Below are 138917 nucleotides of genomic sequence, written 5' to 3'. Positions count from 1 at the left end.
CCCGGCCCACTACCAGCTGCTCCAGCCTCCTGGAAGCCCAGGTCTGGGCCTTAGCCAACTACCAGAGAGGGACTGTCCTATCGGGACCTCCTCACCACACTCCTGTTCAGCAAGTCTGCTGACTGTTGAGTGATACCAGCCTAAGGGACTATCAGGAAAATAAGCCTGGAAGGTCTGATACTAAGCGGACAGGAGAAAGAGGACTCCTAAGTTGACACCCCCCCCCCCCCCACCGCAGCCGGTTTGTGTACCTAATTAGTCCCTGGCTGCCTGGGTGAAATGGACCCCATCCTTACCCCCAAGTCAAGGGCTGAGGTGGCTTGGGCAGGTGGCCCTTGCTGGGGTATGGTCCTTTAAAGTTGATTTCTCCTCAACTTTCTTCCTTTGCCCTCACCCCCAGGACACATAGTATGTCCTTTAGGTGTTTCGTCTTCCAGCCATTTTCTATGGAAAACCAAGGGAATTGGGCCATGATAGCTGCTGGCAACTTTGAAGAATGGGACGCCTTTAGAGAAGCTTGATCTTGGAGGCCTCAGCCTGAGACCTTCTCAAAGCCAGGTAAGAATCCAGGGTAAGGGAGTGGTCTCCTGTTGCCTCTGTGCCCTGTCAGTGTGTCAGCAGCACATTGACAAAAATAACTACCTCTACTACCCAGGTAAAGTGGCTCTCACAGTTCACTAAGCACTTTCATCATGCCTGATCTCCTGTGGCCCTTAAGCCAACCTTGACAAACCAAAGATGGTGGTCCCCATTTTATAAAGGAAGAACCTGAGACCTCTGTGGCATAGTCAATGGCCTCAAGTCACCCTGGGAATCAGCAGGAGAACTAAAACAAGAATCTATTGTTCAAACTTCATATTGTTGACTCTAGCTTTTGACCATCCCTGTGACTGAGATTAGTAGTCAAGGGAGTGTACTTTTTGAGCTCTGAAACTGGTTATTTTCCTGGGACTATAAAATATGATTAACTCTTTGTAGGCCAGAGTTTTACTTGCTCTTTTTAGTAGGCTTTAGTACTTTTGAAACTATACCAATCCCTCTCAAGGAACTGATCTTTGGCAAACCCCAGTCAGCATGACCCCCTGTCCACTTGCCTTTGCCCTGGGTAGTGGCTAGCCTCCACAACACCCTACTGTCCAGCTTGAGGTCAGGTATATGGTAGACTCATATATGTTGCCCAGAGAAGGTACATCAGCTGCCTGAATCTTCTCAGAACTGTTTAATTGGTATGAGAGATACTTCCTTGTGAAAGGCCCTATCTGTGCCTGGGGCTGAGAAAACAGGAAGAAAGAAATGACAAGTTGGGCAGCAGTGCCAAACAGCATAAATTTTGGAGCCTGGAGTTGCGCTTCCCAAGTTGTCTAACATGGAAGTACGTGCAGCTGCCTCACATGGCAGCTGGGAGGTCTAAGTGAGCTAATAGAGTGTCCTGGGCAGTGAGGTGGGATAAGACATGGAGCACCCTCTAGGAGAAGGGATGTCAGCAGGAAAGCTGGGGAGACAAGGAACACCATCAGCCCATCCTGCCATCTGAGCACCAGTCTCACTAAGCCTCATATAACCAGGCTCCACGACAACGTGGATCACATCAAGCCGTGCCCCAGTAGGAGTGTTTGAAGCAATTGTTTTGGTGAGTTGCATCTTGATTTCCCCATTTGCCCCAGCCATCTGGGGTGAAACCAAGGAGGAAGAAGCTGGGTGAGCTGTTTCCAGGGGTCACAAGCAACTCCCACAGCATCCTCCTTCCACCATCCAGCCCTTAATTCCTGAACCCCAGTGACAGGTGCAGCCAATCAAGTTGAGCTCAGAGCAGCTGCTCCTATTAAATCAGAAAAGTGAGCTCAGGGGAAGAAGAAGCAGGTCACCCTCCCCCACTAGGGTGCTGGGCTCACTTCCTCCTGGGGCAGCAGAGCAGGGTGTTGTTCCAACTCTGAGAACAAAATGGAGTTTTTGGTTTCCTGTATCATTTTTCATAGCTCTGATTACCTCTCTTGTAGAGGAACAGATCCACCTATGTTGTTTTTTGGTGTTTTTAAATTTTTTTTAGTTATTGATGGACCTTTGTTTTATTCATTTATTTATATGTGGTGCTGAGAATTGAACCCAGTGACTCACACATGCTAGGCAAGTGCTCTATCACTGAGCCACAACCCAAGCCCAGCTCCACCTATGTTGAAGGAAAGTATAGGCCAGGAGGAGCCCAACACTTTGTTGCTTATTCTCAGGCTTGGGAATTGCCCAGCATCTTTTAAGACACAGTTAACCTGGGCAGTGGTACATGCGAATGCCTGTAATCCCAGTGGCTGGGGAAGCTGAGGCAGGAGGATCACGAGTTCAAAACCAGCCTCATGGGCTGGGGAGATAGCTCAGTCAGTAGAGTGCTTGCCTTGCAAGCACAAAGCCCTGGGTTCGATCCTCAGTACACCGCAAAAGAAAAAAAAAAAAAAAAAAAAAAAAACAAAAAACAGCCTCAGCAATGGCGAGGCACTAAGCAATTCAGTGAGACCCTGTCTCTAAAATAAGATACAAAATAGGGCTACAAAAAGACCCAGCTAAATGTTACCTGGTCTGATCACCCCTCTTCCTTATCTCTTCCCCTGTTTTCTCTACATTTTGAGAGCATGTCCTGTAAGCCCCACAGCAGCTGGAATCCCTGTCCGTCCTCTCCAGGGTAAATATTGCCCGGTGTCTCAGTGACCAGTGCCCAACAAAGCAGTCTTGTTGAAAGGATGACTAGAGAACCTGAGCTGTGTGGGGGCCTGCAAGGATTAAATTAGTCATCTCCTCCTTCCCTTTTCTTCTCTTCAGTAATTTCAGACCCATAGGAATCTCTCCTGCTTAAAAATCTAGAACAGAAGCCTGTAGGTCTTTTCTTGTCAGGTCATGGTCTGACAGAAACCTTTTCCCACTTATGCCAGCCCTCCAGAGAGCTGGCTCCATGAGCAGAAATATGGTGCAGTCTGCTCCAGCAGACCAGGAGCGGGGTCAGTGACTGTCATGACGTAGCACTGGGATCACTGGGATCCTGACTTCCTGGAAGAAGCAGGAGGGAGTCCTTCACAAAATCGGAACTCCTCGGACAGGAATTGCTTCTCTAGCCCCTACTTGAGTAACTCTGAAACTCACTCCTGTTTTCCCGTATGGGGCTGCCGAGGCCTGCCTAAGGGATTGTTGGGGAAGGTGAGTGGGGTGGTGAGCAGGGGCCCTGGGGGCACTGTTGCTGATGGGTCTTCTCTCCTCCTGTTGGCTTAGATTCCGGCAGAGTTCCTTTATCTTGTCTTGCTGCTCTTGCTGATTGAAGGTACCCCCTTCTCCAGTTCTCCATCTCCTGGGAGGTAGCAGGAAATCAGAATCATGGTTGGATTCAAGGCCACAGATGTACCCCCTACTGCCACCGTGAAGTTCCTGGGGGCTGGAACAGCTGCCTGCATTGCAGATCTCATCACTTTTCCTTTGGATACTGCCAAAGTCCGACTACAAGTAAGGGAATAAAACCTAGGGGTTCTGATGGTATCTGATCTGCTCCCTCATGCAGGTGGGGTGTTTGGGAACATAGGAGTGACAGGAGATGGGGAGGCAGCCTGCCTGTTTCTATAACCATCTATCTTCGTCCTGCAGATCCAAGGAGAAAGTCAGGGGTCAGTGCGCACTGCAGCCAGTACCCAGTACCGTGGCGTGCTGGGCACCATCCTGACCATGGTGCGTACCGAGGGCCCCTGCAGCCTCTACAATGGACTGGTGGCCGGCCTGCAGCGCCAGATGAGCTTTGCCTCTGTCCGTATCGGCCTCTATGATTCTGTCAAGCAGTTCTACACCAAGGGCTCTGAGCGTGAGTGTGTAGCTTGGCCTAGCCTTTTTTTTTTTTTTTTTTTTTTTTTTTTTTTTCTTATATTAATTCATGAAGCTGAATAGCAGCTGTAGGCCCCGTGATCCCCAAGAGGGTTAGAGGAATGGGGAATTTGGGGGACCCTAATTCTAATGATTTCTGAGGGCCTGGGCGATGCCAGGTTCTGAACAGGGCATCATCCCATGATGGTTCTCACAGTGGAAGTAGGTGGAGTCGTTGCAGTGTTAGAGCTGAAGACTGAGCCTTGGAGTTGGGGCAGGACTTGGCCAAGGGCACACAGTGGGGAGCCATAAAACAGCAAGACTCTTGCCTCCCAGGCCAGCTCTCTCACTTCACTGCTGTGGCATGCCCATGGAAACCCTCCATTTTACCCATGAATCACCTGGCAGGGAGTAGATCTGGGCTGAGAACCCAAGTCTTAGGAATCCCAGTCTATCAGAAACCCACTTCTCTTAGCCTTGGTTTTTGCATTGTTAAATGGAAACAATTCTGATTTCTCTTAGCTATGGAGCAGGTTAAATGAAGCGTTTTGTAAAAGCCCTAAGTCTCACTTTTGTCTTAATCCTTACTCCATCCTAGCAAACAGTAGACACTCACAGCGGTACTGTGTTTGATGCGAGAAGTTCTTAGAGCAAGCACTGGTCTGGACCCTCTTCCTGAAAGTCGGACCATGTGACATGGTTTGAGGCTGGAGAGATGAGGTGAGGCATGAGGGCAAGCCCAGCCGGCCACTGACACCACAGTTTGCCCACAGATGCCAGCATTGGGAGCCGCCTCCTGGCAGGTAGCACTACTGGTGCCCTGGCTGTCGCTGTGGCCCAGCCCACAGATGTGGTAAAGGTTCGGTTCCAAGCTCAGGCCCGTGCTGGGGCCAGTCGGAGGTACCAAAGCACAATTGATGCCTACAAGACCATCGCCCGAGAGGAAGGGTTCCGGGGACTCTGGAAAGGTGTGTACCAGAGGTCTCTCCTTCTCTCTCTTCCTCCTCTGCATTCCCTGGTCTCATGCAGGCTCTCCCCACTGTAGGGACCTCTCCCAATGTTGCCCGTAATGCCATTGTCAACTGTGCTGAACTCGTGACCTATGACCTCATCAAGGATGCCCTCCTGAAGGCCAACCTCATGACGGGTGAGTTAGGGTGGATGATGCGGGAATGGGTGTAGGGACTGGTTGCCTAAGGCCACATCTTCTCATTCTGTCTGCCCTTTGCTTGTAGAGTGCTTTCTATTTCTTACTTGCCATATGGAAGCCAACTGGGATGAAGATCCTACTTGGCACATTGAGGAATTGAAGCTAGATTGACAAAATGACTTTTTAGGGTCTCACAATGGAGTCTGTCTTTTAAAACCATGAACGTCTTAGCTTCTTAGTCCTTTAGCCTCTGGGATGGTGGGTGAGGAGTGCTGAGTCCTTGCCTGCTGCTTCTTGGCAGATGACCTCCCTTGCCACTTCACCTCTGCGTTTGGGGCGGGCTTCTGCACCACTGTCATCGCCTCCCCTGTCGACGTAGTCAAGACGAGATACATGAACTCTGCCTTGGGCCAGTACAGCAGCGCTGGGCACTGTGCCCTTACCATGCTCCAGAAGGAGGGGCCCCAAGCCTTCTACAAAGGGTGAGCCTCTGATCCCGCCCAGCCAGCCACCACCCAAATCCAACCCATACCTTCCCAGGTGGGAGAGGTGAAGGATGACGTGACGAAGTGTCCACCCTCCCAAAGTTACTATCTAGATGTTAAAATGAGTACTCAGGGCTAGGGGTGAACTCAGTTTTCGAGGGCTTGGCTAGCATGCTTGAGGTCCTGGATTTAATTAATGCCCAGCATTGGGGGTGGTGGGGGGGACATGGGGCCGGATTCATGCCCACAGGCACAGCGGTGGGCTCAGTTCACTGAGTCCTCCTTGTAATAGAGCACACAGGTTTGACTGGATGCAAGGGCCCAGTGGGAGGAGCCAGAAGTAGAGGTGCCCCTGTGACCTCTGTTTTCTCTCCTCTAGGTTCATGCCCTCCTTTCTCCGCTTGGGCTCCTGGAACGTGGTGATGTTTGTCACCTACGAGCAGCTGAAAAGGGCCCTCACGACTGCCTGTACTTACCGGGAGGCTCCCTTCTGAACATCTCCTGCTGCTGACCTGGCCGCCTGGCTTTGGCTTCTCCTCCAATCACCCTGCTTCCCTTCCCCCGCCTCTTCCTTCTGCTCCTCTTCCCTCCACCTCCCTTCCCATTCTCCACCTTCCCACCCCTCCCTACCTCATCTCATAGTCTCAGTGTCGGGGAGTTGACCCCGTCTGGCAGTGAGGAGGCTTGGTACCAGCCAGGATCCTAAACCCTCAGTCCCTTAAGAAGTTCAGCCTGACTCATTGTCCTCACCCCCAGCCAGCCTGTCACTTATAAAGCAAGCTCAACCTTGGTGTCTCCTCCCTCTCTCATAGCTGTTACGAGAGGTGTTGGTCCAGTGGACCCTGGTGGGTTGGGGAGGAACCACCTATGAAAGAGAATGAAGTTCCCCTTCCACCTCCACAGGGGCCCCTAGTTCATTTTTCACTCCAGACTCAGGCCCTGGGCTGAGGTGGCAAGCGGAGGAGCAGCCCAAAGAGATAGCAGTGGCTTAGTCCTTGCCTCCCCATCCATTGCTGAACCTGGTACCCCAGTGCTTGCCTCCAGCCCCCAGATGGCCCAGGCCTGCTGACCTGCAGAGTGGGCATGCTCTCTGCCCTGCACCTCCTGCACTTGGAGGTTTAGAGGCCCTTGGGAATGTTAGATGCAGTGGGCTTATTTTTTGTTAAAAGTGGCAAACCCACCCCTCAAATCCTAGAGCAAGTTGGGCTACCCCCCACCCTCCATGGGCACGCCCGTAGGAGGCAGTGTTCTGAACTGTGCAGGACGGGCCCTGACGGCACAGGATTGGTTCAGGCTGCAGGTTCCAGCATATGCTTGCCTGGGTTTGGGCTCAGAGTGTCACCCTCTCCTCAGACTAGGGATCCCAAGGAGGCGCTGACAAGTCAGGACTTTGCACAGTGGTTTCAGCCTCTATCCTCAGGCAGGGGAACAGGTAGGCAGGGCTACTTCTGTTTCAAGGGGGTGAGGAACCTAGGTCCCAGCATAGGTCTGGGCCCTGAGAATTAAGTCACCCAGGTGTCTGAGGACTGAGACACATCGTGTTGGTAGACACACACAGTTGGCAGCTGGACTGGGACTCGGCTTCCTCTCTCCTCGCTAGTCTTCCCCAGGCACTAGCGTCGGAGGTCCTTAGGGATGTGTGCTTGCGGCATGGAGCCAGTCCCAGAGAATGACACCGTCCTTTCCCCAGCCTGAAGCAGCCGTCGCTTCCTGTCCTTATTAGCCTGTGGGTCAGCCACAGGCTAAGCCCCTCTGTGCTTGGCCAAGAGGTCCAGGATGTTAGACTGGTTTGTAGACAGGGAAGGAGGGCCCAGGATTCCTCATCTTACTTCACACCTGGCAGATTGAGCTGAGACCTCACAGTCCCCAGGAGGCATAGGGTCGAGTGCCATAAGGCAGCAAGGCCAGAGGAGCCTGCTGGATGGGGTGGCACCAGCAAATCACTGGTGAAGTGACTTGCACAAGGTTGCACACCCAGGATTCCAACAAGTGTGTTTCACGCCCCACAGATTTTGGACTTCTGTCTGGAAATGCTTCCTGAAACCCTGGCCCCAGCTCAGAGGTTGCTCTGCTGCAAGAAGTCAAATGGAGATCTGGCCACTGCCCTGTGTGCCCTCACATTATCGTGGGAGGTGGGCTGTTAACTGTTTTGCACTGGAGGAAAGGGACATGCTGCCCTAAGCATGTCTGTTCACAGAGCTCAGCAGGCCAGCTGGGGGTGAACTGCTCCGACGGCTTCATTCACCAGCCTTGTGCCCCAGACACTGGGATGAGCACAAGGCTATCAGACTTCCCTATAGTTCCGGGCCTAACCTTGGAGTGATGAGCTGGAAGAGGTGGGAGGGATCACTGGAAAGCCCAGTAGGCCTCAGTAGTACCTGTGAGATGGCCTGTGACAAGCTTGCTTTGCCTGACTCAAGCCAGCACTGAAACTGGTAACAGATCTTGTGAAGGTCTGTCGCTGGGCCCAAGACCAAGCTTCCAGTACCCACCATAAGGATCAGAAGCGGCTGTCCTGGAGAAGGCCTGGGGTCCTGGAGTTCTCACAACAGGCCCTGCCCTCACCCACCCAAGGCTTGCACCCAGAACTGGGAGACTCCCATTATGCCCTCCCCCTGGGTCGGGCCTCAGAGGGCAGTCTTTCACTCCATCTGGTCTCACAGATGACCTGCAAATTTCAGGTTGTAATCTTTACTGTAAGATATAGGGCCACAGGTGAAGTGATTTGCCCAAGGTCGCATGCCCTGTATTCCACAGGTGTGTCTGACTCCTCACATACTTTGGATACTGTGCTGAAATGCATCCTAGAACCCTAGTCCTGGAGGAGTCTTTATCTCAAGGTCTTTCTGCTGCTGCCTTCTCCACGGTGGTTTAAAAATGGCTGGTGAACCTGGGCACAGTGGCAAATGCTTATAGTACGAGCTACTCAGGAGGCCGAGTCAGGAGGATTATGGGCAATATAGTGACGTCCTGTCTTTTTCACCCCCACTCAGTGCTAAGGATTGAACCCAGAGGCATTCTACCACTGAGCTACTCCTTGACCCTTTTTATATTTTATTTTGAAACGGTCTCACTAAGTTACTGAGGCTAGCCTCAAACTTGTGGTCCTCCTGCCTTGGCCTCCCGAGTTCTGGGATTACAAGTGTATGCCACTGCATCCAGCACCATCTCTTCAAAAACAAAAAGAGTTGCCAAGTTCTGAGTTCCCACTTTAGAAACAAGCTTAATGTGGTATTTGAATGTGGGGATCCCAAGATATGTAGATACTAAGGGACCTATTCCAGTACCTCTGAAGACACCCCACAGAAGAGTGCCTACTTTTCATGACCTTGGACCTATTATAGCCCAAACTCAGACTCCAGAGAGGGGAATCTAACCCCCAGCACAGAAGATGAGCATGATGCCCCATTGCGTTGCTGGCTTTGGTGGGGCAGGTGTGGGCCACATGGGCCTAGCTGGGCCCGGAGGTTAGAACCTCTCCAGGCCACATCAATAGCAATGCTGATGCTCCCTGAAACCTAAGCATTAGTTCACCTGATCCTCAAGTCCATGACGGGGTATGAGCTCTGCTCTGCTGACAAGACATGGGCAGGAACTGGAGCAAGGAGGCAGAGGCAGCGCTGGGGCCAGAACCCAGGTCTCCTGTTAGAGAAGCCCAGGACCCATTTCACAGACAAGAATGAAGGCCGGGGAGGTAGAAACCAAAATCCTCCCGGTGCTTGTGTTCTGTGTATGCCTCTAACCTAAGCTGGTGAGTGAAGGAAGTGACTGTTCTGCTATCAGCTTTGCCACCCCAGGAAGCTGGGACAAACATATTTGTGGTTCACTTTTCCTGTCTCTGTAATGTGACATACCACATTCCAGAAAATGGCCCTTCTAAAGATTGCGTGTCATGAAAAGACAGCAGAGCTGAGAACTGAGGCCACGCAGCACTGCCCTGCGCTTCCAACGTGGAGCACAGAGGCGCTGAATCCTCAGGGACCCGCCCATACCCAGGAAGCCAGCTGTCCAGATTCTTCGGATCCGCAAGAAGGCTGGGGGTGTGACTCAGTGGTAGAGTTCTTGTGTGGCATGCATGAGGCCCTGGGTCCCATCTAGCACTGGGGAAAAAAAAAAAAAAAGCCGAGCAAGTAGCTCCTCTCCAGCACTCTCCAGGGTGAAAATGGAGGATAATAAATCTTTATTATGTCAGCTTAGGTTCCCCACCATCCTCCCCCTCACAGCCTGCACTGTGGGGCGGGGTGGGTAAGACTGGGGAGCCCTCTCCTCCACCGCTCCAGCCCCGACTCAGGTCAGCAATGCCTGGCGCAGCATCTGCTTCTTCTGAGGTGTGAGGCGGGTGGGGAACTGGATGTCAAAGAAGATGAAAAGGTCCCCCTTCTTGGTGGGGTCCTCGGGCAAAGGCATCCCCTCATCTGGCACCTTCTTGAAGTACTTGGGACTGAAGGAAGGATGAAAGGAGCTGAGAGGGCACCCAGCACCCCAGTTTCCACCAGGGGGCAACTCTCAACAGCAAGACTGGGTGGGAGAGGAGACCCTTGTCCCAAAGGGCACATTCCCTGAAAGCCTGCTCACAGTAGGTCTCTGCTGGAGGGCCCCAGGAGTCTTGTTTTAGGTATGGGCTACAGCGCAGGGAAGTGGGGGGTGCCAGGCTGCGGAGCAAACCTTCCCACGCAGAAGGCCTTTCTCAGAACAGGACTTACAGGATGCAACTTAGAACTCCGAGTTACCACAGCTTTGTAGTGCATTTTAAAGCTAGTGAGAATTTGTCAGGGGACTGAAAACGACAGGGATTGCCCAACACTTGGGACCTCTAGTCTCTCCTGTGGCTCAATTAGAAAAGCCATTCCTTTGGCCAGGGGGTGCACCCCACGGCTTGACCAGAGTATGGGCTGTTTTCGGTCTTCTCTCACCCTCTCAGCAAGGGACCCTTGTGCTGGGTACAGCCTGCACAACTGTACTGAGCAGGCTTTTCTGACTCTACACTCTTTAAGTCCCAGGCCGGCCCTTCTCTTGCCTACCAGGGCCCAAGGCAGATGGACTCACTGGACTATGTCATTGATGGGGATGTTGAGTAGACGATCATCTAGGGTCTTCACCTCCACAGTGCAGCCAGTGAGGGCCTGGGGAGGTCAAGGCCAAAAGATGGGAGTGGGGAGGGTCACCATGGCCATCCTACTTAGAAGGCACTTGATGAGCCTATCTGGTGCCAGACTTTGAGCTGAACACTAGGGAGACAAAAGGCTGTTCAAGAACTATTAGGTGATGCCCCCGCTCACCACTGCCCTCCAGGAGTTCAATCAGTAGGTCAGACTGATGGTGATCTAACATAGGGATACGATAGAGATGGAAGTAATGGAGTCGGTGGGCACCAGGAGGGGCCCCTTGCCATTCTGGAGTGGAGGAAGGCGGCATGGTGGCAGCAATTGACACCTTCTTAGATGAGGGGGGCAGGCAGCATTGTGAGCAGAGGGTCCAGGAAAAGCAAGGGAGCAGAGGCACAGGACGTGGAAAGAGCCCAGAGAGGTGGGTGGGGGACAGGCCTGCCACACAGATCTGACACCGCACAAAACCAACCGCTCGGTGGGGACCAACAGGAGAGGAAGTAGAGAGCGGGTGGGGGCGGGCTGGAACCCCAGGACGCAGCAACTGGGGAGGGGCCGTGCCAGGCTGGTGCAGTGGGACTTGGTCTGGCCCAGCCCCGCTCCTGCACTGTGTCCACTCACCTTCCCCAGGGGGATGGGATACACAAAGAGGAGGTTGTCCTTCTCCCTGCGGAAGCGAGGGTGGAGCTTCTCCTTCACGATGAAGATGATGTCTGCTGGGATGATGTTGGGGCCCTGGGCAGGGGAGGTCAAGGGGTGACAAGGACTAATTGCCTGGGTGACTTGGCCAAGTTCCGGCCTCTACTTGTCTCCATGTCTTCCACTGTAAAATGGGGAGATCAGACCAGGATTTTTGGGAGGACACAGAGACCCTGCTCTGGGAAGCTTACCCAGATGAGTCCTCCCTGAACCACAGCTCTGTTGATCATGCCCAACATGAATGCACTCAGCAGGAGGGGAGAGGAAGGGTCTTCCTCGGAAGGCAGTGGGAACATTGAACTGGGTCAGGCAATGTCTGCACATCTTTGTTCTGCTAATAACAACTCAGGAGTGACACTGCTACCCAAGCTTCACCAAGTCACCAAAACTGCTGAGGTCCCTTCTGGGCATGGGGACTAAGGAATCAGACCAGCCCTTTCACTCTGGGAGCTCCCAGTCGAATGGGGAAATAAACACACAGTGAATCCTCAGCAAGTTCAAGGCCAGGATAAAGGGAGGCCAGAGGCAAGGGCTCCTAGGAGGTACTGACCCATGTGGGGTGGCCAGGGAAGGCTGCCCAGAAGGGGAACATTCCAGGTGGGTCCTTAAGGCTATTTTTTCTTTTGTTTTTTGAAGTGAGATCTCACTAAGTTGCCCAGGCTGACCTCAAGCTCCTGGGCTCAAGTGATCCTCCTGCCTCAGCCTCCTAAGTAACAGGGATTACAGGCATGTGCCACTGTGCCCAACTTGAAGGGTGCTTTTTGGAAATAGATGTTTTATAGGTGAGAAAGGGGCAAGAAGTACAGGCAGAGGAGCTATTCTCTCTCGGTTCTGAATACTCCATTGCTCTGCCTCTTCTTAGCACTTTAGGACTCACCTTACCTAGGACATTAATTTAATATTTTGATGTACATAAATCTTTGATTTAAAATTACTAGTAGTAAGTGGTTCTGAGTAGCTCCTGTACTTGGGCTCTATACAGAAAATTAAAGAAAATCAGTAGGAGCACTGAAGGTAAGAGTGGGTTCGGCTCTTGCCCTGGATAAGTTCCTTTTCTCTCTGGGCCTTAGTTTCCCACTCTGTAAAATGAGGACAATCCCTAAGATGCCCACTGACAGAGGCATTGTGAGGCTGTATCTCTGGGACAGGACAGTAGGGATCACCTCACCAACTCTGCAGAGTGGTCTCCCTACCAGACCAGAGTCCACAGGGACAGGAAAAAACATCGTCTCTTTCTCCTTCAGTCCCCCCACCACTTGAGCCTGGTGACTGGTGCTAATCAGCGTCTCTCCCTCTCACCTGGTCCCCTTCCTTCTCAAAGGTGATACGTGTGCCCTGCCTCCAACCAGACTTCACATCGATCGTCAGGATCTTGTCCTTGATGGTAGAGGAGTACCCATCCTCGTTGAGCACCTGCAGGGAGATGGTGGGAGTGGGCAACTCAGGTTCCTGTGAGCCCCTCTGTACGCATGGAAGATGCTCTGCAGAACTGGTACTCAGGCTCAATTTCCTAGCACAGGGAAGATCGACCCTCAGTCATTCACATCCATTCTGTCGCCAATGGTGCTAAGAACTTGACTGTAGGGTGGCAGGGCATGTCCTAGGGCTAGAGCTGGCACTAGAGAAGCTGTGAGTTGATCAGACCTACAATTCCAGCCCTGGCCACTAAAAGATGCACAGTGAAAATGTCCTTTCTCCAAATCCCAGACGTCCTGAACTAGCCTCTGGCAGTTCTCTTAGTCCCAAAGGGAGAAAGAACATGGAAGGCAACAGATTTGGCCCTCACTCAATGCATTCCCCGTTAGGTTGTCCATCCATCCCTAATCACATGCCCACAGGGGTGCCACCTATGGAAGGCATGTCCTCTGCTGGACAAAGGTAAGGGGGACCTGGTAGAGGACTGGCACATAAGACAGCATCAAACCAAGAACTTACAAGGGTCTTCCTCAACAAGTGACCTTGGGGACTGTCACGGCCAACCCTCTGTGCCCACACTGCTCCCTCTTACTAATGAGGCATGCCCCTGATGAAATCCTGGGGCATGGTCAGGTAATGCCAGAGAGCGGGATTCACAGGAGACTCCTCCCACTCAGAGTCCTCTCCCTTCCCACAGCGAAGGGACTGAACTGAGAAGAAGGAGTCCTACCCCAATTAGGGGGCTGCAGGGGGACTTCTGCTGTAGGAAACAGGCTAATCCCCTCAGTTGTCCCAAATTTCATATCCTAGAATTCTAAAATCCTAGGTCTCTAGATCTAAGACTCCATTCCCGAGTTCCCTAGTTAGGATAAGGAAGAAGGTGACAGGGCGGATGGAGGAACAGATAGTGACTCCCAGAAGGAGCAAGCAGAGTACTCACTCTTCGGGAGATCTTAATTTTTTTGGTGCAGCCAAAGAATAAGTCCTCCAGGGACAAGTAGAGGTCCCGTTCAATTGGGGGATCCTGCTTCTTGACCCCTCGGCCTCGGAGCCCCCCAAAATTCAAATCCACCTCACTTCCTTCTGCATCAAAAAATTCTACAGGAGATAGGGAGACGAGTAAGAAAAATTATGTCTTTACTCAGAGTCTTTACTCTGATTCTCCCCATCTCTCTCTCTCTCTCTCTCTCTCTCTCTCTCTCTCTCTCTCTCTCTCTCTCTCTCTCTCTCTCTCTCTCTCTCTCTCTCTCACACACACACACACACACACACACACACACACACACACCACACACTCCCCACCCCTGTATTGTGACCCAAGTATAACACCAGCACCCCATTCCCACCTCTCAGACTCAGACTGGTCAGATGGAGATTCAATCCTCAATTGAAGACCAGTGAATATCATCCCTGCCAGATCCCACTAGTGGCCTCACTTCCACTCTGGACACTGCCCTCCACCCCATCAACCTCCCCACAACTTGGGAAGTTACCAAGCAGGTTGTCTCAGCACGGTGAGGTGCGCCCTCTAGTGGCAGATCCTGGTAGTGCCCACAGAGCACTACGCATCTGTTTTTCCCAGAGGGTCAGAGCTGAGTCCTCCCTACCCCTCCCTAGGCTCCAATTCCCCTCACTGTCCAGCCCAAGACCACTGGAGATCCCAGATTCAAGTTTTTATGAAGTTATCAGCTGATATTAAGGAGGAAAAGGCAAGCTCCTGGCAAGTCTGAGAGGTCACCAGCATACCCCAAAGTCCTCTTTCTTCAGCTCCATTGCCCAGTTCTACATCCATAACCTCCCCTGTTGCTCCTCACCTTCACCCTTCCATCTGAGTGCACAGAGGAAGCCCCATCCTGGCCCAGCCCCTGAGGTACTGTTCAAACCTTCAATTTCTGTCTGCGGGATGGGGATAATAATGCCAGGTGACCTGCCTTCCACCATTAAGATAGTGAAGAGCTAAAACTTGCTGAGAGCTTACCTTGCAGCAGGCACTATGTTCAGCATTTTGCATTTTCATTTGGCTTTATTTATTTGTTTATTATTTATTATTTTTGCATCGTTGGGGATCAAACCCACAGCCTCGCACACGCTAGGCAAGTGCTCCATCACCTAGTTATGCCTCTAGTCCTTCATTTTTATTTCATTGGACCAGAGAGGCCATACAAAATTCTCACACTCCCAGAACTAGAAGAAGTTGACCTGGACAATTTGATGACAGGAAAAAAAAATTTTACCACTATGCTGTATAGTTGGTGTGGAAGCCCTTCATAAACTGGAAAATTAGGGGTCACTGTTATGCACACTGTCTCTCATGGTTAATGCCATGGAATGAAATTTGCAGGTTAAAATGATGCAGTGACCTTAGGCAGAGGGGTGAAGTGGCTTCACACTATGTCCCTGTAAGATGTGATAGTTCATCAAGAGGCCTGTGAACTAGGGGCAGGGTTATAGCTCAGTGATAGAGCACTTGCCTAGCATGTATGAGGCATTGGGTTTGATCCTCAGCACCACATGTAAATAAACAAATATTTCTTAAAAAGAAAAAAAAAAAAAAAAAAAGAGGCCTGTGAACTACCTGGTCTGCTCTTGCATTACTGAATTTGTTCACCCAACACCTATGGTGTGGCACATAGTAGACACCCCAAAAGCAAGGCTACAGCAAACCCAGCCCCTTGACCCTGCAGGGAGAAGGGACACAAGAACCCCGGAGTGGAGCTCTGTGGTAGTATAGTACCTTGTCACAGTGCCTAAGGAACCCCTAAACCTAGAGGCCAACTTCCCTTGACAAGTAAGCAATGGCCTGCAAACTCTCTTAGCTCCTTTTTTTTTGTACCAGGAATTGAACCCAGGGGTGCTTTACCACTAAGCCACATTCATATACCCAGCCCTTTTGTTTTTTATTTAGATGCAGGATCTCCCTAAGTTGCTTAGGGCCTCACTAAATTGCCGAGACTGACTTTGAACTTGGGATCCTCCTGCCTCAGCCACCAGAGCCACTGGGATTACAGGTGTGCACCACTGCACCCGGTTCCTGGCTCCTTTGAACTGACTTTTTTCTATGCATCTGCCTCTAGGAGAGACAGGTCCAATATGACCTTTTCTAACCACGGAGCCCACTTTCATAAACATCATCCCATTTGCTAGTGAGCCCCGAGACATGTTTATTATGGCCATGTAGTGGTGAGGAAGCTGAGGATTCAGGGAGGGGAGTAAACTTGCCCGGGATCACACAGCTCATGCACAGTGGTACATGGATTTGAAATGGGTCCTCGGCCTCCAACTCCCTTGCTTTTTCCAGTCTCATATGGAGTTTATAAACTCAGCCTCTGGCCAACTTGTGAGGGCATGGCACAGTGGATGTGGTCTCTGAGGTGAGAACTTCAAGCCCACTTATTAACATGGAGAAGACAGAAGAGAACTTTCGGAATGCAGAAAGGTTGTAGAACAGCCTGGGAGAAGGGCCAGTGGGTGGGGGAGGAAACAGGTGTGAGAGTCTAGACCAGATGCATAACTATAATCAGGAAGACAGATCCTGAAAACCAACTGCCTTTGCAAGATGATTCTAAGAGGGCTGGGAGTGTAGCTCAGTGGTAGAACACAGGCTTAGCATGTGTTTGTCTGGGACTGGGATCACCCCCCACCATGTACCCATTTGCCCATCTACCACCGACCCATGCACACATCTGCCCTCTCATCCACATGCCCATCTGTTCATCTGTCTTTCCTCTGTCCATCTACCCTTCCTCCCAGCCTTTCACCCACCCACCCATCCACTCATTCTTGTCAGATACTAGGCTGTTGGACCTCAGAGATCAATCAGACTTGGAGGAGTTCCCAGTCCAAGGGAGACAAGCATGTCAAGGAAACTAACTGTAATTCAACAGAAAAAGAGACAAAGGGCATCTTCCCACATAGACAGCATTAGCAAAAGACTGGAAAGAAACTGAATATCTATCAATAAGAGTAATTATGCTGGGCGCTGTGGTGCACACCTGTAATCCCAGCAGTTCAGCAGGCAGAGGCACGAGGATCGCATGTTCAGAGCCAGCCTCAGCAACTCAGCAAGGCACTAAGCAACTCAGTGAGACCCTGTCTCTAAATAAAATAACAAATAGGGCTGTGAATGTGGCTCAGTGGTCAGTGTCCCTGAGTTCAATCCTCAATACCGCCTCAAAAAAAAGAGTGCACCATGGCACCTAGCTTCCCAGATCTTTTTTTGGCTAGGGCTCTGGTTCTGAATTCCATTCAAGAGGTAAACACCGAGCCATTTGGAGGGCAGAAAGAGGGAAGGCAGGCGTCTCTCTGGGGCTTTGCTGGAGCTGGTCAGCACTGTCAAGAAGATACTGAGTTTTCTGCAGCAACAATTCTGTGTTCCCCACACTAGTGACAGGCTTGAGCCTGTCAGGAGCAAGTAGAGCAGCAATGGAAGCAAATTTGTTAAGTCATGCCTACAGCTATGATGGTGTTATGGAGCACAACAAGGTATTTCCTGATCCCCTCAGCATTCCCTCTGTGGCAGGGACAGCTACTCTCCTTGTGAGCCAGTTCAGGGGTACTGTTCTCGGAGGAATTCCTGGTAGGCTCAGCCTAGCGCCCTCACACCCAGACCTTCCACTGATTTTTTTAACCACCTAATTCCCTGTACTGAACCCCTACTTGCTTTGCTGGGATAGAAGGGATATGTTTCTGCAACTGATTTCTTTTTTTCTTTTTCTTTTCTCTTTTTTGGTACAAGGGATTGAACAGGAGGGCTAAACCACTGAGCCACATCCTCGACCCTTTTTTATATTTTATTTAGAAACAGGGTCTCCCTGAGTTGCTTAGTGGCTTGCTAAGTTGCTGAGGCTGGCTTTGAACTTGCAATCCTCCCGCCTCAGCCTCTGGATCTACTGGGATTACAGGCATGTGCCCTGTGTGATTTCTGACTTATACACATCTGTACAATGAAGTCTTATGTGGTCATTAAAAGGAATAAAATAACCAGGCATGGTGGTCCACATCTATAATCCCAGCTACTCAGGAGGTTATTGTTTGTTCTATTTAGTTTGATCAATTGTACACAAATGGAGTACAACTTTTCATTTCTCTGGTTACTCCAGAGATTAAGGCAAGAGGATTGCAAGTTTGAGGCCAACCTGGGCAACTCAGCAAGACCCTGTCTCAAAATAAAAATTTTAAAAAGGGTTGGGGATATAGCACTAGCCTAGTATGTATGCCGCCTAGTATGTGGTACCGCCCGGTACTACAAAGGGGGAAAAAAATGAATGAAGTAGATCTGTAGATAACACAATGTATTATAGTATAATCTCCAAAATATGTTAAGTTTAAAAAGTCAGTGTGTATAATGTAGTTCCAATACCTTAAGGAAATAAAGGGCTAACATAAAAATGTGCTCACTAAGGCATAGAAAATTTTCAGAAGGATATGTAGACTGCTTCTGGAAAGGAAATGGAGGCCTGGAATTTATTTCTTTTTCAATAAATTATCTTTTACCTTTTTTTTAAAAAACAACAACAACATACACTATATATATTTCTTAGGGTGAAAAAACAAAAAAACTACTTAAGAGAAAAATGTCTTTTTTAGTCCTGTCCTTTCCCAGTGAGGCAAGAAGCCGAGGAAGATCTCTTACCACTGAAGGGGTTGTCTCCCCCGAAGAACTCATGGAACACCTTTCCAGGGTTGCCATGGAAGACGTAGCCAGTTGTCCATGGGGCCTGGGATCCAAACTCCAGAGGAATCCCGCCCTTCAGGCCTTCTTCTCCAAACTTGTCATAGATGGCTCTCTTCACAGCTGTGAACAGGAGGATCTTGAGGAGGGATGCAGCCTTGGGGGCTAAGATCATGGAGGGGATAGGGGGAAGGAAGACCTGGGGAAGAAGATGGGACAAAGCAACCAAGGTGCTTGCAGCTTATGCCAAAGTCTCTGGAATGAGATTCTAGAAGTTAGAGACGCCTCATTCTTGAATGGCCTCAGGATCCCTATAGCCCAGAAAGAATAGATTTGCTGGGGGTGGGGTGGGGTCAGGCTACAGACCTGGAGTTTGGCTTAACTCAGTCCTCACAGCTGCTGTCCTAATGGGAGTAATTAGAATCCTAGCATCTTGAAATTTTAGAATCTAAGAATTCTAAAGCCTCCAAATCCTGGAGCTTTGAAATCCTAGAGTTTGAGGCTATAAAAGTCCTGAAAACCCAGCACTGGAGAAACCCTAGTGGTCTCCTGGACATCCTGCACAGCATCCATAATCAGAGTCTCCAGGACATAGCCCTCAGGAAGACTGCCCAGGGCTGGGGCCATGGTTCACACTTGCCCCATGCTTCTTGGCTCCCCTAGGACACAGACTTATAAAGACTCCTGGCCTCTCTCTGCCCCTTACTGCTCCTGTGTCCTTGAGGTGATGGACACCTCCTCAGCTGGCTGGGAAGGATGAATGGCATCCTGCTCCGCTGTGGCCTTCTTCCCCATGGTAGCCAGCATTTCCTTCCATTCCTCTCCTTGGGGAAGGCTCCATCTTTTGGGCCTGGGGTGTGGGGAATGTGCCCCTGCTCCTGCCCTGCCTGGTGCCCCTGCACACTCATCTCTCTCCTTAGCTTGTGTCCACTGAAAAAGGCAATTTTTGATGTTCTCTCAGCTTGTTTAGATAGTGGGCAGGGAGGACAGATACTCATTCTCTCTGGACCCTCTCAGAAAACTCAACCGTCTAGAGACTTAGGAACGATCTTAAAGGAGAGGACAACAGAAATCTCCTGGAGCAGTCCCACGGTCACTCACGGTCACTCAGCACGTCATAGGCTTCTGCTATTTGCCTGAAGGTCTGTGGTGCTGTGGGGTCGCTTGATTTCAACGGGTGGGTCTTAAGGGCAAGTGTCCGGTACCTAGAGGAGAGAAAGTGAAAGTGAGTCCTGTAATGTACAAAGCTGCTCCCCCCAACACCTTTCCGGTTCAGCCATTTTCCCCGCCTCCCAACTACTGTCAGTCTGTGAACATCCTGGCTAGCTATTGGTTCATCAGTCAGCTTGCAAGTATCCTTCTCCGTTATTGGTCCCCTGTTAGCCCGCGGGGATTCAACTGCTTCACAGTAGCTACCTCGCCATCTTTTCTCATCCTTCTCTCTTTCCTCCTCACTTTCTCTATCCTCCTGGCTTTCACACTCTTTCTTGTGTGCTCCCTGTCTCGTTCCCTTTCTTTTCCTCTCATTTTCTCTCTTACCCTGCAGGGAGACACTCTGTTTGCTTATGTGATTTCCCGTGTCCAACATGGTTTCCATGGGATCCCTTACAAGTCCTAATTCCTGAGGGGCAGACATGGTTCCAAGCACACACTGCTGTCAATCGCCTAGCTATGAATCAGGGATGATCTCACAGGCTGTGGCAGTCACCGAGATGCACTGCTCAGATCTCCTTGAAGAGAACCTGGTGTAGGGATGCTGGCTGACTGGCAGCCCAGGAGCTGCCCGGTGGGCATCTGTTCCCCAAGCTCTCCCAGCCAATGCCTAAGCATAGTGGCCCATTTCTGGGAGCATGGGACCCCTTCAAAAGACAAGCCTGCCTGAGATCCTCGGGCCGTGCTGCCGCTCTCTCTTCCCAAGCCCTTCTTCCCCATCTCCTGGCACAGGTGTCAGGCTACTCTGCAGCGTGAAGCTTCCCTCTGCACACTTCTCCTTCCTTTGGGATTTCCTGACCTATTCTGTGCACATTTAACCCCATCTTGGTGTCTGCTTCTCAGAGGACTGAAACTGACCCACAGATTTCTTTGGAGAAAAAGATAAAATCAGATATGGGAAGGGCCTGTACAGAGAGGCACTCTGCACCTGTCAGGTCCTCAAGGTCTTCCCGCTCTGTGCTCATTGCTTTTGCCTGCTTCTGTGTCTGCCAATCCCACCTGTCAGTCACAGGATACCAGCAGCATCTGAGGACATGCACTGTCAGTATCCCAGGAGGGAAGGGATGGCAGGGACTGGAAGATTTGCAGAGTTAAGAAAGGAGCTGTTAACCAAGGCACAGGCAGAGGGAAGAAGATGAGGGACAGTACCTAGAGACTAGGAACCTGACCATCATGAAACCTGTAGGAGTGACAGGAGGGAGCAGCTACAGAAATCTGGAAGGAGTGTGTGGACAGGCCCAGTGGCAGGAGCCAAGACCCTCACTGAGGGAACTAGGCAGCCTGAGAGACCCCATAGGAAGGGAGCATAGGAATGAAGACTGCAACCCGCTCTCCTCCAACAACTCTCCTGACTCACTCCCCTTGAGCAGGATGCACCAGGAAGCCAAGGGCAAGGAAACCTGTACCCTCAGCCTCCCAGAGAACCAAGCAGGCCAGGCAGGGTGCAGAGGGGGACTTTAGGGGCAAAAGGAAGTAATCAGTCCAGGTCCAGACTCTCAAGTCCCAGTTGGAGCACACACAGCCCCCCGCTGGGTCACAGTGCAGCCTCACCTTCTCATGGGTGTGCCCAGGGTTCCACGGTTTCTCTTCTGGGGACAGCTCAGCTCTCACAGGGCTGATCCCCGCCTTCTCTATGCAGCCACCTCTCCAGGTCCCATAGCACCTCATACGCAGCCAGCCCAAGCAAGAGCACATATCAGTGCCTCCCAGGGACAGCAGCCAGAAACCTGAGCATCACCTTTAACTCCAACTTCCCCTTTGCTCCCTTCTCCCCCATCCTGTCAATCACCAAGTCATACCAGTTTTTCCTTCTAAATGTTCCCTTCCTGCCTCTTCATCCCTACAACTATTTAGAATGTCCCTCTCTATCCAGTAGTCCCCCTCTCCAATGCAATCCACCTTGTGAGTTGCCAACTAGTAAGGTCTCTCCCTCCCTCCCTCCCTCTGTCTGTCTGTCTCTTTCTCTAGTCCTAAAATACTGTGACCACATCACTCCCTGCTGAAACCCTTCACAGGCTGTCTTATTTTCAGCATATGATCCAAAGGTCTCCCTTAAAGATTTAATCCCTTGCTTCTCTCTCTGCAGTAACATCACTCCGGTTCACCTGCTTTCCTGAGTGGGTGAGTGAACTGCCAAGTTCAATCCCTCCCTTCCCTGCAGCCCCCTGAAGAGGTTTTGTCCTTCTTCAAGCCTGACTTCTGTCTTGATGACCACAATAGCCTCCTAAGAGCTCTCTCTCCTTCCAGTGTAGGCTCCCCCTACACCGCGCACCTTCCCTTTGGGGACAGTCATCACAGTTGGGGTGACGTAATCAATATCTGTATTCATCAACAAAATTAGGCTGCCTGAGGGAAGGGGACATGTCTGTCCGATGACTGTTAGATCTCCACGCTGCTACCATTGCTCCTAACCTAGATGGTCAGTGCTCAGCAAATACTCATTAAATTTTTGTTCAAAGAAAACAAGAAAAAAAGATTTAAAAGATCAAACAAAACAATTTTCTTTTTCAAGCTGGGTATGGTGATGCATGCCTGTAATCCCAGCTATTCAGGAGTCTGAGGCAGGAGGATCACAAATTTGAGACTAGCCTTGGCAACTGAGTGAGACTCTGTCTCAAAATAAAAAGGGCTGGGGATGTAGCTTAGAGGTAGAGTGCTCCTGGGTTCGATTGCCAGTACTGCAGAGTGTGTGTGTGTGTGTGTGTGTGTGTGTGTGTGTGAGAAAATGTGCTTACTCCTAACCTATCCTTTTTCTTTTCTTTTCTTTTCTTTTAAAGTAGTGTGGATTGAACCCAGGAGCACTCTACCACTGAGATACATCCTCAGCCTCTTTGAGACAGGATCTTACTACATTTTTTGTGTTCTCTTTAGATACACATGACAGTAGAGTGTATTTTGACATATTATACACACATAGAGTATGACTTACTCTAATTAGGAGCCCATTCTTGTGGTTAAACATGATGTGGAGTTACACTGGTGGTGCATTCATTTATGAACATAGGAAGGTTCTGTCTGATTCATTCTATGTCTTTCCTATTCCATCCCCTCTCCCTTCCTTTTATTCCCCTTTGTCTAATCCAGTGAACTTCTATTCTTTCCAATTCTGAGGCTGGCCTTGTAATCCTCCTGCCTCAGCCTCCCAAGTTGCTGGGATTGCAGGTATACAACACCACACCCAGCCAGCCTCAATTTTCTTAAGAATGGACCAAAAAGTCACTGTGACCTGAGGGAAGTATTCAGAGATGAAGTTTGATCAAAGACAAAAATCCATATGAAGCAAGCAGGAGGCCTGTGTTTCAATCCCCAGTACCGCTAAAGAAAGAAACAAACAAACAAATGATGACCAGAATGAAATCTGTAACATATCCACATCATCTGGCCAGTTCATTCCCCTGTTCACAATCCCTTGGTTCTCCATAATATTCAGGATAAATTTCAAATAGATCCTTTGTCCCAATTTTGTTGCTAGGAAAGCTAAAGCACCCTGGAGAGCCGACATGGCCCAGGACATAAAGGGAGATGGGCTGGGAACCCCCTGAGAAACAAGGTGTCCAAATTTCCAGACCCTTCCCTGGACCAGCCCCAAACCAGGATAAAGAGAGAAAGAGAAGGATCAAGGCTCATCTTGTATGCTAAGCTATGCAGGAAAGCTGGGTTTGGAATGGATGAGGGTGGGGCGGCCTGCACAGCCCTCAGACCCGGGTCACTTCAACTTACGCCTTCTTGATCTGGGCGTCCTCTGCATTACGAGTGATCTGGAGCACAGAGTAATAATCCTGGCCCATGGTTGGCAGTCAGTGAGTCCTAGTAGTCCTTAAACTCTAGCAGGGCTGTTAGTCTGCATTCCTTGGTTGCTCCTGACAACCGCCCAAGGGCATTCTGGGAGTTGTAGTCCTTCCTTACTAAACCAACCACCTTGTTGGTTTGGCTCTTAAAGAAGAGGAATGTAAAAGGACTGGGAGAACTGGGGCTGCTTCTGTGACCCAGGTCATTCAGCTCAGAAACTGGAGCACTACAGAGCTCCAATTTGTTCTACTGTATTTTTATTTTTAAGAAGAGCAGCAATTACTTTTTTTGTTTGTTTGGTTTTGGGCATTGAACCCAGGGCCTTGCACACACAAGGCAGAAGAACCTGTACCACTCTAAAAGTTTTCAGAACAAATGCATTTAGCTGATTTTTAAAATATACACTTTTTGCTTTAGCATAGTTATATATTTTCAGAAAAGTTGAAAAGATAGTAGAGAGAGTTCCTATATATCTCACATTATTTTCTTATTAACATCTTACATTAGTGTGGTACATTTGTCACAAATAATGAACAATATTGATATATTACTATTAACTAAAGTTCATATTGTATTGAGGTTTCCTAGTTCTTACCCTAATATCTTTCAAGATTCTGTCCATGACACCACATTACATTTAGTTGTTGTATTAGTCCATTTGCTGTTGCTATTACAAAGTACTTGAGGCTATTTAGTTCACAATCTTGGAGGTTGAAAGAACCAAACAGCATAGTGCTGGCTCATGCAAGAAACCTATGATCGTCATTTCATGACAGAAGGCAGGCTTCATTGTGGGAACACATGTGTGAGAGAGACTACACAATGAGACAAGAAGTCAGAGAGTAGGAAGTGCTAACCATTTTATAACAACTCACTCAAACAGGAACTAACCAGGGTCCCACAAGAATCCCTTCCAAAAGCAGTGCCCCAATGATTCAATCACCTCCCCCTAGACTCCACATCTCTTAATGCACCAACCTTACAACACATGAACCTTTGGGGGATAAACCACAACTAAACCATATCAGTTGTCATGTCTCCTTAGGCTCCTCTTGGTGTGACAGTTTCTTAGATTCTTCATGTTTTTGATGACCTAAACAGGTTAAGGAGTGCTGTTGAGATATATGATCCTCAAATGGGATTTACTTGATGATTGTTTTCATAATTAGACTTGGCTTACAGGGAGATGCAGAGGTGAAGTGCCATTTTTATCCCAGCACCTCAAAGGCACCTACCATCAACAAAACATCACAGATGATGTGAACGTGCATCACCTGGCTGAGGCAGTGTTTGTCAGTTTTCTCCACTGTAGAGTTACTGTCTCCCCATTTCACTTTGCCCTCTTTGGAAGGAAGTCACCATGCAGCCCACCCTCCCAGGATGTCGTTACGCTCCACCTCATTGAGGGTAGCGGAGCCCCGTTTTCCACTCACACCCCCCATCCTGTCTGTTCTGCTTCCTGGGCATCTCTCAGGCCCCTGCTCTGCTCTTACTTCTTACAGCCATGGCCACGCTCTGGCTTCATCTTTTAGCAAGACCCCTACAGCTCCCTCACCATTGGCCTGCCTTGTCTCTCCTGCCAAGACCCTACTCTGCGTGGCCCAGAGTGAAACTGCTTGCCCTGGCACACAGGCCCTGCGCCAGTCAGAATGGACCACAGCACTTACGCTGCCTGAACTCTTCTCTCTCACATTCACTACGCTGCTACCTCTGTTCACAGCACCCCCACCTTCCACCATGAACCTGGCCTCCAACTAGCAAACTCCTCTTTTTTCCTTTTTATGAAATAATTTTGTATGCACAAAAAAGCAGTATTAGAGCATTCCTTATTGAAGGGATATTGACCCTGTGTCTCCCTCCCTGTTTAGTATTCTCTTACTCTTTTAAAAAAATAGTTTTACTATATATGCATATATTCAGTGGTATGTTGGTAAGTGCTTAACAACTGGCTCCCTAGAAGGGTCAAAAGAGTCTGATTTGTGGCATTTGCCATATTTTTTTCCAAACTGGTACAAACCAGCTCTATTATATCACTATTATATCTTATTTTCTTTTTTGGTACCAGGGATTAAACCCAGGGTGCTTAACAAATGAGCCAAATCCCTACCCCTTTTTATTTTTTATTTTGAGACAGGGTCTTACTAAGTTGCTTAAGGCCTCACTAAGTTGCTGAGGCTGGTCTCAAACTTGCAATCTGCCCACTCAGCCTTCTGAGCTACTGAAATTACAGGTGTGTGCCACATGCCTGGCTCACTGCATTTATTTCTAACAACATACTTACCTTTTAATATTTTGAATTTTATATAAGTGGTATAATTTATTCAAATAGAAAGTATCTCTGTGTGTATGACCTATTTGTACAGAGGGTACGTTACTCTGTTAATGAACATTTGGGTATGGCATCAACTTTGTAAGGTAATACCAGTTTTCTGATGTGGTTTTTCTTTTTGTTCATTTGCTTGTTGGTAGGGAATAAACCCAAGTGGTAAGGATCAAACCCAGGGCTCAAACCCAGGTGTACTAGGCAAGTGCTCTACCACTGAGCTACACCTCCAGCCATTTTTATTTTGAGACACAGGCTGGCTAAATTGCTGAGGCTGAACTCGCATTTGCAATGCTCCTGCCATAGTCTCCCAAAGAGCTGGGATTACAGGCATGTGTCACCATGCCCAGTTCTGATGTGGTTATTCTAATTTACACTGACGATTGCAGCGTATGAGAATTCCTTGTGTTCCACCTCCTCACCAACTCTTGATGTCAAGTTTTTAAATGCTTGTCATTTAAGTAGGAGTAAAATAGTATCTCAGTTGACTCATTAATTTAACCATCACAAAAGAAATATTATTTGGCAAAAAAAGTGCTGATATGTATTACAATATGGATGAACTCTACCAAGAGAAAGAGGCCAGACCTGAGAGCTCACATATAACATGATTGCATTTATATGAAATATCCAGAATAGGCAAATCCACACTAAGTTGGTTAGTGGTTGCCAGGGCTGGAGGAAAGGGATTGGCTGCTGAAGCATATGAGATGCCCTTCCTCTTCTGGTCCCAGGTGCTTCAGGAGCTGTGGGTTATGTTGCAGATATACCAAGTCCAAGAACCCACACACAACCAGTCCTGAAAATGGCACAGAAATGGCATGGAAAACCCAATCACAAAGATAGAACCCAAGTTCCTGAGGAACATGTATTTAGCCAAGAAGTACAAGATGAGCCTAAAGCAAAGGCAGGCAAGCAAGACCAAGGTCATGAGTGCAGATGCCAAAGCTATTGGGCCCTCATATGGTCCAGTGAGGATAAGCCCAAGATCCCAAAGGTGAGCTCAATCGACTTGCCTACCCAAGCTTGAGAAGTGTCCTTGTGCCCACATTGCCAAAGTTTCAGGACCTACCAGGCAAAGGTCAAAGCAAAGGCTCAGACCAAGGCTCAGTCCCAGGCTACAGCTGCATCTCCAGTTCAGACTTCCAAAGAGAGCCAGGCCCCCAGGAAGTATCCATAGTAAAGGTATATATAGTGTGCCCCTGGGCTATTGTCCACCTGGGCTGGTGTCCTCCTGTGCTGTTTGTACAAATAAGCATCATCAACCACCAGTGAAATTCCACATCGTGTACAACCACAAGAATGGGATTCTAATAAGTTTTATATTCCATGTACATATGTCAAAATATACTCTATTGTCATGTATACCTAAGAGGAATAAAAAATAAGCATCATTAGTTATGGAACAAGTGGACATCATACAGCTCCCAATATGATGCTCTTAGGACACAGAATCACCTCTGTGGTGTTCTTACCAAAATGCATAACCTAAATTTAATCATGAGGAAACTAAGACAAACCCAAATTAGGGATTCTTTCTCAAATTGGCCTATACTCCAAAAACAAGAGAGGCATGAAGGAAAAGGAAAAACTAAGACACTGCTTCCAACAGGAAGCAAATACATGCAACACTCAATGCTGGATTAGATCCTGGACCACAGAGGAAAGGGTGATTATAAAGGGCACCAGGCAAAACTTGAATGAGACCCTGACAACACAGGGTCAATATTGATTTCCCTGTTCTACAATTACACTGTAGTGATGAACAAGTGTCCTTTGTTTTAGTAAATGTAACCTAAAGTGTTTTAGGAGAACAGGACATGAAATTTACATATTCCCAAATGAATCAGAAAACATGCATACAGCACTCATAGAAAGAAGGATAAAACAAATATAACCAACTAAAAAGCTTAACAAACTGGGAGATCTGAACAGGGGCATACTAAAATTCTTTGTGCTATTCTTGCAACTTTTTTGCAAGGTTGATATTATTTCAAAATAAAAAATAAAATCAAAGAATATAAAATATATGTACAAAGAGCTTGCTGAAAAAAGAAATCTTTACCTATTGCGAGGATTGTCTGGCATGGAGGATATGTTCAGTAGCAGAGGCCCCTGAGGTTTACAGGCCTGAGAGAAAGAGGTACTTCTCACCAGAAGTCACAAGAGGGCATCTGAAAGCCAAGAAACAAGATCCACCACATACTTCACTGCGCCTGCGCTGTCATGATCGATGTGAGCTACACTACACTGTTTTTTACACAGAATGCACTCCTCAATTCTAAAGGGAAAACACACTTGGCTGAAAACCGGAGCTCCTTCCATTCACAGCACACAAGGCTCTGGAGCACGTGGGACCTGGCCTCTGCTCCTGTATGGGTCTGGATTTCAGAGCAGTTGTCAAGGGTAACTATATCTCTCACAACCAGGACATCAATTCTGGAGACCTATGAAATGGGGCTTGTGAATGTGACAGCAATGTAGAGGAGTAAGCCCTAGAGTGGGAACTCAGAGGTCTGTCACTTGCTGTGTGAACTCACCCATATCTGCCCTCATCCTGTTTTTTCATTTATTTTTGGCTAGAGATTGAACCCAGGGGTGCTTTACTACTGAGCTACATCCCCAGATCTTTTTTATTTTTTATTTTGAAATACAATCTCACTAAGTTGCTGACGGTATCATAAATTGCTGAGGCTGGCCTCAAACTTGCAATCCTCTAGCCTTAGCCTCCTGAGTCATTGGGATTTCAGGTGTGTGCCACCACGCTCAGGCCATCCTGTTTTCTTGAACTTCTGAAAGTTCCCCCTTGGCCTCCTAGGTTCACCAAATTCTGGAATAGGTCCTCTCTGGTTTACCTGGTCCTATCAAAAATCACTGCTTAAAATGAACTTGCTGACTGGTCCTGGAGTCTGCACACCTCCCATCTCCTTGCAGTTCCCTTCTTAGCCAAGCCCAGCCTCACCACGGTGGATGCCTTTGTGGGCACCTGGAAACTAGTGGACAGCAAGAATTTTGATGACTACATGAAGTCACTTGCTACCAGGCAAGTGGCCAGCATGACTAAGCCTACCACAATCATTGAAAAGAATGGGGACACATCATCATAAAAACACAGAGCACCTTTAAGAACACAGAGATCAGCTTTCAGCTGGGGGTGGAGTTGGATGAGATTAAGCAGATGTCAGGGAGGTCAAGTCCACTGTGATGCCGGATGGAGGAAAACTTGTCCCTGTGCAGAAGTGGAACGGGCAAGAGACTGCACTTGTGCTGGAGCTAAGTGATGGGAATCTCATGCTGACACTCCTCGGCAGCAGGGCAGTGTGCACTTCCAAGAAAGAGGCATGAACAGCCAGCACCGTCAGACTGCTCCTCTGCCAACTGGCTACCCCTGCCTGGACTCAGCACCACATTGCCTCATTTTTTTTCCTCTGGCATTTTGTATAAATCTACTTTGTTCAGGGAATTCTTCTGGGGTCAAGTGGCACCTGACCTGAATCCAGTTCCAGTTCCCATTGTGTATGTGAGCTTAACTGTATCCAGAATGCTCTGAGGTCAATTAAGCAGAGCAAAGCCCTCCACCCCATCAAAAAAAAATTGCTCTAGGCCTGAGAATGTAGCTCAGTGGTCAAGTGCTTGTCTAGCATGAGCAAGGCTGGGTTCAATCACCAGTACGACAAAAGAAAAAGAAAAATTACTGTAGTCACCTCTCTCGTGTCACCTGCTCATGACTACATGATGCTTGTGACTACATGAACACAGGTTTTGGAGACTGGCCAAAGTCCAAATCAAAGCTGTGGTATGTAATTTCTTGAGGTTCAGTTTCCTAATCTGAATAAAACAGAAATTACATTGGCTTTTTAAGAGGGTTGTGAGGATGGCTAGGCTCGGTGGCACACAGCTGCATGGTGAATCAGGAGGCTCAAACAGAAGGATTTTAAGTTTGAAGCTAACCTGGGAAACTTTAGTAAGACCCTGTCTCAAAATAAAATTTAAAAAGAGGTGGGATGTAGCTCAGATGCAGAATCTCCTGGGTTCACTCCCAATACTACCAAAAAAAGTTTATTATGAGGATGATAAATATATAAATATTTAGAACAGAGCAGATACTCATTAGATATTCAAAGAAATGCAGTATTTGACACTTTGGTTTAGGCATAAGCAACAGTGTTTTGTAGAAAACAATCCACTTTGAAATTAAGATATAAGATAAATTTCGCCTGGTGTGGTGGTGCACACCTGTAGTCCTAGCAATTCAGGAGGCTGAGGCAGGAGGATAGCAAATCAGAGGTCAGCCTGAGCAACTTAGTGAGACCCTGCCTCAAAATAAAAAAAAATTAAAAGGACTGGGGATGTGGCTCAGGGTTTAAGCACTCTTCAATTCAATTCCTGGTAGCAGAAGAAAAATAAAATTAGTGCTCTCGACACTTGGCAAACTAATTACTTCACCTCTAAATGTCACAGTGTAGTTTTAAAAAATATATATATATATATTTTTTGTACTGGGGATTTAACCCAGGGGCCCTTTACCACTGAATTACATCCCCAACACTTTTTACATTTTTTTGAGACAGGGTCTCACTAAATTGCTTAGGGCCTTGTTCAGTGCCTGAGGCTGGCTTTGAAATTCTGATCCTCCTACCTCAGCCTCTGGAGTTGCTGGGATAACTTCGGCACACCACCATGCCAGCTGAGAATATATCTTTAAGAACTCTGTCAACCATGTTATTACCCTAGCCAGGAATAACTTTCTTCCCTTAAATAAACCAAAATCTTAGCAGGCGTGGTGCAGCTCTAGTGTTGCATCCTCCAAGAATCCTTTCTATAATAATCTCTAAACTATAAATAATAGGGTATCCCTATGCTTGACATCATTAAAAACAATGAGGAAGGTCTAAATGTGCTGAGATGGAAAGAGCTTGGAAATACTAAGTGAAAACCATGGAACACACACACTACAATTTGATTTTTATGTTTGGGGAAAATAAGTGTTTTATGTTTAGGAAAAAAGAGGTGACCATGCCATTCTCTTACTTAAAACTCTTCACTACTTTGCCATTGATGACCAAGTCCAAGTTCCTGACCCGGCTGACATTCGAGCTCCTTCACTATTTGGCCCTGCTTGTCTCTCTGGTCACATCTCCCCATCCTACTAGCCCTGGTTCCTATGACTAAAGTGCCCTTCAGATGTCAATGGTTCTCAGACTTGAACCCACATCAGAATCACCCAGGAGGTGTGTTAGAATATAGGGTGCTGGCTAAATTCATAGAATTTCTGACTCGGGTCAGGGGTGGGACCCAAACTTTTCTGTTTCTAACAAGTTCCTGGGTGATACTGACACTATTCCAGGGAACACACAATGACAGTCCCTGCCTTCGCCATGATCATGATTCAACTTCCTCACCTATACAGAGGCTGACCGGCCATGTCAGTTTGCTTGGAACTACCCCAGTTTTGCACCTGAAGTCCCATGCTGTCCCAACTCCTCAGTTCTGGGCAAACAGGGACAGCTGCTACCTTGCCTAAGAATCTCTCCCAGGATATTTACTGCTATTGCCGAACATCCTTCTCTAGGGCCAGGTCAATAGGGACTGCTCAGGAAGGAGTTCCATTGTCTTCTCTTTTTGCTGGAATAAGAGAATTTAACAAAGTTTTCCAAACTCAGGCTCTTCTAAACATATGTTCTTTATTTCTTCCAGCAAACAGGCTTTAGTGTTCTGTTCCTTGTAAACATTTAACACAACTGGTGAGAGAACAAAATACAAGCTTCCAGATCCTTGCCCTGTGTTGTGGGGTGAGTTTACACAAAGAGAAGCTCAAAGGCAGTGACCACAAGTGAGCTTCTCACTCAGTTCAAAGTAGTTCTTGGGATGATTGTTCCACATGAGCCAGTACAGCTGACTTGCTGTGACTTCCAAGGGGTGTCCAAGACACTAAAGGGCCATAGACCTTGGGAAGGATTGATGATGTTTCCACTCTTTGTTGATCAGCATCAATCCTTTTCACTAACTGGGAAAGGGATCAGAGGTCAGAAAGTTGATAGCGTCGCACAAGACCATCTCGACAGCATGTGTAGATCTGCTTCTCCCATGTGGCTACCTGGAACACAAGAATTCACAGCTCAAAGGAAGCCTAGGATTCTTTCATTTCAAAATGGTGGAAGCTTGTTATTGACCCACATTAATCCAAAGGAGCCTGAGAAACTTCATGGACTCTGAAGGCAAGAGAAGATTACATATTTACAAAATCTTTGGCCAAGGTCAGGGAACACTTAAGACTACAGAATAGAGAAACTAATTAGTCTAAGTGAAATGCAAACCTCTTGGTGTTATGCATGATTTCTTTCAGAGGGTCTTCATCTGGGGAATAGATGATCCATAGATGGGCTTGGGTATCCCTGACCCCATAAAATTGTATGTGAAAAAGTTCCGAGTATGTGCCTTTTTCCTGAGGAGGATTTCATTAACTTCTCAAAGAAAGGTAAGAAACACTAACATTATGGAAATAGCATACAATCTGAAATTAACTTAATCCAGGGCCTGCTACCATATAACTGCATGGCATGGGGCAATTTTCTCAGTCGTTTTCAGAAATCCTTGGCCTCAGTTTCCTCCTTTGTAAAATGGAAATGATATGCTGTTTCACAATATAGATGACGATGCAGGAATTCAAAAAAATGAAATGGATCTAGATGTATTCACCTGGGAAAAGCTCCAAGATGTTAAGTAAAAAATAAATAAGTCATAGAGAAATACCTGTGGAATAATTCCAATTATATGCAAACTAAAGATAAAACTATATTTATATAAGTGCATAAATACACAGATAAAAATGTACAAATACTCTAATAGTCCTAAAAGATATATGCAAAACTGTTACTATGTAATTGTTCAACTTTTTATAGGTATGTATGTATTAGTGGCATAACTTTTTGAAAACAATAATAAAAATTTTAAAAATCAAAATAATACCCATATCTCAAGGAAAAGTAACAAAGGTTAGCTGAGATAATATTTGTAAAATATTCAATATAATGTCTGGTCAATAAGTATTATTCATCTTTCGTTTTTCTTTTTCCACTCTAATCAAATGAGAGAATCAATCTTCACCTATAATAATAATTACTGCTAAAATGTAAAGAATATATTTATAGTTAGGTGTGGTGTGCACACTTGTAATCCCAGTTCCTTGGGAGACTGAGGCAGGAGGATATAGTGGTTTCAAGGCCAGCCTCAGTAACTGAGTGAGATCCTGTCTAAAAATAAAATTTAAAAAGGGCGGGGGATATAGCTCAGTAGTAGAGCACCCCTGGTCCTAGTATTTAAAACAAAACAAAACAAAACAAAACAAAACAAAACAAAACAAAAACCTTTCACATGCATTATCTCATTACTGTCCTCATTTTATAGATAGAGGGGAGATAAAGTAATTTTTCAATTTTCTAGAGTCAGTAAGTGATGAAATCAGTTCTGACTCAAAACCTGGATTTCTTTCCATCCCTCCATACTGCTTATACAATAAGCAGTATTTAAACACACTTAATAAGTCAGCCTGATTCAGTCCTTTCAAAGCCCCAAGTCCCAGGAGAGAATCACCCAGGTCTGGTGTCCTTTCAGGTCTGTACCTTATACACGGGGTCACAGTCAGCTTCTGTGAGCTCAATGACATAGTCTAGGTCTTGCTGAATAATGAAACAGCTTCCATCTCCTAAAAGGTAGAAAGAAAATTTAGACAACTAAAAAGATGCTGAACCCCACAGACTTTAAAAATTCCATATTTTGACTTATTTCTGTAGATTAGTAGCCTAAAAAAGATGGTCCTAAGATGCAAAATGACAATTAAATCTTACGATGTGAGCTTACTACAATGACTCACAGTGGTTGCCTAGAATGCTTGGCTGGGGAGGATTTGAAGGTCAAGTGCAGAGTCAGTGGAAGAAGGGCCATCTATGATTTGCCTACCAAAAGCACAGAGCAAGCAACTGTAGGCTTATATGTTTATTTGCAAACTTAACAATGCTTTTTAATAAGAACTGTCTATAAAAATGTTTTAAGAACAATCTATATTCCCAAATTATTCCTCAAATTATGAATCTGGGCTGGGTGCAGAGGCACATGCCTGTAATCAAAGCAACTTGAGAGGCTGAGGCAGGAGGATCGCAAGTTCAAAGCCAGATTCAGCAACTTATCAAGGCACTATGCAACTGAGACCCTGTCTCTAAATAAAATATAAAAAAGGGCTGGGGATATGGCTCAGTGGTTAAAAACCCCTGGGTTTGATCCCCAGTACCAAAAAAAAAAAAATTATGATTTTGGCTACATACTCTAGGATAAGGAGGAAAATAAAAGTATACCTAATCTTGACTAGGATTGAGATCAGTATAAAGTGCTTGCCTACCAGGTACAAAGCCCTGGGTTTAATCCCCAGTACCAGAGGGGGAAAAGTTAAGTATATCTAATCTTTTTTTTTTTTAACTATATCTAATCTTAAACTTCATTTTCTCAAAAGTATGGATAAATGAAACTTGAGATAATCTGTAAACTACTTAATACAGTGATTTTTGTTGCTTTATTTAATATAAAAGTGATACCTGCTCATTGAAGAGAACATTAAAAATAAATAAAACATGGGAAGGAAATTACCCATAATCTATCACTTGAAGATAATTAATATTAACATTTTGATCCACTTTTTCAATCTTTTTTTTTTTTTTTTTTTTTTGGTGCTGGGGATGGAACCCAGGGCCCTGTGCTTGTAAGGCAAGCACTTTACCAACTGAGCTATATCCCCAGCCCCCACTTTTTCAATCTTAATAAAAAATTTTATGGGCTGGGGTTGTGGCTCAGTGGTAGAGGGCTTGCCTAGCATGTGTTAGGCATTGGGTTCAATACTCAGCACCGCATAAAAATAAAAAAATAAAATAAAGGCATTGTGTCCATGTACAACTATATATATTTTTTAAATGGTTAAAGGCATGCTGCATAAAGGAATATCTTCTTTTTTGTATTAAGACTTTGTACAGGAGCTGGGTGTGGTGGCACATGTCTATAATCACACCTTTTCAGGCAGCTGAAGAAAGAAGATTGCAAGTTCAAGGCCAGCCTCAGCAACCTAATAAGACCCTGTCTCAAAATAAAATTAGAAAAAGGGCTGAGAATATAGCTCGGTTCAATTCCCAGTACTGAAAGGGGAAAAAAAAAAATCTCCTCACTAATAGCTAAAGAGTTCCAAAGAGCTCAAAGATTGTATATGCCTAACTTCTAAACCAGTATAGAATTCCCCTGCAGAGTAGCCACCAGCCGGGCTCTTCCATCTCAAGTCAGGGTGCTCACTACCTCAGTGGCAGCTTCCTTCTCAAGGAATAGAAAGTGCTTCCTCATTATAACTGAGATGTGGCTTCTGATAACTTTCTCCCAAACTGTTGTACTTTTACTCCCTTTGCCTTCAGTTATTAGTGACATAGTTATGCTTTGCTTTCTTGCCAGCAGAAAAGAGTTACAAAAAATAGAAAACCAGGAGTTAGCTCTTCTCCACCTGTCACCCCTCCTCTAACCCATCCACTGCTCTGCAACAGATATGTTCATATTCAATAAAATGGCCCAAGGCTTGGGGCAGGGACTGAAGAAATGTCAAGGTCCTCCTTGGATGGCCCATCTGCAGGCTATCAGGGTTGTGTTTAAGCTCTGTTACTTCAGAGATGCCTCTGAGACAAGATAAGCTGTTCATGTGCCACAATATGGCCCTAGGTTTAAAGTCCACATTCATTTTGTCTCAAAAATCTCCCTTTAAGCTATAGTGGGAAACCAGCCATGATTTCTTGTCATTTTCTCATCATTATTACCCCATTCAGCAAGAAAAAAATGACATCTACTATTGACATCTACAATCACACATTCATATGTCTGCTATACTAATCGTGAGTTCCTTTGGGGCCAAGAACATAACTGACTGATTACTGAATCCTCACTGTTTTGCAACTTAGGACCACACATTTGCTTTACCAACGTTTACTGAGTTCCTACTACTTAGTGAGCATTAAACAAATGCTGGGTTTAATGTGATGAATAAGGTACAGTTACTATCTCAAGAAGCTTGAACTAGAGGGAAATACAGATGATTACAAAGCAGAGTGACAAACCCTACATGGTAAGCACAATACACAAGAATGATGGAGGACCATCCCCCAACTCAGCCATAGATCAGCCACTTACAACTGTTTAATTAATTGAACAAGATGAAACCACCTCTCTTAATTGGTCCCTGGACCCACCTTGGCTAGCAATGAATCCATCTCTGAAACTCAGCAGGGATAGAACTGGTGCCCCTGATCTGTGGATGACTTGTACCGGAACCCTAGGATTTAAAGTGAAAGGAGAAATTTTACTTTCACTCTTTCTTTTTGAAAGCACTGCTTAAGTATATCCAACATAAAGTACTAACCACATAAAAGGAAACAGGACAAATGTGGAGAGAGATTAAAAACATTTACATGATTTTTCTTCTGGCAAGATCCTTACCTGGCAGAGCAAGGTAACTCACAATCACCTTGAAGTAAAAAATGTGTCTCTAAACATGAAAACCACCAAAATCTCAGGTTTTCTTTTTCTTGGTACTGGGAATTGAATTCAGGGGTGCTCTACCACTGAACTACATCCCCAGCTTTTTTTGTTGTTTTTTTCTTTTTTGAGACAGGGTCTTGCTAAGTTGCTTAGAGCCTTGCTGAGTTGCTGAGGCTAGCCTCCAACTTACAATCCTCCTGCTTCATACTTCCAAATTGCTGGGATTACAGGTGTGAGCCATCATGTCAGGCAACATCGCAAGTTTTTAGGGGAGGATTGACATGGGTTGAAGATAAAAATGTTAACATGTTAATCTTTTTATTTAAAGACAGAATTAGAACTAGGTGTGATATATTAAATTGTCAAACACTGAAACAAAAGATAAAAATGGTGGCTATAGAAGCCATTCAATAAATATTAGTCAACAAAGGAAGGAAATAAAGAAGGGTCAGAATAGTATAGACGGTTAAAAGAGATGTTATATGATTCTCTTTAGATATCTTTACGTCTTAGGTCATGATAAAGCTAAATAAGAAACAGAGCCAGCTAATTTGAATTAAAAATTAGCATTCAATCTTAGTCCAGTGCAGGTCTAACAGCTTAGAGAAAATTACTGAGTTCCTTAAAGTTAAAAGTTCTAGAAAATCATTTTAAGTGAAATGTTAGGTCTTATTTAAGCTTAATTTTCAAAGCAGTCATTGCAGTTGGATAATCAGGACAGCAGGAATCAAGTTAATCTTTTAATATGATTCCAGGAATAATAAGATCAGATAATTCACACCAAAAGACTTAAATGATGGAAAAATATACTCTTAATTCAACAGTCATCTATATGTTAGGCTAAACCAATTTAAAAAGCCAATAAGAAATTCCACTCTGTAGAAGATCTGCATCATGTAAGGGAAGGATGACTCACCTTGGACTTCTCACATCTAGCTGATAAATGTTTCCATCTTGTGTCCCAGCCAACAGCAAGAAGCCAGAGAGAAAAGTACAGCAGTTGAAGGCATCTGAGCCAATAAAGAGGAACACCTGGGAATATGTAGGTGACACAAATGTTGTTTAAAGATTAATTTCTTTCCAGGAATAAACAGACACCAAAAAAGGGGGAAATTTTACTATTTTTAGAGGTATCTTCTGTCTTCCCTCTTTAAGCAGTCTTGAATGGGAAACAAAACACTCACTCATAGCTGAGAAGGAAGCTGTTCCAGGGTTTCAGGACCTGAGGCTGGATGAGGACTTGCGTAATTTATATAACACCATACTTTTAAGTAACAAACTATTACCCAATACTCTAACTCATTGGAATCTCACTTATAATTCCCATATTTAATTTTGCTTCATGTCACTTCCAGTGACCTTTTGAAGGACTACTTTGCAGGAAAAGAAACAAGCTTAACTAGCTACGCAGGAGGGTCTCAAGTTCAAAGACAGCCTGAGTAACTTAAGGAGAACCTGTCTCAAATTAAAATTTTTAAGAAAGGATTGAGAGTGCAGCTCAGTGATAAAGTGCTTGCCTAGCATGTGCAAAGCCCTGGGTTCCCCAGCACCCATCCTCCACCAAAAAAGAAAGAAACAAACTTAAAAGTGACAATTTAATGAATCACAATTCTTCCGATGTATACAAAAAAAATTATATTTTTCTCTTATCCCATTCCATTAGCTCAAACTGATCACTTCCCCCTCATAAATAAACAAAAAAATTACTAATGTTCCTTTAGAAGGAAAAGCTAACAAAATGGTGATGTTCTTGGGACAAACTTTGAAAATGAAAACATCACTAGCACATGGAGTAACAATAGGAAATGAAAATACAAAGGTTGTAGCCAAACCAAATCAGTAAAGTTGTTCTGGATGATGATAATGACAGGAACTAGAAAAAATTTTTAAAAAATCTATCTAATCTTAGGGAACACATAGTTTAGTTAAGAGTACAATTTGCCCAACAAAACCTCACAGAATACAAGAAGAAAATTCAACCAATTCTTTAAAATATCTTCTGGTCATTAATTGATTAGGAATCCTGAATGCATGAGCCCTTTAATAAGAATTTCTTCATGTTATCTTAAAAACAGAAGGACCCATAAAGAGGATCTATCCAACCTCATTTTACATATAACAATGGTAAGACCGAGAGAGGAAAACTGACTTTAACAAGGTCACAAAGCACTAAAGCATTTCATCCTGATCCCATAACCCTATAGAAATCCTATTTTTTTTTTTTTTTTTTTTTTTTGCGGTACTGGGGATCAAACCCAGGGCCTTGTGCTTATAAGGCAAGCACTCTACCGACTGAGCTATCTCCCCAGCCCTAGAAATCCTATTATGCCCAGTTTAGTGATGAGAAAACAGGCTTGAAGAAGTCATATAAACTGTCCAATGTCATGAGCTATTAAGTGGAATATCTGGGATTTAAATGTTGGCCTTATTTCATATCCCATGCTCTTAATCATTCACCCATGCAGCCTCCTCAACATGTGAACACAGGGAGTGAACAGAAACTATCTCTAAAATAGCTTGACAAGAATCATAGTGACCTCAGAGTTAAAAGATGTTATAGGAAAATGTAGAACAACTTGCCGGCTGCCTGCTCTGTAGTCCCAAGCACTGAAGCTTCTTATCTTCCCGGGCCAATAACAGCATTTTTGACTCTGTTCCAACCTCCCGTTCACCTGCACGACAGAGAAGCCATGTTAATGACAACCAGGCTGATGTGCTGGCGTGCCCACACAACAGACACTGATGGCCAGTTACTAGTAGAATGTACTTTGCTAGGGATTCACTAATTCTTTAAAAAGTCACGTTCTATTTCTCATTGTTGTATTTTTAATACAATGGTACACATTTGTCAAAATTTACAAACTAGCCAGGCACAGTAGTGCACACCTGTAATCCCAGCGACTTGGGAGGCTGAAGCAGGAGGATAGCAACTTCAAAGCCAGCCTCAGCAAGGCCCTAACTAATCAACTTAGAGAGACTGTCTCAAAATAAAACATAAAAAGGGCTGGGGATGTGGCTCAGTGGTAAAGCACCCTTGGGTTCAATCCCCAGTACCCCCAAAAAAATTACCAAAAGAAGAAAAAAATGTGCACTAAAGAGTGACTTTTACTATATATAAAAGAGACCTCAACAAACCCAACTTTAAAAAGCTTAAGTTGTTTGTAATGTAATAAGACACCACACCAGAAATAGGGGTTAATGTTGAACAAAGTAGTCTCTGCCTTCTAGGATCTCAGACGGAAGGAAATGAAGGCGACACAAATGTCCATCACTCATCACTCTATCCATTCACTCAACAAATATTCACTGAGGGTCTACTGGGCAGTGGTGATGAATGGTAAAAACAAGGTCCCTCCTCTTGAGGACTCCAGAGAAATAAGCCCATAGGGAAACAAAGAAGATGGTTTCAGAGTAATAAGTTCTACAAAGAAACCAAAACAAGAAAATGTTACCAAACATGACTGGATGGTGGGAGGTTGGGTAGGGGAAGGTGACTTTCAAGTTCAACTTCACAAAAGTTCTGTGGAGGTCATTTTTAATTGAGACTTGCATGGTGGACAGAAACCAGTCATGTGGTCGGTAGAGTGCTTGCCTTGTAAGCACAAGGCCCTGGGTTCGATCCCCAGCACCCAAAAAAAAAAAAAAAAAAAACAAAAAAAACAGTCATGTGAAGAGCTTTGGGAAGTATATTCCAGACTAAGGGAAGAAGGCAGCAAAGGCTAGGAAGCTGATATGAGAAGATAGTTCACTATGCCGGAAGAACAAAGAAGGAGGGTGGTGAGACACGTTAGGCCTCACAGAGGCTGGTGTAACATGAGGCAGAGGAGCACTGCAGAGGTCTGGAAGCTATGGAACTGATGAGCTTGCCGAGGGTAATACTATACTCAGAACTGAGCACCTAGTACTTAACAGTGGGGCCTGATAATATTTAAAGGTAGAAGAGAGGAGACTTAAAAGGAGATTAAGAAGAAGCAGTCAATGAGATAGGAAGAAAATACAAAAGCAAAGAAAGAAGTGCTTAGAAGAAAGAGGTTTAACTATATTTAATACTGCTGCATTCAGAAAGACAAGCACAGAGAAGTCAAATTGGATTAGGCAATATGGATGTCACTGATGACCTTGACAAGAGTCATTTCAGTCAAGTAGTTGGGGCATAAACCATCCTAGGATGGATTGAAGAGTAAATAGGAAATGAAGGAGAGAAAAGAATATTTTCATTTAAATTAATCATCAACTAATCCTTGAAAACAACAGTGTTTTAAATAATATGTCTATAAATTCCTAAGTTTGCAGTATACATATTACATTAATATTTTAATAATTAAAAATTTGTACTGTGGGAAATGATTTCATTAACCATTAATTGTACATGTAATGCATGCAGGAAACAAATACTCCCTATTAATCCATTAATTTCCAAAGAGGGGCCAGGAAACATCTAATGGTAATAGTTCTACCATGGTGCCTCTACATGGGAAGTTTAAGAGAGGTGGGGGGAATACCTACAGTGTGTCTAAAAGCAAGGGGCAAGCTTAATCCAAATGAATTCAAAACCTGTATATGGATGCTTACAGCAATTTTAGTCATAATAGCCAATACTTGGAAGCAACCAAGATGTCCTTTTGTAGGTGAGTGGATAAACTGGAGAACATCCAGACAACAGATTATTATTCAGTGCTAAAGAGAAATGAGTGAAGCCAGGCATGGTGGTGCATGCCTTTAATCCCAGCTACTCAGGAGAAGCGGGCAGGAGGACTGCAAGTCCGTCAGCCTTGGTGGCTTAGAAAGACCCTGTTGCATAACAAAAAATAAGAAAATGGGGATGTAGCTCATAGTAAAGCGTCCCTGTGTTTGATCTCCAGTACTAAAATAAATAAATAAATAAATGAGCTATTAAGTCATGAAAAGATATAGAGGAATCTTAAATGCATATTATTAAGTGAAAGTAACCAATCTGAAAAGGCTAAGGCTAAGGGATTCCAACCACATTCTGAAAAAGACAAAATTACAGAAACAGTCAAAAGATCTGTGGGTATAGAGGGGTCTGGGGAGGGAATGATGACTAGATGGACCATGGAGGATTTTTAGGACAGTAAAACTATTCTGTATAATACTATAATGATAGTGTTATGGTTTGCATATGAGATGGCCCCCAAAAGCTCCTGTGTTTCTACAGGAATATTCAGAGGTTAAATGATTAAATTATGAAAACTTTTTTTTTTTTTTTTCCCATTGCTGGGGATCGAACCCAGGGCCTTGTGCATGCAAGGCAAGCACTCTACCAACTGAGCTATCTCCCCAGCCCAAATTATGAAAACTTTAATGGAATCAGTCCATTCTAGTCCATCCTAGTTTAAATGGCCTGACTAGGTGGTAACTGTAAGCAGGTGGGGCGTGACTGGCACCCCCCAGGGTGTGCCCTGGAAAAAGGAGTCTTCCCTCTGCCACTTCCCCCTTGATGTGCTGCCCAACCTTTGGCCCAGAGCAATGGATTCATCCTTCTCTGGTCTGTGAGCTCCAAATAAACTTTTCCTCCTGTAAGTTGTTCTTGTCAGGTATTTTGATCAAAGCAATGATAAAGCTAACAAAAACAGATATATGTGATCATATATTTGTAAAAACCCACAGGAAGTACACCCTATGAGTGTACCTAGGATTGAACACTAACATGAGTTATAGACCTTAGGTGGCAATGATGTGCTAATGTAGATTTATACATTGAAACAAATGTACTACTTTAGTGTGGGATATTGACAGCAGGGGAGGCAATCTGGGGGTGAGAGGTGGGGCAGAGGGTATATGACAACTCTATATTCTGTTCAATTTTGTTGTGAATCTAAAACTACTCTAAAAAAGTCTTTAAAATGTGAGCAGCTAAGATGACAGGAAAAGTGGTCCTATGGAACAGAGGAGCAATTATTAGTATTATCATGGGAAAATAAAAATGAAAGTTGCCTTACTGGGACTATACTATTCTAAGAGTTATTCAACCTGACTGAATTCAACCTTCTAGCCCAGGTGTATCTTTTTATATAACACTCAACCTCACCTCCACGCTATAAGGCCAACTGCCTCTATACCTACCCCCTGCCTATTCTCCTACCCTTCCCATTCTAATCTGTTCAACCGGAATTCATCTGTGGAGGTTTTGCTTGTTTGTTTGGCACACTGCTGGGGACTGAATGCAGGCCCTTGTGCATGCTAGCCAAGCAGAGCTTTGTGCATGCTAGCCAAAAGCTCTACCACTGAGCTACAACTTTACCCCCCTCACTCATGGAAGTTTAAGCCAACTTAATCTGTGACACTTTTTCCATCTACGCTAACCTGCAACACACCCTTCCTCTGAAAACTTACTATATTTGCAATAAGAATGACTAATTTATTTTAGTCAAAACATTATTTTAGAGGCATTAATTTTACCTACTAACTTACATTGTCCTTACTCAAATACAGTAATTATAACGTATACTTCCTTTGTAGATTCCAAAGCAACAGCATTATAGTAGGAACACAAATAAATGGTAATTTTACAGTGAAAATAGTAATGCCAGCCACAGAACAGGAAGGGATGAGGAAAAAAAAAAGAGACATTAAGACAAACACTGACAGGGGCTTAAGAAAACAAAACAAACTCATATCGTTATCAGCTCACTGGGTGTCTGCTCCGGTGAGCCAAGGTTTATGGAGTTGTCAGCAGCACCCACTGCTACTCCATTAATGGATGAACCACAGTCTGCAATGACTCCCAGGCAGGCTGAACGCCCACAATCCCAAAGTCGTGCAGTTCCATCTCGAGAACCAGACACCACATTCCTCCCTCGATCAACGATGGCTGTATCCAAGATACCTGGCAGGAGGAAAAAAAGTACCTTAAGATGGAGAATGGGGTAAAGGAACTATAAGGGCAGAGAAGATGGAGCTGCATAAATGACTGTATCACTTTATGAACATACCTTGAACATGAACATTCATATCCTACATGCTGGGCTTTTTTAAGTGCCAAAATAGAGTCCCTAAGGTTCAAAGATTAGTTGTGAGAGACAGACAATAAAACCGAGCTCTGGTCTTAATGTTTAGTAGTGTTCTACAGAAGTAGTTTTCAAGTTTACTATTTTGGCTTCAAACTACCCACTCCTTTTTTTGAAGAAAATTAAGTAGACATCTTGGGGAATTCAGTTTGCAAATCATTATGTTAAAAGATCCTGCTAGAAAAAGGATCTCAGAGCTTTTTGAATCACCATTAGGAAGGGACTATATCTCCTTTATTTTTTTTGGTACCAGGAATTGAACCCAGAAGTGCTTAACCACTGTGCTTAGGCCACATCCCCAGCCCTACTTTGCATTTTATTTAGAGACAGGGTCTCTCTGAGTTGATTAGAGCCTCACTAAGTTGCTGAGGCTGGCTTTGAACTTGCAATCCTCCTGCCTTAGCCCCTAGTTTCACTGGGATTATAGGTGTTTATCACTGAACCCACTGGGCCTGGGAGGCCTACACAAGCAATCAAAGATCTGGTTCTGTCTTCATTCTAAAATTCCCACTATTTTAAAATGTTACTCAGTTCCATAAAAGTGATAGAAGTTTTTTTAAAAAAACAATTTTAAAATGTATATACCCCAGGCAGGGAAGCTACAGTTGTAGCTAGGGAGCTATGAACAGTATTAACTGTGTACAAATTTCAAGTAACACTCAGCAAAGAGCTGCCATTTCAGAAAGTTTCCCTTCCTATAAAAGTTGCATGGAAAATTACCACTCTCTCTAATAAAATGTCATCACAATATAATGGCATTTAGTGTGCGTTTCTTCACCCTAGACAAGAATAAAAGGAAAGAAGAGCCCTAGGAAATGGGAACTCTGAGAAATTACTTCAGAAAGCAGCTACGAAAGTAGCAATTTCAAGAATGCCTTTGTAAGAGAAGTAGACACAGCTAAGACCTACTGGAAGTTACAAAAGGCTTTATATATCAAACCAAATAAATACAAGTCTTTAGAATATAAATCAAGGCAAACCTTCAAGAAAAGATTTCACTGTAAGCATCCCACACAGTTCACATATAACATTACAGTATATGTAAAACTACAACTAAAATACCTATAGACAGAGCAAATTTCATATTTCTATATATATATTTTTGACAAGTTTACTCTTAAAATTATCTAGTTTTACTATCATATTAAGCTGTCTTTAATGTTTCTGGGAACAATGTGTATATGGGAATATTAATGTTTGACTCAGATTCTGGAATAAAAGAGCCTTGAAACTCCTACTCTTACTTAGAAGCAACATACAACATTTCTAAGAGTTTGAAAATAATGGTCAAAGTGATGAAAATGCAACCGGAATTCTTAAAATTATTCTACAAATGTAAGCATACCCACTACCCTGGTGAGCAAATTCAACAACTAGTCAAATGAAATGGAATTTAATTTGGTCTCAATGTTTCATAAATCATGAATGATACAGTATAATGTTTATTACAAAAATTAGTATTATAAATAGATACCTCCAAATGAATCAACTTTAATTAAACAACCTGGGTAATTTAACTTCAAACAGATTAAAATACATTTTAGAGCTACTTACTAAACTCATATATTAGAAACACAATACTACTTTTAGTTTATCTTTGTATTTGAAGATTCAGAATATATACAGAAACCTTACCTCTGATTGTTAAGTAAAGAACATACAAATACTTTATCCATATTAAAATACACATTATTAGAGAGAAAAAAGAATAATAAAATTATGGCATTTGCAGGCAAATGGATGAAATTGGAGAATATCATGTTAAGTGAGATAAGCCAATCTCAAAAATCCAAAAAGTGAATGATCTCACTGATAAGCGGATGAGGACATGTAATGCGGGGTGGGAGGGGGGCAAGAATGGAGGAAGGAGGGACTGTATAGAGGGAAAAGAGAGGTGGGAGGGGTGGGGGGGAAGGAAAAAATAACGGAATGAATTAAACATCATTACTCTATGTAAATGTATGAATATGTAAATGGTATGCTGTTACTCCATGTACAAGCAGAAACAACATGTATCCTATTTGTTTACAATAAAAATATATTAAAAAAATGAAAAGGAATAAAGAATTGATACATACAAAAAAAATTACTACTAAGCTACATTCCCCAGTTTTCTTTCTTTCTTTCTTATTTATTTATTTATTTATTTATTTATAGTAAGGATTGAACCTTAGGTACTTAACCAATGAGCCACACCACCAGCCCTTATTATTTTTAGGTTGACACAGGGTCTCAACAAGTTGCTTACAGCTTCACTAAATTGCTGAGGCTGGCCTTGAACTTACAATCCTTCTGGCTCAGTCTCCTGAACCACTAGGATTATAGGCATATGCCACCATATGCAGCACAGAAAATGTTATTATGGTTCCTATGGAGGGATTTAAGGTAAGGAACTGAGGATGTCATAACATTTTTTGAAGTATCCAAACTTATAATAGCATATTTATTACCCTCTTAATATTCTAATTAAGGACAAAACATCTCTAAATTCTATGTCTTTTTCAACATACCAACTAATCAGTTACAAAGAAAAGATTATCATAATCTCTGCAATCTAATATTATCTGGTTATAAGGCTAACCTATTTTTATTTTTAAAATACGACTAACTTAAATTCATGGTTATTGATACAGTATCGAGTTCTAATGTTGATATCTGATTATGCAGCCATTTGCCACCCAGCTTTTAATGTCACCTCAAAGGACTACTAAGATGCAGACCTTCTCTCTTTTTGTCTCTCTCTCTTAGCACACAAGCATAAAATCTCCTGGGAGGATAATTTTTTTTTTCCCTATTGATTGTGGAAAACAACTATCTGTGTAAGACTGTTCATTCTAGATAGCAATAACAAGACTGACTATCAAAGAAATTTCTAGTCTTTGGGGAAATAGCAGCTCATCCAAATGGCCAGTTGGATGAATTATTTGTGCATTTGTGAACAGCTTCTGTTCCTATCTTGGCAGTAATTCATCTGTGGAGATCATTAGAGAAGGCTCTTCATACCTCCTTTGTGCCCTTTGAAGGTCACCACACAGCTAGCATCTTCAGCTGACCAGATCTTCAGCTGAGCATCCATTCCCCCACTCAGAACCACAAGGCCTGATGGGAAAAACCTGCAACAATTCACATCAAACACATGTCCTTCCAATACTCTCTGGAAAAACAAAAGAAAGTGCCATGCTAGTTCTTTTATCCATCCCTTGATGTTCTTTGACCTCCCATATCTTTGGTCCCTTATATGAAATATGTAGATGCTATACCCTTGTACTAGATTTTTTCCACATTTTTATCGGTGCATTATAGTTGTACATAATGATGGGATTTGTTATTTCATATTTGTACATGTACACAATATAACAATATAATTTGGCCAATATCACTCCTCAGCTCATACTAGATTTTTTTTTTTTTGGAGACAGAATCTCATTAATATCCAGGCTGGCCTCAAACTTGTAATCCTCCTGCCTCAGCCTCCTAAGAAGCTGGGATCACAGGCATGTGCCAGTGCACCTAGCACTCATACTACATTTTTTAAAAGACTGCCCAAAGGACTCTTTAGATCATTTGTCTACCACATAGTATTCTAAGAGCTGGCTGGCTTCCTTTCCAGGGACTGAGCTATAGATGTTATGGAATTAAATTCCAAGGCTCTCACAGCCATCCCTAGTTCTAGTTCTAAGTATGAACTAGAGACTCTTCCACATCTCTTCTTAAAATCATCTGTATAGGATGAGGCTTAGCCACACTCAACCTAATAGCATAGCTACTCTGTTAGAAACTGGTCACTGAAGGCAGTTCAAACCATGGGCACACCCACCTAAGACACTCACTAGTCTGACTCAACTGCTGTAGTACCACTCTGTCTGGTAAATCACTAAGCTTGAGGATGGTTCTGATTAACAAATATGAGACCAGAGATCAACTCAAGTACAGTGGTCCTATATATTTACAATGGGCTATTCTTCCTTTCATGACCCAATCCAAGATTTCTCAGACCACCCTTCATGTATAAGACTCCAAAAGTATATCCAATTCCTTTACTCTGAGTTCTCCATTGGAAGCCTGCCAGATCTTCATGCTACCATCGGAACTAGAAGACACACCAAGACCTCCTCCACTGGAAATGTCCAGGCATGTTATCTGTTCAACAGACAAAACAATTTATGTTACAAACAATAAAATGCTCTTATTTCCTTCAAATATGTTATAAACCTCCTTTGTTTCACAGTCTTCCAAATCTTCTACAAGACTATGCTTCCAAAAGCAAGAACCTATGTTTGATATGAAAGTCGTTTTCATCACCAACCTCCCCACAAGACTGGAATAAATACCCTTTACTTATTGTACTCATCTCTACTGTCCTGCTCTAACTAAACGGTTTTCACTATCCCTATATCATTTTCATAGTTTCCATCATTTATGATTTTATATTTTAGTATATCTCTAATTCTTAGTAACTCACACAAAAGACAATCTTCCAAGATACACCAAAAGGATTCAAGTAAAAGTGAAGATATTTCTATCTACATTTCTATAAAGGTATAAATGGAGATATAGCTCCCGTGTTCATAATACAAATGAAGAAAGTGGAAACACCTGCATGTTTCATAATATAAGACTAGAAAAATAAATTATAGTAAAGTCATAGAATGTAATACTATGCAGCTCCTATAAGAACACTAGAAAGATGAGATGATATAGAATAATGTACATATTATTAAGAAATAAAAAGCAAGTTATAAATTTGCCTACTTAAGAGTTTCCCAAAGACTAAGAGGATAAAGTAAAATAATGATGTATAGAGTTCAACATGGAGCTGGCTCATAGCAAGCAATCAATAAATGTTAGTTATCACTGCTATTATTATTATCAATAAAGGCTATAAAATAAAAGTTCACTATAGTAATCTATAGAATATAAAAACAGGAGTAATTTTTTTACTTTCCATTTCCTAATTTTATCACTAAACATTTACTTGCTTTGCAATAAGGGTAAAAAGTAACTTATTTCAGTTTTGTAAACGCAAAATAAAGTTTTATAAATACATAAAAAATAACATTTTGATTTTGCAGTATTGGGGATTGAAACCAGGGCCTCACACATGCCAGGTTAAGTGCCCTACCACTCAAATGTATGCCAGCCCTTTCTTATTTGGTTTTGAGACAGGTCTCACTAAGTTTACCAACATGGCCTCAAACCTGCAATCCTCCTGTCTTAGTCTCCCAAGTAGTTGAGATTACAGTTGTGTGCCACTGCACTCAACAAAAAATAGCCTTAAAAAAATGTACCACACTGTAAAATGTAGATAGTTTTAATATAATCAGTTTATCCACCACTTTTTCACTTTTGTTTCAAAAAAACTAAAAAAAATAGTAGAAAGGGCTTTAATATGTAGAATACTGAGAAAATGTTCCTGTCTAGCAGGCAAGGTAATGAAATATGAGCAGTGACAAATTATGCAAGCATTGACTACTTTATCCAAAAGCTGGTGACTCTGCTAAAATATATTTAAGGAAATTTCATACGATCTCTAAGATTACCAGTAAGCACATCTGTATACATACTCTGGACCCTAGCACCAGTTCTGCCCCACACCACACTTCATCAACTATATCATCTTACAGTGCAGAGTAAATGACTCATTAATTATGAATATGTTTATAGCATTAGAAAAGCAGATAAAGTGAAAGAATTAGCATGCTATTATGCTTTTTAATTTATCAAAATACTTACACTCTTTGTATGAATTCTGGAAAAAGTAGTGTATGGTGCCAAAAACTTAGAAGATGCACTTTCCTTTGGACATGAAATATGAATGCTTTTCTAAACAAAGAGGAAAAGATGAAATCTGTCAGTGAAGCTATTCCCAAGTAATTAAAACCTCTCAAAGAAAACATTAAGACTACAGGAAATTCTCATTTTCTAAGTGTATTTATTCTAATTCTTCCCCAGTCCACAAAACTAGCACTCTCCCTTGGTTCAGAAGTCCTTTCACTGCAGAGTGCTGCAATGTAATTTAGTATCACTGAGAGGCCATTTTGTTTTTATGATGAAGTAAATGGTCCCATAGAGGACAGACCAACAATAAGATACAACTGAAAAGCAAGAGAGCATTAATTTTTATAAATAAAATCAAATCTCAATATTCTCAATTAACAATGGGACAAGGAACAGGATCAGCAGGAGAGTACATAAAGAGATGTAAGGAAATTTAGCACCAGCCCCCAAATCTAGGGTCTAAATGAAAAGTCTTCTCAATAAGAATTAAAAAAGAAAAAAAAAAAAAAAAAAACCAACTGTTAGATCACTAACATTTGCAGTTACGAGAGTAATTGGTAAAGTAAATTATGGTACACCCATAAATGTGTAGGTCTGGGTCAGAACTGCAGTGCCCATTCCCACCTAGCACTTAAACTGAGTACATGATCATAGATTGGCTGTCATCCCACAGTTGTTTTATGATGCCCATGTGTTTTGACTAGTCATGATCATGTGCCTTTCAGCTGGTAGTGTAGGAAAATATGCCTAGAACCAGATGTTAAATTCAGGTGATATGGGACTTCAGGCTAAAGGTCATTTGTAAAAATTTTCCCAAGTATGTTGGCAATTCAAGGTAGTTGACTGATCAAGGTAGTAGACTAATAAAAGGCTTGGTCAACCTCTTCTCAAAGATTCTTGCAATATGACATCACTTACTGTAATCAAAGAATACTCTAACCAACAGAATATGACTTAACTATATATCTCCTATAAGGAGCTAACTCACTAAAGGGCCCTTAACCTGTTATCTCTTCTGTAGCAGTACCTCAGAGTTTCTGGAAATTCTGAAGGACAATGAAAATGCCTTCGATAATCAAGATTTTCTGAACCTCTTTATTTCCAACAGGCACAGATTCTCATACTTCAATAGAAAGAACAGCTTCAAACTCATAATATTTTCATTACTGAAAATCAATATGTTCTCATTACAGGTCATCCACTCCTTTTAAAAGACAATTAGAATATCTATACAAACAGCACTTTCCTAGCCAGCATATTCATGCCTGGCTGCCTACAATCTTTTCACTAAATTAGTTTCTGCTTCTAACTGGGTGACAAAGCCCATACAGCTGCAAGACAGCTGACCTGGATTTGGAACTACCTCCTATACCAGAAATGGAAGTGTCAGCTAAACTCTCGGCTGAATAGTCATACCAGCATGGATGCAAGGACTCCAAAAGCTTAATGTTCAGGCCTCTATAAAAACTGAGTTTGCTCTCAGAAGACTTCATTTCTTTGCGGCAAATTACATGAAAGATTTCAAGAATCAGTGCTTTTCTCCTGCTTACTAATCCTGCAAATCAACTTTTAATCCATAAACAGACTATGGAAGAAGACAGTGAACTATCTTCCAATGTCAGCAGTAGACAATCATGCTGTTAATGAAAAAAATTTAAAAGAAAGCTGCAGGAGATATCAAAACAGACAAATCCAAGAGGGGAAAAGTGAGTATGCCACACTAAAATGAAATTCAAAGTCAAATTTTTTCTTTAATACTTCAGGGTTAGGCATTTAAGCTGACAGATCTACCATTTAACAAAACACTGTAGCAACATCAAATAGCAAAGTGACTCATGGCAGTTAGGAAACAAATAAATGTTCAACCATAAGCACTTACTGTCTGAACCCACCCAGCAGGTTCACAGCAGAAATTAGCAATGATGTTTGAAGAGATTAGGATTGTATCCAGGCCTAAGTATGAAGGGAAGAAATATAAATCAAATATTTCTCAAAAAACTTAAGAGTCTAAATTGAGATGTGCTACAAGTATAAAATATACACAGAATTTTGAAAACTTAAGAAAAAAGGCAGATAAAAGTCAGTAGTACCCAGGCTGTGGATGGACACTGGCAAAACATTTGGGAAAACCACAGACTTGCAAGGTAGTGTTAAAGTTGGAATCAATAGAACTGGGTTTCAATTCCAGCACAGTCTTTGATTATTAGGAATTAACCTGAATGTTTCCTTCTCTGCAAAATGGAAACTTAAAATGCCAAACCCGCAGAATTATGATAAACAATAACTAATTTTGGCAGTATTCTACAGTTTTGTCCATTTGTAGTCTAACTCTCCATTAACGATTGTGAGGTATAGTATTATTTCTGTGATCTAGATGAGAAAACTGAGGCTTAGAGAATTGTTACTTGTCCAAAATCACAATCCTAATAAGTATCAGAGTTAACTAAGACATGAACTCAGATCTTCTGATACTTTCTACAACCATAGCTACTTATCAAAAATAAATATATAATAACATGAAGCCTACTACCCAGCACAAAAAGGGTAATGAATTAACATTTGCTAAAAATCTTATGTAAATAACAAAGTATTCTCTATTCTTGTCAGTATACTCAAATACTTTAAAACCAAAAAGTAAAATAAAATAAAAATACACACAAAAAAGAAAAAATAAATAAATAAATAAATAAAAGGCTGGTTCACCCTTTGGGAATCATCTCATCAGAGCATACTGATTACAGCAGTTAGACTAAATAAGGAAAGGCAGATCATGAGTTCTACAACACTTACTTTAGCCATCTACTCACCTCAAAAACAAATGAGAAAAACTATTAAGTACTATTTTTTTTTTTTTTCTTTGCAGTGCTGGGGATTGAACCCAGGGCTTTTTGCTTGCAAGGCAAGCACTCTACCAACTGAGCTATATCCCCAGCCCTGTAAGTACTATTAATGTACACTTTTCACCAAGGGCCGGCAAGATACAATGATAAAGTTATACTATCCAATATGGTAGATTCTAGGCATACTCAGGCTATTCAACACTTGAAATATGGCCAGTGCAAATGAAGAACTAAGTTAAAAATTTTATTTAACTTAAAATTTAATTTAAAAATTAAAGCTGGGCACAGTGGCACACCTATAATCCCAGTGACACAGAAGGGTAAGGCAGAAGGATCCAGAGTTCAAAGCCAGCCTCAGTAACTTAAAATATAAATAAAAAATAAAAAAATAAAATTAAATTAAAAATGTCAATTAAATGTCAACAAAAATTCTTGACATTTTGTCTCAAAATAAAAAATAAAAAGGGCTGGGGATGTGGCTCAGTGGTTAAACACCACTTGGTTCAATCCCCAGTACCAAAAATAAAAAATAAATAATAAATAAATTAAATAAAAATTGACATATAATTCAGTTATTATACTTTTAGTTAGCCAGGGTAGCACACACCTGTAATCCCAGAGACTCAGGAGGCTGAAACAGGAGGATCGCAGTTTTAAGGCCAGCCTTGGCAACTCAGTGAGGCTCTAAGCTACTTAACAAGACCCTATCTTAAAAATGAATTATAAAAAGGCCTGGGAGGGCTGGGGCTGTAGTCAGTGGTAGAGCACTTGCCTTGAATGTGTGGGGCAATGAGTTCAATCCTCAGCACCACATAAAAAAATAAAGATATTGTGTACATCTACAACTAAAAAATATTTTTAAATAATAATAAAAAAAGGCCTGAGTTGGGCTGAGGTTGTAGCTCAGTGGTAGAATGCTTGCCCAACATGCATGAGGCACTGGGTTCAATTCTCAGAACCGCATATAAATAAACAAATAAATAAATAAAATAAAATAAAGGTCCATCAACAACCTTAAATTAAAAAAAAAACCTGAGTATTTAGCTCAGTGGTAAAGTACTGAAAAAGAAAATGGAAAACTTTTAGGTATGTTCGGAACAACATGAATTATATATCTCCAATCCACTTTTTTTTATACTTTTATTTTACTTATTATTTTTATGTGGTGCTGAGGATTAAACCCAGTGCCTCACAAGTGCTAGGCAAGTGCTCTACCACGGAGCTACAACTCCAGCCTGCCCAGTCCACCTTTTAAAATATTTTTCATTTCTGAGAGAGGCTCCCTCAATTTTCAAGGCTGGTCTTGAACTTGTGATCCTCCTGCCTCAGCCACCTGAGTTGCTAGAATGTGACTGAATATACCACCCCACCAGCTCAGCTGTAAATCTTATAAAATGTAAACACAGATCAAGTCATTTTTTTGTAAATATTCTTTTTAAAAAAGTTTTTTAGTTGTCAATGGACCTTTACTTTTTTATATACAGTGCTAACAATTAAGCCCAGTGCCTCACACATGCTGGGCAAGCACTCTATCACTGCAGCCACAATCCCAATCCCAGATCAAGTTATTTCTAACAAAAATTCGAGTTTGAATTAAGATGTGCTATAAAAACACAGAGAATTTTGAAAAATTTAAAAAGTAATATAAAATATCTCATTAGTAAGTCTGTATATTAATTAAATGTTAAAATAATATTTTAGATATATTGGGATAAGTAAGGTATAGTATTAAAATTAAGCTCACCTATTTATTTTACCTTTTTAATGTGGCCAGTAGAAAATTCAAAATTATATATGTAGTTTGTCACTATCAGAGCTGGTGTAAGGTAAATAAGAAATGTTTCCATTTTAAAGTAAACATAATTAAAGACAAAAAATTCTTGACATTCAAAGGCAGCAAACAGTATGACACATATATAAAGGTAACTATAAAGATAACAGTATAGGGGGCCGGGGTTGTGGCTCAGTGGTACAGCACCTTCCTAGCACATGTGAGACTGGCTTCAATCCTCAGCATGACATAAATTAAATAATAAAACAAAATAGTGTTATAAAAAAAAGATAACTATAAATATCTGAAGTAGATATAGGGGTATGGCCACACTTCTGAATAGTGTGCCATCTAGAAGACAAAAACTTACCTTGTTTATTTCATTCACAATAAATCCTTCTGAGGCTGTAACCTCTGGGATACCATCTAGGCCAATTCCTTGACAAGTCAGACTGCCATACAAAGATGGTTTCCCTACATGGCAAAAAAAAAAAAAATTATATCTCAAAAATTTTAAGAACTTAGTATTTTTCTCCTTATAGACCCAATTTAGGCATCTATATAGATGGATGGAACCTGCAATAAATTTGGCCCATGAAAGAAAAACAGATACCTGTACTGAAATTCAGGTGAAGTGGAAAGAGTAAATTTAATTTGGGAGTGAATACACTAAAAGACTTAAAAGTTAGGAACAAAGATTCAGAGATAAACATTTGTAGAAAAAGCTGCTAAAGTGATCTTGCCCTGCTTTTCCGGCTATGAAATTTTTCCAGGATGAAAGGTGAAAATCATCATATGTATTTATCCATAGTATATACATTATATAACACATCATAAATAATTAAGCTTCAGTAATCTGGAAAATAGCCTACATAGAAATTTTGCGGGCTGGGGAGATAGCTCAGTCAGTAGAGTGCTTGCCTTGCAAGCACAAGGCCCTGGGTTCGATCCCCAGCACCACACACACAAAAAGAAAAAGAAAAAGAAATTCTGCAGTCATACGAGCTAAATAAAATACCGTCCTATATATAAATATAGGCAGACACTAGAATGAAGTTGAACACCTTTATCCATTCTTATGGACTTTATATAGTCACATCTACAACAGCCCATGTAACAATTTACATGTCTAACTTCCTGGCTGGAGTATGAAGCCTTATGAATTCAGAAACTAGTTACAATTTTTTTCAGTAAATAACTGTTGTATCAAACTAAAGTTCTAGGAGCAAGAGAGAAGGTAAAATCATCATGGAGTCACACAAGGTGAATTGAGCAAGTTTTTGAAAGAAAGAATCTAGCTAAGAAGGACAGGAAAGAAAACTCCCAAGTCAAAAAGAGGCATTAGCAAACATAAAAGAAAGTTAAAAAGAACAAAAGGGAAGGACGTATCATCTATTACAGCAGTCACAGAAAGATAGCTGAAGGGTAATTCATGGAAAAACTCATGGAACAACTAATCATCTCGTGTACAAGTCTAAAAGATCTAGTAAAGAAGCTTTTTTCTTTCTTTCCTTCCTTTTTCTTTTTGGTAGTACTGGGGATTGAAACCAGGGTCTCATGCCCACTGGGCAAATAACCATCACAGAGCTACTTCCCTAATCCTTTTTATTTATTTATTTATTTTTATTTTTAAAAAATATTTTTAGTTGTAGATGGACACAATACCTTTATTTATTTTAATGTGATGCTGAAGATTGAACCCAGTGTCTCACACATACTAGGCAAGCGTTCTTCCACTGAGCCACAACCTCAGCCCCCTTTTTATTTTTGAGACAGGATCTCCCAAAGTTGGCCAAGCTGGCCTTGAACTCATAAACACATTACCTCATTCTTCCAAGTAGTGGAGATTACAGATGTGCGCTACCAAAACAACTAGTAAAGAAGCTTTTGACAGGAAAGTGGCATGAAGCAAATTAATATATGTAAAGTAACTAGATATAGTACACATTTTGTCTCAATAAAGCTGTTATCTAAGGGGCTGGGGGCTGTAGCCAAGAGGCAGAGTGTGTGCCGAGCATGTGTAAGGCACTGGGTTCGATCCTTAGCACCACATAAAAATGAAACAAATAAAATAAAGGCAAGTTGTGTATCTACAACTACAAAAAATAATAATAATAATAATAATAATAAATGCTCTTCCTTAGGAGATGACCATTGCTCCAACTTCATAAAGGAAACCAAGGCTAGCTATAAAACACCCTCAAATTTCCACATCCATACCAGCACATTTATCCTAATCTTCATTCATCCTAGTCTCTGAGATTTAATTCAATCTTTCTTCTAAAGTATTGGTTATTCAGTTAATCCTTCTTTCCTTTATCTTCAAACTACATTTTATTTATTATTTAGGTACTGGGGATTGAACCCAGAAGCACTTTACTTCTGAGGTACATCCTCAGTCTTTATGTTTTATTTTAAGACACGGTCTAGCTAAGTTGTTTAGGGCCTTGCCAAGCTACTGAGGCTGGCCTCAAACTTGCCATCTTCCTGCCTCAGCCTCCCAGGTTGCTGGGATTACAGGCATGTGCCACCATATCTAGCTGTATTTTAAAAATTGCTCTTTTTTCAATTATTTTCCATCTTTGAAAACAAAACTCTGGACTGTGAGACTTCTAGCTACCACTCTCTTCATTCATACAGTAGTAATGTCCTCAACAAAGATTTTATGTTTAAAATATTTTCTCAGCTGGATGCAGTGGCACATGCCTGTAATTCCAACTATTCAGGAGGTTAAGGAAGGTGGATCAAAGTTCAAGGCCAGCCTCATTAATTTAGTGAGACCTTGTCTCAAAAAATGAGAAGGGCTAGGGATATGGCTCAATGGTAGAACGCTCCTAAGTTCAATACCCAGTACCACCAAAAAAATTTTTTTAAAAACTGTAGATACAACACATCAAGGCTAATGGACTAACTGAAATGCATCAGCACAGGTGCAATGGCACCTGTAATCTCAGCTACCAGGGAAGCTGAGGCAAGAGGATCAAAAAGTTGGAGACAAGTGTGGGCAACTTAGTGAGATCCTGTCTCAAAATAAAAAAGAAAAAGTGCTGCAGATGTAGCTCAGTGATAAAGCACGACTAAGTTTAATCACCAGTACAGCAAAAAAAAAAAAAAGGTTGGGGATGTAGCTCAGTGGTAGGCCACCTGCCTAGCATTATGAGAGGTCTTGGTTTCAATCCCTAATATCTTATTCACACACCCACTCTCTCTTTCTCACACACACAAACACATACAAAAGCATTAATAATATCTCCATGAACATGAGCAGCTACCAAATGGAAAACTCAATCTGAAGCCCTTCTAGAATAGAGGAGTGGGAATTATGTCAGTAAAACACAAACTGGTCAAACATGTTTGTAAACTAAAAGCATTATGCCAGAAGAGTAGGCCAGCATAAAGGAGGAAGCTTTGTTTTAAGGGTAGTAAATCTTTCTTGAAAAGGAGAACAAACAGATTTATAGACATTACCTGGAGGGTGACAGCTCAGCCAGGCCTCCCCTTCATCTTTCCTATGAAGAGAGACAAAAGCCTAATTAGGCTCATACAAAGTTGAAAAGAATGCTACTGGGGAGAAAGGTCATATAATCTTCAGTTTGTTTATCGTACCTAAACATGATCTAGCCCAATCTTCCATCCAGGCAAACATTACTTTAAGACAAATTTTATTATGAAAGAAATATTTGTGGATTAAGTATTTAATGAACAGATTTCAGTTGTTAAATCAATGCTCAAATACTTTGACCAATAAGGAGCTCACTTTGAAAAAAAAAAAATCAAGATTATTTATATTTAGGTATTTAGTGAGATCACTAAACAGAAGTGTTAGACATTTTATATATAGCATAATTATTCCTTACAACAATCAAAGATACCTTTTATCATCCCCATATTAAATGCAAAAACTTGAAGCTCTGGGAGAAGTGACTCGCCCCAAACCACCTATCTATGAAGTAAGAATTGAAATCTGGAGCTGGTACACAATATGTGTTCTTTCTAAAACCTCATGCTGACTTTTTACATGTTTTAGAATGTACCTCCCCAAATCCTATAAATCTTGATCCCTTAGGGTATGATGGAAAGGACCTAGAATTTTAAGACAGAAAGCTTTAGGTTTACAGCCGCCTTCTATCACATAAGCAGCTACATGATCTTACACAAGTTTTATCCTCTGATTCTGAGCCTGCATTATTGCCTAGGTTACCTGTGGCACTTACTGTTATTCCTTTATAACTTATCATATTTTGCAATCTAATAAGTAATTTCTATTTTGGTTTAGTCCCACCTACCAAAGTATAAATTTCTTAAATGCAGGAGGTAGTGTTTTATTCATTTTCACCATTGTTTCAATGGTAATAAGTTACTAATCAATTAATAATAACAATTGTCATTTATGGCACTGCTGTATTCATCCTGATGCCTACGGAAATAATTGACACAATATATGATCAACAAATATATATTAAACGAATGAATTGTTTGCTGCAGTAGTTCCAATTAAAATGTCACCTTCTTGAAGGACAGGAACCATCTCTTAAATTTAGAATACACAGCCTAGGGTCGTAGCTCAATGGTAAAGCACTTGCCTAGCATGTGTGAGGCATTAGGTTTGATTCTCAGTACCACATGTAATAAGTTAACTAATTAAATAAAGGTCCACTGAAAACTAAAAAAAAAAAAAATATTTTTAAAACAATTTAGAATATACATCTAAGCTCCACTGAGCTGACAGAACCTGGACATGGCAGGTGAAACATGGTTTCCTGAACAGAACTGTACATCTAATACGGCGCTAGGGGTCCACGAAAATAGAGTCCATAACGTACACAAAGTGATGGTGAGCACTGGAACTTTTACAAATAACAGATAACCAATCAATATTTTCTAAACGACTACTTGGCCAGTGTCTTCCTGGCTCCCAGCTTTCCTTTGCCCGACTCATACTTCTAACGCAGGGATCACACAGTGCATTCGTATTCCCTTGACCTCAGGGCAGCTGGAAAGAATGAAAAGCAATGACCATGCGGGTTTGGGACTTCTTTTGCTGGACCTTGTGCCCTCCAGCTCCCTCAACAATTGACAGGTTAAGCCCTGTGGATATCCAGGACCAGGAATGGCTCTCCTTTGACGCTAAGGCGACATCCGTTACCCGCCTCCTCTGGCCCTGATCTGAGTCTGGATTCACCTGAGGGCTTGGGCCCAGTCGCTCTGAATCCTCAAAGGCGCTGCCATCTTGACCCCGCCTCCACCAACCCGCCTCTTCCGCCCCTTCCCGGAAGTGGATCCCCAAAACAGGCGTGAGAACGGAGGGCGGGATCTACACCGAGAAACCACCAATGAAAATGCAGAGTGGGTTACCTTGCCTTTCCGTGGGCGTGCTACCATGAAGGGCTGGTTCCTGTGGAGAGACGCTGAGATCTGACTGCAGAACCTACGCCGTCGCTCGGTTCGGGTCCTCTCCTCCCACCTTTTCCGTGAGCACCACATTCTAGTCCTTGCGCCGGGAAGCACTGCGGACAGACTGCGGGTGCGCTGGGTGACCGCGCGCGCGCGCGCGCACGCGTCCTCTCTTTAAAGTGGCACAGAGGCTTTTAAGGTGATCTGTCCTGGATTTCTCTGCTTTCCCGTCTTTTCCATACCTTCCTAGTTCAGGCCAGCCTCCACTGTTCAGTTGCCAACCATAGGGCCGACCTTGAACTCTGAGCAGGGGTCGTCCTCATTTTACTCCAGAGGAGACTGAAGCCAGGATGGTGGAGTGGAAAAACTTAGTAGCGTTTACGAGTCCAATTGTAGCCCAAAGCACTTTTCATTCATTATATTGATACTTAAATTCTGCGAGTTAAGTATTATTGATGAGAAAATGGAAATTATTACATGGTAAGGCATGGTGCTGGGATTCGAATTTAGATCTCTTGGTTTAGAATCCAAGGTACTTTCCCTTCCACTGACCTTTGAAGAGCTCATAGTGTCATAGGAAGAGGAAACGTACAGAAATAGGAACTATCATTTTTTGAAACCTTTGTTCGTGCCAGTCTCCTGACAAGCATTATCATCTCTGTTTTTCAGAAGAGATTTCTAAGTGACTTGTACAAGGGCATCGAATGAAGCAGTGACAATGCAAGGTTTCCAATCCATGTCTATTTCAAAGCCATTTCCTTTCCTCCCTTAAATTACACTGCCTCCAGAACAAATGAATTTTGTGTAGATATGTAGAACACTGAAATCCCTCTTGTGATTTTTCCCATTGTTTTTAGGATCAAAGTCTTAAACTCCTTAACATGGCCTGCAAAGCTTTGCTATGATCAGGTGCTTAGTCAATTTACCAGTTTTCATTTCTTGTCACATTCTCATGTTTTCTCCAGTTAGTGAAGGTTTTTTTCTTTGTGTGTTTTGTGGTGCTGGGGATCAAACCTTGGGGCCTCACACTTGTAGGACATACTCTCTACCAGTGAGCTGCAACCTCAGGCCCATCACTGAACTTTTGTTTAAATTTGGTGTCAAGTTCTGTCTCTGTCTTCCATTAGCCAGAAATATTCTTCTCATGTCTGGCTAATTCCCACTTACCCTTTGAGTCTCATTTTTGAAATCACCTCCTCCAGGAAGTCTTCCGTGCCTATTCTTGCCCTGTGTCTACCCATCCACTGTGTTCCAAATCCTAATAATCTGTATACACTGTTGTAAACTCTCTGCTCACTTATCTAGATTGTAAACTCCATGAAGACAGGAGCTGTATCTTGTTTGGCCACCCCTGTATGTTCTAGCATAGTGGCTGGTACATGGTAAGTACCCAAAAATCATCTTTTGGAGCTAAGAATGTAGCACAGTTGTAAGAGCACTTGCCTAGCATGTGTGAGGTCCTGGGTTCCATCCCCAGCAGCACACACACACAAAATTCATCTATTGAATCAACGAGACACAAGAGAGGCATCAAGGGTCCTAACTCTCTTTTACAGCCCATCATGGCAAAATTTGTGTAAAGGCCAGAGTCATTTCTCTTCATACCTTTCTTAAGTTCCTCCTTGCTGCTTTCTTTTCTTACTTACTTTCTTTCTTTCTTTTTGTACCAGGAATTGAACTCAGGGGCACTTAACCCCTGAACCACATCCCCTGCCCTTTTTATATTTTATTTAGAGAAAGGGTCTTGCTAAGTTGTTTAGGTCCTCACTAAGTTGCTGAGGCTGGCTTTGAACTTAGCGTACTCCTGCCTTAGCCTCCCTAGCCATGGGGATTACATGCATGCACCACTGCGTCCGGCTCTTACTACTTTCTTTTGGATGCTCTGAAGCAGATGATCTTGGGGATGTAGTCTGAGCAAATATACCTCACATTAGGGCATAGTTGACAAAGCATTTTCATTTACTGTATAGATTCAACTCTTCCCTGGCCTCTGAATGCTCTATTACATCCACACTGAATTCTTTCCATTCCTCCCATGTGTCAAAACCTACACATATTTGGGTACCATCACACAAACCTAGTTCTTCTTCTGGCATTGAATAAAGCCAATAGGCGACAAGAATAAAGGTTAATTCTTTTCAGTTAGGTCAGAGATGGCTTTTCCAAAAAGATGACATTTCACCTAATTCATATTCCATTAGCAGAATCCATTGAGCTTACTGAATGCTGTTTAAAGCACTCTCAAATATATGTCAATCATTACAAAACATGTTCCAGGCCTGTTCTCTGCCAGGCCTAATGCTGGGGGTACCAGGGTAAATCAGGCTCTGTATCTGTCCTCAAAGAACTTAGTCTTCTAGGGGAGACAGATACATAAGCAAGTTCTAATAGTGCAGTTTAGTTGGTGCTATTTATGACAGCAGCACCTTATTATAATCATATTTGTACTCTAACCTAGTCTTTGTTGGTGTTCTAGACTCTTCAGGATGTCAACCTCAGTCCCTCAAGGCCATACCTGGGCCCGACAGGTGAAGAAGGAGGATGAAGAAGTAGATCCTCTGGACCAGCTCATCTCCCGCTCTGGCTGTGCTGCCTCCCACTTTGCAGTGCAGGAGTGCATGGCCCAGCACCAGGACTGGAGGCAATGCCAGCCGCAGGTGCAGGCCTTCAAGGATTGCATGAGTGAACAACAGGCAAAGCGGCGGGAGGAGCTTCAGAGAAGGAAAGAACAAGCCAGTGCCCACCGCTGAGACCTCAAAATCACCTGTCCCAGAGGGTGGTCTTGCAGAAACCAGCACATAGATCATGGGAGGATGCCATTCTAAATGCTGGGAGTATGGGCCAGGAGGTGTGAAGCTGGTGGATGGTCTTTGGTTCTAGGATAAAGAGCCAGACACCATGAGTTTGGACATGACTACCACACTGAGCTGCCACATTTTAATCGTCAGATCTCAAACATTCTCACCTTTCTTGTTCCACCACCATTTGCCATGTATAACAAAGAATTGGGTGGGTAAAGGAAGCTCCCCCACCTACCTCTTGGGTCAGTGTGCCAAGTACTAAGATGATTACAGGGACATTTTAATTTTAGAAATAAATTCACAACCTGAGGTTAAATTAGTTACATAATCAGGTGTTCATTTTTTCAGTCATAGGTTCAATAATAGCACTGTGTTGGAATGTGACCTCTGCCTTCATGTTCCTTAGGGTCTAGTTTGAGAGTTGGAAATAGCACTGGAACAACTAACTTATTTCCAAAAGTGATGAGTGCCTCTGTCTTTTTATCACCTATTCTGGATGTTATATTCCATTTAGTACAGGAAGAAAGCAAACATGGAAACTTATTCAACAAATATTGAGTACCTGATATGTGCCAGACTCTGTTGAAGTAACAGATGCAGAATCTTTCCCCAACTCAACCAATATAGAAAATTTGCTGACATTTTAAAAGTTATGTTTGACATTAAAATACAAATTTCCAGCTTTTGAAAACTGCAGACGCTGTCAACACAAAGCTTGTATTCCTACTTAACTACAAGTAGCTGGTGCTGAATAATACTGCCTCTTTACAAGGGCTTGTGTCCTGTTCATACTGTTGCCATCACTTCTCACTCTTCCTCACTGAGACCACCCACTATTACTCAATAGCCCCTTAAGGCATTTGGAAAGGGAGGGAGTTTGGGAGAGTGGCTCCAGCCATAGAAGCTAGAATGCTTTCATCATTAGTAATAACATAATTTTTGAGTACCTACATTTTAGAAACCTAAACCTGAAATATAGTAGGCCCTAAAATGTAAACCTTTGTGTTGGTATTTTTAGGGAAGAGGGAAAGAAGTGGGGAAAAGATATGAGGAGTTAAATAAACAACAGAATCCTATTTTAGGCCAAAGGGAATGATCAGGTGAATATATAAACATGTATTTCTGTAGATCCATGTGTGCCTCAATGCTGTGGGTCATTAAAGGGAACAAGCAGTGTGCTCTAGAGCTGTCACCAATAATCTCAAGAGGAAGGCGTTAGTGGAGTTGAGCCTTTAAAAATGATAGATGGAAGGGGCTGGGGATATAGCCCAGTTGGTAGAGTGCTTGTCTAGCATGTATAGGCCCTGGATTCAATCCCCAGCACCATGAGAAAAAAAAAAGATAGCTGGAGCCAGGTAAGATGGTGCAGGTCTATAATCCCAGTGACTTGGGAGGCTGAGGCAGGAGGATTGCAAGTTTGAGGCCAGCCTCAACAAATAAGCTAGGTTCTCAGCAACTTAGTGAAACCCTGTTTCAAAATTAAAAAGGGCTGGGGATATAGCTCTGGTAAAGTACCCCTGGGTTTAATCCCCAACACCAAACAAAACAACAACAAAAAATCTGGGTGTGGCGGCTCAAACCTATAATCCCAGCAGTCCAGGAGGCTGAGACAGAAGAATCACATGTTTGAGGCCATCCTGGACAATTTAGTGAGACTTTGCCTCAAAATTAAAAAATAAACTGGGGATGTAGCCAGGTGGTAAGAGTACCCTGGGTTCAACCCCCAGTAACAAAAAATAAATGAATAAAAATTGTTACCATTTATTGAATGATTTTAACTAATACTTATTGAATATTAATTCAGGCAATCCAGTTCTAGCATCTGTGCTCTCAATCCATATGATAAACTGTCTTCAAGTCCCAGTTATGCTACTTGAAGCTGTATGACTTTGGACACTTTTTTTTTTTTTTTAAGTACTGGGGATAAAACCCTGAGGCAGTTTACCACTGAGTTACATCATAAACCCCTTTTTATTTTTTATTTTGAGAAAGGGTCTCACTAAGTTGCTGAGGCTGGCCTCGAATTTGTGATCCTCCTACCTCAGTCTCCTGGGTTACTGGAATTACAGGCATGCACCACCACACCTGACTGGAAAAGTTACTTAACATCTCAAAAATTTTTTTCTCCTGTGTGTGTGTGTGTGTGTTGTATGCTTTGCTCACAGGCTTCAAAGCTAATGAATTTAGACCTTCCTCACAGAATTGTTGAAAGAATTAATATTGGCAATGACCTTAGAAACAGCGTCTGGCACCCCATCCTTGTGTGCTAGTAACTGTCTTGAGGTAGGCTGTCTAATCCTCACAACATAGCATTCATTTCTCTTTACAGAGGAGGAAATAAAGGTCAGATCTAAGAATTGGGTTCCAGGCTTATCTTGCTCTAAAGTCTAGACTGTTCTCTGCTCTGTGCTTCTCCCTATATACTCTACACTTACCTCTGACACTTTTGGGTCACTCCTGTGAAGAGGTGCAGTGCCAGCAATGAGTGGAGAGACCTCTTGGCTGGGTGTCTCTTGACTAGACCTAGGGCATACTGAGGCTAAGCTCTTCCCTGCAAGGTTCTTGACCAGGGACTTGGCCTCATACTCAGTATGTAGGTACACTGCAATGTGTTTTACTAGATGAGTAAGAAGATATTTTTGTCCCTCCCTCAGGTGAAGTTGTTAGACTTCAGAAATCCAAAAGAACGGGAGTGAGTCCAGATTGAAACCTTACACTTGCCCTCTGTAGAGAAAGCCAGGGCTCCTTTCTCTGCAAGACTTACAGGAGGCAGAGTAAGGGGAAAGAATTCTTCCCTTTTTAGCAGCTATCTTTTAAAGAATATTCATTCTTCAGAGCCTGGGCATTCTGCCTGAATGGTGAGCTGATTCCTTAAAGTGAGTCGAAATGTCTGAGAATAAATTATTCCAGGGGGAATGAAACAGCTAAAAGAATTATTTCAGATTCTGCAGGACAGTCAAGACAATTGGAGAAGAAAACATCAAAAAGAAATCAAAGTACTGATTAAATAAGCCCAAGACACATTGGCCACTTTCTGCCTGTGGTGTCTTTCCAGCTGGTCTAGTTCTAGACATGCCTAGTGCCTGCTCAGACGGCTTTCCTTCCTTAATTACACTCTGTCCTAGAAACAGGAGACAGAGGTCTTAGCATTGCTAGTGTCCAAATATCCAAAATATCCAGATTAATTTCTCATTGACTAAAACATACCCTTTTAGAATTCACAGCTGGCCATTTCTCAAGTTTCCAAGGCAGAAGAACAGACATCCTTACCAAAAGGGAAAGGACTAAAACATGTAGCTGAGGAATCTGCTGACCTTAACTAAGAAAACTGCCCATTTGACCCAGGCATTCTGTCCTTGAAAGTTATTGATCTACATAAAAATCCACTTCTAAAAATCTATTATATGCAATGAACTAGGAATTGAGTATCATGGAACAATCCCTGACTCTGCCAATGGCTAAATGGTTGACTTTAGACAAGTCTATTTCCCTCCCTGGGCCAGTTAACTCATGCGTAAAATGAAGACTAAAATGGATTATCCCAAAGGTTATGTATTGATAGAGCCAATCCTAGAACCCAGCTATTCTGATTTCCAATCCACTGACTTCTCCTTGTGTTTTCATTGTCCTATTAGGATTTCTGTGTGTTTTTTTTTTTTTTTCTTTTTGCTTATTTACTCACAGGTACCTACAAAAAGCAGGAAGCACTGTTGTTGATCTTTATTTATTTGCAGTGCTAGGTTTCAAATTCAGGACTTCATACATGGCAGGCAGACACTCTACACTAAGCCACATCCTCAGGCCCCTACTAGGAATTTTTTAACTGGGGCATTCAAAACTAAAAGTATGCTGAAGAAATGAAATACTGATACATGCAACAAAATGGATAAATGGAGTAGGACACAGGAAAGTCTATATTGTATGAGATTAATTGTAGTACTAGATAAGGCAATAGAAATGAGATTAGTGGTTGCTTTTAAAGGAGAATGACTAAAAGAATATGAGGGAACTTTCTGGAGTAATTGATAGAATGGTGGGGTTCATTGGTAAATGCATGTTTCAAAACACATCAGTTTCACCAGGCACAGTGGTGCACACCTGTAATCCCAGCAGCTTGGGAGGTTGAGACAGAAGGATTGCGAGTTCAAAGACAGCATCAGCAAAAGCAAGGCACTAAGCAATTCAGTGAGACCCTGTCTCTAAATAAAATACAGAATAGGGCGGGGGATGTGGCTCAGTGGTCAAGTGCCCTTGAGTTCAATCCCTGGTGCCTCTCCCAACTCCCCCACCACAACAAAAAAAACAAATCAGTTTCAAAACTGATCAAATATACACTTAAGGTCTGTGTTTCACTCTGTATGAATTAGATCTCAAAGAAATCTTTTAAAAATATTTACTGAAGTTGTTTAGAAGGGAAGAAAATCACGTTTACTAAGCACTTGGCCAGCCTGTTATAGATCTGTATCTCATACTCTAACAAAGGATTACCCATTTTATAGATCAGAAAACTGAGGTTCAATGATACTAATTCACCAGAGAAAACAAACTCACAAAGGACCTTAAAACTAATAAATGTAGAGACCCAGGCACAATCCAGGTTTATCTGCCTCTTATAATAGGTTGCCTAAAGAAGGGAGGGAAAGATATTTTCAGCTTGGAACTAGGAGACTTGTGTTCCATTTGATTTCACAGCCATGTGATCCTAAGAAAGTCCATATCCCCCTGGGCCTCACTCTAGAGTCAAATGAAGCTTGTAATTGTTTTATAACCCTGAGGTTATAGCAATCAGACTATCTCCGGTCCTTTACCAGGATGGAACATTAAGAGCAATTTCCATTTCTTAGAGTAGACTCATTATGAGCAACAAAAGCTCTTTGACTCCAGTGAGAAGATAAATCATCAACTAGGTTAGTGACACAAGAGCTTCAAGTGATAGAATCCAGCTCTCTCCTATTTTAGATAAACCTAATTCATTCCACAGTGATATGATGGGAAGGAATGAACTGGGACATTAGATCTGAATTCTGCTGCTGTTCTCCCATTGAGATGCCCTGTGACCTGGGGCAAGGCACTGCTTTCTCTGTGCCTCTAACCTATACTTGCTCCAGGATCTTATCCATTTAACAAAAGTAAGTCCTGTTTCCACATATTAATAATAAGGAAAACTGGGCAACTGGAATCTGATGTGTTTCTCAGGATTCCTAAATGGAACCCATGTGGCATTGCCCATGTGCTATGGGGACAATATGTGTGTATACATATGCATATATTAACTTTTCATATCACTATATATCCCCCAGCTTCACATTCATCCCCTTAGCTGTTGCTCTTTTATCTTCCATAAAGGAGATTTAGCAATAGGGAATTCTTTTTTTTTAATAAAATTTTTTTTTTGCTTAATTACTCACAGGTACCTATACAAAGCAGGAAGCACTGTTGTATATGTATTTGAGGTGCTAGGGATTGAACCCAGGGCTTCATGCATGTCAGGCGGACACTCTACCACTGAGCCACATTCTTAGCCCAGAAATAGGGAATTATAAAATCATAATATCAGTCTTTACTGGAAAATTCTGCCCACATTCCCATTGGGGTTCAATTGGAAGTCCTGGCCTGCTGGGTCTTTTTTTTTTGGTTCCAGGGATTGAACTCACAGGTACTTGACCACTGAGTTACATCCCCAGCCCTATTTTGTATTTTAGAGACAGGGTTGCTTAGTGCTTCATTTTTGCTGAGGTTGGCTTTGAACTCGTGATCCTCCTGCCTCAGCCTCCCAAGCTGCTGGGCATGCACCACTGTGCTGGGCCAGAGAAGCATTTTAATTTAAGGGCATCTGCTATCTGCTATCTTGACAGCCTTCCCTTAGTGTTCACCTTGGGAAGAAATCTGAGTTTCCTCTTGTTGCCTGCGGAGATCAAGCAAAAAAACCCAAAATAACTTCTGGATTGAAGCTATGAGTGTCAGAAATGTACATGTAATGTTGAGAAGACTCTGAACTCCCACAGACATCTGGTTAGGGATACCCCAGAGAAGGCAAGAAGTAGATGATAAAGAGGTTCTGCTTCTTATTACCTGTTTGACCCTACCAAGTCACTTCTCATCTATAAAACTGGGATAATACCAATAACCTCAAAGATAATTTGTATAATGTATGCAGCAAAATAGGAGAATGAGTGAGCCAGAGACACAGATACATGTATTCTGTTATGGTTTAGATATGAGGTATCCCTCAAAAGCTCATGTGTGAGACAATGCAAGAAGGTCTAGAAGTGAAAAGATTGGGTTATAAGAGCCTTAACCCAATCAGTGTGTTAATCCCTTATAGGTATTAACTGAATGGTAACTGTAGGCAGGTAGGGTGTGGCTGGAGGAGGTGGATCATTGGGGCATGCCTTTGGGGTATATATTTTCTCTCTGTATACTAGAGCCATGTCTCTAGCTGCTTTCCTCTGCCATACCCTCACGCCATGATGTCCTGCTTCACCTTGAGCCCCAAGGAATGGAGCCAGTCTTCTGTGGACTGAGCCCTCTGAAACCATAAGCCCAAATAAACTTTTCCTTCTCTAATTGTTCTTGTCAGGTCTTTTTGGTCACAGCAGCCAAAAGGCTGACTAAAACACTCACATATACTTATACTCAGACACATACATACACACCCTGGAAGACTAGAGAGAGGATTAGAGTGAATGTGTACTTAGCACAAGGTCTAACTCAATAAATGATAGCTATTCTGCATGAAAGTATGAATGCACTAAGGCTCAGAAGAGAAAGAATATTAGAGATCACCTAGACTACTAGTTCTCAGAGGTAATCCTGGACCAGGAGCAACATCATCACCTGAGAACTCATGTAGGATGCAAATTCTGGATCCTCACTCCGTACCTATGAAATCAAGCAATTTGCGCTTTAAAACCCACTCCCAGAGATCCTGATGTATGCAAAAGTTTGAGAATCAATCATTTAGACAAAATTTGACAAACCATTTCTGCAGAAGACCAGAAAGTAAGTGTTTCAGCTTTATGAACTCTGTTCCAACTACTCAACTCTATCATTGTAGAAGCCATAGATAATATTAAGTGAATAAGCATGGCTCTGTTCCAATAAACCTTTATTTACAAAAACAGAATGGGAATTTGGAATGAGGTAAGAGGTGGAGTTTTTTCACAACATGGTCAATGTACTAAATGCCTCTGAATTATTCATTTTAAAATGGCTACTTTTGTGGTATGTGAATTTTACTTTGATAATTTTTTTTTTTTTTCAGTACTGGGGGTTGAACCCAGGGCCTCATGCTTGCAAGGCAAGCACTCTACCGACTGAGCTATCTCCCCAGCCCCATTGATAAATTATTAAAAAAAAAAAAAAAAAAAAAAAGCAGTGAGTAGGATTTGGTTCATGGACAGTTGATTGCTGACACTTGATCAAGATCAACTTTCAGGGTTGGTGCTGTAGCTCAGTGGCAGAGCACTTGCCTAGTACTTGTGAGGTACTGGGTTCAATCCTTAGCACAACATAAAAATAAAAAATAAAACATGCTGTCCACTAGCAAATACAATTTTTTTTTTAAAATCAACTTTCAATGTTTGCTTAATCTCATTCCAGGCATACTTATCAGTTATGTAAACTTTACCTGAATACTTATGTCCTCACTCACTAACCCTCAAAGAATTTATTTTGTATATGGATAGACCTCAATTCCATATGGAGAATTTTCCATATACAATGCCAAAATCTCCCTTCCCATGACTTGTACCCTTAGAGAGTGCCAAAGATAGTGCTAGGATTTGGATATGGTTTGAATGTGTCTCCCAAAGGTTCATGCCCTGGAAGCTTGTTCTCCAGTATGGCGATTTCCAGAAGTGAAAGAGGTAATGCCTAGTAGAAGATGTTTAGGTCACTGAGGGCTTTGCCCTGGGAAGGGATTAATGTATTTCTCTCGGGAGCCTTTGAAAGTGGGTTGTTCCAATCAATAAAAGGGCTAAGGAACTGCGCAGACACTTCACAGAAGATATGCACAATCAACAAATATATGAAAAAATGTTCGACATCTCTAGTAATTACAGAAATGCAAATCAAAACTACCCTAATATTTCATCTCATTCTAATTAGAATAGCTACAATCAAGAATACAGGGCGGAAACTGCGGAGGTGCACATGTATCCAAGCCTAGGCTCCTCCCCTTCCTGGCCCTGCCCAGAGCCTCCCTTCCCTACCGAGATGGCGCTCAACCCCACAGCATCTCAGACAGGTTGAAAAAGATGTTTTGATTCCAAAAATAATGAGAGAAAAGGCCAGAGAGAGGTGTTCTAAACAAGTTCAAGATTTTACCAAATGTTGCAAGAACTCTGGCATCCTTATGGTAGTAAAATGCCAGAAAGAAAATTCTCACTGAAAGAATGTCTAACTGCTTACTACAGTGATCCAGCTTTTTAGGAAGCATGCAAAATGGAATACCTGAAGGAAAGGGAAGAATTCAGAAAAAACTGGAATTTCTATTAAGAAAAGGCTACAGAAGCATGTAGACAGATATTAAAATGACAGGAATCTCATATTAATGAGATTACATCGTAATCTTTTACATCGTAAATCATCTGAAATAATGGACTCAAGAATGTTTGCTTTATTCTAATTATGAAAATATTAATTTTATATGAAATAAAGATCTTTATTTCAAAGTTGATTTACTAAATACGGGATAGGAGTAAATATTGGAATGAGATACGGTTTTCCTAATCATTCTGGATTTTTCACAAGCTTTTTCACAGTTATAGTTCTATAAACAGTGCTAATGATTTCCAGAGTTCCATATGGACGATGCCTTCTTCCATTGTATAGGCAAATGGCTAATAATAGGGATCAAAAGTATTAAATGAGGGCTGGAGATATAGCTCAGTTGGTTGAGTGCTTGTCTTGCAAGCACAAGGCCCTGGGTTCAAATCCCCAGTACCGCAAAAAAAAAAAAAAAAAAAAAAAAAAAAATATATATATATATATATATATTAAATGAAAGCAGAAACAACTTTCAAAGGTGTTGATAATAACTAGGTAGTATAGCAGAATGGCTAGGAACCAGAATCCTGAAGTTCAACAACCTGTTAACCATTTGCAACTGTGAAAGTGAATCTCAAACTGTTGTGAGAATTTGCTGAGTATAGCAAGTACACACAGTATATGGGACAGTGCTTCAGATATGGTAAATGCTTTCTAATTGGTATTTAAGTAGTAAAGTTTATTTGAAAGCACAGATATGTAAATTAATTTAATATTCTTTGATGGACATTTTTTTCTGAAATTGTTTCTTGATCAAGTTAATTATGTTAACTTTACTATTGAAAATACCTTTTCATTTTAAAAACTCATCCTTATGAGGATGAATAAACACCTTGTAAAACAGGAGTGAATTCAGGAGGTAGTGTAATAAATTTCTGTCCCAATGCCATAATTTGGGCCCAGGTTGATTTAATATTAAAAAGTCCCCCATGAGCTTTTAGGTCTGCACCACAGCCACTACAACCAGTTTACAGATAAGTACATTTTATATTTTAACATCCCTCATTAAAATCACAAAACAGAAATTTAATTGCCAAAACAAGATTTAACTTTGGCCCCAATTCCATAAAACAGATGGCTTAGAAAAAAAAGGACTTAATAATATAAATGCAATAGCCCCCCCCTAAAAAATACAAGCAATAATAGGTATTGGTGAGGATGTGGGGGGAAAAAGTACACTCATACATTGCTGGTGGGATTGCAAATTGGTGCAGCCACTCTGGAAAGCAGTGTGGAGATTCCTTAGAAAACCTGGAATGGAACCACCATTTGACCCAGCTATCCCACTCCTTGGCTTATACCCAAAGGACTTAAAATCAGCATACTACAGTGATGCAGTCACATCAATGTTCATAGCTGCTCAATTCACAATAGCTAGATTGTGGAACCAACCTAGATGCCCTTCAATAGATGAATGGATAAAGAAACTATGGTATATCTACACAATGGAATATTACTTAGCCATAAAGAAGAATAAAATTATGGCATTTGCAGGTCAATGAATGGAGTTGGAGAATATCATGCTAAGTGAGATAAGCCAATCCCAAAAAACCAAAGGCCAAATGTTTTCTCTGATAAGTGGATGCTGACACATAATGGGGCAGGGAAGGGGGTAAGGGAAGAATGGAGGAACTTTAGATTGTGTAGAGGGGAGGGAAGGGGAGAGGGCAGAGGGATGGGAAAGATGGTGGAATGAGACAAACATTATTATCCTATGTACATGTATGACTACACGAATGGTGGGACTCTACATCGTGTACAACCAGAGAAATGAAAAGCTGTACTCCATTTGTGTACAATGAATCAAAATGCATTCTGCTGTCATGTATGGTTAAATAGAACGGAAGCAAGGAAGGAAGGAAGGAAGGGAAGGAAGGGAAGGAAGGAAAGGAAGGAAAGGAGGGAGGGAGTTATTTTAAAAAGTATAAGATTAGCCCTTCTAATCTTACACTTTTTAAAATAACTCCCGCTTAGCCTGGTTTCCTGTCTTGCCGTGTGGTTTCTCCCTTTCTCATGTGCTCTCATGTGATGCCTTTTGCTATATTGTGACCCAACAAATGGGGCCCTCACTAGAGGTGAGCTGATGCTGGTGCCATGTTTGAACCTCAGAACTGTGAGCTAAATAAACCTCTTTATTAAAAAAAGCCAGGATGTGTTTATGGCTCAGTGGTAGAGTGCTTGCCTAGTATTTGGCACTGGGTTCAATCCTCAGTCCCATATAAAAATAAATAAAATAAAGATATTGTGTCCATCTACAACTAAAAGTTTTTTTTTTTTTTAAAAGCCCTGCCTCAGGTATTTCATTATAGCAATAGAAAACAAACTAATACAGAGACTATACTCATGCTATCATCCATACTTCACTATAGGACTCCATGAAAGATTGCTTTAAACTGAAGGGGAAAAAAAAGCATCAGGCAAAGAGAAAAGAGAATCCCTTAGTTAAAAATGCTCCACAGGATGGCAGGATGGCCTTTTTCCTCCTACCACTCCTCTCTCTTACTCACTGTCTTTCTGTCTCTCTCTGCCCGCCCCCCCCGCACACAAGCATCAGCAGTAGCAGATTTTTATTAGAGGATACCCTGTGTTATCACAAAGGTATGTGGTAAGAACTGGCAAGTGCAGCCATGCTACAGAGGATGTGGGAATGGGTAATTATGAAATCTAAGGGCCAGGGTCTCCTACTTAACCCTGACCATCTGAAAGCTCTTCTCCTTGGCACTTAATATCACCAGTGCTGCGGCATGAAAGGATCTGCAATAACTAGTTCAACTTGGCCAATAGCTCTTCTAGTTCTGGCCGAGCTTTGAACCTTCCCTTGAAGTCTTCTTCAGTGTGCTGTGGAGTAGAAAAGAAAATAAGTGGTAATTACTACAGAACTTTTAGTTATCTTTACATGCACAACACCCAAAGTGAGTCATTGGCTAACTCTGCACAGAATGATTCAGATTTAGCCAACTCGTACTGAATATCTACTATGTCGCGGACTTGTATTTAGTACCATAGGTTTAGAGTTGACTCAAGCTTATTCTTTGCCTTCAATGTACTTAGAATTTGGTGCAAGAAGACATACATAAAAGGAACTAATGTTACAGATGCTACAAGTATAACAATAGAAGCATATGTGTGTGCGTGTGTGTGTGTGTTGCTGGGAATTGAACCCAGGGCCTCATGCATTCTAGGTAAGCACTCTACCACTAAGCTATATCCCCAGCCTAGAAGTAATTTTTAAAATATAAAAATTATCCTTTAGTAATAGGAAATATCAATTGGGCCAGGGGGCGGGGGTACACCTATAATGCCAGTTACTTGGGAGGCCAAGGCAGGAGGACCACGAGTTCAAGGACAGTCTCAGCAACTTTAGCAAGATCATATCTCAAAATTTAAAAAAATAAATTAATTAAAAGGGCTAGAGATGGAGCTCAGTGGTAGAGTGCCAATGAATTCAATCCCTAGTATTGCAAAAATAAATAAATAAATAAATAAATAAATAAATAAATAAATAAATAAATAAAACAATAACATCACAGGGATTGGAATATTTTAAGTTAGCATGACCAGCACATTTTCTCTCTATACATAAATCTATGTGAAACCTAAATAATAACCAGAAGTTTAACAAGTGTAGACTCAGGACAAGGAGAACTGGATGAAGCAATGGCACCAGTCTCACATGGCCTGATGTGTCTGTGTCATTAAAAGAATCATTATAGTCACTGATCTTGAATACCCAGTATTCAGGTTAAGGTTCCTGATGTTTTGCAAGATTTCCTTGCCCAACCAAACCTCTTTCTGACTGGCATTCTTTACTAAATATATTCAGTTAAGATATAGTCAAGGGCTGGGGTTTGGCTCAGTGGTAGAGCATTCGCCTAGCATGCATGAGGCCCTGGGTTTGATCCTCAGCACCACATAAAAATAAAATAAAGGTATTGTGTCCACCTACAACTAAAACAAGCAAACAAACAAAAATAGTCATGCCTTGAAAGTTCCAGGACACTTCTCTCTAAAGTACATTTTCATATTTGTGTAATGATTTATTAAACTATGCATAATTTATTTTATTTATTTATTTTTTTTGGTGGTGGTGGTGGTGGTGGTACTGGGAATTATACCTAGGGCCTCTAGCCTGCTAGGCAAATGCTCTACCACTGAGCTACAACCCCAGATCTTCTTCTTATTTTTATTTTTGAGGCAGTGTCTTGCTAAGTTGCTGAGGCTGGGCTTGAACTTGTGATCCTCTTGCCTTCACCTCCCAAGTAGCTGGGACTACAGGCATGTATCACTGTGCCCTGCTGTATATAATCTTAAACTATGTTCTTTCCACTATACAACTGCCTGAAAGGAATTAATTTCGAAGTGTCATGAGTTCACCAATAACATCAGGATGATGTGATGGAGATCAGCTCCCATGGTCCACAAAGATTATCCCTGATGCCACAGAAGAACCAGAGTGATGACCACAGTACCACCAGACTGCATTCCTTTCCTGATTATTATCTGGGCTACATTATCCACATTTCTCTGTTGCTTCTAAAACCAGGCAGTCCTCCCCACCCCTATTATTTTCCCCATTGCTAGGGATCAAATCAGGCCTTTTACATGCGAGGCAAGCACTCTGCCACTGATGTTCTTATCCTTATTTTAGGCAAAAGTAAGCCACCAGGAGGCCTCTTCCCAAACTATCACCTACCTCCCTTACTGACAATTTGACTCCTTCAGGAAGATTGCTTTGGAGTATTTCCAAGAAAATCTCTGCAAATGTGGCGCTCAAACCGCTGATCTGCAAAATGAAAGAAGACACTCTAAAGGAGGGCGCTAAAAGCCAGGCGATCGTGCAGACATGGATGGCTCAAATGCCAGCTCCAGTAGGGTAAGATTAACTCCTAGAGCTAGTTTCTCAGCCTGGCCCCTGTAAGATTTTTCTTCCCATTTGCCAAGGTGTTTGCTTGCTGAGATGGCCAATGACAATATCTGTTCCTGTAGGCAATGGATGTCATAATTGGACCAAGAAGTTATCAAGACCAGAATGACTTTCTGATGCAAACCCAGGTTTACCCACACAGACTGCTGACTGGTATCAGCCCTTGTGCGGAGAATCTAGAGGCAAATCAAATGTGTAGTAGAAAGGATTGCAGGGTTCTGTGAGAACCCACAAGAGAAATACCTACCAACACATGGGAGGGTAAAGGAAGCTTCCAGGGAAGGTGACGTCTGGGTGGAGTCTTGAAGAAAAAAAGGATTAAACTGGGAGAATTCAATAGTAGTATGGAGAGTTGTCAAGACAAGGGAAACAGTATTGAGCAAATGTGGAGGCATACAGTGTCAGGGAATGAAAATGAGTTCCTGGGTGGCTAGAGAGAATGAGACATTAAGAGGAAAAGCAGAAGAATCATGAAGGCACCTGAATGCTAAAGAGTTCATACTTTATTATATGAGTCTCGGTGGCAAGTAAAATGCACTGTAAATAATTTATTGCTGGTAAGATTTAGAGAACAAATGATTTCTATATTCTTTAGTTAGTTTTTACATTAGTATATTTAGAATTAAGGTGTTCCCACCTTAACATTCCTCTTATCACTTTGCTGATACTGGTATGTTTCTTCAGTAGATCAAAAAAAGGGAAATGCCCATAAAGTGGAAAATTATTTGGCAATAAAAATGAATGAAGTATTAACAATGTTACAATATGGATGAACCTTTGAGACACTATGCCACATGAAAGAAGTCAGACACAAAAGGCTGTATATTGTACAATTCCATTTAAATGAAATATCCAGAAGAGGTAAATCTATAAAGACAAAGTAGATTTGTGGTTGCAGGGGATGTGGGGGACCAGGAAAGAGGAGTGACTGCTAATGGATACAGGGTTTCTTTTTGGGGTGATGAAAATGTTCTAAAATTGATTTAGTGATGGATGTATAATTCTTTGAATACACTAAAAGCTATTTAATTGTATACTTTAAATGGGTAAATTATATGATGTCAATTTTATCTCAATAAAGTTGCTATAAAAAGGGGGACTGATGTTAGAGCTGGTACGCTGTGAATTTTTAATAATTCTGGGTACCCTCATGGCAGTGTGGTTGTCACCCATCTCTCTCTGCAGGGAAAAAAAAAAAAAACAGGATAATTGCTAGAGTTAAAAGGAAGCCACCAAGAGGTTTTAAGCAAAAAAAATGACATGATCACACTGTATGAGGGTAAAGTAAATGGATGGATCTAAAAGTTTTAGGAGGTAGAAGTCAAGAAATTTATTGAATGAATGGATATCAGAGGACAATGAAAGGTCAAGCATTATGCTCAAAGGTGGGGAAGATTTTAGAAAAAGAAAACCGGTCTCTCTACAATTCCTTTTGCACACACTGGGACAGAGAGAGCACTGTAGAACATCTAAGTAGAGAATTCTGGTAGATAACTGGGTATTGGGAATGAAGTTCAGCCAACAGATCAGATGCAGATATATACATATAAATCCAAAGGTTATCACTGCATTATGATGACGGCTGGGGCCAGGGCAATGAATGAGACAGCATAAAAGGAAAGATGGAGGGATCAAGAACTGAACTCTGGAATATACCATCATTCAAGGGCAGGTAAGAGGAAGAATAAGACACCCCAGAAAGAGAAAAAATGAAAAGAGAAAACCAGAGAGGTAAATACATTCAGGTCCTCCCAGAATGCCTACCTGAACCACTCGCTCATGGATAGTAAGAACTGAGTCCAGGGACATTTTGCTGCCTTTTTCTTGCAGCTGCAGTATCTCCATGGTTTTAGTGGGCATCGCATAACTGTGGGAAGAAGAGTCAACTGTTGGGAGCATTCATTTATGCCAGCAGCACTACTTCAGTCAGGGTTGTCTATGCATACAGCCACCACTTCGTGGAATAGCTCTCTAGAAGCAAAGTAACAGATATCCCTTACTTCCTCCTGAAGTCCCTAAACTTCCTGAGGAACCACACTGTGTTTAATACCTTTCTGCAGCCCCAATCATTCTTTAATACAACACTATAACACTATGAATGAAACCTGGTGATGAATAAGTATTCACTGCTACAGATGAATAGCTAGTTCCAAAAGAATCAAATCAGTCACAAGGTATGCTCTGGAGACTAATCTTGGGTATTTCACTTATCCTGGAGAAATAAGGCATGAAACCCAGTTGTTCTAGAACAGGCTTTCTCAATCTGAGCACTACTGATATTCCAGACTGGACAATTCTTTGTTGTGTATTCCCACTCCTTCTGACTGGATGTCACCTGTACCCCCCAAATGGTGACAAAATTATCTCCAGACATTATCTCAATGACCCAGATAAAGAACCACTGTTTTACACTTAATTTATCAGCTGCAGCAGATTCACATGCTGCAGTGAAAAGAACACTGGACTTGGGAGTCAAGTGTTGGCCTTGCCATTTATAAGCAATATTTACTCTAGGAGGTAAGTCATTCTCCCCTTTGTGCCTCCAATTCCTCATGTGTACATGCAATTACAATCTGGGCCTACATCAATACACAATTGTGAGGACTGGGTGTGGTGATGCAAATGGAACTGACAGGACAGGCTATGCGGTAATATTGTATCAGTGGTGTGTTCATCTGATCAAAAAGTTGATCAAATTAATGAAAAATGAAATGATAATAATAGTAGGAATCCTGGTTTTTCATGCTTCAGAAAGTTTCATCACTTAACAGCAAAGAGCATGGTCCTGTGTAGATAGACTGCTGCAAAAGAAAGTTAAATCTAATAGAAAATGAAATGGAAAAAATCAAGGTCATGGATTTAAATAATGACTTTGTCACTTATTACCTACTTGAACTTAGAGATGTATAGCTTTCTCTGTCTCAATTTCTTCAGTTATAAAATGAGAATAATAATACTTTGTTCACAAGGTTGTTGCAATGATTAAATTAGATTACATAAGTAATTTGCCTGGCATACCACATCCATGTATTCTTTGCTCATATAAACAGTCAGCAAATGCTGGGTATTGTGACATTTTTCAGGAAGCCTCTCTAAATAACATCCTCTTCCACTTTTCAATACAATCTCTGATCTCCTTGTGATTCAAATTTAGAGATAACTCCCCATTATGAAAAAATTGGGATACAATCATAGACTACATATGCTTATAGAAGACCAAATAAAATAATTATGTAGTAGCTTTCAGAAAAGTGGAAAAAAAAAAAAAAAAAAAAAAGCACTCTAAAATGCTACTTTTCCTTTATGGCATTCTGCAGACAGTACTGACTAAGGGTTAGAGGTGTAGCTCAGTGACAGAGGGCATGCCTAACACAGAAGAGGCCCAGGTTTGATCCCTAGCACACACATACAAAAATAAAATAAAATAAAAAATCAGATCAACTAAAGTAGGTGTTATATCTATTCCTGCTATTAATCATGGATTTTATTCTTCAACATTTAAGCAACATTTAAGATTTCCTTGATTTGTTTATTTATTTGATTTAATAAACATTTACTAACAGTTTGTTCTGTCCTAGGGGCAAATGCAGGCTGTTTTCAAGGAGCTTACTAAGCATTTCAGAGACAGGTAAGCACATACATATTTGCACTGCAGAAAGACAGGGGCCATTACAGTATGTGAACAATGTAGGGACAAGGGCCAGAGAAGTGGAACTCGTGGAAGGCTTTATCAAGGTGTAAGGAAGGAGTACAGGTGCTTCTGGAGGGCATTCCAAGAAGGTGTGGCAGTATCTACAAAGGCAAGGGGCAGGAGAAGCCCTCAAAGAGAGTCAACATAAACCAGACATACTTTGATAAAGAAATACTGGAAACTCTGGATATTTCAAAGTAGAACGGACTATTAAATAAAAAGAGCACAGGTAATTTCTCTTTAGGACCTACATTTTTCTATACTCTCCACTTTTTCTGCAATAAACATTACTTGGATAATCAGATAGTAAAAACAGAAGGGAAGAAATGAAGTAACTGAACTTTAAGAGTCAACCCAATATGACAAACCATGCTATCTTTTGGGAATGTCACTTACGAAGGACTCAAGGAAACTACTGGGGAGCTGGAGACTCAGAATCTGGGGACTTGACTTTACATAAGTTATACTTACATAACAATTTTGAAAATCGTAAGTGTATTTTAAAAAATAAGAGAGGAGAGAGTAATGTCACAATGAGAGATGCTGAGTGACGCTTCATTCTCCACAGGGCACAGGGCTGGTCAGCTTCAGGCATGGAAGCTGCTCCCAAGTGAGTGAGATTCCATCTCTCCAGGCTGCCCCCAGGAAGGGATGTAGGCCAATGAAGAGGCCCACAGGAGAGGCTCTTCCTCTCTCCTTCATGAGTTGCAGCTGCAGCAGGAAGATCACATACAGAACAAAACGTGCAGAACAAAATCCAGCACATGGCTCCCTCTGTAGCCCAATTCCAACTCAAGGTCATAGCTACCATCCCTACACACACACACACACACGTTCGCCTCCCTCTCAGCTCCAGAGGGAAAGTGGACCAAATGAAATGAAAATCAGAAGAAAACAATCTCATCTCTGAAAACCCGGGCAATGAGAATAACTAACAATACAATAGGCTGAAAACCTCAATCAATCAGAGGAGTTGTTAACAATAAACAGTTCTTTATGTTCCAAGCCATCTGGGGCAGAGACAGGAAAGAGGCAAAAAAGCATGTATCAGTCATTCTGCTGTTCTAGGAAATGTCCATGCCAGTTAGAACTCAATCCAAATCAATAAATATTTATTCAGTGCCTACAGTGTGTCAGGTACTACACTAGGTCTTAGGGTTAGACTAGTAATAAAGATAGAAGCAGTCCTTGCCTTACAGAGCTCAGAGTCTAATAGGAAAGACCAATAATAGTCAAACAACTTCAAGGTTAGAGAATGTATGTTATGAAAGGGGAGTTATATACCCTTTATTTCTCCTAAATATATAACATGAAGACCTAATTAAATGAGCTTCCCTAAAGAAGTAATATTCAAGATGATGCCCAGGAAAAATGTAGAGGTGAAAGGTATTCTAAGCTTTTATAGAAGATATACAAAGGCCCTGAAGTAGAAATCAACAAAAACAGACAATAAGTGAATGCACAGGGAAAGGGAAGAGAAGTGTGAGGTAAGGTAAGGGTGCAAACCCAGGCCATGGAGCACTAGCAAGCCAGGGGAGGAACGTTTATTTTGATCCTGAAGGAATGGGAAGCATTTTAAGCAGGGGAGACATAATCATATTTCCATTCTAGAAAGATTACCCTAAATGCTTTGTGGAAAACTGGTTAGATGAATTGAGTACTATGGGGAGGAGGGGGAAGTGGGTCCAAATCCAGACCTTACCACTAATTAGGTGTAGGACTATGGACAAGTTTTAATGATAATAATAATAATAGCAATAAAGAGTTGCTGGGCACAGTTCTAAGCACTTTAAATATGTTAGTTCTGGGCTGGGGCTAAAGCACAGTGGCAGAGAGCTTGCCTAGCACTGGGTTCCATCCTTAGCACCACATAAAAAAAAATAAAAAAACAAATAAAATAAAGGCATGTTGTCCCTCTACAACTAAAAATATATATACTTTTTAAAAAATATGCTTGTTCCCTCAGCTACTCAGGAGGCTGAGGTGGGAGGATTCCAAGTTCAAGGCCAGTGTGGGCAACTTAGCAAGACCCTGGGGATATAGCTTAGTGATAGAACATCCCTGGGTTCAATCCCTAGTGCTGCAAATAAATAAATATACATATATTATATCCCTTAATTTTCACTATATCCTTTTTAAGTAGGTTCTTTTACTAAGCCCTTTTACAGACGAGGAAATCAACGCAAAAAGAGGTTAAATAAACTGCCAATGTCACACAGCGAGAATGCAGCAGAACAAGAATGCAGGCTGGCTCCACAATTGATGCTTTGATAAAATAGGTACAAGGTGCTTGTCTGAATTAAGTAAGACAATAAAAAAAAAAAATACTTAACCTTTCAAGTGTCTGGATGATATTAGTGCTCATATTTTAACATGTACTACTGACTTCCTGCCTTCACTCAAATGCAGACAGAGCTTTTTGTAGATGTGTTTTTATTTATTTATTTTTTTAAGAGATGGGGTCTTGCAATGTTGTCCAGACTGGCCTGAACACGTGGGTTCAACCTCTCTAGTAGCTGCAACTATGGGCACATGTCCGGCAAGCACTCTACCACTGAGCTACATCCCCAGCCCCAGCTGGGTTTTTAAAGGTGACATCTTTAAAAACAGTCCTGATAATTTAAAACAATATTTCAGGGAACTACTACACTCTAGGTATGACAATAACATCTGTGTATGACATTTCATGCTTCTTTGCTGTCACCAGCTCTGAGTAGCTACCCCAATCCCTGCCAGCTGAAAATATACCTTCATTAATTATGAATAACAATACATTATTTAGAGTGTTTACAGTGTGTCAGTATCTGTGCCAAGTGCTGTAGTGTACTATTTCATTGAACTTGCAGAACTCAAAGAAACAGAAAAATTATCATCCTTAACATATAGATGAGGAAACTGAAGTTCAGAAATTCCCAAAGTCATTTTACTAATAAGTGGTAAAGCTAGAATTTGAAGGTAGGCAGTTTGGTTCTAGACCTTGCATTTTTTAAAATATTTTTTTAGTTGTAGATGGACACAATATCTTTATTTTATTTATTTTTATTTTTACGTGGTGCTAAGGATTGAAACCAGTGCCTCATATGTGCTAGGCAAGCACACTACCACTAAGTCACAACCCCTGCCCTAAACCTTGTATTCTTAACCACTTGTCATTCCAACCATGGTCCACAGACAAGCCTGCCAGTGAGCAAACTATCAACAGTCCACAAGAAGAAGTACCAGTCACTAAACACACTTTAATTCAGACATTTTTTTAAAAACAGCAAGTCTTTCTTGATGAAGGAAACAAAGTACTAATATACGTTTTGGCATAAACTCCTGAGATCTTCTTGAAGTGGTATTTTGAGAAATATCATTCTAAATTACTATGCTACTCTTCTACTTTGAACTGACAGTGCACTTTATCTTCCATGTACCACCTTCCACATTATGTTATAATTATTTCTCCTGGTGTGTATGTATGTGCATATATATATACGTGCACTGTGTGGGTGTATGTTCCCTAAAGTCACCCTAATATTCACCCCTCCAGTGAGAACGTCTAGTACAGTGCCCACCAGATAGCAAGATTTTTAAATTAATTAAGTCAATCATTTCAGTAATTAAAAGTACTTTCATTAAACTTTAGGAAATGTATACCCTACAGCTGGACTGTGTAGTCAAACTGAAGAGTCTGAATGTTTCCCATGTGGCAGGCATTGTGCTAGGTGCTAAAGAAACAAAGAACACGTCTTTGGAAGGAATGCACCGTCAGAGAGAAGGAGAACTGACACTTGAACAGATCATTAGAGCCCTGAGCACTAAGTGACACAACAGAGGTACATGTCAAGTGCTGAAAGAGCAACTAACCCTCTGGGGCATCAGAAAGAGATAAAGTACATTTTTAGGCTTAAACAATTATTGAAATACTGTCAGCTGTGAGAGCTAAAGTCATAGCATATTATCAAATCTTCTAAAGAGCACTTTTTGCAGTTGCACTCTAAGTTATAAAGGTTTTAAAAGTTCAAATTTGGCTTAAAGACTTAAAATAAAACCCTACATAATTAAAAATATGGAAGTCAAGTAGACTCCCATAAATCCAAACAACTTAATTGGTTCTGTGAATTTTGGCCTTTTCAAATCTCTGGTTTCCCCATCTATAAAATAGGAATATAGGGCTGGGGAGATAACTCAGTTGGTAGAGTGTTTGCCTCACAAGCACAAGGCCCTGGGTTCAATCCCCAGCACTGCAAAAAAAAAAAAAAAAAAGGAATATACTAATATTTTAGGTATAAGAAAGTATAATTTTTGCATATCCACATACTATGCAGTGTACCACCTTTCCAGATTGGCAAACTAGCTAAGCTATTATATGAACTCACTTTTTTTTTTTTTTTTTTTTTTTTTTTGCGGTGCTGGGGATCGAACCCAGGGCCTTGTGCTTGCAAGGCAAGCACTCTACCAACTGAGCTATCTCCCCAGCCCAAACAAACTCACTTTTAAAAATTAATTTAAAAAAGAAACTTGAGAAGTAGAACAACTTGGAACCTTTATGCATTGTTGATGAAAAAATAAAATGGTACAGCCACTTTGGAAAAGTTTGGGAGTTTCTAATAACTACACTTGCCAGAGAAATGACTTTATGTTAATTTCAAAAACTGGAAACAACATAAATATCCTTCAATTAGTGGATGGATAATCTGCAGTACATTGTTTCAATGAAATGCCACCCAACAAAAGAAACAAAATACTTAACACAGGCAATGACATAAATGAATCTCAAATACATTATGCTAAGTGAAATAAGCCAGACTCAAAAGAAAAAATACTGTATTTTTTCATTTATATGACATTCTGAAAAAAGCAAAACTATAGGGACAGAAGTTAGTAGTTAACAGGGACTAAGGGCAGAAAAGGGATTGACTACAGAGGCAGGAAGTAACTTCTTGGGGTGATAGAAATATCATAGTATTTCATCTTTGTTATAGATTTCATATTCATAGTCTTGATTATGATGGTATTTATTATGTACATTAGTCAAAGCTCATAGAACTATTCACTAAAAAGAGGAGTTTTACTGAATATAGATTATACCTCAGTAAGCCTGACTTTATATTATGACTGTAAATGGAAATTAGCTACCATTAATAGAAGGTGAGTTAAAAATAAATACAACAGGGCTGGGGTTGTGGCTCAGTGGTAGAGTGCTTGCCTAGCATTTGTGAGGCACTGGGTTTGATTCTCAGCACAATAAATAAATAAATACATAAAATAAAGGTCCATCAACAACTAAAAAAAATTTTTTTAATTAAAAAAAAATAAATAATTACAACAAAAACAAAATAATGTTATAAAATTCTAGCTAGAGGGTTGGGGTTGTGGCTTAGTGGTAAAGCACTTGCCTCACATACATGGGGCACTGGGTTCAATCCTCAGCACCACATTAAAAAATAAATAAATGAATAAAATAAAGGTATGTGTCCATCTACAACTAAAAACATATTTTTTAAAAAATTCTAGCTAGATATTAGTGCTTTTCAAAGATTCCAAGCCTGAGATCTCCTCTGTTACAAAGATTATGAAGGGCTAGATCACTATTCAGGACATACCCCAACCACTCTGGGAATTTCTCCTTGATACAATTAGATTGAGAATTAAAAAGGGAAGACATTTCTAACCGTGTTATTTAATGTTATTTGAGGCAAACCACAGTACATCCTATGCCATCTGAAACACTGAGATAAGATATGTAAAGGGCCTGGCCTGAAGGAAAGAGTAAATATTAGCTCTCCTCTCCTATAGTTTCCTAGCAAATCCAACGCGTACATGAAAATCAGAACTGGCAAAGAATATCTAAACAAATGGAGAAAAATACTGTTATTAAGATTTCAGCCGGGCACAGTGGTGCATGCCTGCAATCCCAGTGGCTGGGAGACTGCGGCAGGAAGATCTCCAGTTCAAAGCCAGCCTCAGCAATGGCGAAGCACTTAGGAACTCAGTAAGACCTGTCTCTAAATCAAATATAAAATAGGGCTGGGGATGTGGCTCAGTGGTTGAGTGCCCCTAGGTTCAATCCCTGGTACTGAAAAAAAAAAAAGATTTCAATTCTCCCCAACTTGATTTAAAGATTCAACACAATCCTAACAAAATTCCATCAAGCAGTTAGTAGAATGAATCAGAAATTACTTTCCTATGTTTATATACACGACTAATGTAATTCCACACCATACAGAACCAGAAGAATGGGAAGCTGCATTCCATATATGTATAATATATCAAAATATATTCTACTGGCATGTATAACTAAAAAGAACAAATAAAAAAAATTCTGTCAGATTCTTCTCTATAGAAATCAACAAGTTAATTCTAATTTTTTTTTTGGTACTGAAGATTGAACCCAGGGATGCCTAACCATTGAGGCAAGTCCCCCACCATTTTTATTTTTTATTTTGAGACAAGGTCTTGCTAAATTGCTCAGGGCCTCACTGAATTGCTGAGGTTGGCTCTGAACCTGTGATACTCCTGCCTCAGCCTCCCAAGCCACTGGATTTCTTTATGGAAAATTAAATAATCAAAACAGTAAAGCATTAATGTAAGCACAGATATACAGATCAATGTAACATCATGTCCAGAAATAAACCTGCACATATATGGTCAATTGATTGCCAAGAAAGGTGCTAAGATATTCAGTGGAGAAATCTTAATTAAAAAAAAAAAAAGGAAGAAAAGAAAAGAACCAGGTGTGGTGATGCACGTCTGGGAGGCTGAGGCAGGAGGATTATACGTTTGAGGCTAGCCTGGCAAACTCACCAAGTTGCCTGAGCAACTTAGTAAGATCGTGTCTCGAAATAAAAAATAAAAAGGGATAGAGGTATGGCTCAGTGATAAAACACCTGTGGATTCAATCCCCAGTACCCACTCCCCCAAAAAAGAAAAAAAAAATCTTTTTAACAAAGGGTGCTAGAACAAATGGATAACCATATGAAAGAAGGAGGAGGAGAAAGCGGGGTAGGGGCGGAGAAGGGGGAGAAGAAAGAACTAACTTTCACACTATATACAAAGGTAATTCAAGTGATCAGACCTAACTGTAAAACTTAAAACAATAGAACTTCTGATTTGGGCATGGTGGCAGGCAGGTACAGGCCTATAATCCAGCTATTCTGGAGGTTTAGGCAGCAGGATAGTAGTGCTAGACCAGTCGGGGCAATTTAGCAAGACCCTTTCTCAAAATAAAATATGAAATGAAACTGGGCCATGGTGGCACAGACCCCAGCAACTTGGGAGGCCCAGGCAGGAGGACTGGAAGTTTAAGGCCAGCCTCAGCAACTTAAGAGAGACCCTTAGCAACTTACCAAGACCCTGTCTCAAAACAAAAGAAAATCAGAACTGTGGATGTAGCTCCGTGGTAATGCAGCTTGAGTTCAATCCCCAATATCCAAAACAAACAATATCAACAACAGAAACAAAATGGACTGGGGATATGGTTCAGGGGCAGAGTTCTTGCCTAGCATGTAGAAGGTCCTGTAATGTATAAAGCTGATTCCCCGCCCATCAGGTACAGCCATTTTGCCCGCCTCCCAACCACTTGTCAATCTGTGAACATCCTAGCTAGCTATTGGTTCATCAGTCAGCTTGCAAGTATCCTTCTCTGATATTGGTCCCGTTAGCCTGGCAGAATTCAACTGTTTTACTGTAGCTTCCCCGCCATCTTTTTCCATTCTTCTTCTGTCTGCCCCACACACTTTTCTCTATCCTCCTGGCTTTCCACTCTCTCTAGCATGCGCCCTTTCTTTTCCTTTCTCTTTTCCTATCATTTTCTCTCTTACCCTGCAGGGAGACACTGTTTGCTTAATAAATTCCCTTATGTGATTTCCCGTGTCCGGCGTGGTTTTCGTGGGATTTCTTATAGGTCCTGGCTTCAATCCCTAGGGCCACATTTAAAAACACACCACACACACACACATACACACACACACACACATACACACACTTAAAAAGAACTAAATATAAATAAAAAAAGGAAACTATCAATTTTTTGTAGTTGTTATTTTGGTACTGGGGATGATCAAACACTGGGATTATAGCCATGTGCCACCACGCCCAGCTAAGGAAAGCTAAACATAGATAAAGAATTTTTATAACTCAATAACAAAAAAGTGCAATTAAAAAAAATTAGTTATAGATGGACACAATACCTTAATTTTATTTATTTATTTTTATGTGGTGCTGAGGATCGAACCCAGAGCCTCACATGTGCTAGGCAAGTGCTCTACCACTGAGCAACAACCCCAGCACCCCAAAAATGCAATTTTTAATAAGAACAAAAAGTCTGAAGAGACATATCATCATAGAAAATATACAGATGTCAAATAAGGACATAAAAAGATGCTCATTCATTAGGGAAATGCAAATAAAAAAACAGTATAAAAAAAATCACTATGAGATACCACTACATACCTATTGAAGGGTTATGGAAAACACAATTCCTACAAGACAGCTCCCCAAGAAAAATGGAGGACAGTGTGGCTCAGAAGGAGGGAGGGAAATTGGCCAAACATTAAACCTCTCCCACTGTGCCCTTTCCCAATACCAATGGGTTCTGAGGGGATAAGGCAAACTTTCATTCCTTCCCAGGTTCATCCCCAGCATCTCCACTAAAAGCAAACATTTACCCCTTCCCGTCCCCAATGCATCTAGAAGGAAGGAAGCAAATACTGAATGCTAGGCCCTGATCTTTGACCTTCCCCCATCGCAAATTAGTCCTAAATGGAGGCACAGCAAATACTGAAACTCTGGAAAACAATGGATCCCAGAGAAAGTAAAACAACAGGCAAGATTTGAGTACTCATTCCTCAGGATCTGGACTGCTATCTCCCCAGACAACGAGATTCAACCTTTCTACAACTACCCTCCTAAGTTGAAGTTTTAAACTGTACAACTAGCCCCTGATTGCCACAACTGCACGTCCGCAGTCTCCAGTGAAATTATAAAACCCAGACTCCTTCTGTAATTTAGGGGCCAGCTTTATACCCGGAAAATGGGAACCTCCCATGCCTGATCGATGGACTTTGCTGCGGAAAAAAGGAAAACTTGCTGATCTGAAGTTTGCTTCCCATCTCCTTCCTCTGTCATTTGTGGGCCATAAGCTTACAGTTATACTTATTTATTTACGTTATGATACTGGGGATTGAATGCAGGGAGCTCTCCCACTGCGTTATATCCCCAGCCCTTTATATTTCATTTTTTATTTTGAAACAGGGTCCCCCTAAACTGCTGATGCTGGCCTTGAACTTGTGATCATCTTGCCTCAGCCTCCCAAGTGTCTTGGAATACAGGTATGCAACACTGTGCCCAGCTTAAGGGACTTTTTGAAAAACTGACAATATCAAGAGCTGACCAGGATAAAGAGTTACTAGAACTGTTTCATTGCTGCTGGGAATACAAAATGGTGCAGCCATTTGAGGAAACATTTTGGCAGTTTCCTATAAAGTCAAACAATCCAAAAATCACATTATTAGCTAAATAGCCAAGAAAAAGAAGACACATGATCCTTAAAAATGTATATAAGAAGGCTTATTCCAGCTTTATTCATAATCACCAATAAACTGGAAAGGCCCAAATGTACATTAACAGATGAATGTGTATGCCAATTAGGGTCTAACCATTCAATGGAATATTACTCAGCAATAAAATACTTGTAAAAATTTGTATTACCCATGAGTCAGGCACAGTGGTGAACAACTGTAATCCTAGCAGCTTGGAAAGATGATGTGGGGGATCATGAATTCAAAGGCAGCCTCAGCAACTTATCAAGGCCTTAAAAACTCAGTGAGACCCTGTCTCTAAACAAAATACAAAAAAAGGCTGGGGATGTGGTTCAGAGGTTAAATGCCCCTGAATTCAATACCTGCTACCAAAAAAAAAATGTTTTTTGTATACCTGTTTATAGCAGCATTATTTACAATAGCTAAAACAGGGAAGTAAGCCAAGTGTCCATCAACAGATAAATGGATAAGCAAAATATGAAATATAAACACAGTGGAATATTATTCAGCCTTAAAAAAGAAAGATTCTGACATACAACAACTCTGAGGACTTTGTAAGTGAAATAAGATAGTTACAAAAAGACAAATACTGTGTGATTCCACTTATATGAGGTAGACCAGTCAAAATGAAGAGACAGAAAAATAGAATAGTAGGGGCTGGGGGAAAGGGGAAAGGGGAGTTGTTATTTAATGAGTATAGAGAGTTTTAGTTTTACAAGATAAAAAAGGTTTGAAAAAGGTTAAGAAGATGATTTGTGGTGATAGCTACATATCATTTTTTGGTACCAGGGATTGAACCAGGGACACTTTACCACTGAGCGACATTCCCAGCACATTTTGTTTATTTTTAATTTTTAAAATATTTTTTAGTCATCAATAGACTTTATTTTATTCTATTTATATGTAGGGCTAAGGATCAAACCCAGTGGCTCACACATGCTAGGCAAAGTGCACTATCACTCTGTCATAACCCCAGCCCCCATTTTATTTTTTATTTTGAGACAGGGTCTCACTAAGTTGCTGAGGCTGGCTTTGAATTTATGATCTTCCTACCTCAGCCTCCTGAGTTGCTAGAATTATAGGCATGCACCACTATGCGGGGTAATAAACTGAACATTAAAAAACAGTTAAGGGGCTAGGTGGTAGAGCATTTGCCTAGCATGTGCCAGGCCCTGGGTTTGGTCCCCAACACTGCAAAAATTAAAATTAAAAAGTTAAGATGGCTGGGGCTATGGTTCAGTGGTAGAGTGCTTGCCTGGCACAAGTGAGGCACTGGGTTCAATCCTTAGAACCCAGTTAAAAATAAATAAATAAATAAAAACAAACAAACAAACAAATAAATAAATATAAAATAAAATAAAGATGTTGTGTCCATCTACAACTTAAAAAAAAAAAAAGTTAAGCTGGAGCAAGGTGTGGGTGGCACATGCCTATAATCCCAATGACTCAGGAAATTTAAGGCAGGAAAAGCATAAATTTGAGGTCAACTTTGGCAATTTAGCAAGACCCTGTCTCAGAATACAAACTAAAATGGGCTGGGGATGTAGCCCAGGGTTAGAGTGCTCTTGAGTTTAATCCCCAGTATGCCAAAAAAAAAAAAAAAAAAAGGTATGATGATAAACTTTATATATATTACCACAATTAAAAAAATAAAAAACTTAATTCCAGCTATTTGGGAGGTTGAAGAAGGAGGATTACAAATTTGAGGCCAGCCTCAGCAACTCAGCAAGACTATCTCAAAATAAAAAATAAAAAGGGCTGGGGATGTAGCTCAGTGGTAAATCATGCCAAGGTCTAATCCTCAGTACTACAAAAAGTAAAAATAAATAAATAAATAAAAACTTGCAAACCATGACTCCCAGGCACATTATGCTAAGTCAGAGGCCAGACAAATAGCTATACACTGTGTGATTCCATTTACATGATATGTTGAAGAAGTTAAAAACAACAGGGACAAAAAATCAATCAGTAGTTGCCAGGGAATTGAGTAGGGCAAGGGAAGGAGGTTGACTATACCAAAGAATATGGGAAATTTTACTTTAATGGAACTGTTCTAAATTTTGATTATAGCAAACTATATACCTAAAAACTGTGAATTTTACTACATGTAAATTATTTCTCAAAAAACTTGATTTAATGAAAAAGATAGAGCAAGTTACATCAAGAACATCCATCCAAAGGCGCCCTTCATACCTTTCCTCGACTTTGATGGAGAGATGGTTGCAGAAGTTATGAACATACTGGGCATAATTCTCTGCCAGGGTCATGTCGTATGCAGTTACGTGAATGTTTAAAACCCCATATTCATAATCTGTCCCCAAATTAATGGGTCTCACTTCCACTTTTCCCTTCTTCTTGGGCTGAACAGAAAACAAACAAAAGAGAAAGAAAATAATAAAGTATTGTACAAGAAATTCCAGTCATACCATTTGGATCTTTTTAAAAAATTCAGTCTTTCGAATATACTTGTTCACCATTTTTCTCTTAGGTTACCCTACCTACAAGCTGAAGTTCTCTCAGGAAGGAATGGATGGCTTCCCTTAACAGTTTGGGCTGAAACATCAGGAGAGAGAAAATTGCTAGCATTGTTTTAACAAGAATACACATGACTGACTTCTGCCATCACCTTGTTTTGAGACCCACTTCCCATCTCTAGCTCTGTTTCTCAATTTGCAAATTGATGGAGTTATGTCAGATTAAGATTCTTTTCTTTTTGATGCTGGGGATTAAGTGCAGGGCCTTGCACATGCTAAGCATGCACTCTACTACTGAGCTACACCTTCAGTTTAGATCAAAAGATTCTAAATCTAGACTCCATAGATGAATTAAGAGGTCTATGAGCTGCAAAATGTATATGCAAAATTTTACACGTACGTTTTTCTGAGAAAATCCTTAGCATTCATCAAAATCTTGAAGAGATCAACAGTGGGGAGTCTCAGCAGACCTCCTAGCTCTGAAATTCCACAACCTACAGCCTTCTAGTTGAGAACTGAGAGGTAGAATAATTATTATAGTTTTACCTTTGTCTTTCATATAAAATATTGCCTAAGTACATATGAACCTGTGCAGATTGTTATAAAAAGTTGAAAGGAAGCCTGGGAAAAGATCTTTAACACAACATAGATTAGGATGAAGAATGCTTCTTAACTGAAAATAATCTGACCAAAATGCCCATCAAGAGAAACTTGTTAAATAAATGAATGCAGCTATAAGAAGAAATAAGAAACTCTTCTGTGCATGTGGTACCGGGGACTGAACCCAGGGCCTCAAGCGTGCTAAGTGAGCATTCTACCACTAGACTACATCCCCGGTTCCTTTGTTTGTTTGTTTTTGATAACGCTGGAGATTAAACCCAGGGTCTTACACATGCTAGGCAAGCACTTTACCAACTGAGTTATATCCCCAGTCCCCCAGTTCCTTTTTTGAAATTGTATTTTGAGGCAGAGTGTCACTCTGGCTGGCCTCCAACTCTTGCAATCCTCTTGCCTCATCCTCCAGGTAGCTAGGATTATAAGGATGTGCCACCATACCTGACAGAAACTTTTTTATATACTGATATAGAAAGACCTTTAAAATAATTAAATGATGAAATCACCTAAATGATGGAATCACACTGTAGAACAGTGTGTTCAAAATAATGCCACATATGTAGGGTGGGTGGGAGAGAACAGATGTATCTATTTGTGTGTCTATATAATTACATATACACTTATTTGCTTGGATATCCAAAAACTATCTCTGAAAGGATGTTCAAAAATACTAGTATAACTGGCTGCCTGTGAGGGACCTGGGTGGCCAGACCATAGTGGGAAGAAGCCTTTTTAACTGCTTTCCTTCCATATTTAAAAATTTGGGGGCTTGGTATATAGCTCTGTGATAGAGTGCTTGCCTAGCATGATCCAAGGCATTGCAAAAGAATAAAACAAAAGAAAAACTTAAAATCTACTATGTTTTGGAAGCATTTTTATACATAAGCAATGAAACATCTGAAAGGGAAATGAGGAAAACAACTCCATTCTCAATAGCTTCAAAAAAAATAAAATACTTGGGAATCAATCTAACCAAAGAGGTGAAAGATCTCTACAATGAAAACTACAAAAATTGAAGAAAGAAATTGAAGAAGACCTTAGAAGATGGAAAAATCTCCCATGTTCTTGGATAGGCAGAATTAATATTATCAAAATGGCCATACTTCCAAAGGCACTATACAGATTTAACGCAATTCCAATTAAAATATCTATGACATTTCTCATAGAAACAGAAAAAGCAATCATGAAATTCATCTGGAAGAACAAAAGACCCAGAATAGCCAAAGCAATCCTGGGCAGGAAGAGTGATGCAGGAAGTAACACAACACCAGAACTTAAACTCTATTATAGAGCAATAGTAACAAAAACGGCAAGGTATTGGCACCAAAATAGACAGGTGGATCAATGGTACAGGACAGAAGACACAGAGACATACCCACATAAGTACAGTAACCTCATACTAGACAAAAATGCCAAAAACTTACAATGGAGAAAAGATAGCCTCTTCAACAAATGGTGCTGGCAAAACTGGAAATCCATATGCAGTAAAATGAAATTAAACCCCTATCTCTCACCCTGTACAAACTCAACTCAAAATGGATCAAGGATCTAGGAATTAGACCTGAGACCCTTCATCAAATAGGAGAAAAAGTAGGCCCAAATCTCCATCATGTTGGCTTAGGATCAGACTTCCTTAACAAGACTCCCATAGCACAAGAAATAAAAGGAAGAATCAATAAATAGAATAGATTCGAACTAAAAAGTTTTTCTCAGCACAGGAAACAATCAATAATGTGAAAAGAGAGCCTACAGAGTGTGAAAAAATCTTTTCCACACACACTTCAGACAGAGCACTCATCTCCAAAGTTTATAAAGAACTTAAAAAACTTCACACCCAAAATACAAAGAACCCAATCAATAAATGGGCTAAGGAACTGGGCAGACACTTCACAGAAGAAGATATACAGGTGATCAACAAATATATGAAAAAGTGCTCATCGTCCCTAGTAATTAGAGAAATGCAAATTAAAACCACTCTAAGATTTCAACTAACTCCAATTAGAATGGCTATTATCAAGAACACAAGCAACAATAGGTGTTGGAGAGGATGTGGGGAAAAAGGTACACTCATACATTGCTGGTGGGTTTGCAAATTAGTGCAGCCACTCTGGAAAGCAGTATGGAGATTCCTCAGAAAGCTTGGAATGGACCCACCATTTGACACAGCTATCCCACTCCTTGGTTTATACCCAAAGGACTTAAAATCAGCATACTATAATGATGCTGCCACATTAATGTTCATAGCAGCTCAATTTACAATGGCTAGATTGTAGAACCAACCTAGATGCCTTCGATTGATGAATGGATAAAGAAACTGTGGTTTATATACACAATGGAATGTTACTCAGCCATAAAGAAGAATAAAATGATGGCATTTGCTAGTTAATGGATGAAGTTGGGAAATATCATGCTAAGTGAAATAGGCAAAGCCCAAAAAACAAAGGCCGAATGTTTTCTCTGATAAGTGCGTGACAATATATAACGAGGTGGGGGTGTTGGGGGAAGAGAAGAATGAAGGAACTTTGGATGGTATAAAGGTAAATGGGGTGGGAGTGGGTGGGGGATGGAAAGATAGAATGAAACAGACAGTATTACCCTATGTATATGTATGATTACATGAATGGTGTGAATTTACATTGTGTACAACAACAGAATTGAAAAGTTGTATCCCATTTGTGTACAATGAATCAAAATGCAGTCTGTAAAAATAAAAAAGAATTTAATTTAAAAAATCTGTTTTGGAAGCTATTATTATAATATAATATTCATACCCCCAAATGCATAAATAAGTATACAGTTTAATAAATTTTCACAAAGTGAAAGTATCTGTGTAATCAGTATTCTAGACAATATAGATCTTTACTGGTACTCCAAAAGGTCTCTGCCTTTTCCCAAACTGTTAATCATTATCCTGAGTTATATAACCATATAGTTATTTTGCCTAATTTTGAATTTCATGAAAATGTAATGATATGGTACACTCTCTTTTATGTTGGTAAAATTTGTCATGCATTATATCAAAACAATAATGGTTCTTTCTTTCTGAATGATCTAGTAGTCCACTGTGCAAATATAATAAAATTTATTTACCCTTTCTACTGTTGGTGGGAATGTGGGTTGTTCCTAGTGTGAAGCCATTTTGAACAGCATTGCTACCAATGTTCTTGTATGTATCTTACTGAAAGTATGTATGTATTTTTCATGGGAATACATCTGGGAACTGAAATACTAAATTATAAAGTCTGCATATGTTCATCCTTAATAGATACTCTCTGTTTTACAAAGTAGTTTTCCATTTAGTCCCCTTCCAGCAGTGTATAGGAGTTCTAATTGTTCTGCAGTCTTGTGAAAATTTAGTACGGTCAGGCTTTTTTGTTCTTTAGCCACTTTGGTGGATATGTAGTAGCAATGTACTGAGGTTTTAACAAGCATTTCCTTTATGTTTACTGAGCCTGAGTACCTTCCTATATATATGGCCATTTGGATGGTGTCTTTATAACCTGCCTATTCATGTATTTTGTCTATTTTAATTTTATTTTGATTTTCTACTTGCTAGGGATTAAACCCAGGACCCTGTAAATGCTAACCATGTGTTCTACCACTGAACTAATTACTCTGTCCATGTTAAAAATTGAGTTGTCTTTCTCTTATTGATTTGTACAGGTTCTTTATACAGTCTATATATAATCACTTGCACATATATGCAAGTGTCTTTTCCCTCCCTATAGCTTTCTTTTTCACTATTTTCTAAAAAATATTTTTTAGTTGTCAATGGACCTTTATTTTATTTATTTACATGTGGTGCTGAGACTCAAACCCAATGCCTCACACATGCTAGGCAAGCGCTCTTCCACTGAGCTACAATCCCAGCCCACTACTTTGTATCTTGATGAGAGTGAGTTATTTTAATATAGTACAATTTAATCATTTTTCTTTTATGTCTATAGTTATTAGTGTCCTGTTTAAGGAATCTTTGCCTACCTTAAGACAATGAATATATTCTTCTATTTTTATCTTCTAGCAGCTTTATTATTTTAACATTTACACTTAGATTTATGGGGTGGTTTTTTTGGGGTTTTTTTTTTGGGGGGGGGGGGTGTTGGAGCTTGAACCTAAGGCCCCATGCAAGCACATGATCTACTGCTGAACTACACCTTCAGACTACAATCCATTTTTAAGTGATGTTTGTATATAGTATAAAACAGGAATCAAGAGTCACTTTTTGCTGGATACAGTGATGCACACCTATAATCCCAGCTACTCAGGAGTCTAAGGCAGGAGAATTGTGAATTCAGAGCCAGCCTCAGCAACTCAGTGAGACTCTGTCTCTAAATAAAATACAAAAAAGGGCTGGGCACAAACCCAAATAAATACAATTTTCTCATACTAGACAAAGGTGCCAAAAATATGCAATGGAGAAAAGATAGCCTCTTCAACAAATGGTGCTGGGAGAATTGGAAATCCATATGCAACAGAATGAAACTAAACCCATATCTCTCACCATGCACGAAACTAAACTCAAAATGGATTAAGGACCTTGGAATCAGACCAGAGACCCTGCAGATTATAGAAGAAAAAGTAGGTCCAGATCTTCAACATGTCGGCTTAGGACCAGACTTCCTTAACAGGACTCTCATAGCACAAGAAATAAAAGCAAGAATCAATAACTGGGAGAGATTCAAACTAAAAAGCTTTCTCTCAGCAAAGAAAACTATCAGCAATGCAAAGAAAGAGCCTACAGAGTGGGAGAATATCTTTGCCAATCATACTTCAGATAGAGCGCTAATCTCCAGAATCTATAAAGAACTCAAAAAACTCTACTCTAAGAATACAAATAATCCAGTCGACAAATGGGCTAAGGAAATGAATAGGCACTTCACAGAAGAAGATCTACAAGCAATCAACAAACATATGGAAAAATGTTCAACATCTCTAGTAATTAGAGAAATGCAAATCAAAACCACCCTAAGATTCCATCTCACCCCAATTAGAATGGCGATTATCAAGAATACAAGCAACAACAGGTGTTGGCGAGGATGTGGGGAGAAAGGTACATTCATCCATTGCTGGTGGGGCTGCAAATTAGTGCAGCCACTCTGGAAAGCAGTGTGGAGATTCCTTAGAAAACTTGGAATGGAACCACCATTTGACCCAGCTATCCCACTCCTTGGCCTATACCCAAAGGACTTAAAATCAGCATACTATAGAGATACAGTCACATCAAAGTTCATAGCTGCTCAATTCACAATAGCCAGACTGTGGAACCAACCTAGATGTCCTTCAATTGATGAATGGATAAAGAAACTGTGGTATATATATACAATGGAATATTACTCAGCCATAAAGAAGAATAAAATTATGGCATTTGCAGGCAAATGGATGAAATTGGAGAATATCATGCTAAGTGAGATAAGCCAATCTCAAAAAGCCAAAGGACGAATGATATCGCTAATAAGTGGATGATGACATATAATCGGGGGAGGGGAGGGTTAGTGTTAGGGTTAGAGTTAGGGTTAGGGAGGGGGGCAAGTATGGAGGAAGGAAGGACTGTATAGAGGGAAAAGAGGGGTGGGATGGGTGGGGGAAAGGGAAAAAATAACAGAATGAATCAAACAACATTACTGTATGTAAATTTATGATTACACAAATGGTATGCCTTTATGCCATGTACAAACAGAGAAACAATATGTATCCCATTTGTTTACAATAAAAAAAAATACATTATTTAAAAAAAAAAAAAAAAAAGGGCTGGGGATGTGGTTTGGTGGTCAAGTGTCCCTGAGTTCAACCCCCAGTACTTTGTCACACACTAAGTATCCACAGATATATGGATCTGTTTTATAGTCTTTATTTTATTCCCTTGGACAATTTGTCTATCCTTGAGACAAAGCCATATTGTCCTAATAGAGATGTATTTAGTCTTACTATTGGTAGAAATAGTTTTTTAAAGAAAAAATGGGGGCTGGGGATGTATCTGGGTAATAAAGCACATGCTCAGACATTGGTTTCAATCCCCAGTACCTAAGGAAAAAAAAAAAAAAAAGAAAGAAAGAAAGAAAAGAAAAAAGGAAAAGAAAAAGAAAAAAATCTATCTCTACTTATATCTTAAGCCACCTCTATCTAGGAGCCAACAGCCTATGGGCTGCCACAGCAGAGCTCTTTCTGACAGAGCATCTGGAATGGTGTCCCCACACAGCTACTCTCCAGGTCAGCCTAAGAGAGCAGGAACCTAGTTGGCAGAAGCAGGGTATTCCTGCTACAATACACAGAAGTATTCCTTTCACAAGGCTAGTAATACTGACAATAAACCTGATCTCGCAGGGATGTTCTGAGAATTGAACAAAATACCACGTAAAGTAGTTAATACAATCTGTGACACATATTTAAACACTCAATAAACGTTAACTTGCCCAGAATTTGATCCCTAGTACTGGGTAATAGAAGGGGGGGAGCGAGAGAGAGAGAAATGATTTTTGTCCTAGTTCTTCATATCTGTGTGGATAGAATATGAAGCCATGAGAATTCAGAATGTCCTCCCAAGTCACACAGGCAGGCAAGATAGAGCCCAGACCTTTTTAACTGCATCCACTAAAGTTGTTTTTTGTCTGTCTGTTTTGCAGAGGTGGGTAGCCAGGGTTCTTTATTATGGGGTTACATCCCCACACTTTTTATTTTTTATCTTGAGACAAGGTCTGACTCACTTAGGCTCTTCTTAAACTTGCAATCCTCCTGCCTCATGCTCCCAAGTTTCTGGGAATATAGACATGTGCCACCACACCCAGCTGCATTAGAAAAGTTTTTAACAATGGTGACCAGACCAGGATGCTAGACCTTGCTATGAGTGAGAAGCCAATCTCTAGAGACCAACCATCAAGGTGCAGGGCCTTGCTCTCTCTTGTTCATAGCCCACCACGCCCATGACCAAATGCAGCAACAGGACTTCTCACTGTGACAATACTGCAGTAAGAGCTGTAAAGAATTCTGAAGTCTAAATGCAATGGGGAGAGGCTGAAATTTTCCATCAGAGAAGGGAGGAGCTTCCCTGAAGTCCTAGGAGGTTTTTCTTACCCTAGGAAAATGCCAGGGCTCTCTGAAGGTGTTGCTTTGGGTGAACAGAGAAAGAAAGCTGATTCCAGTATCCCTCTTGGCATCTACTTACTTTTTCCATGTTGGCCTAGATTTGTCTGGACTGATTCACATCATCAGGGGCCCATTGTTATATTATTATATATCAGTTCTGAGCCAGAGAACAACATAGTCAGCAAGAGCTTAACTGCATATAATATCAGATTCTAGCTTCAGTAATTTTACCTGTACAATTTTTCTTACATCCATCCCCTCCTCTGTTCCTACTGACTGAGTTCATACCTTCATAATGCCATTGGGAGTTATTAAAGATATCTGTGCAAGGGATGTACATGAAACATGGCTGTTTTGGGAAGCCCACACTGACTATACATGGAAGACAGCCAGGAAGAAAAGAAGGAAGGCTAGGAGAAAGGGAGTAGGGAAGACCAGCTACTGTCCACCATCGAACCTTGGCATTCTATGACTGGTCTGGATTAATTACTGGATGGCCTATGGTAGCCATTCTTAAGACCCTGCAGTGTTATACTATGAACCTCCAAATGGACCGTGGGATAAACTACCACTTTTCTACAGAAATGTCCACATTATCACATACACACATTATAATAGATAAGCATATATATGTACATATATAAGGTTACAATAGTAAGGAAATGGCAAAGGTAACCACTTTATGTCTATTCGGGGCTGGAAACTGGGTCTATAAGCCCAACCCCAGGCTCTTTCTTTCAAAGTGAAAGGTGAGAGTATCTGCCTATTACAATAGGTGGCATTCTTTTTTTCTCTCTCTCTTTGTGGTTCTAGAGATTGAACCCAGGTTCTCTTGCCTATTAGGCAAGTACTACAAGTATTTACCACTGAGCCATATCCCTAGCCATAGGTGGCACTCTTTAGGGTGTGAAAATTGGAAAGGAATTGCATCATCCTAATCCTCAGACAAAAAGCCCAATATGCCTGCAGCATATTCAGCTTCCAAAAGTTCTGGTGATAAAAATAATAAAACTTACAACTGGGGACTTGAATGATTTGCTGGTCTCTCTCTGAACAGTTCACAATGAACTGTGTGAGCATGTTTATAACTCAATGTCACACACACATACACACAGAAGGTTTGACTCTGATTGGGGTGGCAAGGTGGCACAACTTGTGGCTGCATCAAGAGCACCAGACTCAGATGGAAGCCAAAGGAAATCTGAATTCAAATCCTAATTATCTGCTTAGTCATTCTATGACACTGGGTGACCACTTTAGGTCTCAGTTTCTTCATCTGCTACAGCAAAGGTTATTGTGAAGCTCAATATAGTGAATTTATATAAAATGGAAATAGCATAAAACATTAGATAGATTCTGAGCAAGTCATTTGGGAAAGTCATTTCATCTTGCTGTGGCTCAGATTCCTCAAACAGGGGCTTTAACAACCACAGAATATTCTGAGGATTAAATTAAACATATCACTTGTAATACTGTAAAATGAAATTATGTTTTTAAAGCCTGGCACATAGTAGTTAGAGCACCTGGTATATGGTACTCAATAATTGGTATTTTCACCAATGTATACAGTTGGGTGTAGTGGTTCATGCCTGTAATCCCAATTACTCAAGAGGGTAAGGCAGGAGGATCACAAATTCAAAGATAGCCTCAGCAACTTAGCAAGGACCAAAATAATTTAGCAAGACCCTGTCTCAAAATAAAAAACAAAAAGGGCTAGGGATGTAGCTCAGTGGTTAAGCATTCCTTGGTTTAAACACTAGTACTAAAAAGGGGAAAAAAAAAAAAGAAAAAAGTAATGTACACAGGATATTATTAGTACTATAAATTAGAGGTAAGCATGTTCTCAATATCTTTTTGATAAGTTTTGCAGAATGAAGAAATTAATAAGCACTTGCTGTGTATAAAATGCTGGCCCAACCACACTAAGGAAAGTCTCCAAAGAAGTAGAAAACAGTGCCAGCACCCTCACAGAGAGAAAGACACATCCTAGCAGAGTAGGGTGGTGCACACCTACGATCCCAGCTACTCAGGAGGCCGAGGCAGGAGGATAAAAAATTTGAGGCAAGTTTTGGGCAACTTAGTAACACCTTGCCATAAAATAAAATAAAATAAAAAATAATAAAATAAAATAAAATACCTGGGAATATAACTGTGGTAGAATACTCCCCTTGCATGTGTGAGGGACACATACACAAAAAGAACATGTTCTCTCAATTTAATTATAAAAAGCAGCCTACCTCCCATGTGTAAGGTGACTTTAACACAAGCTACCTTGACTGTACCATGGCAATTAAATTCATAAGGGGAACCTAAGAACAACCATTTCAGGCAGGTACAGTTGAACAAGCAGTGAAAAGTCACTATCCCTGGGTTTTAGGCATGACATACGAGAGTAGTTACTCAGTAAATGTAATTTACTTGTTTGGGAGTAGTAAGAGTGCTGAGGCAGGAGGATCGTGAATTCAAGACCTGCATGGAAAACTTAGCAATACCCTGTCTCAAAAAAAAAAAAAAAAAAAAAGAAAAGAAAGAAAGAAAAAGAAAAAAAGAAGTGAGATGCTGGGGATGTAGCTCACTGGTAGAGTGCTCCTGGGTTCAATCCCCAATTCATTAGACCTGCCTACTTCTCCAGTCTCATCTCTCCTCATTCCCAAACACCCATGTGAAATACCAGAATTAATAAAATGCTGAAAGTTTCCTGACTCCATTTCTAGGATCAATGTCTCCTCACCTTTGCCCAGAATGTTTGCCCTCTCTGCAAAGCTTTTGACTCCCCAGCCCACGCTCTTAATTGTGAGAAACTCCTATTCATTTTTCAAGACTCAGCTCAGGTTCTTCCAAAAAGCCTTCCCTAATTCCTCATATTGAGTAGGTACTTCTGTGTGGTCCCACAGCATTCTCCCATGCCCAGTGCTATCATTTATCACATTTATTCATTTCACAAATGTTTACTGCCTACTGGTGATGAGCCACATTTAGGTTAGTATTAGGGATATGATAGTAAATAAGACAGCATAGTCCTTGCTCTCTGAAGCTTGCAATCTGTTGGGAAAGGCATTTACAGAACAAGTACCTGTGAGAAAATGCACATTTTGAAAAAGAAGAGTAGAATGCTATAGGATCATAAAAAGAAGTCCTAATGATAACATCATTGTTGTCACCACTTCCAGGTACCATGTTGTAGACACTTTAAATACACTTAAGTATTCAAAATTTTCTCATTTAACTTATTCCTCAGAGCAACACTGGGAAGCATACTTTCCTATTCCAAGTCATGGAAATTGTGGCTTGGAAAAGTAATGTGCCCAAGGACACACAAGTTTAACATCAGGCTTGAATCTTTAACTCTAGTTTGCCTAATTCTAAGACATTTTTCTTAACCTCTCTTTTTCCAAGCACAGTGTGCAGAGCCTATCAATTTCCTCAATATCTAACCCCTCTTTTTCCATTAATATCAGAACTGCTGGATTTTTAATGGGCACATGACCATTCATAACAAAAATGACATTCCCAATTAATCTGTTGCTAGGTATGGTTGTGTGACTGAATTCCAATCAGTGGGATATAAGCAGAAGTGCTAATGTGTAATTTCTTGGATATACTCCTAATGAGAAGAAGCATGTCCCTTTTTCCCTGTTCCTCTTCCTGATGGCTGGAATGTGGACATGATAGCTGAAGAGGGTGGAGCCATCTATGTGAGAGAAGCAGTAGAAGTACGGGAGAGAAGAGGGCTGGAGTATCTACTTGCACTTTTATAGTTAAGCCCTTATTATGGTGGGTCTTCTATTATGGTAGCCCAACTATCATCTCAATTCATAAAAGAAGGTATGATGTCTCATTCATCTTTCTATTCCTAGAGCTCAGTAATATTAAATGTTGAGTTAAAATTGAACTGAATTCTGGTTCTAGTTGTCATTTATTAGCAGCGTCTTCATACAGAAATCACTTCTGCTCCTCAGTTGGTCTGCTTTTTTGCCTTGAAAGTTTTTCAAATTTGCAAAAGGCCTTAAAAAATCACGTTTCTCTTAGTGAAACACCATAAAATATTTACCAATGTGCCTTTGAAACATAACAAGCAGACTTTACTAGCAGAAAATATGGTTACATTATATAAATGAAATTCTCTGCATCTCAAAAAATATGAAAATATATCTGAGTTTCTCTGTGAATACTTGTTTTCATCAAGTAATACTGGTGGGATAAATCTGAAATTTAGATAATTTTGCTCATTCGCTTAATGATTTTTAAAATAGGGAAGATTGTTATTAAACTTGAAGAGGGGTTCAGCTCGAGGACTACTGGTGTTCTGAGGTAGTGAGATAACAGATGTAAAAGCATTCTGAAAATGGAAAGGGATCATTACTATTATTCACATCAAATTATGAACTTCCCTAAATAGCTGACTCGGTCATAATTTGGCAGACAGGTGAAGCAAGGTGAGACTCCCAGTGGGCTGAAGACTAGGGGCTCTGAAGGCCCAGTCAAAGATCAGGTCATCATAGAAGGGAACTATTTTTTGCCAAAGGAACTCTCCTATGTTCTTTATATCCCAGTGTTGTTATCTGCTATCCTAAGCAACTAAAAACTCCTAGAAGAGTGTCTAGTTCAACTTAACATACCCAGTGCCAAGAATACAGATAGCATTTGATAAATGTTTATTGCACTAAGCTCCATGACACCTTCGCTGACTCTCAGGGAGAACTGCTTCATTCATTTGAAATCTGACAGATATAATTGTATTTACCATATACAACATGATAGAATGACTTCTGTATCTCAATCTCCTATTATTGAGTTTATTCCTCCTACAAAGTACTTACCACATGTACTCAGCTACATTTTGGAGGACTAAATTTCTCAGTAAACTATGCTTTTTGTAGGAAGATACCTAGTCCCCTTAACCTGAGCATGGCCAATACTCAGCACAATGCCTCACATGCAGTAAATGCTCAATGATGTTTTTTTATTTCTTATTAAGTTACAAGAAGTAGACTTGAGGGAAAATGCAGATGCTGGTATAAAACAATTCTCCCTAAGTCAGTCCTGTAATCCATGTCTAACCTCATAGTCACTAGACCAGCAAAACCAATCTTTTTGTTCCCAGGAAACAAGGACTGTTGTCATAAACTGACATTTCATGGGCTGGGGAGACAGCTCAGTGGGTAGAGTGCTTGCCTTGTAAAGACAAGGCTATGGGTTCAATCCCCAGCACCAAAATAAAATAAAATAAAATAAAAAAATAAACTGACATTTCTGGGAATGATTCCAGTTTCCTTACAGACTTGTGGCCATGAGTGCTGATTTACATATGGGTGCTACAACAAAATAAATAGATGTTAGGAATGGCAGACATCTAGATGTTAACAGTAAAAAGAGCATGAAGTTTCTAAGAGAAGTAATATCTTGATTACTATAAGACATTCTATAAAAATTAAAATGGGTGCTGTGGTATACACCTATAATCCCAGCAATTTGAGAGGGTGAAGCAGGTAGATTGCAAGTTCAAGGACAACCTGGGCAATTTGGCAAGACCCTGTCTCAAAACAAAAGGGCTGAGAGTGCAGCTCAGTAGTAGAGTGCCCCTAGATTCAATCCCTAGTGCCTAAAAAAAAATAAATAAATAAAGGAAATTACCTGGGTTACAAAAAATATACCTTATATTCTTACCCCACAGTCTGTAAATGAGAACATTCAGCAACTACAAACAGACAGCAATCTGTGTTGCCTCTATTTCATCCTCCTACATCTTTCTGCTGGCAATTCTCTGATTATTAAGCTACTATTACACCAAGATTGGAAGCTGGACAACAGGGCAAGTAAGAGACTTGGCAGAAATGACCAAGCACCATACAAATGTGAAGGCCTATTATTATTTTTCTTTCTATCAAATCTAAATCATGTTTAAAAACCTGATGAATGATGCAGTACCTTTGAAGAAATAATGAGATCTACATATTGAGACAGTAGGTCCAGAGGTATCCTCTGAAATATGATCCTTCACTGTCATGAGTCAAGTTGAGTCTTCCAGGATAAGTACCATGAAGAAAAAGGAAGGGTATCACCCCATACGGAGGAAAAAGCATGTGCAAAGAAGAGAGCGTGGGTGCAGGAGAATATGTGCCTGAAACATGGGATGCAAACAGAGAAATATCTGGGAGGAAGGTTCAGTTCGCAGTGTAAGAGACCTGGAATATTGTGGTTTGCTCCTAATCCCATGCTGCCACCCAAGGAGAAGCTTCATTTCTATTTCTCCTCTCATTACCTCCTCAGAAAAGCATCACAGACAAGGGCACAGGATAGAGGGATAGGAACTAGCTTAGAGTTATAAACCAGGCCATACAAGAAAAATGTAAAACCAGTACTGATAAGAAAAGCTGAGATCAAACAGATGCCCCTTTTCCTTTCCAAGGTTTAGAAGTCCTAAGACTAAGTGAGACCTTTGGAAGGAGGAAAAGAATTACACTAACAGAAAGGGAACAAGGGTTTTCTCCCTCCTAACTTTCATGCGGAAAGCACCTTTCCTCCTCCATGCCCTTCTACCAGGATGTCACTGGGGTAAGACCTCTGAAACCACCCAAATCTAGTTATGCTTCTGAAAAGCAGAGTCATGAGCTCAATGTGGATTTGCTAAGATTATTTTGCCCAGTTTAATTGTATAAAGTCAGGTGGAAGTACAAAAAGGTGTTTTATCCCAGCAACAAAAAGCTGACTAGGGCTGGGGAGATAGCTCAGCTGGTAGAGTGCTTGTCTCGCAAGCACAAGGCCCTGAGTTCAATTCCCCAGTAACCGCAAAAAAAAAAAAAAAAAAAAAAAAAGCTAACTAATGCCAAGAGAATATGATGAAAAAATATGATGGAGGAAAAATAATTGCTATAAATTAAGTAAAAATCACACATGCTAGATTAATTGTACTGTGGTCAGAGAAATATGGAAAATGTCATCAGCTAAAGATTAGGAGGACAGAATGACTAAATGCAATGTGATACCCTTGATGGAACAATATCATCAACAACAACAATAACAACAAAAAAAAATCAGTGGAAAAATGTGAAATCTGAATGAAGACTATAATTTAGTTAATGGTATATACCAATACTAAATTTCATACTTTTGATACAGGTGCCATGGTAACATAAGATGTTAATATTAGGGAATTCTCCCTAATATCTTTGCAACTTTCCTGAAATTATTCCAAAATAAAAAACAAAAACAAATTAAAGAAAAGAAATGGAACAAGTGCTGGATATAGAATTAACTTTTGTCTCAGGGATGTTGAGCTCAAATAGGGCCAGAATGAGATCAATAAAGGAAAAAATGGAAACCTGGCTACTTATTGTTTTTTCTTGGTTCTAGGCTTGGGGTGGAGGGGGAGAAAGAAAAGAAAAGAAAGGAGGCTATGCAAGATTCCTTCTAATTTATCTAATCCAGGTATCCAGGAGAGTTAAAGTGACAGACTTTTAGAACAGAACCTCTGTGAGCTGGCAGATAAAAGCTTTCATTGTGCTGTCCTGCACAGGAAGTAAGGAGCCTGGAGCAGCTTCCACCACTCTACCACTACTATGCTAGCCACTCTGCAATACTGAAAGGCATCAGAGAAAAATCTACAGCCCTAACGAAAGAGAGCACCGTTCTCTTTAAACGACATGGTCATCCGGAGCCAGCTGTTTGCAGACAGCAGGTCATGTTTGCCAGCACTGATTTACAAAACCTTAAGGCAGCTTCAATAATCACATTTCAGCTCAATCAATATTTATTGTCCCCTGCTTGATATCAGACCCTGTGCCGGACACTGAGGATTCAGAGAAGAGACATGGCCTCTTACAAGGGGAAGATAGTCGTCTAGACAATTAAACATAGTAAGTCCTAGGACAGAAGAAACCCAGAGAACTTTGGCAGCTCATGGTAAGAAAAATAACCCAATGCAGAGAATCCAAGAAGAGTTTTCAAAAGGAAAACTCTTAATTAGTGTCCCAATAGAAAGGTTAAGTAGGAGTCTGCCAGGTGAAAAAGAAAAGGTCTTTCAAGCAGATGGAACAGTATGTGAGAGGCCTTAAAACAGCAGTACAATGTAAATGAAAGCAAGAGGCCTAAAACAATTAAGTCATGTACTTGTGAGATGGAAGAAGAGGTTAGAAAGATGAGGACAGAAGATATTAAACTTCCTTTTAGACCAAGGTAAGGAGCAGGTCAGAGCATTTTATATATGCATTTTATATGCATAAAATTATCTTAGAGGGGGGCTGGGGTTGTGGCTCAGTGGTACAGTGCTTGCCTAACGTGTAAGGCACTGGGATTGATCCTTGGTATGGCATATAAATAAATAAATAAAAATAGTTATAAAAAAGTATATTAAAAAATTATCTTGGAGGATCCCAAGGAATTTTATAAAAACAGGAAGAAAATGCCAAATGTGGTAGCTGTAATTTCAGCAGCTCTGGAGACTGAGGAAGGTGGATGACAAGCTTTAAACAGCCAGGGCAACTTAGTGAGACCCTATCTCAAAATAAAAAATAAAAAGGGCTGGGGGGCTGGGGAGATAGCTCAGTCGGTGGAGTGCTTGCCTTGTAAGTACAAGGCCCTGGCCTTGTACCAAATCCCTAGCACCAAAAAAAAAAAAAAAAAAGGGATGGGGATGAAGTTCAGTTGGTAAACCCCTGGGTTCAATCCCTAGTACCACAAAACAACAACAACAACAATAATAACAACAAAAACAACAAAAATCCTAATTTCTTTTCCTGCTAATTTATGTGAGACTTTTAGAATTGGGATGTCCTAAAATAAAACAATTCCAACAACTTACTCTAAGATGTTACAACTCAAAAAGGGTGTAAATTACTCCTTTTTCTGAATTTTAATAGCACTTTATATCTTCCTTTTAGCACTTGTCACTTTCCACCTGGGAGCATAACAATTTGTATCTTTGCTGATTTACAATTTCCCTCTAAGCATGTACCAGGTCTTATTCATTCATTTTGTAAAATGATTTTGTAAAATGATTTTTCAAACCACTCTGAACAAGCAAGGTATCAACAGGGCCTAGCATATACTAAATGCTCAGTAAATATTTTATAGTATCATGGGTCTAAGTTGAAAGGCTCTAAGGGATGTGCCTAAAATTTCTTAATCTTTATGAACAGTCTGATAAAAGCTATGAGAACTGGAGATACAGGTCAATGATAGAGTGCTTATCTCCCACACACATGGCCCTGGGTTCAATCCAAAACACTGGGGAGAAATTTTTTCAGATAAAAGCTATGGACTCTCTTCCTAGAAAAAAATCACAAACAGAAAACATTCCACATATAATTTCAGACCCCACCATTCCTAGGAGTTAGGTTAATTTACCCAAATTCAAAAAGATAAAAGTGGCAGAACCAAGCCTAGAACACAAATTTCCTGGTCCCTAATTCAGTACTCAGTTCCTAATTCAGTTCCATTACAAAGGAACAACTTTCAAAGGGCATATATTTCCTACTGGAAACCTGCCTGACACAGGTCTCAAGTGTGAATGTTCTTTTCACGAAATTCCTTGATATAAGGACGATGTTCAAGTTTAATGGCTTCTGAGACCCAAATACAGAAGGTTGGACCCCTGCCAAGGACAGAGAAGTAATAGGAGATATACATGAATATGGAGAGCATTAAATAAGCCAAAGAACCAAAAGATGCTGAAGTCTTCCCAAGTACAACAGTAAGATCTTTCCAACTGTTCTGTTTACAGAAAGTGATAGACTTGAGACTCAAAGCCAACTCTTCTGACTTTCAGGCTAGTGTCATGTCTACCCCACTACAAATTCCTCTGCATGCACAAAGAAACCTAACCACTACAGCAGCTATTATGCGGTTGGGGCCCAAGAAATGGACTAAATAATTGTACAATACTTAGAACTAACTTCCAGTTATCAGCAACAATGGATTCAAGAAGCACACCCACAGTTTAAATCTGCAAATACTATAAAATTAGATATTCGGCTGAAAATAGAAATGCATCTCTATTTACCACACATCATTCATTCAACTAAAGTGAACTTATAATTTCTACTCTGAGTTCCATACTGAACTAATAGGATCTTTTCAAGTATCACAAATATCCCAGCATCTTGGGAGGCTGAGGCAGGAGGAACACCAGTTTAAAGCCAGCCTCAGCAATTTAGTGAGATGCCCTAGCAAATTAGTGAGATCCTGTCTCAAACATAAAAAATAAAAATGGGCTGGAGATGTGGTTCAGTGGTTAAGTGTCCCTGGGTTCAATCCCTGATACCAAAGAAAAAAGAAAGAATCACAAATAATAAAACCAAACCACTTTCTTTTTATTTATGATAATCTGGCCTAGGGACAAGATTGGACTCTTACAGAAATATCTCCAATCTGGATAATCCCAAACTAAATAACAAGAGGACTGAGGGACAACCCCCTTTACTTTCTAGCTCCAATATTACCCAACCTATGCACATGTGATCTTCAGGTCTTTGTAAAAGCTGCACATCTCCTTTTCTAATGGACCCTCTTCACCCCTTACCTCTTGTTCTTTAATTAGGTGCTTGTATCTTCCAATGCCATGAGTGGGCTTTGTCTTATAATGCCGACTGGTAGCCAGCAGAATGGCACCTAAAAGAGAAAATAAAACAAATCTGTTTCTAAGCTCTTCCAAGGACAGACAGATCATGTATAAGGAGGTAAATTATCCACTTAAGGACTGAGAATATTTAGAGGCCAGAGAGCATCTTGTTTGTTTAAATAACCATAAGTCTTTCTTGATTCTGGAAAAATTCTATTTGCCCCCCTCCCCTTTTCTCTCCCTTTAGCCCATGGAATATATCCAATTCCCACCACCCATCTTTCTTTGAGAAATTCTCTCTTACAAAAGTAACTGGGATAAGGAGAACAAAATACATTTTCATGGGGTTCTCATCTCTTCTTATCCCTCAATAGGCAATAACCCTTTTGTCAGGACTGTATAGAGAAAGAGGCAAGCAGCAAAAATAACCAGCAAAGAAAAGAATCACTGAGTTCTATAAAATTTAATGCTGGGGATGTAGTACAATGGTACAGCACTTGCCTAACATGCACAAGTTCCTGGGTTCTACCCCCAGCATCACAGAAATCATCCATTTTGAATTATTTGTGTTGATATAAAACAATATCCAAAATATACTGTTAAGTGAACAACAACAACAAAAGCCAGTGTCCATAACCACTATCTTAACAACTGATTTTCCAGAATACAAAATCTGGCTAGATCTGATCTTTCCTGGCTCTGGTCTCTGTTCCTTATCGCTGCCTATTCACTGGAACCAGCCCTGCACTGGAACTAGTCTGCTAGTTTGTATCGTTTCTGCTTTCTCTCCTCTCTGGAGAAGTCCTAACCCTAGGTTCCCACTCTTTTTCCTTCTGGCTTCTGGGATCCTGTCCTCATCTCCTCAGGGTCATCACTCCGTCAGGCATAACACAAGATGATATTGAGAAGTTTGACATCAAGCGAAAAGGTATTTTTAGGCCCCTGTTTTTTGTTTGGTTTTTGTTTCTGTTGTTTGGTACCAGGGATTGAATCCAGGGGCACTGAACCACTGAGCTACATCCCCAGTTCTTTTTCTTTTTCATTTTGAGATCTGATTTCATTAAATTGCTAGGCTGGCCTTAAACTCATAATCCACCTGCTGCAAGTTGCTAGGATTACAGGCGTACACCACCCACACCCAGCTAGGCCCCTGTTTTCTAAAATGGGCTTCCAAGGAAGTTCTGTGCCAGATCAATCAGAGGCAGTCCTGGCTTTAGTTTTCCTGCACTTACAATCAACATTATTTTATCAAATCCACCCAGGGATATTATGGATCCTTCCCAAGATATAGACTAGTCCATATTTACATTTACATGCCAACAACTATGAAGACACTGGGATGGTTAAGAAGATAAATATACTACTTTCCCTTGAAACACTTAAGGTCTACTAGGGAAGGATGATGGGAAAGCAGATAATTAATTATCTTATGGTATACAATTACTTAAATGGAGATATGAGCAATGTTGTGGGTACACAAAGGGAAAATTAACTTTGCTTTTGAGGTAGGGGTGCAGGGTTCAGGGGAATGGGTTCAGAAGATATAATAACTCTGTTCTTGAAAGAGGAGTGAGAGTTTACCATGGAAGAGAAGATCCTTCTTCCCTTGCTAAGCTGCTGAGCTGGCTTCAAACTTGAGCCAGCTTCCCCAATAGCTGGGATTATAGGTGTGTACTACCACACCCATCTGAGGGAGGTGTTTTCAGCCAGAAGTTCCCAAAGAGCAATAAACATAAATGAGATATCCTTGGCTGCTGCCCCAATTGTATCTCTCTGAATATAAGACCTTTGAGGCATTGAGCTCTAGATCCTTCAACCTGGGACCCTACCCAAGGAGATGATATCCAAATTTCCTTGATGGGTACATGATGATCCTCAGACCAGAGCCTTAAAAATGAATCCTATCTAACGCAATTTTATTACCTCAAAATATGACCTCCTAAAAAAGCACTCAACTCTCCAGTATGTTCATTCATTCACCAAATACTTATTATGCATCCAGGCAGCCAGTGACAATTGTACCCTCACAGCTATGTAAATGACACACACTAGAACCGTAAAACTGTGCAGTTAAACCAACCTGGCATGTGTGGAGACCTGATTGGTATCAAGTACTGCCCAAAAAGCCAGAGTTGTAACAATAAACAAAGTCCCTACAATACAGAACCTATCACCTCGAGAGACAAAGAGTACATCAACGTAGGGTGATAAGGTCTATTTATGATAGGGTCTGCACATGGGAGAAGCACTTCACTTGACTTGAGGTATCAGGAAAGGTGTCTTGGAGCAGGTGGTTTTTAAGTAAAACTTGAAGGACTGGCAGGATTTAGCAAAACGAATACATGGTATAGAGAGGGCAAGAGCCAGAGAGAATTTCAAAGCAGAGCATGAGGAACAGGATGTTCAGAGATGAACCTAGAGACACAAGCAAGGCTTAGGAAGAGTTGATTTATTGAGTACTTATGGGGACACAACAGTGGACAATGCCAACAAAATTCTGTTTTGAGAGCTTCCAGTCTAGTGGGAGCAGGGCATCACTAGTGAAATAGTCACAAAATAAATATAAAATTCAAATTGAAATAAATGATAAAAAAGAAATCATAGAAGGCTATGACGACACAATAAGCATATCTATTTCAGCATGGCATATCAGTGAGGGTTTCTGAAAAAATGACATTTTTTTTTCTTTTTTTTTATTGTAAACAAATGGGATACATGTTGTTTCTCTGTTTGTACATGGCGTAAAGGCATACCATTTGTGTAATCATAAATTTACATAATGTTGTTTGATTCATTCTGTTATTTTTTCCCTTCCCCCCACCCCTCCCACCCTTCTTTACCCTCTATACAGTCCTTCCTTCCTCCATACTTGCCCCCTTCCCTAACCCTAACTCTAACCCTAACACTAACCCTTCCCTCCCCCCATTATGTGTCATCCTGCACTTATTAGCGATATCATTCGTCCTTTGGCTTTTTGAGATTGGCTTATCTCACTTAGCATGATATTCTCCAATTTCATCCATTTGCCTGCAAATGCCATAATTTTATCATTCTTTATGGCTGAGTAATATTCCATTGTATATATATACCACAGTTTCTTTATCCACTCATCAATTGAAGGGCATCTAGGTTGGTTCCACAGTCTGGCTATTGTGAATTGAGCAGCTATGAACATTGATGTGGCTGTATCTCTGTAGTATGCTGATTTTAAGTCCTTTGGGTATAGGCCAAGGAGTGGGATAGCTGGGTCAAATGGAGGGTCCATTCCAAGTTTAAAAAATGACATTTGAATTGAGACCAGAATTCAGAGTTAAATGGCTAATAGTGATTATTTTCAGGCAGGGAAAGTAAGTGGCTAGAAGGAAAAGGGCACTAATTTTTTTTTTTTTTTTTTTTGGTAGTTGTAGATGAACATTATGCCTTTATTTTATTTATTTATATTTATGCAGAGCTAAGGATGAAATCCAGTGCCTCACACATGATAGGCAAGTGCTGTGCCACTGAGTTACAGCCTCATCGAAACTAATTTCTTTTTTACATTTTTTTCTAGTTGTTGATGGACCTTAATTTTATTTATTTATTTATATGTGGTGCTGAGACTCAAACCCAGTGCCTCACACATGCTAGGCAAGCACTTTACCACTGAGCCACAACCCCAGCCTGAGACTAACTTTTTACTTAGTTTCTTTTGCACCTTTTAAATTTTGTTCCGTGTACATGTATTATATATTCGAAATAATAAAATAAGAAACTTAACAGGCAAATAGGAGTTTATTGGGTGAAAAAATGGAGGATGAAAATTTCAGCTAGAAGAACAGCAGGTGCAAAGACCCTATTACGGGACATGGCTAGGCATATTCAAGAAGCAGAAAGGCCACCATAGTGACTGAAGCAGAGAGACACACGAAAGAGTAGAGTCAGTGGTGGGTTGGAACCAAAAATATTGGGCCTTATTAAGGGTTTGGATTTCATCAACAATAAACAGGAAACCTTTGTGCCTGGTATATTTTTAAAAGATCCTTCTGGTCGCTATGTGAAAGGAGTAGGGGAAAGGAGTATAGATGGAAGGAAAATTAAAAACCAGAGCAAAACTATTGTTGTTGATTTTCCTGTACCCATGTGCACCCCTCTTTCATTCCCTAGAACTGAAAAATTATTCTAAAATACAAATCCAATTATGTTGTTTCATAAACTCAACCATTTATACATTGCACACATTTTTTTTAAAGTACTTCATATTTGTCAGGCATTACACAAACAATAATGAATGAGACAGAGAAGATCTTAGCCATATTTTTCAATGTTTGAATGTCTGATGGTATTTCACTGCCTAAAGTTGGAAGTTTTAGGTAAGCATTTAAGAACACTGATTCTACAGGACTATTTCATTTCATTCTCCTACTCTCCTAGGTCTTGAAAACCCTGCTTTTCAGCCAAAAAGCTATACTGGTTTTTCTGTATAAACCCTGCAGTTTTCATGCCTCTGTGCCTTCCTGAACTGTCCCCTTACACAAGGACTGTACCTCTCTTTTAACAGGGAAATTCCACACAGTCTCTGGGGCCAGCTAAAATGTCACTATCTCTGTGAAACTCTTCGACTTCCCTAACCATACAAAGATCAAGAGTTTACTTCACTATAACAGCTCTCATGCCTGGATTACATAATAAAACATTTTGTGTAAATAAAAAAGAGAATTCAAGCTGGGTGTGGTGGTGCATACCTGTAATCCCCTCAACTCAGGAGGCTGAGACAGGAGGATTCCAAGTTCCAGGCCAGCCTCAGAAACTTAGCAAGGCCCTAAGCAACTTGGCCAGATCCTGTCTTAAAATAAAAAATAAAAAGGGCTGGGGATGTGGCTCAGTAGTTCAATCCACAGTACAAAAAAAAAAAAAAAAAAAAGAGAGAGAGAATATAGAGTCGCCAGTCACTATCTTTAAGTACACAGACACTCAATCATCCACCAGTGATATCAAAAAGCAGAAGGAAAACTGATCTTTGAGATGATGATACATCTGAAGTTGAAAGGGCTGCAAAATGCTTGCGTCAGTCTCATCTGCAGGAATTCCTTAGCAAGGAGACATTTTCAAATTCAGTTTAGGGCAATTCCTATAATTAGAGCAGCTGGTTAATTAAAAAGCTGGTTTAAACCACTGTTAAATTAACCATTTTCCCCCTTAAATGAAAGGTTTGTGACTAACTACCATTGGTTAAACTGCTTAATTAGCCGGTTGTTTTAATTGTAAAATGTGTAAGTTTGAAAACCTCTGATTTCCAGTACATTCAACTGGATTCTTTCCCTTTGCTTGAGTTACTAAGCTGGGTTTCCTACTGTCACATTAACATCGCAACCTCCTGAGAAAAAAGGTCACTCTTCACTGACAAAGACACAAAACTTAATGTCTCAAAAAGAGGATTTGAAAAACTTTCAGTTACCAAGCACATACTGGTTTCTCCCACATGGCTCCCCTTCCCTGTATGTATGCCAGAATTAAACCTGTCAATCTAGAATGGGAATAGACAACTTTGTTTTAATTATTTCCCTTTCGAAATTGGAACAAACAATTTTAGCAGGGTTATGCAGGTAGGGAAAGGGGTAAAAACTGGGATGGCCCCAGCCAAGACTCTAATTATAGGATATTCTCTCCATCTGCTAGACTATAAGTACCTCAAGGGCAGAAACAATGCCAGCACCTGACAATGTATGTGGTTAGTATACATTAAAAAATAAATAAATAAAATAAAATAAATGGATCTTTTTTTTTTTTTAGTTGTACTTGGGCACAATATCTTTATTTTATTTATTTATTTATTTATTTATTTATTTATTTATTTATTTATTTATTTATTTATTTATTCATTCATTCATTCTATGTGCTGCTGAGAATCGAACCCAGTGCCTCACACATGCTAGGCAAGTACTCCACCCCTGAACTACAACCTCAGCCCCCATAAACGATTCTTTCTTTTTTCTTTCTTTCTTTTTTTTTTTTTTGGTGCTGGGGATCAAACCCAGGGCATTGTGCTTGCAAGGCAAGCACTCTACCGACTGAGCTATCTCCCCAGCCCCATAAATAATTCTTGAGTTAGTTTACGAAGACAATCTGCAATGATTTGTCCTTAGCAAATTTCTCCCTGGCCTGCTTTTTTTCTTTAAAAATTATTTTCATATTCCTTTGAGTTCTAATTACTTGGATTTGAATACACCATGTCTCTCTGACTACCTTTTTGCTCACACTGTGATGAGAGCACTCTATGTACCACTCATTTAGCCTCTTTAGGTCTTTTTTAATATACTTACTTTTACCTTTCTATTGTGCTCAAATTAGTAAGAAAAATATGGTTATCAGTATTAGGCCAATTATGGTTTAGAGATGAGGTGTCCACCAAAAGCTCCTGTGTTAATGCTATAATGTTCACAGGTGAAATGACTAAATTGTGAGAGCTGTAATCTAATCAGTTCATACTAATTTGAATGGACTGATAGGGGGGTAACTGTAGCAGGTGGTGGGGTGGCCAGAGGGAGGTGGGTCACTGGAACCCTAGAGGAGTTCATTTGCCCTGTGGTCCCTTCTTGCCCCCCTCTTTCTGCTTCCTAGATGCCATGAAGGGAGAAGTTTTCTTTTGCCATGCCCTTTGGCCATGACCAGTTGCCCCACCTTAGGCCCAGAGCTATGAATTCAGTTATCTATGGACAAGACTTCTGAAACTGTGAGCACCCAAATAAACTTTCCCTCTTGTCAGGTATTTTGGTTACAGGGGTGCAAAGCTGATTAGCACAAGGCCCATCCATGGATAGAAGCAGCTGGGATGATATCCAGGGCCCATTCACAGAGTAGATGGATAAAGGTAGAAACTGCACTGCTTTTTATTCTTTTTCTCTGAATATCATTGTAATTCAATTTGAAAATTAAATATATCTCAAAGAACATATGAAGGAACTAGGAATGTGGCTTAGTGGTAAAGCATTCCCTAGCAAGCATAAGGACCTGGGTTTAATACCCAGTACAAAAACAAACAAACAAAACTATGAAAAATGGCATGGTTGGGGATGTAGCTCAGTGGTAGAGCACATGGTTAGCATGCATGAGACTCTGAGTTTGATCCCTGGTATAACAAATAAAAAAGTAAAAAAAGCTATCTTCTCTCAAGCAAAAGTATCTTGGCAAGCCAAGACTGGTTAAGTTATTCTGGGTCTTGAAGTCCTCTAGAGACTGGTATTTCCTGAGCACAACTGAAAATGAGCAAAGAAAAGGATAAATGGCCAGTAATATATGAAAATATGTTCAACCAGCTAGTAATCAAAGTCATGCAAACCAAAAACAGCATTTTTACATGAATATTAGTAAATATTAAAAATAATAATACTCAGTGTTGATGAGTATATAAAAAGATTCTCAAATATCAAAGTAATATTAAATGATGCAATCTTTCTACAGAACAATTTGGTAATATACATCAATAGCTCTAAAAATATACATTTCCTTTGACCTAAGAGTTCTACTTTTAAAAATGTACCCTAAATAAATCAGACAAGGGCACAAAAATTAGTGCACAAGGATGTTCTTCACAGTGTTGTTTACACTGCAAAATCTTGGACATAACTTGAATTGTTCCAAATAGGACATTTTTTAGTATATTATGCAATTATCCCCTACCTTTTTTTCGCAAAAAGATCCCTATTAGATCTTTTTCAATAGCACTTTATATGCCATTTGATCTTGGCCTTAAAGACAAAACAACAAAAACAACCTCAGAATTAGGTAGCAAACAGGTACTAAAATATAAAAACAGAACTGTGTATAGTAACCAAAAATATTAAAGAAGTTTGATACTGGCATCCAATATACAGAACAATGAAACAAAGTTAAAAAACAGTCACATATCTATATGAAAACTTAGTATATAATAAAGGTGACATTCTCAAACCAATAGAAAAAAAAAATGAATACTGAAACAACTCACTACCCATTTTGGGGAAACAGCTTCTAATTCCAGATGGTCCACCTTCTTTAAAGGAAAATAAAATGCCAGATGATAATACAAAAGATTTTTAAGAATAATCTTGGAGTAGAGAAGATCTTTGAAAGCATGAAAGAAAATTTAGAAATCAAATATTACAACTTAACTATACAAAAATGTGAAACTTCTGCAAAAATCAAAGTGAAAGAATGATTACTGGGAAAAATATGAAGTATATAAAACATAAAAATACTAATTTCCTTAATATATAAAATCTATAAAGTTCTTACAAATCAAAAATGAAAAAGTAGCCAGGTGCAGTGGCACATGCCTGTAATCCCAGCAGCTCAGGAGGCTGAGACAGGAGGATCATGAGTTCAAAGCCAGCCTCAGCAAAAGTGAGGCACTAAGCAACTCAGTGAGACCCTGTCTCTAAATAAAATACAAAACAGGGCTGGCCATGTGGTTCAGTGGTCGAGTGCCCCTGAGTTCAACCCCCAATACCAAAAATAAAAATAAAATAAAAAGTAAACAATTCAATAGAAAAATGGGGAAAAAATCTAAACAGGCAGTTCAAGTTCATAAGGAAAGAAATTTAAATGATCAATAAACACATACAAATATGACAAACTCAAAAAATGCAAATTAAAACAATGTGACAAAGTATTTCCTAGCAAAAAATTAAATAAAACGCTTTATAAAAGCTGGTTTGGGTGGTGCACACCTGTAATCCCAGTGACTGAGGAGGCTGAGGCAGGAGCATTGCTAGTTCAAAGCCAGCCTCAGCAACTCAGTGAAGCCCTAAGCAACTCAGCGAGACCCTGTCTCTAAATAAGATACAAGAAAGGGCTGGGGATGTGGCTCAATGGTTGAGTGCCCCTGAGTTCAATCCCTGGTACAAAAAAAAAAAGCTGGCTTGGGCCACAAAATACAAATGTAAGTTAATACTTTTCTAAAGGGCAATCTTGTAAAACTTACCAGTTTATAATTCATAATCCATTGACTCAGCAATTTCAGTTCCAGGAATTTCTTATAAATGTACAGGAATAAGTTTACAAAAGTATATGTAAATGGTTGCTTCAGCATTTTTTGAAATAGCAAAAAACTAAAAATAACCTAAATGTCCGCTTTAAGATACTGTCATACATAGACACAATAAATATCTTCACATGTGCATTGAACTTTCCTGAAACACAAGAAGGACTGTGAGTGCAGCTCGGTGGTAGAGTGTGTGCTGAGAATGTGCAAGACGCTGGACTCAATCCTCAGCGCACACACAAAAAAAGACATAAAGAACTGATATCAGCAGATACCACTAACAAGAAAAGATAAAGAAAATTTAATTGTTCATCATACACTGTTTTTGTATGGTTTATGTTTACTTTTACTTCTACCATATATTTATTTCACATTTATTTCATATTTCACATTTTTAACAGTTGATAATTTAAATAGTAATTTTTAAAAATCCTTCCTCAGAATATGTACCTGTTTCAAACAAAGTCTGCCTCTCGTTGAAGGATAAGAGATGAGACTAAGGGACGGGAATAAAGAAGATTTGAATATAACCCTTGTTTTGTTTATAATACAAAACAAAAGATAACAAAAATCTGACAAAATGTTAATAGTTCCCAATACTGGGGCTTTTGAACATATGACCATTTTTGCTTTTCTCTATTTTTATTTTTCAAATTGAATTAATAGAGAAATAACCACACATGTACACAAATCCTTCCCTCAACCTCACATCCTTCTCCAGCTCTGGCCACTGTTTTCTTTCCCAATTCAGTCTCACTTCTTAGCATTGTTTATAGTTGCTTTCTCTAACTCCTGAACTTTCATTTACTTGTCAACTCATTCCACCCGTTTTACCTACACAGACAGCTCTCCCTAAGGTCACCAATGATCTCTATAATGCTAAAATGCATACAATATTGTTAAACTCATATCTTTCCTGATCTCTCAACACAAGAAATTGAAACTGTGGCACAGTTGAGCATTCGCTCCTTCCTGAAACACTCCTCTTGCCTGCCAGGAAACTATACTATCCTGGTTTTCTCCATGCTGGCCTCCCTTTCTCAACTTCATTAGCCATCTTTCTCACATCTTTAATGTTCTTTCTTCAACATCTTTAATCCTCAGGACCCAATCTGTCCTCTGTCTTTTCTCCTTAGGTGATCTCATTCACTCTCATGGTTGCAATTAAAATCAACAATATAATGATTTCCAAACTTACAGTTTTCAATCCAGACCTACATTTTGAGCTAAGGATTAGCACATCCAATGCACTACTTAATATCTTCACAGGCACTCCAATTCAACATGTTCAAATTCAAAATTTTGCCCTCAAAATTGTTCCACTTAATTCAGTAGTATGCAGCCATTCAAAATAAAGATGTAGACACTTATTTTGGTTTAAGTATGTTCACCATAAATTAAGTAAAAAGAGAAGATTATAAAGCATTATAAATCATTTGTTTCCATTACTATAACACACACACAGCAAAAAATACAAAATGTCATGACAGAAATAGAGCAAGCAACCTATTAAGATATGTGCCAAAATGTTACATAATAATCTTTTTTAGCATCTTCCTGTGTATGTGCTGTGTGTGCAGGTATGTTCTCCCTAGTCTCAAAAAGAAATGCTTTTTACTTTTTTTTTTTTTTTTTTTTTTTTTCAGTATTAGGCATTGAACCCAGGTGTGCTTTACCACTGACATTCCTAGCCCTTTCTACATTTTGATACAGGGTCTTGCTGAGTTTCCAAGGCTGGCCTCAAACTCATGATCCTCCTGCCTCAGCTTCCCTAATAGCTGGAAATACAGTGCCCCCACATCTGGCCATTTTTTAATTTTATAATCATATATTCTTAGTTTTCTCCTGATAGAATGCAATATGAAATTTAGAGTATTAGCTATGACATTTTCTTGCTAAAATTGTTGGAATTGAAGCTTTTAGATCTAACTTCCAGCTAGTAGGAGAGGGAAAGAAGAACATGTTATGCCATGCCATGAGAAAACAGACAAAGCAAAAGACAAGATACTCTTTTAAGACAAGTAGTTCAGTCTCATCAAAAATATCACTGTTGGATTTGCATGGTGGTGCATGCCAGTAATTCCAGGGATTCTGCAGGCTGAGGCAGGAGGATAGCAAATTCAAGGCCAATCTGGGAAACTTAGCAAGACCCTGTCTCAAAATAAGTGTTAAAAGGACTGTGTAGCTCAGTGGTCAGTGCCCATGAGTTCAATCCCCAGAACCATAAATTTTTTTTTTTTTTTTTAAAATCACTCCTGGGCTGGGGATGTAGTTTAATGCTAACCAGAGCACTTGTCCAGCATGTGTTAGGCCCAAAATTCAATCCCCAGTATTGAAAAAAAATCACTATTGTCAGAAAGGAAAAGAGGCAGTACTGTTCTAGATTAACAGTGACAAATGGCAAAATACAAAGTGTGAAATTTCACTCACTTTTGGTTAAAAACAACACCCAGAAAAGAAATTTGAAGGACAAGGAGAAAAATGGATAGAATACTAGATGATATTAGAGCATTATTATTAACTTTTTTTAGAGCAATAATGGCATTATGTTTCTTTAACAGTACATAGAGAATGTCCTACGCATGCTGAAACATTTAGGGATGATGTATCATATCTGATAAGGAAGGCTAACATGACAAAATATTAACAGTTAAATCCAAGTGGTGGATATTGAAGTGTTCACTGTATTATTCTTGAGAGCAAAATTATTTCTTTTAAGACTGTAAGCTGGGGATGGAGTTGTAGCTCAGTGGTAGAGCACTTGCCTGGCATGTGTGAGGCCCTGGGTTCAATCCTCAGCACCACATATAAATAAATAAATAAATAAATAAATAAATAAATAAATAAATAAATAAATAAAAGATCCATTGACAACTAAACTAAAAAATATTTTAAAAAGGAGACTGTAAGCTTCTAAATGGCAAGGGCTAACTATATCATTGCTTTTTGTTATTGTTTTTGTTTTGTTTTTAGGGGTGCTGGGGAATCAAATCCAGGGCCTTGCACACGCAAGGTAAGTAAACTCCAAGTATACTCTACCACTGAGCTACATCCTCAGACCACATCTTCTTCTTCTTCTTTTTTTTTTTTTTTGTGTGTGTGGGGGGGTGTGTTCTAGGGCTATTGAACCTAGGGGTGCTCCCACTGAGATATGCCTCCAGTTTTTGTTTTTTTAATTTTGAAACAGGTCTCACTAAGTTGCTGAGGCTGGCCTCAAACTTGTGATTCTCTTGCCTCAGCCTGTAGTCATGAGATTACAGGGATGCACCACCATGCCCAGCCCTAGCCCATACCTTCTTCCTTTTTTTTTTTTTTTAAGTTGTAGATGGACACAATGCCTTTATTTTATTTATTTATGTGGTGCTGAGGATCAAACCCAATGTGCTCCACCACTGAGCCACAGCCTCAGCCCCTCTTCTTTTTTCTTTTTTTTTTTTATATTTTTAATTGTAGATGAACAGAATACTTTTTATTTTATTTATCTATTTTTTTTTGTGGTGCTGAGGATCAAACTCAGTGTCTCACATACTAGATGAGTGCTCTACCACTGAGCCACAACATCAGTCCCATATTTTCTTAATTTTGTATCACTAGCACCTAAAAAACACCCTGGTACAAGATATGTTTACTGAAAGAATGAATAAGTAAAACCCATATTTTGAGATACTGAGTTTTGAGTCCAGTAGCAAAGTTACTATTCTCTAAAATAATTAACACATGAAAAGCCTCTTATATTGACTTGTCTAGTAGGCACTGAGTCCATGTTAGTTCCTCACTCCTTATGTATACCTTTATCTCTAACACTATTTAGTCATATGACAGATGGCATTAGACTATAACAATTGCTTTGAAATTTGCCACATGATAGACAAAGCAAAAATGGCAAGCAACTGGGTCAAGAGATTGAAATTAGCTGAGCTAGGAGCTGGGAATATGGCTGTGAGAGAGTGCTTGCCTGGCATGCATGAGGCCCTGGGTTCACATTAGCATCACAAAAAAAAAAAAGAGAGAGAGAGAGAGAAAGAGAGAAAGAAAAGAAAAGAAATTAGCTGAACTGGGCTGGAGATGTAGTTTAGTGGTAGCGCATTTGCTGAGCATGAGGTCCTGCCCTGGGTTTGATCTCTAGCACCACATAAAAGAAAAAAACAATTAGTTGAATCAATCAGATTAAATGGACACTAATTCTGGATAAAATATTAGGAGAAAAATCTCAGCCTGGTAGATGTGGGCTTGAAAGATAAGTCTGAAGGAACTTTGGATGGTGTAGAGGAAAATGGGGTGGAAGGGGGTGAAGGACAGAAAGATAGAATGAAACAGACAGTATTACCCTATATATATGTACGATTACATGAATGGTGTGAATCTACCTTGTGTACAACCATAGTACTGAAAAGTTGTACCCTATTTGTGTACAATGAATCAAAATGCAGTCTATAAAAATAAAAAATATTTTAATAAAAAAAGAAAGATAGGTCTGAAACAGTAATAGTATTAATAACAACAATAGCAGCTAACTTTTTTTGAACAATTAAAAAAGTTATACCATACATGTAATCATTTTTATGAACATTTTAAAAAGTTAGCTGCTGTTATTATGTAATTTATTTCACTGAATCTTCAAATAGTTCACTGCGGTTTTTACTAGTTATCCCTGTTTTTTAAAATGTGAAAACCAAGCTACAGAGAAGTAGCCAAAGATCACAGAATTAGTATATGTTAGAGGTGGAATACAAACTAACTATAGACTTGCTCTTAACCACTACTTCAAGTTTTGCTCATGGTTCTATCATATGCAAGGAGTGGGGCTTTGTCTCTGCCACTCTCTCAAATATGTGTTAGGCATCCTTCCAGGCAAAATTATTATAGAATGTCAGAAGGTCACCTAAAGTAGGCAGACCACATAAGGAAATAACCACTTACCTGCAGAATAAGTGGAATTCTCTCCCAAAGCTCTGACTCTAAAGAGAAGGAGAAAGTACGTTTAACACAATTAGATATCCACATTTATTTGCAAAGTTACCAAAACTTGTATGCGCCTCAGTAAGGATAGGCCAATGCTAGATATTTCCTCACTCCCTCCTTCTACAAACATTATTAAGCCCCTATTATTATATGGCAAAGTGGCAATACCTAAGGATGGGAATGATGTATGGAAATAAATGCAAGCTAGAATTGATCCAGAACAGAAACATGTACAAGATTCAGCAGGAGGACTGGAGATGTGGTTCAGTGGTAGAGTGCTTGACTAATATGCACAGGGCCCTGAACTTAATCCCCAGCACTGCAAAAGAAAAAAAAAAAAAAAAAGGATTCAATAGGACATACAAAGCAAAGTGTAGTCACCTCTACCAAAGAGGTGGAACTATTTGAACTGAGTTTTTTAAAATGAGGAACTATATATGGGTGCGATGGCAAAGGCCTGTAACCCCAGCAACTGGAGAAGCTGAGACAGGAAGATCCCAAGTTTAAGGACAGCTTCAGCAACTTATTGAGTCTCTGTTTCAAAATAAAAAATAAAAGGGCTGGGGATGTAGCTCAGTGGTTAAGCATCTTTGGGTTCAATCCCCAGTACCAACAAAACAAAACAAAAATGAGGAACTATGGGCTGAGGTATAGTAGATCACTTGCCTAGCATGTACAAGATCCTAGGTTTAATCCCCAGCACAGAAATAAATAAGTAAATAAAAAGGAACTGTTGTCAATATTTAGCTTTGCAAGAAAGGCATTCTAGGGAGAAATATGAAAGGGTATGTTTGGGGAACAGCAAGCAATAGGCCATGAGTGGAATTTAAGCAGTAGGGAAGGAGGCAGGGTAAAAAGATAAAGTTGGAGAAGTATTCAGAGGCCAGGTCATGAAGAACCCCATATGCTATACTAAGGAGTTTGGTCTTTACTCTCTCCAGGCAATGGGATGCTCTTGGCAGATTTTAGGCACAGGAGTGATATCTGAGCTTGTGTTTTGGAATAGGAAGCAAGTGAGTGATAGAACAGGAAGAAGTAAGACTGAGGAAAAGAAAACAAGTGAGGTGGTTCTTGCCAAAGCCCAGAATAAAAAAGATAAAAGCCTTGCATTATTAGAACAGTCTGAGGGAAGGTGTGGTTGCATACACCTGCAATCCCAACTACTTGACAGGCTGAAGTTAGAGGATAGCAAGCTTGAGTGTAGTCCAAGCAACTTAGCAACTTAGGAAAACCCTGTCTCAAAATAAAAAAGGGTAAGGACATAGCTCTGTGGTAGTCCCCAGATCTAAAAGAAAAAAAAAAGAGTAATGATAGTCATACTGCATTTAGAAGCCAGAGTACAGGAAAGAGAATAATATGTAACATGTAAATGGTGACCAGCATGGTCTTAGTAGTTGCTTATCAAATAGTAGCTGACTGCTAATGATGAAAAGTAGTTTGAGACAAAAAGGAAATAAGAAAAAGGATTCAACAAAATGTGAAGTACTCATAAAATCATCAAGTCATGTGAATGTCCAGGAAGACAAGCAATTAACTGTTTATATCCTGTGCCTATTACACATAAGACACTTGATAAATATCTGCTGAATAGAGAAATAAACTACCAAATGCATTTATGAGTATCTAGAGAAAAACATTGGGGAGGGTGTACTTTATAAGCAGTTCAGTAAAACAACAACTTGGGTTTGAACCCTAATTCTGACTCATATTAGCTATGTCATTTTAGAGAAAGAGATTGATTTCTCTGGACCTCAATTATTTATGTAAAAAATTCAGATACTATCACCCATTTTACCAGGTCACTATGAGAGTTGATTCATTCCCTAAACAAATATTTATTAAATGTTCACTGCCAGACTTCATTCCAAGTCTTAGGAATTAGGCAGTAAACAAAACTAATGTAGTCTCTATCACCATGAAGCTTATCTTCAGGGGAAGAATGTATAAAATGCATTAAAGAGTGATATCTGATTAAGAAAAATAAAGCAAGGTAAAGGGACAGAGACTGACAGAGGTATTTTACATACAGTAGTAACGGAAGATTTCTCCGATGAGCTGATGTTCAGGCCCAAACCTGAATAAAGTCAGAGGGTGAGTCATATGGATATCTGAAGAAAGAATGTGCAAAAATCTGGGAAAGTGCTTAGATCATCCAGGGATGGGAAGGCATCAGTGTGTCAAAGTTGAATAACTAGCATAAAATGAGGGAGCAGATTAAGTAAGACTTTGTGGGCAATGGTAAGGATTGTACATTTTATTTTGAGTAAGAGGAGATACCACTGGAGAATTCTGAGCAGAAGAGTGGTGATGTGCGCTAACTTGGTTTTGAAAGAATCACTCTGATTTTAGTGTGAAGGAGAGAAGACAAGAAGACAAAAGTAAACACAAGGAGATCAGTTAGGAAAAAGGGTGATGGTAGCAAAAGTGACGTGAAGATGAAGAGCTGGTCCCCAGTGGTTTAGCAAACCAGAAAGCAACAGACTAAAAAACAGAGGTCAGAAATGGCTTGATTTAGGGGCTGGGTTGTGGCTCAGTAGTAGAGCTCTTGTCTACAATGTTTGAGGCACTGGGTTTGATTCTCAGCACTACACATAAATAAGTAAAATAAAGATCCATCAACAACTAAAAAAATTTTTAAAAATGGTTTGATTTAGTTGGGCACTATGGCATATGCCTATAAACCCAGCAATTTGGGAGACTAAAGCAGGAAAATCACAAGTTTGAGGCCAGCCTCAACAATTTAGCAAGACCCTGTCTCAAAATTTTAAAACTGTTTTTAAAGGGTTGGGAATGCAGATCAGTTGTAGAAAGCCCCCGGGTTCAACCCCTAGCACTAGGAAAAAAAAAAAAAAGGTTTGACTCTATTTCAAAAGTGGAGCCAGGGCTGGGGTTGTGACTCAGTGGTAGAGCGCTTGCCTAGCATGTGTGAGGCACTGGATTCAATCCTCAGAGCCACATAAAGATAAATAAAAGGTGTTGTGTCCATTTACAACTAAAAATATTTCTTAAAAAAAGTGGAGCCAACAGGTTTTGTTGAAGAATTGGGTATAAAATAAGAGAACTAATAGTTCCATTCATCTACAACCAGATGACTGAAACTGCCTTTGAGAATGGGGAAGAAGTAAGATGGTAGCAGATTAAAGATGCTTAGTAGGGCTGGGGGTGTAGCTCAGTGGTAGAGCACTTGCCTAGCACATGTGAGGCACTGGGTTCAATCCTCAGCACCACATAAAAATAAATAAAATAAAGATATTGTGTCCATCTACAACTAACAGATATTTTTTAAAAAGATGCTTAGTAGACATAGAAGTGGACATGAAGAAAGAAAAATGCTATGTGAACTACGAATGCTACTGTTAACTATATTTGTTACTAATATCCTTACCTGCAGAGGGAAAAGCCTTGCTTAAAAATGGTATTGTTCCGCAGGCACAGCACCTACAGTAAAATAGCCACGTTAGGACAATCTTAACCTTGTACAGGACTTCAAGTACTTCTTTGCAAAGAGGATGGAAACCCACAATACACAAACCAAAAAAACCTAGCAAAGAAGGTAGCCTACAGTTAACACCAAACATGCAAGCAACCAAGGTAATCATCTCTCCTAAATGCTCAAAAACAAAAAGTTCTTTCCCATCCTGTTTCCCCTTTCCAATTTGATCTATGTTTTTCTAATACCAGTCAGTATCTATTATGCATCTGCCATAATAAGATGAGCTTTCTAAAATCTTTAATTCTCAAACACTACAAGACAATTTTATAAGTGAGGTCTGAAAATTACAGTTGAGAAGAGGCTAAGAGGACTCTTACTCCAAAGGTTATGCCTCTATTATAGCACATTGTCTCTCTCAATAATAATTACAATATATCAACAGTGACAAGACAATAATAATGATAGGTGACAGCAGTGGCAGCTTTCCCTCTTTATTTCAATCTCACTCTGGGGCCTGGAGGCATGGCTCAGTGGTACAGAGCTTGCCTAGTATGCACAAGGGCCCTGATTTCCATCCCTATCATACACACACCAAAACTCATCCTGCCCTGCTAGCACCCACTTGAAAGATCAGTAGTGTCTTTTTTGGGGGATTCAACCCAGAGGTACTTTACCACTGAGCTATACCCCCCAGGCCCCTCCCGCCCTTTTCTTTGGTGCTAGGGATTGAACTCAAGGGTGCTTAACCACTGAGCCACATCCCCAGTCCTTTTTATTTTTTATTTTAAGACAGGGTCTCACTAGGTTGTTTACAGCCTCGCTAAGTTGCTGAAGCTGGCTTCAAACCTGCAATCCTCCTGCCTCAGCTCTGGAGCCACTGGGATTACAGGCATGAGCCACTATGCCCAGCCTCCAACCCTTTTTGTTTTTCACTTTGAGATAGGGTCTCACTAAGTTCCTGAGGCTGGCCTCAAACTTGTGATTCTCCTGTATCAGCCACCAGAGCACTTGGGATTACAGGCATGCCCCATCATGCCCCGCTCAGTAGTGTAGTTACTAAAGAAGTATTTAACATACAGGAGGCCTTTTTATGAACTAGATAACAAATGCTAAATGTCTATCCTTAAGGTTCCATAGAATAAAGAGAAAATCCTGCCCACTATGAATAACAATTCCTTCAACATGTATGTGTGAAAAGCCCATTATGCAAAAATGAAAAATCTGAGAAATTGTTACAGTCAAGAGGAACTGAAGGAAACATGATGACTATACATAGTGTCATATTCTAAATGGAATCCTGGATCAGAAAAAAAATCATTTTAATCTTAGGAAATATGAATAAAGCATGGACTTGAGTTAATAATAATATATCCATATTGGTTCATTAAGGCTGGAGTTGTGTCTCAGTGGTAGAGCACTTGCCTGGCATGTGTGAGGCCCTAGGTTCGATACTCAGCATCACATATAAATAAATAAAATAAAAAATCCATTGATAGCTAAAAAAAATATTAAAACAAAAAAAATTGTTTAAATATTGGTTCAGGGCTGGGGTTGTGGTTCAGTGGTAGAGCACTCGCCAATCATACGTGAGGCCTTGGGTTTGATCCTCAGCACCATATAAAAATAAAATAAAGGTATTGTGTCCATCTACAACTTAAAAAAGAAAACATATTAAAAAATAAATATTGGTTCATTAAAAATATACCCTACTAATGTAAAAACTAATAATAGAGTATACTGGGATATATATGAACTCTATTATCTTTGCAGTTTTTCTATAAATTTAAAAGTATTCTAAAACAAGTTTATTTTTAAAAAGGCTTTTATGTGTCAACTATGGTGTTAGGTGGACTATGCTGTTAGGTTTAGTTGTAGGTGAACACAATACCTTTATTTTATTTATTTATATGTGGTGTTGAGAATCAAACCCAGTAGCTCATGCATGCTACCCACTCTACCACTCAGCTACAACCCCAGCCTTACTGAGCTAAATTTTAAAGAGAATATAAAAACAAAATGTAACAACATGGATGAACTTTGAAAACACAGTAAATAAGAAGCTGGGTATGATGGCACATGCCTGTAATCCCAAAGGCTGGAGAGACTGAGACAGGAAGATAGCATGTTCGAGGACAGCCTCAGCAACTAAGTGAGGCCCTCAGCAACTTAGTGAGACCCTGTCTCAAAATAAAAAAATAGAAAGGGCTGGGAATGTAGCTCAGTGGTAAAATACCCCTGGGTTCAATCCTCAGTACCAAAAAAAGAAAAAAAAAGAAAAAAACTAAATAAAAAGAGCCAATCACAAAGGACCAGATATTGTCTATGAAACATCCAGAAGAGGCAAATCTATAGAGAAAAGATGTATAGTAGCAATTGTCTTTGGCTAGAGAGTCTGGGAGCTGGAATGACAACAAAGGGGTATAGGATTTCTTTTTGGAGGGATGAAATGATATACTTGTTTTAAAGAGCCAAGCAATATCACAGTCATTCCATGAAGTCAAAATAGGTGTCACAAATAATGAGCACACCTGGCAGAATATTCAGGTGGAGATGGCAGAAGTTCTTAGTTTTTGCAGCATTACAGACATAACTGAGGATCTGCTCAAAGTCATGAAACGTCTTCCTAAACAAATGCCTAGAGCATAGATATACAAAAAGTTTCCATATTACTTCAAGAAATTCACTAAAACTCTTAACTTCACCTAAGGACCCATATGTAGCATAGAGATCCTCATAGGCTAGGGTCATGTTTTATTCCTCTCAAGCAATGATACATAATCAAGGTTTGTTTTGGCAAATAAATAATTAGAAAGTAGTAAATGGATAATAATCATTGCTACCATTTACTAAGTACTACTATCTATTTTCTTCATGACCTACCCTGTCTCTAAATCATAACCTTAAAAGAGGTATTACTGTCTCCATTTTATAGTGGAAGAAACTGAGATTAATTTACTCAAAGTCACACAGCTACTATCAAACCTATATAGGATTATCAGTTTCTCTGACTCCAAAGTCTATAATTTCTCCACTATTCTATACCATCTCTCAAATGAACGAAGAGGTGATACTTAGGAAATCATTAAGTGCAAAAGATCAAACTTAGGAAAAGTCTCTCAATGAATGTGAGGCCATTAAGATAGGGAAGGACATGAGCAGACAGAATGAAGGGCAAAAAGCATAGATTGATCCCAAAAAGCACAATTAAATGACAGAACAAAGACTTTGCAAGTATTGTGCAATATTTTTACCTACTAAACAAGCATAACAGGGAACTGAGAGCCCCTGGAGATCTCAGGTGGTTGCCCTATCACAGGCCGCATACCTCAAAGTTACAACAGATAACTTAGAAGTCCCTTCTGGTCCAAGATTTTTTTAGCCATGACAAACAATGGAAATCAGAGTGAACCGAATATATATTTTAAATGGGTCATTTCATACTAAAGAGGCACCGGATAGAAAGATTCAGATGAGTCTGCTTTCTCCTCATTTTAATTGTTCAGATTTCTGAGTCTCTAGCTAAGGATATAATTATCTAAAAGCTAGACTTAAACAGTTGACAACTTTCTGGAAGACATTCAAATTGTGGTGTGAACTCTTCAGCTCTGGGAAATGTGCTTCCTTCCCTCTGCTATGCTTGGCATTATTTATCAGGACAAAAGTAATCTATTTTGAGACTGAATCCACAAATACTTCCTCCCCGCAATCAGTAGATGAAGAGTGGCTCTGGCTCTGCAAGTGGAAGAGGAGGTTTAGTGATGCCAGTGAATGAATGAATGAGGACACAGCTGCCACAGTGGGTTACAAAAATAGTTGTCCTGTGAGCTCTGGAGCCAGGAAGCAAAAAAAGGACTGCACAGTTACCAAAAACTCAAAGTCACAGACAAAATCTATACCATGTGGGTATCCTCAAACACTAGAGCCTATAGGGGGTCAGGCATGTAGTGGTTCAGGGGTTCTTGGGGCAAGCAAATGAGAGATGTTTTATGAATATTACTATTACTATTACTATTTAATCTTTATTACTATTTAATATTTATTACTATTTAATCTTTATGCCAACCTTCTAACTGAGGCATTACTAATAACTACCTCTATTTTAAAGGTTTATGTAAGTTGCCCAAAGTCACAGGGTTGATAGGAGGATCTGTCTAAATCCAAAGTCCATGTCTTCTGTTCTGCCACACTACTTCCCAAAACACTGACATCAACTCAGACTAGTAAAATTCATATGCTAATAATAATAGCCTCAATAATCCTACCAATTGTTGAAGACCTGCCATATGCCAAACATCCTCTTATTTAATCCTCACAACCATTCTGTGAAGTAGATATTTCTACCCTTATTTATAGTGAGGAAATCAAAGCTCAGAAAGGCAAATTAATATGACTAATACATACAGTTGGTAAGTGACTGTGTTGTAGATGACCCAACAATTGGCGTTCTTTCCTCTAGCATGTATTCCAGTTGCACAGCAAGTTCTGCTATTACATGACAGCTGTAATATTCTTTTCTGGCCTGAACAACATCTTGATCTGCATTTCAATTTTTGCAATGGCTGTTACTTTCATCTTAGCCATCCTCGAAAACACCAGTTCCTGCCTGGGTTCATCAGAAGCTTCAAATTGACCTGGGCCTATTGGTGCACATTTGTAATCCCAGTTCCTGGGAGGCTGAACCAGGAGGATCACAAATTCGAGGTCAACCTGGGTAACTTTAGTGAGACTCTGTCTCAAAATAAAAATGATAAAGGGCTGTTGATGTAGCTCAGTGGTAGAACAAACTCGATCCCCAGTATGGTTACACATACACACACACACACACACACACACACACACACACTAAAAAGGTTCAAATTGAGCTGAGTATGGTGGCGCATGACTATAGGCCAAGATCCATAGGAGGCTGAGAAAGGAGAATCACTTGAGACCAGGAATTTGAGGCCAGCTTGAGTGACACAGAGAGACCCCCCCATCTCAAAACAAACAAAAATATGGTACACATCTGAAATCCCAGGGTCTTGGGGGATTGAGGCAGGAGGATTAAAAGTTTGAGGCCAGCCTCAGTTACTAAGATAGGCCCTAAGCAAATTAGCAAGATCCGATCTCAAAATAAAAAATAAGTAACTCCATATCATGCAAAACCACAAGAATGGGAAGTAGTTATATAATATGTCAAAATGCACTCTACTGTCATATATATCTAAAAAGAACAAATTTAAAAAATTAAGAAATAAGATTAAAAAAGTAAAAAGAGCTCGGCACAGTGGCACACGCTTGCAATCCCAGTGGCTCAGGTGGCTGAAACAGGAGAACTGCAAGTTCAAAGCCAGCCTCAGCAACTTAGAGAGGCCCTAAGCAATATGGTAAGACCCTGTCTCTAAAATAAAATATATTTGTTAGCCATTTGTATTTCTTCTTTTGAAACATGGACTTTTATTTTATTTATTTATATGCAGTGCTGAGAATTGAACCCAGTGCCTCACAAATTCTGGGCTCCCACTGAGCTACAATTCCAGTCCATAGCTTTTAATTTTATGACATTCCACTAATTGAGTCTTGGTTTTATTTTTTGAGCTTTAGGAGTCTTTTTTTTTTTTTTTAGTTGTTGATGGACCTTTTGTTATCTTTTGTTTTTATGTGGTGCTGAAGATTGAACCCAGTGCCTTACACATGCTAGGCAAGCATTCTACCACTGAGCTACACCCCAGCCCCAGGAGTCTTATTAAGGAAGTCAATACCTGTGTCATTATGTTGGAGTGTTGACCCTATATTTTTCTAGCATTTGCAGAGTTTCTGGCCTAAATCCTAGGTCTTTGATCCATCAAAGTTTGTCTCTGCATAGACTCTTCTGGCAGTTAGGAACCCAAGTTTTATAATCCTCCTGATTCAAGTTTCCTCATCTCTTGTGTCTGCCAGGATTATCTCATAATATTGGGAAGATAAAATAAAATCATGCAATAGATAGCAGTTTGTTAACCTTAGAATAACAATATTTTGCTTACATTATCCTTCGCACCTTACAAAGTACTTCCTCCTACTTACTTTATAATCTTGAAAACAATTCTTTGTAAAGGCATCATTATCTGCAATTCACAGATAGAAAACTGAAGCACACAGAGGTTAAATAACCTGCCCAAGGTCATATAGCTAACAAGAGACAGAACCCAGGTCGGATACAAATCTTATGATTTTTTTTTTTCATAAGTGTAAAGAATTAACTAACATTGTAAGACAGACTGAAGCAAGGATTGTCACATTGTTGGGGGACAGATAGATGAGAATGATGGGAATAGGAGGTCAAAAGAATAATTCTATAAAATGGGCCCACTGTGCTGACCCCACATGCTTTCTTTGCCAAAAAGCAATTTGCCTGCAGCCCCACCAGGACTACATGTACAGGATATGTCACATTCCTCAGTAAACTAAAGCAGGGACAAAGGTCAAAAGTCAGTGTAGGTAATAAAAGAGGGAGGTGGAGAGAGGATGATGACTGCTTGTCAAAGAGAGAACAATGAGTTTCTAATGGTTAACCCCCAAGATTGTGCTCCTCAGCACTCTGGGTTGCTAACAGTTAACCTCCATGCTATTGCCCCTGGTCAAGAATATGGGGAAGAAAGAGAAGGCAATAATTAAAGAGGGGTGTTCCCAGTCTATTAAAAAGCAAGTAGCATCCCCTCCTACAGGTTTTTCGGTTCCAAGGTCCCACTTCTCTTCAATAGGTGGTGCCAAGGGGGAGAGTACTCCAAGTAAGAAGGAATCAGTGATGAAGCGCTTCCCTAGCATGTGTGATGTACTGGGTTCAGTTCTCAGCACTGCATTATAAATAAAATAAATGTCCACTGACAACTAAAAATTTTTTGAAAAAAAAATCAGGAATTCAGCATTTCAAAAATAATGAAACCCAGGCAAAATGGTCCTCTGCTATTGTCCCAGCTACTTGTGAGGCTAAGGTAGGAGGCTCACTTGAGCCCACAAGATGGAGACAAGCCTAAGCAATACAGTGAGAACCCTTCTCAAGAAAGAAAAATAATGCAAAGACTAGCTGATCAAGCAGAATGGAAGAATAAAGTAAGTAATCAAAGAGTCTGGAAGGGAACAATTGGACTTGGAGGAGTCCTAGTATTGTAGATGATGGCCTTAAGGACAGACTTCCTTGGGTTCTTCTGGAGGACGGAATGGAAGGAAATAGTATTCCTCGAAAAATACCCTGAGGGCATTCCACAGAACCAAGGCAAACATAGCAGAAGAGTAGTCGCCAATGCTACAGATCCATGAACAGCAATGAGCATGCTGACTTCTGTATTATGGAGATACAGCCTCTACAATTTAATGCCTAAAATAAGTTTTTAATGTAAATTGCAAGAAAAAAAATTAATCTAAGCGGCATCATACAAGTTTAAGAGCCCACCCAACTGAAATCTTAAATCTGTTAAAAGAATGGGCAAAGTCAAGCGCAGTGGTGCGTGTCAGTAAGCCCAGTTACTCTAACTACAGGTACTCAGGTGGCTGAGGCAGGACTGCAAATTCGAAGACAGGCTCAGTTACCTGTCTCAAAAACAAAACAAAACAAAACAGGGTTGGGGAGGTAGCCTCTATGTTAGAGCACCCTAGGATGAATACCCAATATGGGGAGCGGGAGGGAATGGAATGCATTTAAGAATGGTGTTTACACAATTCTATGACAATACTTAAGGTTTTGAAAGTAAAATGCAGTTTATCACTACTCTTCCCTTAATCACCAGGTAGCTTCACGTCCCAACCAATTCAGCAAGACAAAATTTTTTCAGCAGAAAAATTCTGGAAGTTGATTAAATGCAAAATAAAATTTAAAATGACCTGTTCAAGATCAGACAATTTCTGGTGACCATATCTCGGTGCCAACTTTTCCCTTGTGGGGCTCTCCCCTTCCCAGGCACTGGGTGGCTACGGTGGCAAGTGGAAGGGGCGTGGCTTAGGCCTGTGCAGACAACTGCACCCGAGGCGGAGGAAGCACTACATCCCCTTTGACAGCGAGCGCCGCACAGACTGCTGGGAAAGGCCTGTTTCTCCCAACGTCTCGTACCCGGATGCCTGCATGCCGCCATCCTCTAGCTCTGCTCTCCCCACTGCTTTCCCCAGCGCCCTGCGTGGATTCTAGGTTACCTTCCCCAGGGTTCCGTTCATTCTTTGCTGCTGCGATCTCTAAAGGTGCAAATCGAAACTCCCTCCCAGCAGACGCGATTCCTTTGCGTCTGAAAATGCTGACGGAACGGCCTTGATCAGGTCCGGCAACAATATCCCACCGAGAATCACTCCACTACTGCAGCACCTTGGTTCCGGCAGCTTCCGAGACTCAACATCGAAAAATGCTCCCTACACTCCACTCCTCGCTACAGCTTGTGTCACCTTCACTGCTGTTTTTCCAAGCAGAATTGGTTGTCATCTCTGTTGCCCGGGTGTTTTGCACACAGTTCTGGCATCTCATCTGCTGAAAAAAAAAAAAAAAATATATATATATATATATATATATTTTATTTGTTACTATCTGTGCCTCATATTTGATCGAGTTCCTTAAGGACTCAGATCCGTCTGATTAATTCATTCCAGCGTCTAGCACAAAACGTGGAAATCTTGATCTGACCTCGATTTCAAAACTGACTGACCCAATGTGAACTTGACATTCGATAGCCTTGTAATTGACAACTTCTATCGAATGGCCACCATACTTAATATTCAGTACATCACTTTATTCCTCACAACAATCCTGGCGGGGAACTATCACTTGATCGTATAGATAAAGATATTGATGCATCAAGAGATCAAGGGACTTGTCTCAGGACAGTTGAGACAGAGTTGGGTTTCAAACTCGTGTCTGATTTTGTAATCCCTTCTTACATGAGATAAAACTACTTTACGCATTTACTTACTTTACCCTCAGTAAATCAACCATTTGCATAACACTATTTTGTGCCAGTCCTTCGATAGAATCCTGGGCACACAAAAATGAATGTTAAGTGGTCCCTTACCTTAAGTAGCACATAGAAATTAGTTGGGAGGCCAAGTCATAAACAAGTAAATTATAGAGCAATGAGGATTTCAAGTTACAGCAATATACACATAGACTGTGTACAAAGTGCATGAGCAGATAAAGTCAGTATCATGTGAAATAAATTTGAAATACGTTGGTTAGCAATTAAAAATTGTTGCTTTTTCTTAGCTTTTATTATTGTTACTGGAAGGAAAATGTGTAAAAGCAGGTAAATATGAATGGTGTTTCAATGATAGGGAATTTGGTTTATTGCCAAAATCCCTATCCTAATGCTTTAGATGATGAAATTCCAAGGAGCCACGGAGATATGTGTATGTAAATCTACTTCTCCCCAAAGGTAGCTCTTCTCCCTTCTGGGGCAGACCTGCTAGGTAGACTATGATGGTTAATCGTATATGTCAACCTGACTGAGCAATGGGGTGCCCAGGTATTTGGTGAAACATCATTCTGGGTGTTACTGTGATGTTGTTTTGAGGGGAGGTTAACTTTTTTTTTTTTTTTTTTTTTTGGTACTAATCTTTTTTTTTTTTTTTATTGTAAACAAATGGGATACATGTTGTTTCTCTGTTTGTACATGGCGTAAAGGCATACCATTTGTGTAATCATAAATTTACATAGAGCAATGTTGTTTGATTCATTCTGTTATTTTTTCCCTTCCCCCCACCCCTCCCACCCCTCTTTACCCTCTATACAGTAGTTCCTTCCTCCATAAGGTTAACTTTTTTTTAGTACCAGGGATTGAACCCAGGGGTGCTTAACCACTGAGCTACATTCCCAGCCATTTCATATATATTTTTTTTTCTTTTTTTCCTTTTTTTTTTTTTTTTTGAGTCTGGCTTTGAACTCACAATCCTCCTGCTCAGCCTCCTGAGCTGCTGGGATTCATGCATGTTCTGGGGTTGTGGCTCGGAGATAGAACACCTGACTGGCACGAGTGAGGCTCTGGGTTCAATCCTCAGCACCACATAAAAATGAATAAATAAAATAAATATACTGTGTTCATCTACAACCAAAAATTTTTTTTAAAAAGTTGCTAGATAAAACTATGGATCTAGATTTCTTCCAGATCTTGCATCAAAAAAAAAAAAAAAAAAAAAAAAGTGTGGAGGTACTTGGCCTTTCTTGATTTATTTTTACAAGTTAGCCTTCTTTAAAAACTTTAGGGAAAAAAAAATCTGCTCCAGTCCTCAGCATAACCACATCAGAGAAAACCTTAGGGAACAAAAGAAAAAAGGGAGGCCTTTTATGTTTGATCTCAGGTTAAACTTCCTTTAAAGTAATCATTTTATTGTCACCTATAATAAAGTTTCCTAATGGTGCCAAAAAACTCTAATTCATGGCTTATGTGAAAATATACAAATTATAAGCTACCTCAAATAAAAAAGTATTTTAGTTTCAATAGAATTTTTCTGCTTCTAGTTTTTGGTATGGTTTTGGTACAAAGAATGTCATACTTAAAAGGAAAAACAACACAAAAGGTCAGAGGCAGAAGAGGTTGGCTACCTAGGAAAAGAAAGAGGTGGTGCTCACTCCCCAACCTCTTAACCTGTTTTCTGTTTGTACAGGGCTGGGCTGACTGAGTGGTGATTACCTAACCCTGGAGATGCACCTACAAGATGATGAAAGTGATTGAAAACAGGAAGCTCAAGTAAGTAGTGAAGTCATAGAAGCCCATAGGAATGCAGAAAGAGGGTGCAGTGAACCACTTACCAAGCAACTAGGTATGCAACTCAGACAAGAATCTTTCCAGAAACTCAGAATCTGTGTTCTGGTTGATCCAGGTTAGCTCAGCTCCAGCACAGTAATATTCAAAGAGTCCCTGCTAAAAAAAGTTCCTCCAGCATAGAGATACTGGGATACCTGAACACCTGAGAGGCTGTCTCATCTGCTCATTCAATGTTACTTCATTCAGTAATTGTTAACAGAAGATCCCATACTCAGGCCAGTTTATCATTATTACAGAGCCCCTGAGCAGTCAGTCCCTCCTTCCCTAAGTCCACCTGGAAAGGACCAAAAGGAATTAAAAGTTATTTCTCTACATCAAATTAAAAGTTATTTCTCTACATCAAATAAAAAGTGAATAAACCCATGGAAACTCCCTCTTAGCTGGACACTGTGGTGCATGACTGTAGCCCCTGCTACTTAGGAGGATAAATCAGGAGGATCCCTTGAGCCCAGAGTTTGAGATCAGTCTGGGTAATATAGTGAGACCCTGCCTTAAAAAAAAAAAAAAAAAAAAAAAAAAAAAAAAAAATTGATATATGTAGCTCAGTGGTAGAGTAGTCCAGTTCAATCCCTAATATAACCAAAAACAAATCAAAATGAAACAAAAACCCTGCAGTTCAAGACGAACCACATTTGGATACCCAGGAAATCTACCTGGGAAGGTTAGGGTTAGAAGTTCTAACTTCTTTATTTTCTTTCTTCTTTCCTTCCTCTTTCTCTCTCTCTCTGACTTGAGAGAGACACAGTACAGCTATGAGGCAACACTCTAAACTTAAGGGATTCAGCTTTGAGAAGGCTCCCACACTTAGGCACTCCTACTTAAATGAAAGTTTCCACCTTTCTTCAGAGGTCTTTCCTAGACCAAGATGTTCTAATTCTTGAGTTTCTCAAGACTGTACTACCTAGAATCCTAATATCATAAAGACTCTTAATCTTCTAATGCCTGTGGAACAACTTTCAAATGGATGGTGAAGTTGTGGAATGGCCAATTCTTAGCAGCTCTCCTTTCCTACCTGCCCCACCTCCTATCTGCTATCCCCTCGGTTCCTTTTAAATGTTCAATGGGAAATATAAAAATTATGGCACATTCATCCATGAAATACTTCATCCTATGGGTTTGTTTTGTTTTGTTTGTGCCAGGGATTGAACCCAGAGGCAGCTTAACTACTGAGCCACAACCCCAGCCTTTATTATTTTTTATTTTGAGACAGAGTCTTGCTAAGTTGCTGAAGGCCTCGCTAAATTGCGAAGGCTGATCTTGAACTTGTGATCCTCCTGCCTCAGTTTCCAGAGTTGCTGGGATTACAGGCATGCACCACCTCTATGCATTCTATTAAAATGATAAAGACAGTATGCAACCAACTAATACATATTAGTTTGTTCCATTATATTAAAACAGATTCACAGGACTGGGGATATGGCTCAGTTGGTAGAGTGCCTGTCTCGCAAGCACAAGGCCCTGGGTTCAATCCCCAGCACCACAAAAAAATAAATAAATAAAAAAT

General features: G+C 40.4%; 5 protein-coding genes, 1 long non-coding RNA gene and 1 pseudogene across 15 annotated transcripts in view; 3 read left to right on the top strand and 4 right to left on the bottom strand.

Annotated features, from left to right (window-relative positions):
• Positions 1-6253, top strand: part of UCP2 (uncoupling protein 2) — a 6730-nt gene extending 477 nt beyond the window's left edge. The window contains exons 2-8 of the mRNA XM_079103815.1: positions 401-558; positions 3253-3480; positions 3619-3829; positions 4602-4796; positions 4874-4975; positions 5280-5460; positions 5843-6253. Of these exons, the coding sequence (XP_078959941.1) occupies positions 3355-3480; positions 3619-3829; positions 4602-4796; positions 4874-4975; positions 5280-5460; positions 5843-5957 (930 nt within the window). The 5' untranslated portion in view covers positions 401-558; positions 3253-3354 and the 3' untranslated portion in view covers positions 5958-6253. The remainder of the gene's footprint in view (positions 1-400; positions 559-3252; positions 3481-3618; positions 3830-4601; positions 4797-4873; positions 4976-5279; positions 5461-5842) is intronic.
• Positions 6254-9603: 3350 nt separating this feature from the next.
• Positions 9604-23440, bottom strand: DNAJB13 (DnaJ heat shock protein family (Hsp40) member B13). Of its 3 annotated transcripts, none has more exons than XM_079103813.1 (8): positions 23287-23438; positions 19456-19559; positions 18316-18477; positions 13624-13781; positions 12567-12680; positions 11190-11303; positions 10510-10586; positions 9604-9904 (listed from the first exon to the last, which is right to left on the bottom strand). In XM_079103813.1, the coding sequence occupies exons 1-8, from the start codon at positions 23352-23354 to the stop codon at positions 9751-9753; spliced, it is 951 nt and encodes a 316-aa protein (XP_078959939.1). In that variant the 5' UTR covers positions 23355-23438; the 3' UTR covers positions 9604-9750. The 3 variants fall into 3 exon arrangements, 2 of the variants coding, with proteins under 2 accessions (XP_078959939.1, XP_078959940.1); XR_013757716.1 differs by having other exon boundaries at positions 9833-9904; positions 10510-10691; positions 23287-23440; XM_079103814.1 differs by lacking the exon at positions 9604-9904 and having other exon boundaries at positions 10525-10707; positions 23287-23440.
• Positions 23441-31327: 7887 nt separating this feature from the next.
• PAAF1 (proteasomal ATPase associated factor 1) lies at positions 31328-58933 on the bottom strand. 4 transcript variants are annotated; one of them, XM_079103802.1, is made up of 12 exons: positions 58835-58932; positions 57121-57161; positions 54023-54126; positions 48997-49086; positions 47305-47403; positions 46267-46417; positions 42888-43082; positions 38816-38907; positions 37152-37267; positions 35947-36029; positions 33301-33383; positions 31328-31775 (listed from the first exon to the last, which is right to left on the bottom strand). In XM_079103802.1, the coding sequence occupies exons 1-12, from the start codon at positions 58879-58881 to the stop codon at positions 31698-31700; spliced, it is 1179 nt and encodes a 392-aa protein (XP_078959928.1). In that variant the 5' UTR covers positions 58882-58932; the 3' UTR covers positions 31328-31697. The 4 variants fall into 4 exon arrangements, with proteins under 4 accessions (XP_078959928.1, XP_078959931.1, XP_078959929.1 ...); XM_079103805.1 differs by lacking the exon at positions 58835-58932 and adding an exon at positions 57939-58006; XM_079103803.1 differs by lacking the exon at positions 58835-58932 and adding an exon at positions 57259-57358.
• On the bottom strand, positions 50921-52864 carry LOC306640021. The gene is made up of 2 exons (XR_013757718.1): positions 51599-52864; positions 50921-51528 (listed from the first exon to the last, which is right to left on the bottom strand). It is a non-coding gene; the product is annotated as an uncharacterized lncRNA (long non-coding RNA).
• Positions 58934-58978: 45 nt separating the features above from the next.
• COA4 (cytochrome c oxidase assembly factor 4 homolog) lies at positions 58979-62166 on the top strand. 4 transcript variants are annotated; one of them, XM_079103834.1, is made up of 3 exons: positions 59034-59123; positions 60352-60428; positions 61523-62166. In XM_079103834.1, the coding sequence occupies exon 3, from the start codon at positions 61533-61535 to the stop codon at positions 61794-61796; it is 264 nt and encodes an 87-aa protein (XP_078959960.1). In that variant the 5' UTR covers positions 59034-59123; positions 60352-60428; positions 61523-61532; the 3' UTR covers positions 61797-62166. The 4 variants fall into 4 exon arrangements, with proteins under 4 accessions (XP_078959961.1, XP_078959959.1, XP_078959958.1 ...); XM_079103835.1 differs by lacking the exon at positions 60352-60428 and having other exon boundaries at positions 58979-59095; XM_079103833.1 differs by lacking the exon at positions 60352-60428 and having other exon boundaries at positions 59008-59123.
• Positions 62167-67294: 5128 nt separating this feature from the next.
• Positions 67295-70380, top strand: LOC306639879 (COX assembly mitochondrial protein homolog; annotated as a pseudogene). The gene has a single exon. The product of its transcript is annotated as a COX assembly mitochondrial protein homolog (transcript).
• Positions 70381-72947: 2567 nt separating this feature from the next.
• Positions 72948-134956, bottom strand: MRPL48 (mitochondrial ribosomal protein L48). The gene is made up of 8 exons (XM_079103826.1): positions 134802-134956; positions 126609-126661; positions 123182-123219; positions 109225-109313; positions 90730-90896; positions 77086-77188; positions 75091-75180; positions 72948-73235 (listed from the first exon to the last, which is right to left on the bottom strand). Exons 1-8 carry the CDS (start codon positions 134820-134822, stop codon positions 73161-73163), a joined length of 636 nt encoding a protein of 211 aa, XP_078959952.1. The 5' UTR covers positions 134823-134956; the 3' UTR covers positions 72948-73160.
• Between the last annotated feature and the right edge of the window lie 3961 nt (positions 134957-138917).

This window comes from Sciurus vulgaris, assembly GCF_902686455.1.
Source record: "Sciurus vulgaris genome assembly, chromosome: 11".
Lineage (NCBI taxonomy): Eukaryota > Metazoa > Chordata > Mammalia > Rodentia > Sciuridae > Sciurus > Sciurus vulgaris.
This window is presented reverse-complemented; position numbering and strand designations above follow the sequence as displayed.

Coding starts and splice junctions, on each gene's coding strand:
- MRPL48 (XM_079103826.1), bottom strand. CDS start 134,822: ATGAACGGAACCCTGGGGAAG. Junction 126,662..134,801: donor TGAACGGAACCCTGGGGAAG/GTAACCTAGAAT, acceptor ATTTTACTGTAG/GTGCTGTGCCTGCGGAACAA. Junction 123,220..126,608: donor CAAGGCTTTTCCCTCTGCAG/GTAAGGATATTA, acceptor CCTTCTCTTTAG/AGTCAGAGCTTTGGGAGAGA.
- PAAF1 (XM_079103805.1), bottom strand. CDS start 57,991: ATGGTGAAAATGAATAAAACACTACCTCCTGCATTTAAGAAATTTATA. Junction 54,127..57,120: donor GCTGAGCTGTCACCCTCCAG/GTAATGTCTATA, acceptor TTTGCCATGTAG/GGAAACCATCTTTGTATGGC. Junction 31,776..33,300: donor ACTGTGACCCCGTGTATAAG/GTACAGACCTGA, acceptor CTTGTGTTCCAG/GTAGCCACATGGGAGAAGCA.
- DNAJB13 (XM_079103813.1), bottom strand. CDS start 23,354: ATGGGCCAGGATTATTACTCTGTGCTCCAGATCACTCGTAATGCAGAG. Junction 18,478..19,455: donor CTATGACGTGCTGAGTGACC/GTGAGTGACCGT, acceptor TCCTGTTCACAG/CTGTGAAGAGAGCCATCTAT. Junction 13,782..18,315: donor GGGAGACAACCCCTTCAGTG/GTAAGAGATCTT, acceptor TATCTCCTGTAG/AATTTTTTGATGCAGAAGGA.
- COA4 (XM_079103835.1), top strand. CDS start 61,533: ATGTCAACCTCAGTCCCTCAAGGCCATACCTGGGCCCGACAGGTGAAG.